Below are 112868 nucleotides of genomic sequence, written 5' to 3'. Positions count from 1 at the left end.
AAGTTGCTTTCCTAAAGGCAGAAGTGTAAGCCGGAACGTCCCGCTTCCCGCTGCGGCGTTCCGAAATGCTGGCACCTCTTGACTCCTTCCCCTGACATTGTCTTCTTCGGGTTATTTATTCCAGCGTTTCCCAACCTTAGGAACTTGAAGATGCGTGGACTTCAACTCCCAGAATTCCCCAGCCAGCATAGCTGGCTGGGGAATTCTGGGAGTTGAAGTCCACGCATCTTCAAGTTCCTAAGGTTGGGAAACGCTGATTTATTCGTTCCTTGGATGGAACGATGCAATCCGACGAACTGATACGAGCGTAAAAGAGAATGCGACCGATGTGGCTCGTAAGAGCACAGTCCTGTGGGAAGTCAGCCCCCCCACCCCCACCCCAGAGAAAGAAATATGTTTGGAAATATTTAAAAAGCAGAATATATTTCCCTTAAAGGGTTTTAAAAGCAGAAACCAACCCCGCCCCCCCCCCAAGTCTCTCTGTCCCAAACAGAAACCAAGGCTGCAGAACTGCAGATGTGATAATCTTGTCAGAAAGACTGGAGTCAGGAAACGCGGATTAGGAAGAAAGATCCCTAGAATCAACAATCCCTCACACCAAAAACCATCAGCCACAGCCCCAGGGAAGCAGGGTAGGGACCTTTGGGACATCATAGGATTAACCTACCACCGTCAGAATACCAGAAAGGCACACTCAAACTCAGGTCAAAGTTTATGCCACAAGAACAACTCCAAACAAAAGGCTCAAGAAGGTATAAAAACCCACTTCCTATAATAACAAGTCAGTATAGGCCACAGCAGTTCCTGCTTGGACTGTTAGGTTCCACTTTACATTTTGGTAAAATAATAATAATAATAATAATAATAATAATAATAATAATAATAATAATAATAATAATAATAATAATAATAATATAATGATGATGATGATGATGAAGGAGGAGGAAGGGACCTTGGAGGTCATCTAGTCCAACCCCCTGCTCAGGCAGGAAACCCTATACCATTTCAGACAAATGGCTATCCAGTCTCTTAAAAACTTCCAATGTTGGAGCATTCACCACTTCTGGAGGCAGGTTGTTCCACTGGTTAATTGTTCTAACTGTCAGGAAGTTTCTCAGTTTTAGGTTGCTTCTCTCCTTGACTAGTTTCCATCTGTTGCTTCTTGTCCTGCCTTCAGGTGCTTTGGAGAATAGTTTGACTCCCTCTTCTTTGTGGCAGCCCAAGATATTGGAACACTGCTATCATGTCACCCATCGCCCTTCTCTTCATTAAACTGGACATACCCAATTCCGGCAACTGTTCCTTATATGTTTTAGCCTCCAGTCCCCTGATCATCTTTGTTGCTCTTTTCTGTACTCTTTCTAGAGTCTCGACATCTTTTTTACATCGTGGTGACCAAAACTGGATGCAGTATTCCAAGTGTGGCCTTACCAAGGCATTGTAAAATGGCATTAGTACTTCACGTGATCTTGATTCTATCCCTCTGTTAATGCAGCCTAGCACTGTGTTGGCTTTTTTGGCGGCTGCAGCACACTGCTGGCTCATATTGAAGTGATTGTCCACTAGGACTCCAAGATCCCTCTCACAGTCACTGCTACTGAGCAAGGTACCACCTATACTATACCTGTGCATTTGGTTTTTCCTGCCTAAATGTAGAATCTTACTTTTTTCACCACTGAATTTCATTTTGTTAGATAGCGTCCAATGTTTAAGTCTGTCCAGATCCTCCTAACCCTATCTTCTGGAGTATTGGCTATTCCTGCCAGCTTGCTGTCATCTGCAAATTTAATGAGTTCCCCATCTATCCCCTCGTCCAAATCGTTGATGAAGATGTTGAAGAGCACTGGGCCCAGAACAGAGCCCTGGGGCACCCCACTACACACTTCCTTCCATGTAGATGCAGTTCCATTGAGGACCACACGCTGAGCACGGACAGTCAGCCAGCTACAAATCCATATGGTGGTGATGCTATCTAACCCACATTTTTCTATCTTATCAAGTAGTAGGTTGTGATCTACTTACTTACTTACTGAAGTCCAAGTAAATTATATCCACAGCATTCCTCTGGTCCACTAATTTTGTCACTTGGTCAAAGAATGCAATAAGATTTGTCTGGCATGATCTGTTTTTGACAAACCCATGTTGGCTTTTGGTAATGACTTTGTTTGCCTCTAGGTGTTCGCTGATTCATTGTTTGATTATCTTTTCCAGAATCTTCCCAGGTATTGAGGTCAGGCTGATAGGTCTGTAGTATCCTGAATACATTTTTTCCCCTTTTTTGAAAATGGGAACTATATCAGCTCTTTTCCAGTCCTCTGGTAGTTCCCCAGTGCTCCAGGATCTTTGAAAAGTATAGTTCAGTGATTCTGAGATCACATCTGCCAGTTCCTTGAGAACCTTGGGGTGTAATCCATATGGTCCTGGTGATTTGAACTCGTCTAGGCTGGACAGGTGCTCACCATTTTCTTGCCCATCTTAACTTGTGTTTCTATTCTGTCTTTTATGGCACTGTTTTTGATAGGTTGGACTGTTTTTTCCCTTTGTGTAAAGACAGATGCAAAAAACGAGCTTTCTCCCTGTTGCTTGTCACCTTCTTGCCACTTTCCCCTACTAATGGACCAATCATTTCCTTAACATTTTTCTTGTTTTTTACATGTTGAAAGAAGCTTTTTCTTTTTTCTTCAAGAGCCATCTTTCTGTCTGGCTCTCCTCGTTAATAACCTGCAACCTTTTTTCTAAAGCATCACCCTGTCAACAAAAGTGCGTATAGTCAAGGCTATGGTCTTCCCAGTTGCAATGTATGGCTGTGAAAGCTGGACCATAAGAAAGGCTGAGCACCAAAGAATCGAGGCCTTTGAACTATGGTGCTGGAGAAGACTCCTGCGAGTCCCTTGGACTGCAAGGCGATCAAACCGGTCAGTCCTAGAGGAGATCAACCCTGACTGCTTTTTAGAAGGCCAGATCCTGAAGCTAAAACTCAAATACTTTGGCCACCTAATGAGAAGGAAGGACTCACTGGAGAAGAGCTTAATGCTGGGAAAGATTGAGGGCAATAGAAGAAGGGGACGACAGAGAATGAGGTGGCTGGATGGAGTCACTGAAGCAGTAGGCGTGAGCCTAAATGGACTCCAGAAGATAGTAGAGGACAGGAAGGCCTGGAGGAACGTTGTCCATAGGGTCATGATGGGTTGGACACGACTTCACAGCTAACAACAACAACAACTAGTAGTAGTAGTGCCTTTTTTAAAAAAAATATGGGTCGGACACAACTTTGCAACTAACAACAAATGTTGTTTATTCCAGGCTTGGAATGAACCATGATGAAGACTTTTCCTTCAACAATTTGGCATCCAGGATGGGACTCCAAGCTAACCTCTCCAATGGACTGAGACTGGTAAGCCCCATCTTGCCGGCAGCAGACCCGTTGTGTCTGTGGATGGATTTCCCAGGACCTGCCCATGTGGAGCCAGGGTAGTAAAGGCAGTTTTGGGTTTGAGCTCAAGCACTGCTTTGGAAACAGGATGAAGGTGACTACCTCTAAATTTTAACTTTAAAGCCCAGTGGAGTGAGAAAAATGTGTGTATGTCTCTGTGTGTGTGACTGAGAAGACCCTTTTCCCAATCACAGTTGGATTTTGATCCCTTTGGCCTTTCCTAACCGCAGAAAGGATCTGTTCAAGTGGCAGACCCTGGAAAGCATGGGGGTTTGGCCAGAGTGCAGGACCTTTTGTTAGGGAAAAGGGAGAGGCTGTGTAAAAATGGAATGGAATGAGTGAATGAGAGAATTGGATTTGGGCAACCAGCTGGTAAGGCCCTGTAAGCAAAGCCCCAAGTTAGGAAATTAAGCCTCAGGCTAGGAGTGTCTATTACTTCTGGAAAGCAAGCGGAGGTCCTCCCGGACTTTAGTGAGTCCAAAAACTGAAGAGAGGAAAAGGACAAGGACAAGGCCAGGGAAGGAGGTGCACATACTCACTGCGGGGAGCAGCTGGAGTCCTCACGGACCCCTTTTTGGTCTGAAAACTATAGACGGGGCAAGGGGCTTCACTAGTAACCCCAAAATCCAGCGGAGACGAAGTGAATCCTTATATTGGGAATAGGGAAACGTGGGAAGCTCTTGCTCGAGGGTCATGGTAGGCTCCCCAATGGAAAACTTGCCTGAGGCCTGGGATGGGAATCAGCTACTTGTTCAGGCAGGTATGAAAAAGAGATAGGTACAGAAACTATTTTTTTTAAAAGGACTTTGCTCAGGGCTTTGCTGGGAAACCAATTTGGCTAAATAAAGGTACTTAAAGGGAAAATAAGAAATAGTGATTCTCTCTCTCTCTCCCTCTCTCTGAAGGCTACTGCTAAGCTTGTAAGCCGCCCTGAATCTTCGGAGAAGGGCGGGATATAAATGGAATTAAAATAAAATAAAATAAAATTTGTGCCTTCCCTAATTTGAGTTAACTGAGATTTATGGTGGGAATGACTAGGATGAGTAAAACTAAGACTCCTGTTTCCCTTTTCTGTTCTCTTTTCCTTGTCTTTGTGTGTGTGTGTGTCAAAGTCTTTGTGTCTGAGGTAAATGTGACTGTTAATTGTTTCTAATCCAAAGAGAAAAGAATTTTAATGTTCTGCTAGAAATTCTGCTTAAATTAAGCCACCAAAGGTGGCTTTCTGTCTGGCTCTCTTCTTCAGTAAACTGCAACCTTCTTTCTAAAGCAGTCGCCATGTTGTTTATTGCCAGCTTGGACTGGACCATGATGAAGACTTTTCCTTAGGTAGTGCCTAGATATAATTTACATAGAAGCAAGCTGCAGCATCTCCCAGTGCAAGATTTTTACTAACTCTGATTGATTCAGTCTTGGGAGAAGAATATCTTCAACAGTACATGGGCCTCAGGCTCCTTGAAGAAAGGATGACTCTGAAAAACATGCTTCCAAATTATTCAGGTTATTTGTGCAGAAGTAAACCCAAGGAATTAAATAGTAGGTTTTTATAGGAGGACATCTTTAAGAATGGGAAAAAAGATCACTGTATATAAACCCTATTGTAATTATGAAGGGTTTGACTAAACAGCCAGTTCCATTCAGTCAGCATGGTGAAAAAAACACCAGTTTGCTTCTAGTGTAACTTACAAGAATATTGTTGTCTGGAACAACAATCCTGCATACATTGCATAAAGTGCAAGCAAGGGCCAGTGGCAGGCAGCAAACTGGACATCTCCAACCAATGTCTGTGGAGATTTTCAGTCATTTTCAGTCAGAACTGAAGAAGCTTCTTGGATGAAAAGCGAAACATCTTCAAGGAAAAAATCAAAGTCCAGTTGCCTTTTGAAAAAGCACCTTTGGGATCTCCAAGCAATGCACACAGACACAGGTGCGTGCACTGAAAGACAGTGTTTTCCTAAGAAACATTTTTAGCTTGAGATTTAGCTTGTTGAATAATGACTTGTGGTTCATGCTAGTTTTTATCAACCTCAGCAATTTTAGGATATGTGGATTTACAACTCTCAAAATTTCACCAGCCAGAATGCTGGGAAGTTAAAAGTCCATGAATCTTGAAGTTGCTGAGGTTGAGAAGCATCGGTTTATACTATGAGCTGGTGGAAGTAAATCCTGGTCAATGAATTGGGACAAGATTGATTTGGGTTGTTTTGAAAAGATGAAAAAAGTTAATGTTATTTATTGTTGTTGACTCTTTAACTTTTAGGGATCCACACAATAACCCAGACCACAGTGTGGTGTAATATGGCATCAGAATGTGGTGATTTTCAATATTTGAAGCCAACCTTTAGAAGCTAGATTACTGGTCTTCCTTCCCAAACCTGCTATTTAATCCAAATATTTGATCATATCTCCCAAATTTCTCTAAATTTATTGTAACTTATGAAAAAACTTCAAACAACAAAATCAGACTTTGGAGTCATGATTAATCATATCACCAGAGGGGAAAAATGCATAGGTAGGGTACAAAAATCCAACAAAAATGCATCATAAAAATATTTGCGGTAGCAGAATATTGAAGGAACACAGCAAGTTAATTTGGGAGAATGGATCACAAGTCCCTGTATTCAGTAATGCCAAAATATTAGGAAATCATCATAGGTTGTTACAACACCTTTGTAGAAACGATCACAGCAAATCTTAGATTATGAAATCTAGTTTGGAAATTAAGAGTTGTTTTCCTGCAGAATAATCTTTATCTCACAACCCTGCTTATCATTTTAATAAGTACAGAAAATTTCCCTCTAATTGGCATTTACACATTACATTTTAGTTTAAGAGACAGTTATGAGATGTAATTTCAAAGAAAACAATGTGGTTGCTATGGCAATATACACACAGCTTCATGCAAATTAATAATTCAAGATTTTTAAGAATCACAAAACCAATAATTTCATTCATCCAGAGAGGTCAAGTATAAGATAAACAAATCATAAATTACATGTTCCTGTGGTACTGTCTTTTTCATTGCTTTTATAAGGTAGCAGTCTTTATAATAGTATCTAAATTATATGCAGTTAGTACTTGCTTAGCTAGCATAACTGGGACAGGCAACTCCGTTGTTAGGAATTATGGCCAATAAGTGAAACATCATGTAACCACTATGGACTTATGACCTGCTGCAATAATTAAGTGAGACATTATGTGATCGTAACTTCCAATTTTACTGCCACCTTCTCCATTCTGCTTGTTGCATGCCAGTTGCAAAGCACACAACTGGCAAACACAGTGCCACAGCAACACTGCATAGGTCATAAATGCAATGACTGGTTGCAAAGGTAATTTTTTCACTGCCATCATAACTTTGAAGAGTTGCTAAACAAGGTGGTTGACAAGCGAAGTCTACCTGTAATTCTGTCTTCATGGAGATTGGTTTGATATATTTTTCTGCCTACTTTTTGTTAAGCTTTTAAACAGGGAAAAATGAGGGTATCTAATTTGAATCAATTCAAATTAACAGATGTCTGATGTGTTTCAAAACGGGGATCAGCCCTCAGGATAGCTTTGTGCCATCTAAAATTAATATTAAAAAAAGCATCTGAATTTCAGTTGTAATCAACATAATGGCACATCCTACTTCAATTCTCACCCAATCCTGAGGAACTCTAAGTCATTATTTCTCATATTCTATCAATGTTGAAAAAAACAGGAATTGCCAAAACCCCATTATTTCAACAAATTTATGTGTTTCCAGTGACAAACTCAGGCTGCATTCCCAAGTCAGTATAGGCCACAGCAGTCCCTGCTTGGACTGTTAGGTCCCACTTTACAGTTTGGTAAAATATAATGTGCAAGATTTATTTAACAATATGTTCTACTTCAGATAAAACAATGTTTTAAATGATTAGAATAATTACAGCATTTAACATATAATACAAGTTAGTCCTTGTTTAGCAATTGCCTCAGATAGTTGGCAATTAAAAAAAGTAACTTTGTGACCAATGCCTGCATTTAGGACAACAAAAGCCTTCAGTATGAAACTGATTAAGGTCTGCTCCGTTTCCAGCAGCTACCAGTCCCCCATCAAGTAACTAAGATCACAGAGCTTAGCTTTTTAGGGAAGTGCAGCTCAGGAAGAGATGGCTTGTGAGAGGGTAGGAAAAAAGAAAGAAAACCAGGTTCAGACAGAGAAAGCTGTATAAGGGAACTTTATATGAATGAGACAGAAGCAACTAGCAATTTTCACAGCACCTTTGTCTCTCAGTCACGTGGTTCCATGTGTATCATTTTGCTGGAACCAACTGCAGCCACTAAATGAGGACTACCTGTAGTTTAACCTGTGGCAGGAGCATGATGTTATAGTGTAGATGTGAGACTTGCTGACAAGAGCTTTTCCGAAGAGCAAGAATAGAGCCTGCAGTGTGCCAGTGGAAGCAGTAGATGGCACTCTTCCCTCAGTGTTGTAGATCAATATTTATCAATGTTGGCAATTTCAAGATTTGCAGACTTCAACACCCGAAATTCCCTAGCCAGCATGCTATGGAATTCTGGGAGTGGAAGTTCACACATCATAAAGTTTCCATGATTGAGAAACACTGTTATAGACTGATTTTCTCATATACACAGAGAAACTCTTATCACACCCCAGAGCACTCCATGCCAGGAACCTCTCCTTAAAAAGGTAAAAGTATCCTCACATCAGGCTCTGTTGCTAATGACAACATAGATACAACCTTGCAGCTTTCTTGCCTACAATACAGAACTAGTTGGCAACTGCCTTCGTTAAATCATTTTCTTTCTGTAAATGACAAGAGATCAGCCACAATCAATCTTCTATATACAGTACATTCTTACTCTAGCAGTTTAAGGCTAGTGGAAACACACCTAGAACATAAGCAGGAATCTTTTAAAAGGGCTTTTTATAAGTAGCACAAGGATATGGTTTAGAGGCAGAAAGTACCTGTGGCAGACCCAGCAGCCATGATAGCTGACTGAAAAGTGTGTAAATCAAATGAGTATCAAACAATACATTGTATTTACTGTTGTTTTCCACTGCCAATCTTAGCAACTACTTATTGAGATTAGTTGCATTCCGTAAGTTTCCAGTAATTCTCTTCTCACAAGCACATTTGACCAAAACCTGAACTCTTTTGATTTCTCTGGCCTGGTTGCTCTCTTCCTTCTGCTTGACTAATATTAGGAAGACCCTTTATCTTTATCTCTTTATCCAACCCTCTGTGATTAAAGTAGCCAATCGTAGCCAGATCATAAGGGTTATTTTTACTTGAGGAGATACCTGCCAACCATTGGACGAATTCTCCTCCAAGCTCATATTATCATGGCACCTTTCTTGCAATGCCTTTTTTTTTATTTGTTTCACCTTGCTTGGGCAAAATTGTGTGTCTTTGTCTGTGGGTTGATAAGTCCATGGTAGCCTTGATTCAAAAATATGGGGTTAAGACAGCTAAAGGTCCTCCTCGAGCACAAAGTCCAGAAGTGGTTCCCAAGTAGAAACAAAAGTGCTTATGTTCTTTTATCAGCACAGTCAATTTGGCCATCTCTGCTAATCCCATCAGCTTTTGTAACCATTCCTCCATGGCAGGAATCGAGGGATCTTTCACTTTTTTTTTTTTTTTATTGAAAAGTTTTACAATACAATTTTCCATTAAAAACCCCCATCCCCCTCCACCCTCCCCTCCCTACCTCCCCCCTACCTCTTCCCTCCCCTACCTCCCCCCCACCCCCCTCCCCCCCCCGGACTTCCCAGAGCTAAATACAAGGTATATATATATAAAAGCAATCATAAGCAACCATATACTAACAACCATAAATTCTAAAATCCATCACTCTCTAACTTATATAAGAACAAACAAAACTTAACATTATTAAATATATATAAAAAAAATAGGAAAAGAAAAGAAAAAACACGAAAGAAGACTTATTCGAATGCTAGATAAAACTTCTTAACCCTATACTTATTCTGGATAAACTCAATCCACTTTCTCCATTCCATAATATAACGTTCTTGCGAGTGATCTTTCAAATAAGCCGATATCTTCGCCATCTCTGCCAGGTCGGAAACCTTTAAAGTCCATTCTTCTATGGTCGGCAGCTCCTCTTTCTTCCAATATTGTCCTATCAAAAGTCTTGCTGCCGTGACTAAATTCAGCATCAACTTAGAGTCCACCACTGTAGCATCATCAATTATTCCCAACAAAAAAAATTGCGGACAAAACTTTATCCTCCTTTTAAAGATCTTCTGTATATTCCACCAGATTTTAATCCAAAAGGCCTTAACCTTTTTACATGTCCACCATATGTGAAAATATGTTGCATCTTCAACCCCGCACCTCCAACACTTAGGCTGATAATTCGGGTACATACTTGCAAGCTTTTTAGGATCTAAATGCCATCTATAAAACATCTTATAAAAATTCTCTCTTAAATTTTGAGCTTGAGTAAATTTCACATTCCTCACCCAGATCTTCTCCCACATGTCCATTGTAATAACTTCCTGAATATTTTGGGCCCATTTTATCATACAGTCCTTAACAAGCTCTGTTTCTGAATCAATCTCTATCAATGCAAGATATATCCGTTTAATGTGTGCAGGTCCCTGATTTCTAATTTGCTTTATCAGATTTTCATCAATCGTTGCAAATCCAATTTTCTGGTCTTCTTTCCACCTGGCCCGTAGCTGAGTATATTGAAACCATGTTTGTACAACCTTCTCTTCTCGCAAGAAGCTATATGATTTCAAGCACCAAACATTCCTTTCCAAACTTAAAATTTCCTTGTAGGTAGTCTCATCGTGTTTGAAACCAGCATGTATATTTTCTATTGCGTGTTTTGGAATTGCCCACAATGGTATCTTACAACTTAGCTTATGTCTATACTTCTTCCAAACTCTCAGCAATGCCTGTCTTAAAATATGCGTCCTAAACACAGTACCTACCTTCTTATCATACAACAAATATGCATGCCAGCCAAACAACAAATCATGGCCCTCAAGATTTAATAACCTCGATTGCGTCAAATTGATCCAATCACTTATTCCTACTAATGCAGCAGCTTCATAATATAATTTAAAATTAGGCAATTTAAGGCCACCTCTCTCACGAATATCCTGCATAATCTTAAGTTTAACTCGTGGCTTTTTCCCTGCCCACACAAATTTATTGATACCACGCTGCCATTCCTCCAAATTAGAATCTTTCTTAAGAATCGGTATCATTTGGAATAAAAATAAAAATTTGGGCAGGACATTCATTTTCACTGCTGCAATCCGTCCCAACAAAGTCAATTGCAATTTTTGCCAACTCTCCAATTCTTTTTGAAATTCAAAAAGGATCTTTCACTTTTGTGCATATCTGCCGTCACCATAAATAAAATCAGAGTTCCTTTTTTTTTCCAGTTCTCTTTCCATTAGACCCAGAAGGAAAGTTTCTGGTTTAATCTTTATGTTCGCTTTAAGAATTTTCTGCATTAACATACCAATCCTGCTCCAATATTTCTTTCCTTATTACATGTCCACCATAAATGATGAAAAGTCCCTTCTTTACATTTACATTTCCAACATTCATTTGAAATACCTTTATACATTCTAGTTAACGTATCTGGTGTTAAATACCAGCGATGCATCATTTTGTAAAAAAAAATCTTTTAGGTTATAATTTAATGTGAATTTTAAGCCTTCTATCCACATATTCTTCCATTGTTCAAATATCACATTATTTGCGCTTGAGGTGAGAAAAAATGATATTATGATTTTGGGTTTTACCAATTAGACTGATTTGCCGATACAGAAATGGCTAGTGCATACTACTATAGAAATGTAAAAAGTTGAAATTTGCTTTTAACGTCTGATTTTACTGCAACAGAGAGAGTCAGAAGTCAATGCCTTTTGTTTCTTCCCCTCCCTTTTTTCACACCTTTTTGTTTTGTTTGTCCCCTACTATTTGCTTTTGTATTTTCACATTTTATGTTATAAATGAATAAAACTAATTTAAAAAGACAGCTAAAGGTCAAAATAAGATGCAACGAGATAAGTGAAGAATGCTAAGAATAATGCTTCTTATTCAAAAATAGAAAGAAAAAAATAGTATTTCATTAGTTCAGTGAGAATGACAAAGTGGTACCATATAGCAAAGAATAGAGATAAGAAGTTTTTTTTTTTACTGCTGCTATTCTCCAGCCTTTGCATACCGACACAGAACTGGGTAGTTAGCGTGAGTTTGCAAATCCCACTAGTGTGATTACTTTATGGCACAATGTGCTATATAAATCAATTAAATTAATGGTGTTAACTGTAAAGGATGGAGAGAATGGCCTAGAAGGACAGGAGAAAGAGCCACTACTAAGGCAATGATGAGATAAGCACAGGTTGAGTCCCTAATTCACACAAAAATAAAGGGAGAAGGAGGAAAAAACATCCAAGTTGCCAGATTCTGATGCTACAGATATTCTTCAGGTTACAACTTCTTGTTCAGCAATTGTTCAAGCTTATGATGGTCCTTGGAGTTCTGCCCATCGCAGCATTGCTACATTTAGATGATCACTAACTATGTTTGGTGCCTAGCTGGCAATTACAACATTGCAGCAAACTGCAGTTATGTGAACAAGATTTCCTGTGTTCTTTGCCGATTTCCCACAAGCAAAGTCAATGGTGAAGCTGACAGGAAGCTGCAAGTCAATCATGTGAGATTTCTGGTTAATGACAGCAACCAGGACTGCCAGGATTGCTGTCACTAAGCACCAGAGCCACATGAACCATGTCACTTAATGACAGTAATGTCAGTCCTTACTGCTATTGTAGCCTTCCATAGAGTGGTTCCAATAAAAGTAGTTTCATATTTATAAGGCTTTGGTTTCTTAGTCTGGCCTATTTTACAAGGCTAATTTTAACCATGGCTTGATATACTTTCTTTGATCATGGACATACCATAATGCCATCAATATATTGTTCATACTGATTATATGAGCTTCCACTGATCTAATTTTAAAGCCATTTAAATGACTGCCACCATATTTTATAGCAGCCAGCCCTCATGTAATATTACCTTTCATGTAATTGCCAGGTTTAATAAAGCCAACTGCAATTGCTATTTCAGTTCCTTACTTAAACTTCTCCTCATAAATTATATGGCATCACTACCTCATTCAACACTAAGCTTTTATTTTAAGTAAGTATAATGTCCTGCCTTGAATACAATCATCTTCAGAGGGCATGGCCTGCAAATGAACTATTCCTAGAGTAGCACAGATTGAATATGATAATTAGTGACAGAATATTATTAAATTACAGAAAAACGGAATAACAGATTTGGAAGGGACCTTGGAGGTTTTCTAGTCCAAAGCCTGCTCAAGCCAGAAACTCTATACCATTTCAGATGGTATATGTCTGTTGGGTGGAGGATGAAAAACCAAATACAGGTATGTAATTGAAATGCAACAACTTGTATGAAGACAAGATTAGTTGGCTAACCCACTACTTGTGTCTTGAACAAGACCATGTGTGTGTTGGGGGGGTGTTGGGTGTTTCATTACAGGCCTCATTCATTTATTGATCATTCCTAATATGAAGCCTCAATAAAACGAGCAAACATGAAAAAGAGCAAAACAAGCACATCATGTTAAGGTAAACCAAAATAAGGACATTTTATTTTGAAGAAAATGAACATAGTTTTTGTTTCTCCTCCAATACCCAAATAACCTTCATTAGTTGAACTTCAATTCAGCTGGAAGATGTGTGGGCTGCCTCAAAGTCATTTCTTTTCCTTTTTCTTCTTATCACCGTGAGTCTGTGTGATTAAAAAGAAAGGCATTGTTTTGACCTTAAATTGAGGGAACTTTTATCCTTTCAATAGGATAGTCCTGCAGGGAGCAAAACAGGCTTGACTCTGTTTTAATGAGAATGGCTCACTACAGGCTACTCTGATGCCAGATAACTCCCTAGAGGTCAGAATCTGGATTTTGGAATGAGAAGTTTCAGAGTTGGGACTTTTCAGCTTCAAATGTTTTTTCTACACGGCTAGTGGAAAGTTATTTTCTAGCAGGACTGCTGAAAAGTCTATTAATAGTAGTAGCAAAAAACAGTCTTTTTCAACTGATAACATTTCATATTGATAGTCCATCTTCAACTCTAATAATTCCACAAATTGCCCATCCGTGCTATCTGGGAGTTGATGAAATCCTACACTTCTGGGAACACCAAGCTGGTGAAAATAATTGGCAACTATAATTATTGATGCATTTCTTTTCAATCTATCAAGTACCCGCTCAATTTGTTTTACCTTTCCAGAATCACTGTCAGAGCTGCTGCTGCTGCTGGAGCTGTCGTCATCTTGCCCGTCATGCTAGGAAATCAAACCCAAGAGATTAGGCCAGCAGCAGGATAAAGCATGGAGTTTGCCAGTCAACTTACACTGTATGTGGCAGTCTGTACCTAAATGGCAGAGTCCTTACTTTTCAGACAGAAAGACCCATATTCAAACCCTGCCATCTACACTTATGATGGGAAAATTATCCCACTTAACAACCTTAGAGGGCTGCTTGCAGTAAAACTGGCAGCAATGAGTTTGATGGAGAGAGAATCAGAGAGTTGGAAGGGGTCATTTAGATCATCTAGTCCAATCCTTATTTGGGGCAAGGATCCATATGAAAACATCCCTGACATTCAGTCACTACCTGAATACCGTATATCTAGTGAAAGAAAACTCAAGTCTTCTCCTGTTAACTCTTCCAACCGTAAAACTGCTCTTATTGCTACAAATATTTTTTCCCCTAGAATAAATCATAAATTGCTCTTTGCTAATATAGAACCATTATTCAGTTTCGTATCCTTTGAATCAGTACAAACCATGCCTTGGTCAAGTTTCAGATACTTGAAGAGTGCCGTTATAGCTCTTTCAGTTTTTCCTAAACATTTTCAGTTACTTCTATCTCTTCAGATAGAACTTAATTTCCAGGCCTCAGATTATACCCTTCTCTGAACCTGTCCCAATTTATTTGAATCATCTTAAACTTTGGTGCTCAGCACTGGAACAAAATTTAATAGAAGGATAAAGTATGATAATTACTGCCTCCAATAGGACAACTGTAGCAACCTAAAATTGCTGTGAATTTTTTTCCCTGTACCCACACAACTTGCATTCAGCTTGTAACCAATTACTCTTCCAAGATCTTTTTCTAGTATGGCTAAGCTAGGCATATCTCTTCTATATCTGTGCATTTCATTCCTAAATGCTCAAGAAGCTATTTCATTAAGAACTTAAGAAAAATGTGGAACACTCAAAGGTTTGGGTGATCTGATGGTGACACTTTTGCTTTCACTTTCAGTTTGATAAGGGGCAATTAACCTTCCTTGAGTATTTGCATTTTTTTTGCCAGCTGTGTACCCATTCAAGGGGGACAGTGGTCTAACGGTTAAGATGCTGAGCTTATCAACGAGATGATAGGCAGTTTGAGACCCAAGTACTGCGTGTTGGGGTGACTCCTGTTTGTTGCCCCAGCTCCTGCCAACCTAGCAGTGTGAAAGCACGCAAATGCAAGTAGATAAATAGGTACCACTTCAGTCAGAAGGCAGCAGCATTCCATGTGCTCAGCATATAGCCATGCTGGTCACATGACCACAGAAGCATCTTTGAACAATCCTGGTTCCTTCGGCTAAGAAACAGAGATGAGCACCACCCGCTAGAATCGGACACAACTGGACGAAGGAAATCTTTACCTTTTGTACCCACTTAACATTCATAAGCATTAAAAGAAGGCAAGGGGGACGTTATGTCATCATGCAGGTGATGCAACTTAATAGTTGAAAGAGATGTTGTATCAAGAATATTAATATAAACAATATGCAACATTTCCATGATGAACTCATACATGACAGAGAGAGAATAATTATCTAGATTTTCAGTCACAGAATTGCCCAATCTTCTGTTCAAATTAGGCCTTAGGTAAGGCCAGCCTACTGTAATCTTTTCATTGAACAACATTGAGGTGTCTAACGTTTGAATATATTATAATTTTTCTATGCCTCTTCTGTTCTTGTCCAATGATGTTATATTTTGCTGTAAACCATTCTATTATCAGCCTACATGTGTGTTACTTTTTACATCGGAAAATGCTAAATTTCAGCCCAGCAAATTATCTCAATCATCAAACAAGAAGAATAAGAAGCAGAAAAGGCTTTTTTAAAAAAAGTTTTGGGGGAGTGATATAGTGAAGGATCTTCTTTCTTTTAAGAGGGAAAGCAGTGACACTCTTCTTGCCAGCTAGTAATAAAAAAGGAAAAATATCCTGTCTCTGCTCTTTATATTAAAGATCTATTAGCATTAAGTATCCCATAATCATTCAGAGTTAGCCTCACTATTGAACTGTGAAGTGCAATAAATTAAGAGAGGGCAGATGTCACATTTATAGAAGCTATTAGGTGTACGTGTGTGTAGTGACAAGATCCATCAAAGAGTCTGGTTATCCAAGTTTGACAATGATTTTTATTGATTATTATCATATACTATATGATTGATATTAACCATTAATTGATTAATATTGTTTTTGATATTATGAAGTAATTAGGAGTCAGAAATCCATACCAATCTCTCACAAAACAACCAAAGAAGTACTGACTGTTGGACTGAATCATGGTAAGCAATTTTAGTTCAGCTGAAAGATACAAGCTACATTAGCCCTCCAGCCCAATAGGTCAGAAATTATTTAAAAATAGAGGAAGAAAAAACAATCTATAGAACAGTGATGGCGAACCTTTTAGAGATTGAGTGCCCAAACTGCAACCCAAACCCCACTTATGCATCTTCCGGTGCCGGGTGGGCGTGACCAATTGGGTGGGTGTGGCCAATTGGGTGGGCGTGGCTGTGGTGGTAACAGCAGACTGGGTGGGACTAAAATGTTCAATCAATCAATTCCAACTTTGCAAGATCATTTTTTTCCCCAGGAGAAGTTGAAATTGATTGAACCTTTTTTTTCCCACATGGCAGTGGAGGCCTAAACCAAAAAGGTTTTATAAAACCCAGCTGAAGGCCTAGGACTGAGGCAACGGCACATGTGCCCACAGAGAGGGCTCTGCGTGCCACCTGTGTCACGCATGCCATAGGTTCGCCACCACGGCTATAGAATGTAAAAGAATTATAGTAGTTTACTTGAAACACTAAAGAAAGAGGATATTTTTAGTTAATGACTGGCATACATATAATACAGTATAATAAAATAGGCAAATAGAAATAGATTCTAACTAAAACGTGTAAAACTAAGCCAAGTGTCTAAGTCTGTAGTCCTATAAAAGCCTTCTAATCTATAAAAATGAGGAGAACCTAAAATCTGTTAAAACTATCTACAAGACTAAATCTATAAAACCTTTAAAGGGATTCAATTCTCTTATTACATTGGAACTCACATTTAGGCCACAATACTATAAAATATTGTGCATAATTATAAAATCTATTCCAGAAATATCTAATAACAATAAACACAAGCCACAGATTTTATGTTCTTGCAGTTATATTTGAAACTCCATTCCCAAGCAGAATCCCTCAAATAAAATCAGTGTAATCCTTGCTTTCTCACTGAAGGCTTAAAACTCAGTTTGGTGAACAATACAATTCACTGCACACACACACACACACACACACACACACACACACAGAGAGAGAGAGAGAGAGAGAGAGAGAGAGAGAGAGAGAGAGAGAGAGAGAGAGAGAGAGGCATGCACAGTAACAAATACATCGATCTTCTGGCAAATTGCTTATAGTTTTCTTGTCCGCACAATAGCAAATTAGAGATTTGCATCTGTAAGGATGAAGGATAATAAGCCCAGTCTGCTACCTTTCCTAAAAGGTGCTCTCTGTTCCCCACCTCCACTTAGTAACCAGGAGCTTCAAATGCATCACACAGGCCTCTTCCTTTCCCACCATTCCGTACCTTTGAAAGAACACTGGGCAAAGAGCAAATACCGTGAAATAAATATCTCACACGGTAAAAATGTAAGGAGGAGGCAGAGACAATCCCTGTTACAATAAGCTCTATCTCTGCTCCCCACCTCGTTTAAAAATAAAACCATCTCAGTGTATCATCCCTGTTTGGGTTTTGGGGGGGGGGGTTTTCTGGTTGCTTTTGCTTTACCCATCCTTGAGTCAGGTGGATGGGTAGACAAGATGGAGACTGGAGCAAGGAGAACAGTTCTGAAGTAGAAAAGTGAATAAGGAAAGAAAGGATGGAGTGAGGGAAGGTAAAAGCAGTGGAAGAGGGCAAAGATTGGATGAGAGACGAGAGTGGCTGGAGTAGAATGGGTAGAAAATGGGTCCAGCGGCACACATGTATTAAAAATTGAGAAGGAGGGGGCCTGGAATAGAGGGCAACAGCAGCAACAGCAGCAGGAAGCAAAATAGGGACAAATGGAAATGAGCCAACAGAGATGAGAAGGTGAACCAAGACTATCACTGGTATCAGTGAGATGGGTGACATAAAAATTTAACAAGTAAGTAAATATAGTTCAGCAGAGGAAATTGCTTGTGTCTGTTGGCAGATACTCTAGGACAGGACATATAGTCAGGCTTAGAAGGCTTATCCTGTCCCATGTTTGACTCACCCAATTTTGTTCTCTAGCCCAGGATGCAGTTGGTTTAGGGAAGGGTAGACTGAGGTGGTGGCAGCAAAAATATAGGATAATATGGAGCAGATGGGAAAGAAAGGGGAAAGACAGAGGTCAAAGAAGTGGTTATGCCAGGTTTGGGGGGGGGGAATGTCATGCTGTTGCTACTTTAGCAGAAGCTGAGGAAGGGAGTTAGGGAGCTGCATTGTTACAGAAACAAGTGAGAACTAAAGTTAGTGCCGCAATGAACTCAAAGTATTTGATAGCAGAAAAGAATAGGTTGGTACTGCAGCAGAGAGCCCATCATCTCAAAGATAGGAACAGTGGGAGATGGTCTGAGTGTAGGTGTCTGGAAAGGCTTAACATCCAATTCTGAAAATGGCAGAGTCCACTGAACAGAATATGCATCCAGAGACAAAACTCATAAACAATGCATCCTGTGCTAAAGGAAACAAGAATGTTATAAAAATATACAGTGAAGGTGTGAAGAAGTTTGATGAAACACATCTGAGGTTCTACATCTGTTTTCCCCAAGACTAAAGCTTGGCCAACCTGGTTGTGAGATGGCATGCTAAGTGTGAGCTGATTATTGAAACTGCCTAAATGAATCTCTTTTACTACTCGATTTGTGTTTAAAGTCTCAAATTACTGTGGAACAAGAACCCAAAGCTCTTTGGTATTGATCTTGGAATACAGCTGTCCCAATCTCTTGCTATAGAAAGCAACGCAATTCCAGTGAGACCCCTTCAAATTCTTTAATGGCACTTTGGGAGGAGCAATGTGCTATTAAAGAACAGCAAGAATGGTTCATGGACTCTGGGTGGCATCCTTCTGTATTAAATAATACTTGGACATTATTCACATTTTGAATCCCAGACTGAGTATAGACATGGGTTACCCAACGTTACCTTCATAACAAGCTTAGGAACTAATCTAGGTTCATTGTCTGGGTTCACATAGAACCTAAACTTTAAGTCTGGGTTAACAAACTGCAGTGACTATATACATCAAACAAGTTGTATCCAAAGAAACAAATCTCATTATGACTTCATGTGAGGGCCTAGTTCACACAAATCATGTGACTAGATTCCTGCAAAAAAGCAAAATCAGAAATTGCCCAGACCATTTACACTGTTGGGCATGTCATGCAAATCTACCGGACAGTGACTTACCCACACCCTCCAGTACAAATACTGTTTGGTTATACAAGTTAATCCAGGACTCCCCAGCCAAAATTGAAAGCCTAATCACAATGCCCCTTTTTGCCAGCTCACACTACTATAGTAATTAGCTAATTTAAAGGGATGTGGAGAGGTGTAATTATGGGCTTTTCCTTATGGCATGATAATGTGGGCTATCATGAGGAGCTCCTGTATGCTAGAATTTATCATCACTTAGTTGTTAAATGGGTGGGATCCTTTCCTTTTCAATGTATTTCATGTACAGTAAATAGAAAGGTATCTGATAGAGTTGTTAAATACAGTGACTAAAGAATACATCTCACTGAGCCTTTGTTATGAATGAACCAAAGTTGCTAAACCCCTTCAGAGGAAGAAAGGAACTGAAGCATGCCATCCAGTATCTTTTCTCCATACCACCAATACATACTGTATTAGCATGCCCCATGCCATAAAATGCTATGGTATAAGACAGACATGACAAACACAAGGCCCAGGGGCCGGATCCGGCCCGCAAAGTGGTTTCTTGTGGCCCGCAAAGCCATCCTGGAAACAGTGAGGGAACGGCCCCCACTGCCTTGGCCCTGGCCCAGAGACCCTCCTCCTGCCAGAGACCCTCAGATCTGTCCCACTCCTGCCCAGGCCCCCATAGGCACCCTTCATGCGAACGTTGTAGAGCTGGCCACGCCCACCCAGTAGGCCATACGCACTCTAGCTACGCCCACCCAGTAGGCCACGTCCACCCTGGCCATACCCACCCGGCCCCCTGAGGGCAACCGCAATGCTGATGCGGCCCTCTATGAAATTGAGTTTGACACCCCTGGTATAAGAGGATGAATGTTTAAAAAGCAAGCTTTCTATTTCACTCTTAATCTACTCTAAAAGCTCATTCACAACGTAACCTTTGAATGACTTCCTTCCTTAAACCATGTTTTGCAAAGGAAATTCTTCCATGCCCAGTGCCTCTTCTTATTTAACTTTTTGCTTTAGTTAACCTGGCTGGGTTCAGGCTGACTCATATTCTTAACAGGGAAGAAAGAGCCAACTGAACTTGAATTGTTCATAAAAGATTTAAAACAACTCAGTGCTGAGTCATGCCCAAGGTTAATGCTTGGCATATTATCATAGTACATGAAAACTCAATACAAAAGTCAGGCTTCAGATTAGATGAACACACATTTCTTCTCCACCCCTACCAAGAATCGGTCTTCATTAACTAATTTTAGATGCATTATTCTAAAAAGCTTTCTGCATGATACCTTCTGCATTTTGACAAGTTTGGACAGTCTTTCATATAATTTTCCTCCTACTCTACTATGTTTATATCCCCTCAAATATGCACACCAAAGAGATCACAGTAGGAGACAAATCCTACTTGTCTGTTAATGGAATGACATTTGCCAGTTGAACTTTCTTCCTCCCAGAACCTGATCTGGAAAGTTAAAGGATCCTATGGAAATATTTTTGGCATGCATGGGTGAAGGCAGATGGAAAGAAGAGGAAAGTTCTACTACTTGAGTGAATATTAATCACCAAATATTGGGAGCATCTTGTCTTACTCATTTTCTTCCACCATAATGTCCAAGCATTAATGTGATTTGAATATGACAGGTTGATCCACACAATAGTTATTAAATCTGCTTACCAGTGCAATCTTCCACATTCCTGGAAAATGATATGTGACAATTGGGGAAAAATTCCTGACCACCACTATCACACTGTGCACACGTTCCATTGCTTCAAATTCCCACAGTGGATTCCCTCAATATATTTTGAAAACACAGAAGTTTTATTTCTCCACAATTCAGAACATGCCTAATATTTAGCCCCCAAAGCATTTTCCTGAGCGTCACGGCGCACCAAGACAATCAGGAAAAATAGAAGAGAAACTCTGCCTTGATCTAAACGTGAAAATGTATGGAAAATATACTTTTTTAAAATACATTGATGTTTCAGAGCACCATTACTGTTTCAGAGCACCATTACTTTCTTCTCAAGATCTCTAATCATCTTCATTTATCTTAAACTTGTCACCGATTTTCACATTTCAGTCCTTTCTCCTTACCACCCAGGACAATCTTGAGTAAGAGATATTAAACCATCTCAGAGAAAAGCCGCTGCATTGAGAGCATTGCTCTCGAACATATGTATCTGCATATATTTACTCCTTATAGAAAATACTTTTTTTAAAAAAAAATTCCATTTATATCCCGCCCTTCTCCGAAGACTCAGGGCGGCTTACAAGCTTAGCAGTAGCCTTCATTCTATGTATATGCCTGCTTATTAGGGCTTTCACACACACCCCCAAGCGGCATTATTACAAAGTCAGCTTAATTGCCCCCAACAATCTGGGTCCTCATTTTACCTACCTCGGAAGGATGGAAGGCTGAGTCAACCTTGAGCCTGGTGGGATGCGAACCTGCACTAATTGCAGGCAGCTGGTGTTACTTAAGGAGGCATTAGCCCACTGCTCCACCAAGGCTCTTTTACTTGCTGCCAAGCCTCAAATATGAAAGCTCTGAAGGCTTAAGTGATTAAGTGAAAGATTTCAATAAAACCTTGCCACGGGGCTGATGTAGAATGTAATTACTGGGCTGGAAGAGGTCCTTCAGACTGAGCCCAACTTTGCCTGCTCAATGTAAGAATGTAAAATATTAGCTTTCCAGACAAATGGTTGTCTAAACGTCTACTTGAAAACATCCAGTGAAAAGGTATCCATCATCTTTCTGGGTAATTGGTTCACCTGTCAGAATACTTACTGTTAGGAAAGGTTTCTCCCCCCCCCCTAAGATTGAACCAGAAACTGTCTTCCACTAACTGAAATTCATTATTCTGTCTCCTACAGTCTGGAATGAGGGAGAGCAAGTTTTGATCTTTTGCTATGATATCTTTTTTTCAAGTATTTGAAGAATGCTATTTTATCTCCCTTGGTTCAGGATTACATAAACCCAAATCCGATCTCTCTTCACAAGTCTTAATTTCTACTCCCAATCACCTTTGTTACCCTTCATTTATCCTATTCCATTTTCTCTGCTTTCCACAGGTATAGTGCCCAGAACCAAGGCAACAAAAAGTAAGTATTCTATTCTAAAACAGAATAGAGTAGAATGATTACTTGGAATGGAAATTTATACTTGGTGTGATGCAGTAAAAAAATCGAATTTTCTTCTCTTTGCAGTTCTCGTATTCAGTTTACACTCAACTGCAATTCCCAAATCTTTTCTGCAAGCACTATCAAGCACTTAGGCATTTGATCTGAACCCTGCACTTGTCTTCGTTTGCCATCTTCCATTTTTTTATCCTCACTAGTACTTCTTGTTTTTAATATATCTGCTTTTTCACTAATTCTTAGTCCCCCCCCCAGCCCGTTTCCATTGCTTTGGGGTCAATTTATAATTGATCTACCGTAAGTTAATTCAAGTCCCTTTTTCTGAAGTCAATGTTACGTGGACTTCACTTGTAGTTTCCTTTAAAACTAAGTACTACAGCATCACATGGGTGCTTTCCTCCAATGTTCCTCCTACTTTCACTACCCAACTAATTATTTTCTATTGATTAGATCAAAACAAGGACAGTTTATTCACTTTTTAATCTTTTACTCTGTCAGGGAGAAGACAAAAGGGAAACTTGAGTGGAAATACCATGCTTAGCAGGGTTTGTTTTCCAAAAGATGCCAGAGCAATTAAAGTTCCCCAGCATTACTAACTTCATGTCTCTCTGAACATTTTCTTTTGGAAGACATCATCAGCATTACCTTCTTGCTTGGCTAGATAGACATAACAACAGTATTGCTTTTACTTCTTCTTCCATTCAGTTTAACCCAGCTGTTCTTTGCAGCACTGCCAAATTAACTCATCTGGCTTTATGAACCGAGATAAATATTTTTAACTTATAATGCAACTCTACCTTTCTGTTGCTCCTGATCCCTGTGAACAAATGGGCAGTTCTGCTCACTAAACCAAAGCTATGAAACTGCATCAGGTTGATAATTTAACATGGCTAAGAGCCAAAAAGGAGGAAAACGTACAACAAAAAAGTGAATTAATGACAAAAGATTTTCCTGCCACTTCTCTATGGCATTGGTAATATGGTATGCTTTTATACCGCCTTCCACTTCATCATATGAAATTGGCGGATGCTGAGGAGTGTAATTATGATTTAACAAAATTCACATTCATTTAAATATGGGTTGAAGCATTGCTCACAAACCCATAAAATCCCTTCCAGTCCTTAAGAATTCTGTGAAAACTATCAGTATTGTAGTTTTAAGACATGCAGGGTAATTTATTTTGTTTGATTTACGGTATATCACCATGGCAACATTCCTTCCTTCAGTCTTTCCTTTAAGAGAGAAATGATGTAGGCTGAGCTCAGAGTTGATGGCTAGATCAAAAAGTAGTCCTCAACCTACAACAACACCTGAGCCCAACGTTTTCACTGCTAAGCAAGGCAGTCATTAAGTGAATTTTGTCCCATTTTACGACCTTGCCTGCCACAGTTTTTAAGTGAATCACTATAGAGTTGTTAAGTTAGTAACATGGTTATTAAGCGAACCTGGCTTCCCTTTGAATTTGGTTGTTAGAAGGTCGCAAAAGGTGATCACATGTCTCCAAGACATTCCAACCATGTTTGGCCAGTTGCCAAACATCCAAATTTTATCATGTGACCTTGGGGGTGTTCCAATGATCATTAGTGTGAAAAATAGTAATCAGCCACGTTTTTCAATGACATTGTAACTATAAATGGTATAAATTATAAACTGAATAAATTTTTGTAAGTTGAGAACTACCTGTAACTAGAGAGTTTCCATAATGGAGAGTGAATCTGAACAATACAAAATACAAAATCTGAATTTGTATTTCCATTCTTAGTCCAGGACCTTAATGTATATACCCCATTACAATGAAAGGCGATAGAGAGCTGACTTGGGTGTGCAGAAAAGCTTGTGCATTATAGGGTCACCTTCAAAAAATGATGGAAGGCAGGGTCATTTTTTTAACCTGAAGCCATTTCTATTCCTCCCTTCTCATCTTACCTTTTTCTCCTTTTTCTCTTTTTTCTTTTTCTTGTCCTTTTTGTCTCCATCTTTATGGTCTTTGTGTTCTATTCCTTTATTCTTTTCATCCTTCTTGTCTTTGTCGTCTCTCCCAAATGCTAAGGAAGGAAATGAGATTTCAGAATGTAGGGAAATCAGCTGGGACATTCACAGGTCAGAAAAGTAGAGAACCAAGGGAATAATACATCATATGCCTTGATTTCCTAACAAGGACATTTTGAAAGGCTTTTTCAAGGCCAGCCAGCATTTTCCAGCATATTATGGGTTGCAGTGCTGAATAGCTACTCAAGCTTCATAGGAAGGGTAGAGCTCAAGGGAAAGCTTTGAGGACAGAAGAGCAACAAGGATGACTGATTTGGTAGATATTTTTTTAACTATTGCTTGTGGAAAACAGATTAGTGGCAATTGAAATGAAAACAAGACTACCCTTTTATCTAAGATTTCCAGTTAGGCCCAGCATTAGAGAGTTGCACAAAATCATTATTTTGTTGTACAAGAATACTTTCTTCATATGCAATACGATCTCATGGATTAGAATAGCTTTATAGCATATGTGGATATATTGTTTAAAGGGCCACAGTCCCTATTTCCATTGACCTACAAAAGGGAAATTTACACTACAATGGAGACTAGTCTGGGTGGAGCATATGGCATAAGCCATTCCTTCTTTCAACACTATTCTGTTTCCCCACCATTCCGAGAGTATTATGTCATTCTACCTAACAAAGACACAGCCCTGAAACTGTTGCATGAAAGGTGTTCAGTACCATTAACTATGTAGCTGAAATTATCTCAAAAGTCCTTATCTTCTATAATGAGTCCTATTCCAAAGGCTAAAGTTAGGTAACCCTACTTAATCATGCAACAGGAGCAAGCAAGAACTTGGCCAATCTTGGCTAAGCTATATTTAGCATGAAAGCAGTCTATGGCTTTATGGGTCAGGATCTGAATATCTCTGTTACCACTTGTCCTGAGTAGAATATGCTCAACTGGTAAGAAAGAGGGCTTGCTGAAGGTCCCAGTACTAAAGAAAGGCCACCTTTATGGACCCTTGATCCTTCTCATTGGAATTATTTACTTCCTCGATATTCAATGGCCTCCCTCCAAGAAAGAGAGCAGAAAGCATAATAACATGACTCTACAGAAAGGCATTCCATAGGCGTGTAGATTACCCTACTGCAAATTGATTTAAGTATTTGAAATATGTGTATAGCCGCTCATGTTGAAACAACTCTTGAGTGGCTTATAACCGCTAAAACAATTTAAACAATATAAACAGTACACAACCAATAGCAATAAAACTAAAACTGAAACACCTGGCACCATAACCACACTTCCCTGATACACCTGTATTCTTATCCCACCCCAACCTTGCCCAATACCTGAGGCAAGTGCCAGGTCTTAAGTGTTCTCCAAAAAGATGGAAAAATAAGGAGCTTTCAAATCGCAGTGAGGAGGGTGTTCTGCAGGGCAGGGGCTGCAACAGAAAAGGCACAACTTCTGAGGACCCACAAAATGGCAATGTTTAAGGGAAGGGACCTGGACCAAGTCCAACCTATCCATTCAGCTGGGATGGACAGATCTTCTAGGGAGAGGCGGTCCCAGATATATCCTGGTCCCATGCCATATAGAGCTTTAAACATAATAACCAGCACCTTGAATTGCACCCAGAAAATAACTGGGAACCAGTGCAGGGTAACCAATGTATAATATGAGCAAACTGAGAGATAGCCAACTGCTGCATTCAGAACCAACTGTAAATTCAGGGGCAGCCCCAGATAAGTACATGGCAATAATCCAAATGACAAGTGTCCACAGTGCAGGGTTACTATGATCAAGGCTTCCCAGCCCAGAAAGGAAAGGACAAAATTGGTGCAAAGACAAATATATGCAAAGGCCCCCTAACCATGGTGGCTCATCAGATTGATTGGTTATTGTTGTATTAATTGGTTTAGGATTTTTAATCCTATTATATTAAACTTGTGAGACATTTAGCATTCGTGGAGTGGCTTCTAAGTGAAATGAATAAATAATATAAAACTAAATTGTTAACAGGGACAAATTCCATTCTTTGTTTTGTTTTCCCGCAAGGACCTGGACTAGAAGCAAAAGGAAACTAGTAGAACAGCAGTTAGCCCGTTTGTAAGAAGTAAATTACCAAAGGTGTCATAAAGTCAAATGGAACCATATCTTCATCTCTAGCACCTTTTGTTGGTCGATTGGTGGGTTGGGTTTCTGAATCTCATTACTTTTTATACTGAGGGTAAGGTTATTTCATATAGAATAGGTTACACCTCACTTTCTCTAAGAACCAATTGCAGTGCTTACAAGTCTGTGTATTCTGAGATATGATAGCAACAAAAATTAAATTAAAAAAAGAAAAGAACAAGGCCTCAAAAAGGTGCGGCAATGTATTCCTTTATATATTTATGAGACTTTCTAGACACATAAAAGACAACCTTATTTCATCCTTGAAATTTCTACAATCCTTCCTTGGGAAAGAAAAAAAAATGGATGCAGTGATGGAAAAAAACACTGGAAGCTTATGAATCACTGGACTGGTCACTGGTCAGTGAGTCACTGGTCAGTGACTCAAAACTAAGGTGACTACTACTTAACCTTTACTACTATTACTCTATTATCTGTTAATTGCTGAAGCTCAGTGTAATGATTAATTTTTTTTTATCTGCAAAGAAATTACAGCATTCTGATGAAGGGACCAAGTTTCTATTGAAAGTAGTGTCTTTCACCAATGATTTGGGAAGAATGTTGAAATTAGACTGTCAGTAGAAAAACAGAGCTGGAACAAAATGGAACCCAAAACTAAAATGAAGAAAAGAATTACCTTCTGAAAAAGACAGGAAAATAGGAGATGAGTTCCAAGTCAAAACTATGTGGGACTCCCAAGATTATGTGATAAAGAAATAGTTCCAAGTGAGATAGGAAGGAATTGAGGAATTCAAATCTGAACACTGAATAATGCTATTTTTATTCTTTAGAAACACTAACAACTGTGTATTTTCAGAATGTCATATAGTAGATATGCATAGCTATACAGAATGCAAGGCAAGACAAAACAAAATAAATTCAATATCAATGCTAAGGAGATATTTATTTACATCTTATATGACACAGATACCTACGGTGATTTGTTTTCTTTCCTTTTTCTAAATGAAAAAAAAGGAACCTACCTTTTAAGATTGAAGACATTGTTCAGTGTCAATACAGTTATTACAAAATATATAATTAATTTGTCAATGCTCCACACTATGTTTCTTAGATCAGATCAGTACAAATGAAGTTGTTTCTAAGCAGGACTGCAAGATTCCTAGGATAAAAGGAATAAAAATGGTTATGGACTTCTTTTTTGTCATTAGAAGACTAGATAAATAAACTATCAGATTTCCAAACATCTATTTAAGAATCTGGTTTCACCAGTTTCCATTTGGCTCATCCGTCTTCAGCCCGTAGCAAACAACACAGACAATTTGTAGAGATTCTCTATGCTTAGGTTCTTTAGGCAGAAATTTCAAATATGATAAATAGGTTTCTCTACGTGTGAGACCTTAATGGAAAGAGTTTGGTTTCTCATTCATCTTCCTTAATTGCAGGGCAAATAAACACAGAGAGAGCTACTACAGATTTATAAACTGCATGAGTTCACAACCACCATTCACGCACCAAATAAAATTCGGCAAGCCCTAACGTTAATTTCTCCTATGGGCTTGCTTACTTAAATAATTGCTTGCTCTCCTGAAAGCTGATTAAACATCAGAGCAAAATATCTTCAATCTGATTCATGCGGCACCCGGTCTTAGTCAAGACACAGCCTCCTAAGGCCCCTTCTATAATGCCAGCTGGGGCAGAACAAGTCATTCACAGAAAAGAGATAAAGGTAGAGTTATACAAGAAAGCCCTCTCACCTGGGGAAGTGGAAAGGGAAGCAAGCCCGTCAATGCAGACTTGACTAAGAGAAATGTAGCTCCTACTGCAGATTCCTCCTCCCCTTTTATGATCTGGGAAAGAAGAAAAACTGGTTCCAGCCAGCACCAGGCTTATACACCCCACATAGAATGACTGGGCGGTATGTATACAGTTGCTCAGAGTAACTTCATTCTTAAATCCTGATTATTCCGGCCAGTTTTGACAGGCCTGGGTGTCAGGCAGGTTGTCTTTATTTGACCAACTTACTTCTCAAATGGCTATTACATCCTATAATCTCATTGCGTATAATTTAGTGTAGAATTTATGATGGAGCACAATGTGTCGACCAAGAACTTATCAAGTGCATTATACTAAAAATTGTCTAAATTATTTTAGCATCCAAGGAAAAAACAATCCAGCAAATGCTTCTTCTGGGATAATATATATTATCATTCATAATCATAACTTCAGTTACAATTGTCATGTTCCTTCATGACACCTAAAATCACACTTTATTTGCTTTCTATAATGTGACCAAAATAGTTTTCACTCAAAACTGAATACATATAGATTTGAGAAATATTAGTATTTTCCCAAATGTCTTACTCACCATTCTACTTTTACCTTTCTTTTTTGCAAGAGATTTGACCAGAAAAGAAAGAAAATAAGATTGATTGGTTTAGTGATGAAATTATGTCAATCCCAGCAATCATTCAAAATGTCAGCAAGACTTAGCAAGTAAAGTATTTCTACACACATAGCTTGAAAGTAACTGATTTTGTAACTGAGATTTTTCCACAGCGATAAGAATTCCACTAAACTGAATCAGTATTGGAATGGTGTTTTGAAGTTGTCTAAAAGAGTATATACATGTGTAATCAGGTCCCCGCAGCGCTGATCTTTTTGGATGCTGAAAAAGCCTTTGATCAATTGGACTGGCAATTTTTGGTGAAAGTATTTTGGGAAAAATTTTTACAACCTATTAGGGCAATATATCAGAAGCAAACAGCTCGTATAATAGTAAACAATAGTTTGACAGAAATATGTAATATTGAAAAGGGTACAAGACAGGGGTGTCCGTTGTCACTCTTATTGTTTGTTTTAACATTGGAAATATTACTGATTAAAATACGAGATTCAAATAAAATTAGGGGAATTCAAATAAGAGATCAGGATTATAGATTGAGGCCGTTTGCGGACGACCTGGTTAATACAGTAACTCAACCAGTTTACTCAGTTGTAGAATTGATGGAGATAATAATGTTATATGGGAAAGTTTCTGGATTTAAGATAAATACACAAAAAACTAAAATACTGTCTAAGAATATGACTATAGAACAAAAGGCTGCTCTAGAAGAGCTAACGGGATTTGAAATAGTTAAAAAGATTAAATATTTGGGGGTTTATCTGTCAGCTTCAAATGTGAAGTTATATAAGAATAATTATGAAATGATATGGGGAAAAATACAAAAAGAACTAGATAGTTGGAAAAAACTACAATTATCTTTACTGGGAAGAATTGCAGCAGTGAAAATGAATGTTTTGCCAAAAATTTTATTTTTGTTTCAAATGATACCTATACTTAAAAAGGATTTAAATTTGGAAGAATGGCAAAAAGGTATTAATAAATTTGTTTGGGCAGGGAAAAAGCCACGAGTTAAATTTAAGATAATACAAGATACGTATGAAAGAGGTGGTCTTAAAATGCCTAATTTTAAATTATATTATGAGGCTGCTGCTTTGTCATCGATAAGTGACTGGCTTAATTTAACACAAGGGAGACTATTAAATCTTGAGGGTTATGATTTGTTATTTGGTTGGCATGCATATTTATTGTATGATAAGAAGGTGGATAATGTGTTTAAGATACATATATTAAGGTATGCTCTGTTGCGAGTTTGGAAAAAGTATAGACATAAGTTAAATTATAAGATACCAATTTGGACAATACCTAAACATGCAATAAAAAATATAAATGTGGGATTTAAACATGATGAGACTACATATAAGGAAATCTTAAGTTTAGAAAGGAATGTATGGCAATTAAAGCCATATAATATTTTAAAAGAAGAAAAGATTGTACAAACTTGGTTCCAGTATGAGCAGTTACAGGCAAGATGGAAAGAGGACCAGAAAGTTGGTTTTTCAATGATTGATGAAAATTTGGTAAAACAAATTAGAGATCAAGGTCAAGCACATATAAAAAGGATATATAATGCATTGATAGAAATTGATTCAGAAACAGAACTTGTTAAAGATTGTATGATAAAGTGGGCCCAGAATTTTCAAGAAGTTATAACAATGGATACTTGGGAAAAGATTTGGGTTAGAAATGTAAAATTTACACAGGCCCAAAATTTAAGAGAGAATTTTTATAAAATGTTTTATAGGTGGCACTTAGACCCTAAAAAATTAGCAAGTATGTATCCGAACTGCCAGCCCAAATGTTGGAGGTGTGGTTGTGAGGATGCAACGTATTTTCATATATGGTGGACTTGTAAAAAGGTTAAAGCTTTTTGGATTAAAATTTGGTGGAATATGCAAAAGATATTTAAGAAAAGGATAAAGTTTTCTCCGCAATTGTTTTTATTGGGTATTATTACAGATACTACTGTTATAGACACTAAGTTGATGTTGAATCTAATTACGGCAGCAAGACTTTTAGTAGTGCAATATTGGAAGAAGGAGGAATTGCCGACTATAGAAGAGTGGACTTTGAAAGTTTCTAACTTGGCGGAAATGGCAAAGATTTCAGCATATTTGAAAGACCAATCGCAACAGAGATATATTGTGGAATGGAGAAGATGGATTGAATATATTCAGAATAAATATGGGACTAAAAAGTTTCATTTAGCATTTGAATAAGTAGTGGATTTTTATGATGTATAATTAGTTATTTGTTATTTCATTAATATTGACTATGGAGAGTTAAAGTGCGATAGAATTTAATGTTTTACTTTTGTTGTTAGCATATTTTAGCTTATGTTTGTATCACTATACCCTGTATTCAGCTCTGGGAAGTTGGGGAGGGGGGAGGGGAGGGGAGGGGGGGAGGGAGTTTTTTGTATTTAAAAATGTATTGTAAAACTTTTTAATAAAAAAAGAGTATACACATGTGCAAAGTTACATATGACATTGAGAGCAGAGTAAATAATAGTCTATTTCTTAAATAACTAAATGACTGATCATATTATATTCCAAATTTAGCTTTTGATTATTTTTAGTGGATGCCATGTTTCTGACAGATGAGCTCTTCAAATGACTCTGAGGCATTGTTTACCTTAAAAGTCTTTTTATCAGAGCCCTATAACATCGGCAATCCTTGCTAAGAGAAGTTGAAATCTGAATTCCCCTCCCCTTAGCACAATATGTTAAACACAATTCTCCACCTTTTCATTGCTGTCACAAATCACATTCTCCAATCAGTTTGAAGGGTCAGTTTTCCCTTCTGTTAGACAACCCACCAAATTCTTATCTTCTCTTATTTCGAGACAGCCTTGAGACACATTCTTTCTTCCCCCTCCCCCAGCAATAACTGATTATAGCTCTTAAAGTAACATATAAGTTTAAATATTAAATAGCTGCTTCATCTTTTGTCAAAGCAAGAACATTTGATGTTAGCAGCGTTGACAGTAGAAGTGTTTCAAGTATGCTTTATACTGTAAATAAAGAATAGTATAACTGAGAACCAGTCATTTATGTAAAATGATTCAGGTGAAAATAAAAGTATAAATAGGAAAAGCCCACTAAATATTAGAATTATGTTGTTTTCTGATAATTTATCCATTTCCCAGAGTGTCTATGAAGATTCTGAATGATCCTGGTCATGGTTGTCCCAAAGGTGCTTTTCAAAAGGTCACTGGACTGTCTTTTTTCTCTTCTTCTCGAAAACTGAAGAAGCTTCTTGAATGAGAAGTGAAACATTTTCAAGAAAAAAACAAAGAAATTCCAGTTGCCTGTTGAAAAGCACCTTTGGGACACTTCCCAGAGCTGCTTTTCAACTGATTTTTTTTAAAGAATTACAACCATGGTTCACAGTTGGTCTTCATTTTTAGAATTAAAATTGACATATCCAACATACCAAAGATCATGTTTGAAAAGATTGTTGCCTATTTTCAGTCCTGGGCAAGTGTTGCCAGCAACCAAGTTGGAAACTGATGATCATGCTGTTAGTATATGTTTGAAGTAGACAATTCGTGCCTCTTTTGCTCTTGCAATTATTGCTATAATAATTTATGCAACTGGCTTCTTCTGCTACATTTTGTTCTGCTTAGCCAAGTCTTACTTCATAAACCCTATTTAATTATATTGTTTTTGAGCAGTTATTTGAACAAGAAGGGATAGACTTTTCTCTTTTCTTATTCCTTTGGTACAGAATTATAACAAATTAAAAAAGACAAAGTTCATTCAGTTCAATCTTTACTTATGTTGCAACCACATGGTCCCTAACAATTGGCTTAAAGCTGAGGTTTCTTGGGCTGGTGAACGATTTCTTTAGATACACAGAGTTGTTTTTTATTCTATATAATTGAAACTTGTCAACGTTATTTGCAGTAGCATAAACCTATGTGAGAGTCTAATTTTATGTCTCACTAATCTCATCCCTTTCTAAAATAATGCTAGGGAAGATGATCAATAGGTTTTAAAGCAATGTTTTTCAACCTTGGCATCTCTAAGAGATGTGTAGTTCAATTCCCAGAATACCTCATCCAGCATGCTCCAAAACCTTATACCATGGGAAAACAGTGCAGAACAAAAACAATATAGAGGAATAAAAATGGCAAAAAAGATTAAGCTAGACGTAGGTATTGAAGACATAAGCCAATTAAATTTAGTTAAATGTACTCAGCATTTAAAACATTTATATTTTCAAGTAAGTGTGCTTACTTGGGAGTGCATTTGGAACTTGATTACAAAACCAAAAACAGGGAAGAGGGATGCATAAAAAGTCATTCCAAGTTTCTTTGTTTTCTATTTATTTACAATATTCTTATAAATCCAAACCTGTAGCCACTTGGTTTGAAGACTTCAACCTATGGTCTTTCTTTGTTCATTCACTTACAGTTCTATCAATCCAGTACATTTCTAATTTTACTTTCATACTGTTTTTATGAATTGGAAGTACAATTTCTCTGTAGTCTTATAACAAGACTACAATTCTATAATCAAATGCAAAGCATTTCACAAAGTCTATGTCTCCTTTGAAAAGATCTAAAAATGAAACGAGGGCTGAGCAACTGTTGGAGAAAATATGCAATTGTTCCATTTGAACAGATTGCTATTCTCTTTGGGTAAAATAATAGGGTAGAATATGCATTTTTAATTTAAGTATTAATTTCACACAAGTAGAAAAACAAACCACATGTATTCTGCCCAATATACTATATGTTCATCACATATGGTATCATTCCCACTATCTTGAAACAATGCAATTCCATACATTAAGCAAGAAAATGTGTGACCAGCAGAAGCAATTATGGAGGATATAGACAAAATTTTCCGTGTTAATTCGTGGATTGCCAGACAAAGGAAATTACCCAGAGATGTGGTGGTTTATTTTACAAAGAGAGCAATTAGAAATGAGGTTATTCAAGCCTTTTACAATAATAAATTTGCAATTGCTGAACAAGAAGTTTTTATTTTAAAAGAGATCCCTCCAAGAATCTTAAGGAGAAGGAAGGAATTTGCTTTTTTGGCACAAGAATTAAGAAGACGTGATATTAAGTTCAGATGGGAGATACCAGTGGGTATGGTGGTGATGCATGAAGGCACGAGACATCCTCTTCTTACAGTGCTGCAGGCACGTGATTTTTATACCAATGTTTTAAAAGCAGTCCCCATACCACTTTTGGAATCTACAAACAAGAATGGTGAGGGAGAGTCTCAATCATGCAGTGAGAATTTACAAGGTGCTGAAGGAACAACGCAGATGAAAGAGAAAGCTACAGGAGTGGATCAAATTTCAGTATCATCGGAGGAGGTTAGAGACCAGAGGATGACGCATGCTGCTTCTAGACAAATGAGACGAGAGCAAGAACAAGAACAGCAGAAAGTCATGATGGCACCTCCAAAACTTATTTATAGTGAAGCTGTGGGAGGAGCGCGACCTAAGAGAGTGCAGGTGATTTTGGAAGAAGTGCTCCAAAAGCTTCAGGTCGCGAAAGATGGCGACAAAGTTTCTAACCTGGAATGTTAATGGCTTAAATTCACCACAGAAGAGAAAGAAAGTTTTCCAATATTTAAAACAATTTAAGAATGATGTTATTTGTTTACAAGAAACACATATTAGAGTCACGGATCAAAAGTATTTGTTAAACTCAAGACTGGGTGCACAATTTATTGCTTCCGCAATGGATAAGAAAAATGGAGTGGTTGTTTATGTTAAGAATACTTTGACAGCGGCGTTAATTGAAGCAGATAAACAAGGAAGATATGTTATAATTGAACTGTTAATAGAAGGCAAGAAAACGCTTCTGGTTGGATTATATGCTCCTAACCAACAACAAGAAAATGTGTGAAAGCAGCACGTCAGAAATATTGTTTTGTTGACCTGAATATGAGTAACTGTAGGTATTCAATAGTCAACGTATTTAATAAGCAGCCATTTCCTTATTACATCATAAGACATTTATTCTCTGTATACAATATAGTGCATATACATATTTAAAATAGATAAAATAGATACTTTGCTAGAAATTAAACTGTCTAAAAAGCCTTTTATTTTGAATTTAAAGGGCATTTTATTGGATGTGTGTGTATATATATGTATGTATCTTATATGTATGTATCTTATATATGTGTGTGTGTGTGTGTATGCACATACATATACAGAGACACATATATACACATACACACTCATGTATGTAGATGTATATAGATGTATATAGTGCATTGTTCCAACATTCCTTACTAGTGCTGTAATATGGTAGTAAAGTAATTTAGTAACTGTAAAGACCATCAAGCAATTCAGAACTGCAGTTAAAACAAAGATATGCTAACAAAGACAAAAGCAAGAACATTTACTAAAGTAAAACAAGTTGCAATTCATCTTTTTTTCCTTTGCTAGTAGACTTTCCCTGAGCCGAACTAGGATTCTAGAAAAGAACAAGTTAATAAACATATAAATTATGGAACAAGACAAAATTGTGCAAAGTAACAATTGGACAAAAAAGATAAGAAGAAATTGTATTCTAGTCTTTGGAATTATGATATTAAGAATTAAGTCACAATTTTTGGAATTCAGGCTAATTTCCCAGAACCCTAAAAAATTATTTTCACAGAATTATCCAGTCATGAAATGGGTCTAAAGGGAAACAAAATACTGCATCTAATTTGTAAACTTCCCTTGATAGCTTCATTTTATTTATTTATAATATGTATAGGCTGTCCATCTTACCTCAAGGCATTTATCAAAAGCCTTACTTTTCTTCAAATGGAGTCAACTCCTTCTTGGCTCCTTTTTATTTACTGCTAAGGAAGTAGGACACTGAAAATCTATTGATTAACTGAGGTCTAGCAAAATGTGTTTATTTAAACATCAAATGCTATTACATAAAAGTGTTTCTTTTTTTAAAAAAAATACCAAATTTATCTGTAAACCAGCACTAATAGAGAGTATACATCAATAAAAGGTCAGATCATTAAGTTGTCTAAAAACTTTTCACACCTGAAGCATAATCATGCTTACTGGGTAGCAAGTCGAGATATATAAATGGCCCTTTTTCTCCTTTCAAATAACACCCAGAACTGCAATCTTAGCAGAGTTTTTTTTAAGTCTTTTTGTTTCCTTTGGGATCTCCAGATCTTAGAATAGACAATTGAAAAATCACTCACATGCTCTAAAACAAATCTTATTTTCTCAATATCTCGTTGGAGTGCTAGGCTTTTAACTTAAAATAGCAATGTGAGTATAATGCAATTTGCAGCAGTTACTGACTCCAATAATCTCAGGTGTCAAGCCACGAACATTGTTGCGCTATGCATCCCTTGCACTATGAGTCTTTCCTTCATAATGCTTTTATCTCAAGGAGCATAATGCAGAGGGTCTAAGGAGCAGAAGCAGATAGAAGATTATCCAGCAAAATGACAAAGACAAATTGCATTACAAACATCCTATGCTGTCTACAGATCATCCTGTCTACCTATGTAGGTGGTTGCATCATGGCCCTTCAGCATCTTATTCTGGACAGTGGCAAATTACAAGTCAACACATCTGTCTTAATTTATAGTAAGATGCTTTTGTCTTCTTATGGAACAAGGGAACTTCCATTCAGGTCCATTGGAAGTGATGTTCCAGTTTACTCAGACTTGATTTATTGCTGAGATAACTCTGTCCGAGTCTGGATATGCGAGATCTGCAGCACGGGCAAAAGTAGTTGAAAGGCATCTTGGATATAAGAGGCACTGTTGGAAGCCTATAAGAGAATGAAAAGCTAGTCATACGAATAAAGAACATCCATCCATTCTAAAGATCAGAATTTGTTTGGCATCTGTCTCTAATTAATTGCTTTAGTAAAATAAATAATGAAGCACAGGTATGTAAGTAATTTGATTGATTCCTGGGCATATTACATGAACAAATTGTTCCATTTGTTCCATATTCACTTAAAGCCATCCAAAGAGCCTTGGTGGAGCAGTGGGCTAATGCCTCCTTAAGTAACACCAGCTGCCTGCAATTAGTGCAGGTTCGCATCCCACCAGGCTCAAGGTTGACTCAGCCTTCCATCCTTCTGAGGTAGGTAAAATGAGGACCCAGATTGTTGGGGGCAATTAAGCTGACTTTGTAATAATGCCGCTTGGGGGTGTGTGAAAGCCCTAATAAGCAGGCATATATATAGAATGAAGGCTACTGCTAAGCTTGTAAGCCGCCCTGAGTTTTCGGAGAAGGGCGGGATATAAATGGAATTAAAATAAATAAATAAATAAATAAATCTGTTTTTTTAAAACTCTTTTTACATTATTTCAGTTTTGTTCTAATCTATGGGAATTATTACATCATTTTGTCAGTTGGATGGAGATGGAGAAATGGAATATTAATCTTCGTTGTTATATATTTAGTCTGTATAAGGTTAGGCTATGAAGATAAGGTTGTGTTTTGAAGCCCTAGCCAAGGCCTTTAGCATAAAATCTCTACACTGCTCATCATCCTTAGTATCTAGGGCAGTAAATCATGTGACACTATCACATTTTAATAGGAATATGCAAAGTGTTTCAACTCTGAACTGCCATTTTGAATGTTTGAGCAAAAAGTCCAGATCACATGTTCTAAGCAGCAAAAACTAATTGTTTTGATCACAGAAGAGAATTCTGAAGTGCGCAATTCTAACCTAAACTGTGTTATAAGCTGAAAACAAAGTGTGATGTTTCAAATGTTTTATTTCTTCAACTTGTTCATCCAAACTTGGATAGGATTGTTTTGTCCTGAGCAAAACAACATCCCAAAACATTTACCATTTTATATATGCTGCTTTTCTCTGCACAATAAAAGTTCAGAAACAGATATTGTGAGCTAAATACAGGAGGTCCTCAATTTACAGCCTTTTGTTTAGTGACCATATGAAGTTACACTGAAAAAAAAAATTTATGACCAGTTTTTACACCTACAACCGTTGCAGCATCCCCATGGTCACATGATCAATATTTCGGTGCTTGGCAACTGGCATGTATTTATGACAGTTGCCATATCCCGGGATCATTTGATCACCATTTGTAACCTTTCCAGCTGGCTTCCAACAAGCAAAGTAAATGAGAAAAGCCCATTTGCTTAGCAACTGTGGCAAAAAAGGTCATAAAATGTGACATACAACTTACTTAACAAGTCTTGCTTAGCATCAGAAAATTTGGGTTTAATTATGGTTGTAAGTCAAGGAATTACTGTACTAGTTTCACAGCTATGTCAGGCCAGATAACCAACCATATATCAAAATGGTTTTTCAGAATCACATTTCTCACAAGCATTTGCATATGTAACTCACCTCCAAAAACACTCCTGTGATTAAAGGATTGAGCACATCAGCCTTCTCTTCCACCTGAAAAGATTGGATATATTAAGTTGCATTTGAAAACCAAGCCAAAAAAAGAGAAATCTGGAAGAGAATACAGGTTGCATATCTAAAACTAATTCAAAACCTTTGATTTTTAATCAGTTCATAATCTGTTCCCCATGCTACTGAAATGAGTATGTGCAGTATTGAGAGCCAAGATGGAAATGATGCTAAATATCTGGCATGGATCCTCTCATACTACAGTAATGTGAGCATCTAAAGCAAAATGGAGGAAACTACTGATATAAAGAAACCTATGGAAAAAAATCCAACCTTAGTAACCTTTTCTGATTTATCTGGCCAAAAAAAAAATCCTTTAAAAATGGTAAACTCTAACATCTTACTAATAAAAGCGAAGTAAAATACGAAGTAAAAAGGGACGCGGTGGCTCAGTGGGTTAGGAAGCTGAGCTTGTCGATCAGAAGGTCGGCAGTTTGGCAGGTCGAATCCCGAGTGCAGCATAACAGAGTGAGCTCCTGTTACTTGTCCCAGCTTCTGCCAACCTAGCAGTTCGAAAGCACGTAAAAATGCAAGTAGAAAAATAGGGACCACTCCAGTGGGAAGGTAACAGTGTTCCATGCGCCTTTGGCGTCTAGTCATGCCGGCCACATGACCGTGGAGACGTCCTTGGACAAGCTCTGGCTCTTCGGCTTTGAAACAGAGATGAGCACCGGCCCCTAGAGTTCGAAACGTCTAGCACGCATTTGCGGGGGAACCTTTACCTTACCTTTACATTTAAAATACTTTACTGATTGTAGCAGTTACAGGAAATAGCAGGACAGCTTTCTTCAAAATAGCATAAAACAAAAACAGCAGTATGTGTCCTGCAGGCTGAACCTTTCTACTGTGCCATGACAAGCTTTTCATCACTAGACATCATACAGCATCTTACCCCAGCAGCTGTTAAGCATGTAGCAAATTCTTTAGAGAGGGACGACAATTCTTTGCACAGCATAATGGTCATTCTAAAAAAAGAACAACACATCATAATCTTTATACAGCTTTATCTTTTTATTTTTTATTTTACCATGTCCAAGACTAAGGATGATCTACAAGCTCTCCGTCAGTTTCTAAAGGTCCTGCATAATTTGCAACTAGTATGCCTGGGAACCTAACTAGACGTATGCCCTGATTTTGCCATAATGAGCTGATCTGAAAAATACATGAATAGAAAATCAAGACCTTCTAAAGCTGGTTCTTGGTGGTTTGTAGGGATATGAAGACACAGATTCCAATTAACTTGCAAATATTTCCTTTAGCTATGTATGTAAAAAAAAAAGAAGGGGAAAAAGGCAGCAAGGAGAGGTTTCGCTTCTAATCATAGTAAATTCTTTTAGCAGGGTTATCAAATTGATAATACTTTCTGGGAGAAATGTTGAAAAAAAAGGACGGTGCAAGCCTGCTGCAATATTTAGTGCTCTTGTGCTCTCTTGAACTTGGTTGTTTTCCTTTTCAGACATTTCATTACCCAAAAACTGGCATCATCAATGCCAGTCAGTGCACTAGAACTGATGATGCTACCTAGATTGGATAATGAAATCTCTGCAAGGAAACAACCAAGCTCAGAGAGCACCAAGGACCCCTCATTTCAACCGTGAGCTACAAAAATTCTTCCTTATCAGTTAGTGTTCTTTATTACTTCTTTTTCCTGGAACCAAGAATTAAACAAAAAATACTGATGCCTGTGAGATCTGGGAGGGCATAGCACTGAGTGCTTCCTTGAAAGCTGCTCACCCATTCTGGTATTGAGCAAAATTATAAATACTTCATATTGCCGTTTATTCTGCACTTAAACCCTGCACCTATTTAGCAGCTTTCCAACAAAAGATCATCTTGATATCTACTAATCTGATACATTGTAGAGGGGGGGGGAAATCAAAGAAACGTAAATATCTTTCTGGGATAAATAATTTTTAAATATGTTATTTTACAGAACTACCTGAACCAATTCATTTAAAACTTGTCAGATTTCCAGGTAGTTGAGCTATATATCCACAAATACCCAATTCTGTCAAGCAGAAAATTATATATAGCTTAACTGTACATCTCATTTAGTGATGACCTCAGTGACCGTTCACAAATATGACAGTAATAAATGGTAATTAAAATTTCATTTTCTGACCAATGCACATTATTTAGGGCCAAATTTTGTCCCATCTGTCAACCAAAGTATTCAGTGTGAAACTGATTAAGGTCTGGTCAGCTTCATCAATGGGCCAGAGCAGGGGTCCCCAACCTCCAGACCATAAACTGGCACCAGTCTGCAGCATGTCAGAAACCGGTCTGCACAAACAAGCGGAGCCCCATCTGCGGGATGCAGACAGCACATGAAATCACACCCCCTCTGGTCCGCAGAGAAACCTCTCCTCAGGGAAACTGGTGCCTGGTGCCCAAAAGGTTGGAAGCTGCTGGGCCAGAGGCTTCTAATCAACTAATTAAGGGCATGGAGCTGTTCTTGTTAATTTGGGTTAGCCGCTTTCAAGAAAGGACTGAGCTCTGAAGAAAAGCAGCTGAGAAAGAGCGACATTGTACAAGATAACTTTTATCTGAATCAGACAGCAGCAACCAGCGACACTTGCATCTCTCTCTTGTGTTCATTTAGCAACCATTTCACTTAAAGGCCATTGGAATGGAACATTAATCAATACATGAGGAGAGGGTGTACTCATTTCTCAATGTCCAGTGATAGACTTTGATTGCCGTTATCAAAATTTTAGATTCAGATTTAGACTAGAACTGGGCACTCTCTGATTGTTAAGAGATAAATCAGGCTGTTTTCCAGTTTGACCTCTGTTCTATATGCCCCTTCCTCATCTCATTCATCCATTATTTTGACTGATCACTTCCATTACTAAAGAGAAATAGGAAGGCTCAACTGAAGGAAAACATTCAGACTGAATGTAACTCTGTAACCTCTTGGAGCCATAAGCAAGCAGAAGGCCTATAAACATGGTAGTAAGAACATTTCCTGCAGGAAGTACTGGAGCTCTTATAAGCCTGCGATTTTCTATGGTAGTGTGTTATACTAGATATGGACATACAGAAGTAAAGAATTGTGTAGGAGATTCTTTGGGCTTTTATTCCACTGCCCTAAACAAGAATGGTGAGCAGGAACCAAGTATTTGTTAATCTTTTTACATTTTTGAGAAGAAGGGAAAGAAATAGAGAAGACAGGAGTGATTCATCTTACTGGGAAAGGCTTTTAGCTCGGTTTATAGCCAACACATCTTCTTTCTGCCCATGAAGAACCAATGCTGCAGTTTTGTGGAATATTTCAATGGAATAAGCTGTCAACTCAGCCAGGCTTCTGATTGCAACCATGTGGATATCCTGCAAAATTAGAAAATAATGCTATTCTATTATCTAATTCCACCTGACAAAGATTACATGCAGAGATCATAGCTTAAGAATGAAGAGATATGATGATAGCTCTTAGATGGATGTACCCATTTGAGCTGTACTGCAGTGTTCTTTTGATTAAAATTATTACCTCCACTGACTTTTTATTCTCTTGTTCAGTATCTCCTGAGCCAACGTCAGGGTCTCCTTCATGCTTTTCTGCTTCTTTGGCCACTTGCATGTCGAGGTTTTTAACTAATTCATGAGCAGAGGTCCTTGCCTGCCCAAGAGAAAAAAGAGATACATCAACATATTGCTGATCAGGAGAATGCCCCTATCCAGGCTCCACAGAGAAAAGATAAAAGATCCCAGTCCATAATTATTCCCATGTGGTGATAACGAAATGCCAAAGGCCTGCTACATGGCAAGGAAACTAATTTCTTTAAATAAATATATTATTTTCTTACAGAGACATGGGGAATGTTTAGCCTTCCAGATGTAGCTGAATTGCCAGCATCCCCCAGCTAATATGATCAATGACAATAGATGCCAGAGAGAACAATATCTATAAGGCTTCACATTCTCAATTTGCAGCAAAATGTCATGCTGGCATCATGTCCATGAGGAGGGTACAAATGGTGTATCTCCACTACAACACATCTTCCTATAAGTAAGTGGTCACTCTTCACTGATTACATGAATTGCTCCCTGCCTTCCCAACTGTAGTCACTTAAAATCAAAACTGCTTCTATCTGTACAATGCCATTATGGTTTTTCAATCATACTGGTATAGAATGAAGGTTTGGAAAATAGCATAATATTTGTAATCTGTAATCTTCCCCATTCAAGACTGAAATAGCTCACATTTTCTTTCTTCTTCTTTGTTGGAGGAAGGGTACAGTGCAATGATTGGGTTAACATATAATATATAAATATAAGCCAGTGTTTGGGTTAACATAGAAGCTATAATTTTATTCCTGAGGTCTGGGAAACTCTACTCACTCATCCTGCCCAACCCAAGATGTTTCATACATCTAAAAGTTCATACGAAAATGTAATCTCTTGTATAAGTATGTAGAAGATAACTATAAAAAATAAGTGTGTCAGATAAACTTTCCAAACCAGAGGAGTACACCAGATTTAAAAAAAAATCAGACAAATAACAATGAATAGTTTGTCATTCTCTCCTGGAAAACTGCCACTTACTGTTTTTACACATTACTACAAGGAAATGTGTCTTTTAACTTTGAAATATGACTGGAAATAGTGTAGGTTTGAAGAATTTTAACACTGAATAAAATCTGGTCATCTGGAGTTCTGCCATTTGAAATATTCCAACTGTTCCAAGCACCAAAATTGGACTTCTATTTTGTGCTTGAGGTGGCAGATGCATGAATTACAATCTCACTTTTTCCTCTGACCCTCTTGTAAAACACAAGAGAACAGAAGCCGGCCCTCAGATCCATTGTTTCCTATGGGTGAAGTCAAAATATTTCAGGTTTTTTTAGAACACTTGAACAATTCTGACTTGTATTGCAGGATAGAATAGAGTAGAATATTCATATGAAAGTTCAGGTACAGCTGTTTTGTTTTAAACTCAAAACAAATGTATTTTCTGTTTCATTCAACTTCTATTAACCTATCACCTTAAAGAAAAATACTTCGATTGTTGCCTTAAGCTACTCTTTAAACTTTACATGTAAAACATAAAAGATAACAAGCCAATTCCCAGAAATTAGGTTTAATTAGATTAAATTCTGGATATTTTAAAAAGCTGCAACAATATGGACCACTAACAGAGTCAGCTTGAAGGATTTATTTATTTATTAGGCTTGTTTGCCACCTATTCCGCCTAGAGATGATGGGACAAAGATGCACATTGTTGAAAAGCACTTCTAATATGTAATGGCCTAAATTATAAAATTCCTTCAGTTGCTATTATATATCATTAATTATTAATCAATGTAATTTAAATGAATTAAAATAAAAATTAATTAAATTTAAAGTTAGTCTACTTACTACAAGCTACTTCAAATTTCAAAAGACAAACTACTTCCAGACCAGGCCTATGGATAATCTTAAAAGCCAAAAACAAATATATACTCACTTGGAGCAATTTAGCTGGTTTTAGAGAGATGCACAGCTGTGAAAAGAGTATGCCCACTTCATTTGTGAAATCTTCGTCTCCTAAAAACAACAGGAAATAGATTGTGTATTTTCAATAATGTTACATATAGGCTTGTTTGTTGTTTTTCACAACCCGAGTGGGGCACATCTCTGTTTCAGAACATGAGCACACTTTTTCATAATCTTTGTGATCGAAAGATAGGGGTGCTTTCTAAAGGTAATACCGTGTTTCCCTGAAAGTAAGACCTACCCCCCCAAAATAAGCCGTAGCTTGATTTTGGGGAGTGTGAGTAATATAAGCCCTACCCCCAAAATAAGCCCTAGTTTTGGGGTGAGGTGCATGCCTAAAAATCAAGCTAGTGCAGGGGTGGGGGGTGGAGCTGCCCCACGCACCCTGCACTCACTTACCATTGCAGCCTGCCTGTCCTCGCCAGCCCACTTCTTCTGCTGCATCACCCGGCCTGCATTTCTTCGCGAAAAGCAGGCCGGAGCTCCATTCTCAGCTGCAGAGGCATTTCCTCTGGCTGCAGAAATGGGCCAGTTGGGCGAAGCTGTCAGTGTCAGAGGTGAGTGGAAAAGACACTCTCCCCCCAAAAAAAATAAGACTTGGTGTCTCTTTTGGAGGCCCCCCCCCAAAAAAAAATTAAGACTAGGTCTTATTTTGGGGAAAACACGGTTAAGTACATATCAACAGCTATGCAACCAACACAATACTAGCAACATAATGGAAAAAACATGAATGCTTTTTGTCTTCTTATTTTTCACATGTAAGTTGCCTGATTCATAGACACAGGAGCCATTACAAGTCTCCTCCCTAAGATTCCAATCAGCCACTATGACCACCAAGTTTCTCTCTACATTATGTTAGTTAAGGAAGTCCCATGCTGTTATTTGGTTGTTCATTTAAATTTTCAGGTAATTATCTACTACTCAGAAGAACAGAGCATTAAAATACAGGTAGTCCTCAACTTACAACTATTCATTTAGTGACCAATTTGCAATTACAGCAGCACTGAACAAAGTGACCGATGACTGTTTTTCACACAACCATTACAGCATTCCCGGTCAGGTGATAAAAATGTGGATGCCTGGCAACTGGCATGTATTTATGACAGGTGCAGTGTCATGGGATCACATTTGCAACCTTCTGACAAAGTCAATTAAGGAAGCTAGATTCACTTAACAACCGGGTTACTAACAACTGCAGTGATTCACTTAACAACTGTGGCAAGAAAGGTCTTGCTTAGCAACAGAAATTTTGGGCTCCGTTGTGGTCATTAACTCAGAAGCTACTTGAATATGGTAGCTTTTAGTATCTATTATTTATTTCACTTGATTAATGAAAAGCTTGAGCCTCTAAAATATAAGCATCAATGACTGAATGCTACAGAATATTAAAAAGCTACCTCACTCGCTTCACTTTATATACTATTGCACAGTCGGTATTCAAGTGTTGGATCTGCATATTTACCTCTTTTTTCTTCATCATCATCTTCATCATCATCAAATTCAGCTAATGAAAATGCTTCTTTCAGCTTTTCCAGCTCTTCCTTTAAGGTAGCAAACTCCTCACCAGAAAGTGTACTTATAACAGATTTCACCTGTTTGAAAAGATACAATGAGAACAGTAGTTCTCTGGTAGTTTCATATCCGATATGAGAAATACAGCAGCAGTATTAAAAAAATAGACAAAGTAACTGAAAATGTTTTTTGGAAAATGGTAGCAAAAAGCAAAGTGTTTCCATATACTTGTGTTTCCATATCATACAATGGAATTGATTTTCTTTGGATTATCCCAGTCAGATAACTCCTGGGAATAACAAAGCCTTTTATGCCTCTTACTTAAAAACATACTGACCTACCTAAAGCAGAGAAATGGAATAGGTAACAACAGAAAGTCCTTTCTCCTGCTTTGATTGGCTTTTATTTACTGGTACTGCAAAGAATCTGTAATTGGATTTATCTCCCAGAGTTTATATAGATCCCTATTCTTATTCCTCCTCGATTGTAAAAAAAAAATCGCTTAAGGTCATTTACCTTTGATTCACTCTCTCTGGAAAGCATCTCTAAAGCTTCCAAATGAGAAAGCCCCTGAAACTCATCAAAAAGCAATCCATAATGTGCTTTCTTCTCTGTTGTCATGGAAACCTCAGCAGCTGTCTTCTGTTGTTCTCTTTCCTTGGCCTCTCGCAAGACCTACAAATAAAGAAGCTGAAGTGTGACAACGACACCATTAAAAAAGCACGGAGAGAGAAAAGGTTGCTGGCTATAAATTTGGTGCTAGGCTGTGAACTATTATGTTGGTTGATAATTTGTTAATAAGAGGATCAGAAATAAATCTCTCCCAGATTTTGTGTGGGAAATCCATACCTGAGATAGTGTGGAATTTCTGTTCATCAAGCCTTTTGTTTTCTTAAATCCAGGGTCACCTTCAGCTATCACATCCATAGTCTTTTTACCAATGTATTCCAATGCATCCAAACTTCCACTTATAACTGTTTTCCCCTAAAAAAGATAGATTTGCACTTTTTTAAGATATCACTTTGAAAGAAGGAAAAGATTTTATGATATATACTATACGGGCAATTTGAACTTCTGGAAGCCAAACTTTCAAAATACAGGATTGATCTACATAATTTTCCTTAGGAAACAAGATAGCAAAGTGGGACACAAATAAATAGTGAAAATGTGTTGACAGAAAGTAAGAATTTCCAAAATATGCATTTATAACCCTTGAACTGGCTACATTAAAAAAAACAGCTCATCTACAAGTGTATACCAACACTGTTTTTAGTCTGCCTCATTTCAGATCAGTCTAGCAAAGAACAACAAATCTTGGGTTTCCTCACTGTGTGGTTTATTGCAATGCATTCTGTTATGGGGCTTGAAGACTATCATGAAACTTCAGCTGCACAACAGTCTTCTACACAGCATAGAGCCTTGTAATTTGAAGGGCCATCTCTCACTGTTTCTTCCCATCCTGTAATATCAGCCAGAGTTGTCTTCTTCAGATCCCATCCATTAAAACAGGGGTTCCCAACCCCTGGTCCGTGGACTGGAACCGGGCTGCGGCATGCCAACAACTGGTCTGCACAAATAAGCAAAGCCCCATCCGTGGATTGCTGGCAGTACACAAAACCACACATTCTCTGGTCTATGGAAAAACCTTTCTCCACAGAACCGGTCCCTGGTGCCCAAAAGGTTGGAGACCTCTGCATTAAACAATGCAATCTGATAGGCTCCACTATATTGGATCTATCTATCACTAGAACAGCATTCTCCCAGAGATTCAAATGGAAACAACCCTGCTTTCTTTAAAAATGAGTCTCCGAGGATCTATCTTATTTCTCAGGTTTGAACTAGGGTCGTCGACTGCTTTTGTGAAAGATTCAATATGAAAGTATAACAACATTCAAATACTAGTGCTTTGTAAACACATTACATCTTCATCCCAAACCAAGCTGTAAATTTCAACAACATGACTAATTGGTAGGTTTATATATCCTTTTCACACTGGTCCAATTAAATTCCAAATGTCAACTGAAGGATTGGCTGAAGTTCAAATGCCCAAGATTAGTTTAATTCTTTATGATAGGAAAACACTTGTAATTCAAGACTTCCAAACAAGGCACATATAACTTACTGGCAATAAACAAAGCAATTATTAAAGATTGCAAACGGTAAAAAAAAAACCTGCATCCCTGACTGACAATGTAATGAACCTTCAGAGAGCCAGGTAGAAGGTTGGAGAAAGAATCCAGAGATTGTCAGGAAAGCACCAGGGGCAGAAGGAATATGTGCTAAATCCAGCCAGGTGGGAGAATGTTACAAAGAGATTCACAACTAGTCTGCATCCTCAACACTCTGGAATGTAAGAGGGAAGGAAGGAAAAACACAGGCAGACATGCAAGGTCCTTATTATTATAGCCAATCTCAATAATATAGAGTCCTAGTCCTCAATGGCATCTATTTCTTGATCTGGTCTACTTTAAAGGGCTGATAACTGAGGACACAGCAATATCAAACCAAGACAGATGTTAACATGATCCTTTCAGTTTCGCTCACTGTGCTCTGAACAGCAGAAGAAATGGTAGAAAACATTCCAAAAGCACCACTGAGAGGTGACGGATTTTCAGTCTCTTTCTTGTCATCGCTTACTTCTTCAGAGTTGTGGCTTTCTAAAACAAAACGAAAAACATTCATTGAAGGTCAAAACTGCCCTTAGATACTTCAAAGTATCCTAAACCCTCTATGGGCAATATGAAACTAAGACAGCAATTCTCTGAACCTAACCAGTAGCTCCTATGTTCAGTTATGAACATCCATTTCTATCTAGACTGATAACAAAAACTAAAACTCTGCCATCTTCACACCGCACAAAAGCAAAGGTTTATCCTAATGCAGGCATAAATTTTATATCCTGAACAAAGTACGGTAATACAAAGGTTGCCGGTGCTTTTCCTCTAGGATATACACGTTTCTAAGATACCAGCAATATCAATATTTCTAAGTCTTGTTATTTGGCAGTTAATATGACAGCCTGATGCTCAGCTTGTCTGCCATAGAATACAGATTACTTCAAAGGTAACAAAGGTCATTATATATAAAATATTTTATGTGCTAAGGTAAGAGCTGACCTTTCATTGCATCTCTGGCATTAGATGGTAAATCATTAGGGTTGGGGATCCCTAAGGATGTTTCTGCTTTTTCAATGACATTTGAGATTCCATGACCTACAGAGAAAGAAAAGAGATAATGTTAACCCTGAGGGAAAAAAATGAGATGAATTTCCCAAGAAAGCAAAATAAAAATCAATAGGATGCAGAGAGAATTTTTTATTTTATTTTATTTTATTATTATTATTATTTGGGGGGGGGGCAGAATTTATTCTATTAACAATCTTAGACCAGTACAAGGAATGTGTTTATGAAGGATCTGTTGGCACCAACAACAGTGCTAAATTAAATTTGAGACAAAATTAAAATATAGTACATTGTGAAATTAAAACACCCTGACTAGGACCCATAAATAAGACCCAAAAGGAGCAATCAATGTCTGGGTTATAAATGAGGCAGTAACTAAAATTACATAAAATACAACATGTAAAATTACATAACATGTACATAACATGTAATTACATAACATGTAAAATTACAATTTTAGATTTTATGCAACTTCATAAAATTCCTGAGGTTGCATAAAGTCTAAAATTACATTAAATACTTCTGTGGAGCAGGAACTTGGCCTATCAAGGTGCTGCAGATCTTCTATGCTGCCACCCAAAGTTAGCCATATGCATTGCAATAAATGGCAGCTCATCTGGGCCTAGGCCAAGTCAGAGCAATCAGGATCACTAAGCAGAGGAAGAATAAATCTGGTTTGAATGCCTCTAGAAAAGGAGTAATAAAGAAGAACATGTCCTGTGGTTTTCTGAACCACCGCTGCACTGTTTTATATTTGCCATCCCACACTGCAAAGGGAAGAGCAGGACAAGAGAAACATTTCCCATGGCTGCGTGACAATGCATCTATTGAGGCATCTATTGATGGCAGGAAAGTTGGAGCCCTTAGATCTGCCTGTATTCTCCAAGCAGGCAAAATAAAAGTCAATGGGCTGCATTCTATTGTTTTGCTCACTCTAGCCACTAGCTTAATCTCAATTTTCTATGGATTTTTTTATATTTTCAATTAGAAATAACATATGAACCTTTAAGAGTTTGTAAAGGCTATGTGGGTTTGAATTGAGTGCTACATATTCAAAATGTAAAAGGTAAAGGTAAAGGTTCCCCCGCACATGCGTGCTAGTCGTTTCCGACTCTAGGGGCCGGTGCTCATCTCCGTTTCCAAGCCAAAGAGCCAGCGCTTGTCCGAGGACGTCTCCGTGGTCATGTGGCCGGCATGACTAGATGCCAAAGGCGCACGGAACGCTGTTACCTTCCCACCGTAGTGGTCCCTATTTTTCTACTTGCATTTTTACGTGCTTTCGAACTGCTAGGTTGGCAGAAGCTGGGACGAGTAACAGGCGCTCACTCTGTTACGCGGCACTCGGGATTCGACCCGCCAAACTGCCGACCTTCCAATCGACAAGTTCAGCGTCCTAACCCACTGAGCCACCGCGTCCAAAATGTATCGGATAACAAAACACATTATGTATTTTGCAGATGTTTTTAATAACACAAATAACCTCAAAGGAAACATAGCTTCCCACATGACAGCAATTCTTAAACTCTACACACTCCTAAAAACAAAGAGCGTTGCGAACAGCTAAGTCACATTAGATACAACTACTCTTCCTATTTTTCATCCTGCACACACGTGTGAACCTATGGCTAGAAATGTCTTTGTCCAATTTAGCCTACAGTAGCAGTTCCAAATGTTTCTGACCATGGTGATGCTCAAAAGACCAAGATATATTTATTCCTATATAAATATATTTTTTTAAAAAAACATCTTTTCAGCTTGCTCTATATCCTTCTTTACTTTTCATAAGGTATTTTGTGGTTGCCCCATTAACTTCTAAAAGAAAAAAAAGAAAAAAGAAAGTTCATTTGATTTGTAGCATATCCTTACCAACAGTGGCCATTGTAGCTGAAGCACTTGAAAGCAATGATTTCCCCCAGCTTCCCCAATATCCCCATCCTATTTGGGTCTTCTCAATGGGACCTGAGACCTTAGTGAAAGAGAACAAGGTAAACAGTTATTTATCTATTCCTTTTAAAAGGAATTAATAGCAATAACAATAGCACTTAGACTTATATACTGCTTCATAGTGCTTTACAGGCCTCTCTAAAGCGGTTTACAGAGTCAGCATATTGCCCCCAACAATCTGGGTCCTCATTTTACCAACATGGGAAGGATGGAAGGCCGAGTCAATCTTGAGCCAGTTAGGATCGAACTCCTGGTAATGGGCTCAGTTAGCCTGCAATGAGGGACGCGGTGGCTCAGTGGGTTAGGACGCTGAGCTTGTCGATCAGAAGGTCGGCAGTTTGGTGGGTCGAATCCCGAGTGCCGCGTAACAGAGTGAGCGCCTGTTACTCGTCCCAGCTTCTGCCAACCTAGCAGTTCGAAAGCACGTAAAAATGCAAGTAGAAAAATAGGGACCACTCCAGTGGGAAGGTAACAGCATTCTGTGAGCCTTTGGCGTCCAGTCATGCCGGCCACATGACCACGGAGACGTCCTCGGACAAGCGCTGGCTCTCCGGCTTTGAAACGGAGATGAGCACCGGCTCCTAGAGTTGGAAACGACTAGCATGCATGTGCGGGGGAACCTTTACCTTTACCTTAGCCTGCAATACTGCATCCTAACTACTGCGCCACCACAGCTCTTGAAATTAAAACTAATTTCTAGCAAAGAAAAGTCAGGAACAAAATAAAGAATGTGTTTTTATATCTCTATTTTAGGAGGACTTTCTTTCTGTTAGCAAACTTAGATTCTTAATGGAGAAAGATCTGATAAGCCATCAAATAAAAAAATAATGTTTATTTTTTATTTGAATGTTTAATTATTCCAGATTAAAGGGGATTCTTAGTAATACAATAAGAAGCATTTAAAAATATTAAAGATATAGTTGTACCCAATCCTCAAATTTATCAATATTATGAGGAAAAAACATTTTGATTTGTTAATTACCGTATATACTTGAGTATAAGCCGAATTTTTCAGCCCACTTTTTGGGCTGAAAAAATCCACTTCGGCTTATACTCCAGTCAACAAAAAAAAAAGAACTTACCGAGGACTTGCGCGCGGCCGAGCTACTTTGCCTGATGCTGCTGGGGTCGCCCGGGTGCCTCTGCTCGCCCTCAGCAGCACCTGGCCCGGAATCACATGCGAAACAAGCCCGGCAGAGGAGCCGGAGCGGCGAGCAGAGGCGCCCGGCCCAGATCCTGCAAGGCCCGGCCGAGACACGCCCCCAGCAGCGGAGCTGCTCCGGCTCCTCTGCCGGGCTTGTTTTGCATGTGAGCTACTTTGCCTGATGCTGAGAAGACCCGCTTGGGCACTCGGGTTGCTGTCAGTCTCCGCAGGCCCTTCTCGTTTCCAGGAACGTCAAGCGCGCTTGGCTCTCCACCCCCACGGCAGGGCAGGGCAGGGCAGAGACTTGCTCGCCCTTCTGACGGCCCTGAAGAGAAACGAAGGGCTTGCAAACTCCCCGCGAGAAGCTGGGCGAAGCGCGCGGCTGGGCGAGTGTGTGCCTGCGCGCGTATTTACGAAAGAAACGCTCCAAGAGTTCTTCTTTCTCCGCCCCCTTGGGGGGAACTCTAGCGACTGCTGTAGCCGCGCTTCTCTTCTCGGCTCCGAAAATAGGGATTTTTACTCTCTCTCTCTCTCTCTCTCCCCTCCCCACCCCGCATTCTCCTGCCTCTTCGATTGCGACAATAAAAGGGCGAAGGGTGCGCTGGTTTCTTCCTCCTTCCTCCCCCCCTCCCCTCCCCTCCCCGATTGTCAGGTGAGGCAGCTGGAGGTCTGGCCGGGAGATTGTAGCCGTTTTGAAACGCCGCGTCTTGAAACGCCCGATCAGCTGATTTTCGGGTGGAAGAGCCGCGGCTTGAATCTGTTTGCATCTGCCTGAATTAGACCAAAACGGCCTGAATTTGACCAGAGTTGCTTTGTAATGGCTGGAGGAACTGCAGAGGAGGTCTTGCCGGGAGATTGTGGCCGTTTTGAAACGCCCGATCAGCTGATTTTCAGGTGGAAGAGCCGCGGCTTGAATCTGTTTGCATCTGCCTGAATTAGACCGAAACGGCCTGAATTTGACCAGAGTTGCTTTGTAATGGCTGGAGGAACTGCAGAGGAGGTCTTGCCGGGAGATTGTGGCCGTTTTGAAACGCCGCGGCTTGAAACGCCCGATCAGCTGATTTTCGGGGCGGAAAGAGCCACGGCTTGAATCTGCTTGTATTTGTTTGAACTTAACCAGAAACGGCTCGTAATGGCTGGAGGAACTGCGGAGGGAGTGAATGCTCCAGCCTGGAATATTTGGAAAGGCTGGGGGAACCAGATGAACTGCAGCTTAAGCGACTGTTGCCGGAGGAGCCATGGCTTGAAACGCCCCAGTTTTGGGGCAGCGTTTGCTTGTTCCCTCCCTCCCTCCCTCCCTCCCTCCCCTTTCCCTCCTCTCTAAATCCTTCCTTCCTTCCTTCCTTCCTTCCTCCCTCCCTCCCTCCCTCCCCTTTCCCTCCTCTTTAAATCCTTCCTTCCTTCTCCTTCCTTCCTTCCTTCCTTCCTTCCTTCCTTCCTTCCTTCCTTCCTTCCTTCCTTCCTTCCTTCCTTCCCCAGCCCTAATCCGGAAAGTGGAAGGAAAGAAGAGTAAAGGCTGGGCGGAGGAGGAGGGGAAGTTTAAAAAGGGGGCGGCGTTCCCTTTAAAAAGCCGCCCGCCACGCCGCGCTCCCTCGCAGCACTCGCGGCGGCTGGCTTCTTGGCTCCCGGTCTCCCCCAGGCTTCCCGGCTGTGATTGGCGAGCGAGCCTCCCGAGCTCCGTCGGCCGTGACATCAGCAGAAGCGGAGCAAGCAAAAGCGAAGGGGGAAGGAAGTTCACCAGCAGCACCTCGAGCCCGCTCCGAGCGCTGGCGGACGCGGAGCCGAAAGAGAAGCAGCATCTCTGCGCGCCCGGGCTGCTGGGGTGAAGTTGCAGCCGCCGCACCAACCAGCCGAGGAGAAGCAAGAGAAGGAAGTCACCGCCGCTGCCCAGGCTGGGTTTCCTTGAAGGCTGCTGTTTGCACCCGGGAAGGAAAGTGCAGGAAAAAGGGCAAAGTGGCGAGCTAGCCCGGCATTCAACGTTTCTTCGCCGCTGCCATCCCCGAGAAGGCGAAGGGCTCCTATTTACAGCCACCCATCCGAGAGAAAAGCGGCTGTCGGTGCTTCGTCGGCCTTGATCCGGGACGCAGCCTGACCTCCCCTCGTCCCGGGAGACTCTCGCTTCCCCCCACCCCCCACCCCCCACCCTCCCTACATTCCGAGCCTTCCAGATCTTCGCCTGCCTACTCGCGAGCAGGCATGTTTTCCAGCCAATCCGGGCCTGGGAGCAGGGCGCCGGCGGCACGTCCACTTTCCCCGCACTCTCCGTTCAGACGGCGCCCTTTGAGCCTGGAGTGATGCGGAAGTCGGAAAAGGGCGCCGGGCGAAAGCAGCGAAGCGGGATCGCCGCGTGCCCCCCACTCCTCCTCCTCCTCCTCCTCTTCTTCTTCTTCCTCCTCCTGGTCGGCTTGACACCCCCATTTCGGCTGCTTCGCAAACTGCTTCCTCCACCCCACCCCACCCCACCTCACCCCTCCCCGCAAAAGATGCCGGGGTCGACAGCGTTTTTTCTACCCGGAACAAGCAAACACGCAGGCAACCCTGCACTATTCAGCTCAGTGAAGTCACGCTTGAAACGGCTTGAAACGCCCGATCAGCTGATTTTCGGGGCGGAAAGCGTGCGGTGTTGTTGTGTTTTTTTTCCTCCCCCCGAAAGTGAACGGCAGCTTTCCGTACTAGTGTATTGGCATGTCAAGACACCAGCACAAAGACCAAGGTACAAGCAGCTCTCCTTCAGTCATTATTGAAACATTTGATCAGCCCAACTTCTTCTTCTTCTTATTATTATTATTAAATCTGTTTTTTAACCAAGCGTGACTTCACTGAGCTGAATAGTGCAGGGTTGCCTTGACATGCCAATACACTAGTACGGAAAGCTGCCGTTCACTTTTGGGGGGAGGAAAAAAAACACAACAACACCGCACGCTTTCCGCCCCGAAAATCAGCTGATCGGGCGTTTCAAGCCGTTTCAAGCGTGACTTCACTGAGCTGAATAGTGCAGGGTTGCCTGCGTGTTTGCTTGTTCCGGGTAGAAAAAACGCTGTCGACCCCGGCATCTTTTGCGGGGAGGGGTGAGGTGGGGTGGGGTGGGGTGGAGGAAGCAGTTTGCGAAGCAGCCGAAATGGGGGTGTCAAGCCGACCAGGAGGAGGAAGAAGAAGAAGAGGAGGAGGAGGAGGAGGAGTGGGGGGCACGCGGCGATCCCGCTTTGCTGCTTTCGCCCGGCGCCCTTTTCCGACGTCCGCATCACTCCAGGCTCAAAGGGCGCCGTCTGAACGGAGAGTGCGGGGAAAGTGGACGTGCCGCCGGCGCCCTGCTCCCAGGCCCGGATTGGCTGGAAAACATGCCTGCTCGCGAGTAGGCAGGCGAAGATCTGGAAGGCTCGGGATGTAGGGAGGGTGGGGGGTGGGGGGTGGGGGGAAGCGAGAGTCTCCCGGGACGAGGGGAGGTCAGGCTGCGTCCCGGATCAAGGCCGACGAAGCACCGACAGCCGCTTTTCTCTCGGATGGGTGGCTGTAAATAGGAGCCCTTCGCCTTCTCGGGGATGGCAGCGGCGAAGAAACGTTGAATGCCGGGCTAGCTCGCCACTTTGCCCTTTTTCCTGCACTTTCCTTCCCGGGTGCAAACAGCAGCCTTCAAGGAAACCCAGCCTGGGCAGCGGCGGCGACTTCCTTCTCTTGCTTCTCCTCGGCTGGTTGGTGCGGCGGCTGCAACTTCACCCCAGCAGCCCGGGCGCGCAGAGATGCTGCTTCTCTTTCGGCTCCGCGTCCGCCAGCGCTCGGAGCGGGCTCGAGGTGCTGCTGGTGAACTTCCTTCCCCCTTCGCTTTTGCTTGCTCCGCTTCTGCTGATGTCACGGCCGACGGAGCTCGGGAGGCTCGCTCGCCAATCACAGCCGGGAAGCCTGGGGGAGACCGGGAGCCAAGAAGCCAGCCGCCGCGAGTGCTGCGAGGGAGCGCGGCGTGGCGGGCGGCTTTTTAAAGGGAACGCCGCCCCCTTTTTAAACTTCCCCTCCTCCGCCGCCCAGCCTTTACTCTTCTTTCCTTCCACTTTCCAGATTAGGGCTGGGGAAGGAAGGAAGGAAGGAAGGAAGGAAGGAAGGAAGGAAGGAAGGAAGGAAGGAAGGAAGGAAGGAAGGATGGATTTAGAGAGGAGGGAAAGGGGAGGGAGGGAGGGAGGGAGGGAGGGAGGGAGGAAGGAAGGAAGGAAGGATTTAGAGAGGAGGGAAAGGGGAGGGAGGGAGGGAGGGAGGGAACAAGCAAACGCTGCCCCAAAACTGGGGCGTTTCAAGCCATGGCTCCTCCGGCAACAGTCGCTTAAGCTGCAGTTCATCTGGTTCCCCCAGCCTTTCCAAATATTCCAGGCTGGAGCATTCACTCCCTCCGCAGTTCCTCCAGCCATTACGAGCCGTTTCTGGTTAAGTTCAAACAAATACAAGCAGATTCAAGCCGTGGCTCTTTCCGCCCCGAAAATCAGCTGATCGGGCGTTTCAAGCCGCGGCGTTTCAAAACGGCCACAATCTCCCGGCAAGACCTCCTCTGCAGTTCCTCCAGCCATTACAAAGCAACTCTGGTCAAATTCAGGCCGTTTCGGTCTAATTCAGGCAGATGCAAACAGATTCAAGCCGCGGCTCTTCCACCCGAAAATCAGCTGATCGGGCGTTTCAAGACGCGGCGTTTCAAAATGGCTACAATCTCCCGGCCAGACCTCCAGCTGCCTCACCTGACAATCGGGGAGGGGAGGGGAGGGGGGGAGGAAGGAGGAAGAAACCAGCGCACCCTTCGCCCTTTTATTGTCGCAATCGAAGAGGCAGGAGAATGCGGGGTGGGGAGGGGAGAGAGAGAGAGAGAGAGAGTAAAAATCCCTATTTTCGGAGCCGAGAAGAGAAGCGCGGCTACAGCAGTCGCTAGAGTTCCCCCCAAGGGGGCGGAGAAAGAAGAACTCTTGGAGCGTTTCTTTCGTAAATACGCGCGCAGGCACACACTCGCCCAGCCGCGCGCTTCGCCCAGCTTCTCGCGGGGAGTTTGCAAGCCCTTCGTTTCTCTTCAGGGCCGTCAGAAGGGCGAGCAAGTCTCTGCCCTGCCCTGCCCTGCCGTGGGGGTGGAGAGCCAAGCGCGCTTGACGTTCCTGGAAACGAGAAGGGCCTGCGGAGACTGACAGCAACCCGAGTGCCCAAGCGGGTCTTCTCAGCATCAGGCAAAGTAGCTCACATGCAAAACAAGCCCGGCAGAGGAGCCGGAGCAGCTCCGCTGCTGGGGGCGTGTCTCGGCCGGGCCTTGCAGGATCTGGGCCGGGCGCCTCTGCTCGCCGCTCCGGCTCCTCTGCCGGGCTTGTTTCGCGTGCGAGCTACTTTGCCGGCCGCTGCTGAGGGAAGATCTCTGGAGAGGAGCATAAGGTGAGCTGCTGCATTTCCCAGCCTCGGCTTATACTCGAGTCACCAACTTTTTCCATTTTTGGGGGGTAAAATTAGGGGTCTCGGCTTATATTCGAGTCGGCTTATATTCAAGTATATACGGTATATTGTTTTAATGCAACTCTTCATGTCATGTGAATGAATTTAGTCAAGAATAGGAGAATACGCTGCATATTTGTTCCTACGTTTCAACAGTTATAGTCACCTTTGCAAGCAGACTTGTAGTAACTGTTAATGGAATTGATACAAATTGGGTTCAAATTAATGGCAGAAAAAAAATAAGGATACATGTTTCATTTATATTATTATTTTGACTTAAGATGGTCAAATAACATGTATTTAATTTGACTGCACACGGTATGTTTATCTTAAGAACTCAGAAGGAGATACAATCCAACCGCGGACTGAAATTGATAGATTCAGTTTGAACTGGAGAATTAGAATAACTGACTTTTGTAGCCACCACGTTCCCCCCCAAAAAATGTTTTACTTTGGAAGACAGAGTGAATACTTTGAGATAAAGCTAAAAATTATTGGCAGATTTTAGCATAAATACCAGTATATTTTGCACCTGTGGCTCTTGGACTGCACTGAGTTCAGTGACTTTGGCTCCTGTTCCTTTCTGGGTCGCTTCCTCTCCATTATTCTTGGTCACCTCTTCATCCATTGACTTCTGCACATTTTCATCAAGTTCACCCACGTCTTCTCTCAGTGATTCATTTTCCATTTGGGACATGACCAAAGCATATCCTTGTTTTATAAATAATTGGTATATTTATTTATTTATTTATTTTAGCTTAACGTGACATATATTTTCAACTTAATTGAATCCCTTTGATTATTTGAATAAAGCACACCAGCGTATTAAAACAGCTCACATACTACTAAATAGGTAAAATCAGATCAGAGTTTAGAGATGGCAAAAAAAAACATTTTCAGAAAACCTGTAGCACAATTCACCTGGATAATGAGGCTGATAGTAACTAGTTTATTAGTTGCTAGATTATCCACACAATCTAAATATTAGATGACTTTGAAGGCAACTATAAATAGTAAAGTGCATACATTAAGACAATCCTATGCATGTTTACCCAGAGATAAGCATCTCTGATTCAATTATTTACATTGGGATACAAGTCAAGCAACAGATATATACTTCTGACCATAATTGTTAGATAAGTATTGTTCTGAATTGTCCTTTGAGTCAAAAATAATAAGCATATTAGAATAATTATTGGTTACTTCAATTCCATTAAGAAAATGTAACCATTTTACTGAGATTCTCTAGATTCATCATTCCATTCTTAAATAGCTAACTACTTTCCTCTCCTCTAAGGCAGCAGGCAGAGAATAATAATATGTCCTTTGTTTGGTATACTTATAAATTCATAATTAGAATGGCTTTGAAACTGATTGCAAAGCAATAACAAAAGACATTAATTATGTATTTTACAGATGTGTTTTAATAACAACACAAATAACCTCAAAGGAAACATAGAGCGTCCCATATGACAGCAATTCTTCAACTCTACACCAGGCATGTCAAACGCACGACGTCACGCGACATATCGCAACTTTTCCCCCATTGCTGGCAATGGGGAGGGCGCGATTTCATCGTGATGCATCTGGCGCACGGACCGGCAGTTTGACATGCCTGCTCTACACACTCCTAAAATTGAAGATTACACGTAGTCCTCGACTTATGGCTTATGACCACAGCTGAGCTCAAAATTTAAGTGAGATATTTGTTAAGTGAGTTTTGCCCCATTTTATGACTTTTCTTGCCACAGTTAACTGAATCACTGCAGTTGATACATTAGTAACCCAGTTAAGTGAAACTGGCTTTCCCATTGACTTTGCTTGTCAGAAGGTTGCAAAAGATGATCACATGACTTTGGGGCACAGCAACAGTCATAAATATGAACCAGTTGTTAAACATCTGAATTTTGATCACACAATCATGGGGATGCTGCAAAGGTCTTAACTATGAAAAATGGTTATAAGTCACATTTTTAATACCATTGTAACTTTGAACTGTCACTAAATAAACTGTCGAGGACTATCTGTATTGTGAAGAGCTAAATCACATTGAATACAATTATTCTTCTTAATTTTGATCCCGCATACATGTGTGCACCTATGGACAGAACTATCTTTATTATTTATTTATTTTATTTATTTATTTTAATTCCATTTATATCCCGCCCTTCTCCGAAGACTCAGGGCGGCTTACAAGCTTAGCAGTAGCCTTCATTCTATGTATATGCCTGCTTATTAGGGCTTTCATACACCCCCCAAGCAGCATTATTACAAAGTCAGCTTATTGCCCCCAACAATCTGGGTCCTCATTTTACCTACCTCGGAAGGATGGAAGGCTGAGTCAACCTTGAGCCTGGTGGGATGCGAACCTGCACTAATTGCAGGCAGCTGGTGTTACTTAAGGAGGCATTAGCCCACTGCTCCACCAAGGCTCTTTATCCAATTTAGCCTACAGTAGCAGTGCCAAATGTTTCTGACCATTTATAATTGGATCATGACAAGTCATTCCACATGAGGCTGAATGTTTTAAATGACCAGAGGTTTCATCCCTTAAATGGCAAGTAAGGTATTAAACCACAACTGGAATTCTAAAAGCACACCATTATATTGCTGAAACAACGGCTTCATATTTTTTTCAAGGCCCTATATTGGTTACACTGTTTATTTTTATTTGTTTAATTATATAATTATATCTTGCCTTATAGGATTCAGGACCAAGATATCTTACTGTTTTCCACTTCTTTTTGCTTATTTAGATCAACTACAATGTTCTGCTATTAATTTAATGTTTAATTAAATACATTTATTTAGAGCAAATAATAAAATCAATTATTTGCATGGAACAAAGCATGTTCTCCTTTTCTACTTCACATACACTTTGAAAATCCTTTCATTAAGAGATCTATCTTTTTCCCTCCTTGCTTGCTTTCCAACATATTTAAATTAATATGAGCTTTTATTGTTACATATTCTGCACTTATTGGGCTGTTGTTTTGTTTTGACTATCTGAAAATAGAAGAATATGAATAACTTGTATAATAGGTGGCTATTCTATGATCCTTTGAACAAGTTTTATACAGCTTTTATTTAATATGTGGATAATGACATCATCCCAACTGATATGCCAAGTTGGTTTAATACAACCTACATGACAAGGGTGGGAAAGTGTCAGAAGCATCAGCATTTGATCAACTGAAATCAAAGACCAAGGATAAGATACATCATGGGTGTCAAACCTGCCTTGTCACGTGACGTATCGCAACATATCGCAACTTTTTGCATTGCAGGCAATGGGATGGGCGTGGCTTCGGTATGATGAAACCGGCCCATAGGCTGGCAGTTTGACACCCCTGAGATACATTATCAAGAAATACAAAAATAAAAGCATAAAACATTATTCTGGTTTAACTAGAAAAATAATGTGCTTCTAATGTATCAAATAGTGTGCAAAACCTTGGTCTATTTTGAGAGATAGTAAATGGACTGGTTTTTGAAAGTAATTTATATATCAGATTCCTATATTCTTTCCTGCTTTTGCCCACTCCCCCCAGTGCAGGATAGGCAGACATATCTAAGTGTAAATGAGAGATGAATCATAATTTCAAAGAAAAAATTGCCTTTGCTCATTTGATACAATGAAAATTACCTGTTTAGTGCCTTGCACTTAACATATGAAATCATGCTAGAAATTTGCTTTTTATAAAGACAAGACATTTAGCTGGTGCCCCCGCACCAACCATCCCTCACTTTTCTTTGTGTTTCCTTCAGACAATCTTCCCAGCACAGCATATGATGCCTATCTTATTTTCCAGGTCTGTGCTGTTATTATGCACACTTGCTCATAGAGTAATCCACTTATCCAAATGACCTTTTAGCCAACTGTTGATATCTAGAGTCTTACATCAGTGTTGTATAAGGTTGAAAGTCTTTAGTCATACAACTTTATATAAGAGAGGCAGAAAAAAAACCTATGTGGAGGAGGGGCTTATTAAATGTGTGAAAGCCCTAATAAGCAGGCATATACATAGAATGAAGGCTACTGCTAAGCTTGTAAGCCGCCCTGAGTCTTCGGAGAAGGGCGGGATATAAATGGAATTAAAATAAAAAAATAAAAATAAAATAAAAAATAAAGGAGGAGGAAATAGTTAAGAGTAAGCAAAAAAGTAAGTAGGAGTCAGTAAAGACAAGTGTTAGCTGTAAAAGCCACATCATTCCAGGATGCAACCTTTGGTATGAGAAAGAACAGACACCTACCTGAATTTAGAGGATGGACTCCAGTCAAACTGTAATTACCAGCCCAAACTCAGCTACTTCTGTCTGATCTAAAAGATCAAGATCTTCTAAATCAAAAGGATCCTCTGAGAATCTGTGGACAGGGCAAATAAGTACAGAAGTCTTACACTATTCTCTTCCTCTCGTGCACATACACTCCAGCAAAACAACTTTCTTCGACCCAGCAGCCTTCAAACCCTGAAGATTGCAATTTCCATTCTCCCTGGCCAGAAGCCCCACTGCCTTCCTGGGAGTTGTAGTCCAGTCTACAACTGGCAAGCAGTCAAGGAGGGAGACTCGGGATATACCCACGCAGACGGACCCTCTTTTATTTATTTATTTCCACTCAACTCGCGTGGATTTCAAGTGGCATCATCCCTAATGGGAACTTATGGGAATAAATGTTCCTAACCAGATCAAAACAGCAAAGACATTAAAAAAAAGGCACTTCCAAGTAATAAAAATACACCTTGTATAGAAACAGAAACTCGAAGGGGAAGGAACTGTCCTCTCCGGGCCCTGCAGCCAACGCGCCTTTTTCCTTCTCTCCACCGAAATATCTCACCAGAAACAGCCACGTCTCTATGGCCCCCGCCCGTCAGATTACTCTACCTCAACCATCGAGAGGAGGAAAGAGCGGCACCGATCCGGAAGTCGGGTGACCTCGCTCTTTTCGTTACCGGATATGACGCATTGGCAGGCAAAGTTACCGACCGGCTACTAGTTGAACAGGTAGGGCTGGTTGTCTTCGCGGTGGGCCTTTGAGAGGGCGAGGGTGGGCGCAGAAGCCGGGAAGAGAAACCGCAGCCGACGCTCCTCGCGAAACAGGGGCGATCAGCGGCGATGTGAGGGGGAGGGATGATGTGGTTGGCGCAGTGGGGACGTTGGTGGAAAAAACCTGCCCGCAGGAGTGCGGTGGTATTGCGCAGCGGAAGGATAGGCCAGGCTGTTACTGTTCCGCCCGTGCATCGGAGAAGTAATGCAGATACAGTAGGATGCCCTAACTCAGCGTTTCCCAACCTTAGGAACTTGAAGATGCGTGGACTTCAACTCCCAGAATTCCCCAGCCAGCTATGCTGGCTGGGGAATTCTGGGAGTTGAAGTCCACGCATCTTCAAGTTCCTAAGGTTGGGAAACGCTGCCCTAACTCAGGAGTGGGGAACGATGGCCCTGTTATGCATTGTGGACCTCAACTCCCAGAATTCCTGAGCCAGCCATGGTGGCTGAGGAATTCTGGGACTTGAAGTCCACAAGTCATAAAGGGTCCTTCGTTCCCCACCTCTTGCCCTAAATCAAGAGGGTCGGAGAAAAGAGCTGCGCCTGTACTGGCTTCCTCAGTCTGGGCTGTCGGGATGAGCTGGGCCCACAGATTTTCCAGGCAGTTTTAACTTGAGCCCTCACACCTTGCCTCTCGATGGAGTAAACAATAATCATAAGTAGTACTCGGAAGGAAGGATGGGGTGGAGTCAGTTTGGTGCATTAGTTAAGGTAACAGGTTAGAGCCTGGGAGACCAGCAGTTTTAGTCCCACCTTAAGTACGAAGCCAGTTGAGTGACCTGGGGCCAGTCATTTTTTCTCCCAGCCTTAGGAAGAAGGCAAGGGCAAAACCACTTCCGAAAACTGCAGGTAAATAAGGATATCCAGATAAATAAGGATATCCAAAGAAAGGGTCCATAAGAGCATCAGTCTATAATCAGACAACAAACTTTAACATCAAATTTCAGAAGCATCGGCATCCTGTTCTTTGCCTGCCCGCTCCCCTCTCTCCCTCTCTCTCACACACACACACATCTTTGCTGAATGTTGTATTGCCTGAATAATTCCATTAGTTATTGTGAAAGCTGATGTTGTGAAGCGCTTAATCTTGGTAATTAGAGCTAATAACTCTTAAGAAAACTTTGGGGACTGGGTGTAAAATGTCAAGCTCAGCTCCTGGTTGCTTTGTGTATGTATTTGTTGCCTTCATTTTTCATTTACTCCAAAGATTAAGTGAAAAGAATGTCTTTCAATTAATTGTTGTCTTTTATATTAGTTGTTAAGTAACATGTAATAGTTTAATGATTAATACCTTTCAAAATAATTCAGTAGTAAGGGATACAGTTTGTAAGCAGGTATGGAAAATAGCAGTGGGCAGGAGATTAGGAAAGATTAGATAGCAAAAAAGCCTGTGGAATAATAGAAAAATTCAGTAGCATTCAAAATTACTGTGTATTATGCAAACTTGCTTCCATACTTAGGGAGCATATACAATTGGTGCATATGATTACCTTGAGCTTTTGAAAGCTGAATATTTTCTCAGTTAGAAATCAGAGACTAATTAGCACCTTTGATAGATTCTATGATTTTATGAAAATAATAAAATAAAACTCGGGAAGAAGTTTATGAAATGCTCAACATTTCTTAAAATTAGTAACTCAATCATCATCAGAGAAAAGGACTGACCATGATGCTGAGAGTATTGTCATGGAAGTGTCACTAGAGATGGTAGCATCAAAAATAAAATATTTGTTACTCTGCACAGAAATAGGCTTGAGGATAGATACCATAAGTTCAGTTCTTTTTATCCCAGTAATTGAAAACTTTGACCCCAATAGTTAATCACTTTCTTCATGATTTTTAGAAACTGCCATCAGAATAGGTCAATTTGTGATTCAACACTGAAGCAATTCACTGATGTGTTTCATTAAATATTTTGTGGGAGTTAATGTGGTATCTCTCTTTTTCAAAAGCAGCTACTGTAAAGAGATTATTGCCTAAATACATTTTAAACTTCCTTTTTGAAGCAGTGAAATATTTTGGCAGAAAGTGCACTGTGTGTAATTGTATCTACTAATTTCGGGATTAATTCATTTTCTTTTAATGTCTTGCATTTTTTTTATTCTTTGCTAATGCTTTTTCTGCTACCTGTAAATATTGGTATATGCATTTCCAGCTGTATCAATTGCTTCACTGAAAAACATATTATATTTGTCTGTTGATACACCTGCAAATTTGTATAATCATTTTGTGATATTGCTCCAGTCATCAAAACCCAAGAATTGGGTATACTTGATCAGGCTAACTCACTTTGCAAAGCAGCTCTTTCAAAGGCTTTGGAGAGCCCTATTGAGAGTTATTTTGTTTGGTCTGGTTTCAGTACAGTGATCTTTATATCATGCAATTAAAACTCATTAACATTCTATCATTTAGATAGTTTAAATTATCGAAAAGAGAAGAGAAAATAGTATTCTATTCCATCAATATTAATTACAATTTAAAGTATCAATTAGAATAAGTGTACTAGTTGACTTTTTAATCCAATGTCGAGTATAGTCTTGAGAAGAGAACTGCTGCAACTTACATCAAAGTGCTTTACATTCCTCGGTTTACAGAGTTAGCATATTGCCCCCAACAATCTGGATCCTCATTTTACCAAGCCTGGAAGGATTGGAAGGCTGAGTCCACCTTGAGCCAGTGAGATGCGAACTGCTGGCAGCCAGGAGTCAGCAGAAGTAGCCGGTAGTACTGCGTTCTAACCACTGTGCCACCAGGGCTCTTTTAATGGTAGAAACTCTGGATCCAGTCCTATAACATAAGAATGAAAATGGGTCATGTTGCCACCACAAGTCAGTTACTTGTGTAAAAAAAAGATTCTTTCATTTCTTTTCTTTTTATTATTATGTAGACTAGGTCTCAGTTATGGCGATTCTAACTGTAATATCCTTTTCATAAGTTTTACAAACCCATACAGCAGGGGTTCCCAAACGGGGGTGATTGCACCCCTTGGGGTCACAAGACAATATTCCAAGGGGTACGAAAGCTTGGGTTTAGAAGTTTCAAAACTATAGTGTATATGCATAATTTGTTGCTGTTATTTCAAACTTTTGTAAGGAGTGCAAGAATATATCAGAAGCGTTCTAGGGTGGCGGAGTATAGAAAAGGTTGGGAACCGCTGCCATACAGTTTTGTATTTTTAATAACTAACATTCATGTTTTTAGAATTTTAGTTGGATTTCTCATGTACTTGCTCTTTAGGCATCTTCAAAGACAATGGTTGATGCATCACTCAATATCTTCTCTGGTGATCAAGATAATGCATGTTGTTTCAGTGTTAACTTTTTTCAGTAATTAAATTCAACCAAAGAAGCTCTTAATTTTAAGCTTCCATGAAGTTCAGCTGCTGCCTGTTGATTCTGGTTCTTAACCTCAGTGCTTTTGCTGAAGAAAATGTTACTTCCAACCTGACATTTACTATGGGATCAAGGTCCCTGCCTCTCAACATATCACTTCTCCCTATCTTTCAAGTCTTGACAAAATCTCCAGTTCCTCAGGATATCATAGCAAAAGAAGGTACCTGTGTTTTCATTGAATGTAATTTGAACATTAGCCAGCAGGACACCATACTCTGGTACAATTCAAAGGGGCATCTTCTGGAGCAAGGTGGAAGAGGTAAGACACATATTTGTCTAAACTTACAATAAGCCTGACTTAATACGTAATGCTCATAAAGGTTTTTTTCATTGTCATGTTCTATTAATAAGCAAAAAGGAAAAAAATATAGCAAATGTGAGATCACAATGCTTAAAAGTACCTGTATTACAATGTACTACAAATCTCTTAAATTACAACATTGGCCATCTATTTGCACAGCTAAGAATTTATATGTAATGTATATATTGATATAGAGAGAGAGAGATAATTTAATGATCTTGCAATAAATAGGTTGTTCAGTCAAGTTGCTTCAACACTATAATCATTTGGAATTTGGAGTGAAAAGAATCTGCAGGAAAATCTTTGCCTAACTGAACAACAGCATTTTCTGAAGCAATCTCCTTTAAAGGACTGTTCATCTGAATTTACAAGAGCTGTAAGGAAGATTGGATTTGCATCAACAGAATTCTTTCTCTTAAGAAAGAACAACTTAAAGAAAAGAAACCCCGATCAGATCCTGAATCCCATCTGTAGGAATTAAGTTTACATTGCATAGAGTTTTCAAGAAAATTGGAATCTTAAACCAAAGTTGCTGCAAAGATTTAAAGGTCATTGTTTTGACTATTAATTTAGACTCTGGATGACAAAGCCCCACTTCATGTGGGCATTAAAATATTTTATCCAAGTATCCACTTGCTGTTATTCTCTAGAGAATTCAACTACAATTGCAGTGAAAATATTCACAATCAGATATTTTCTTAGGGAGAAAAGGAAAATAAATGGGTAGCATTAATCCAAAATAAAAGGTACTTGTAGAACTCTGGTATGGAATATTTCTTCCTGCTAAACTTCATGTGGTTTATGTTTGTTCTAGAGCATGAGGAACAACAGTTTTTAAAATTCAGAACAGCTCCCAGAATTAAAGGCAGATTGGAATAAAAGAGTATTTAAACCAATTAATAAATAATTAAAGAGAAATTCTGGGCATATAGTTATTGGGAGATGGGACCACAACTGAAATGGCCCCATCTTTTGTGAGAAAATATAAAAGCATAATTTGATCTTACAATATTAAGATTTTTTTTCTATTTGTATCTTTAGATGGAAGACTGGTGATCTTTGACAATATCCTCAATATCACAGGTGTAATCTTTGGTGATCGGGGCCGATATACTTGCAGTGTCACAAATGACAATGGCACCTCTTATTATTCAGTCACCCTCAGAGTGGTCTCCACCTCTGGAGACATGGGCATTTATTACATGATTGTCTGCCTAGTTGCCTTTACTATCATCCTAATCTTAAATATTACACGTCTGTGCATGATGAGCAGCCATCTTCGTAAAACAGAGAAAGCCATCAATGAGTTCTTCAGAACCGAAGGGGCTGAGAAGCTACAGAAGGCTTTTGAAATAGCCAAGCGCATTCCTATTATTACCTCTGCCAAAACTTTAGAGCTGGCCAAGGTCACCCAGTTTAAAACCATGGAATTTGCTCGGTACATTGAAGAACTTGCCAGAAGTATCCCTCTGCCACCTCTAATCCTTAACTGCAAGGCCTTTATGGAAGAAATATTTGAAGCAGTACACGTTGATGACCCTGATGAAGTTGGAGATGGAGTGAAACAAACCCAAGCACTTGGTGTCCAAGAGGGACCCTACCCCTTAAACCCAGAAATAAAGCGCAGTAATTCACCAGCAGCAGATTCAGATGATGGTTCCGTGAATGACCATGGCAAAGAAATAGCTGTGGAGGTATCTGTCCACCTTCAGTCAGAAGCACAAAGCATTGATACTGTTTCACACGATAGTGTCCCCTCCCTGCCATCAGAGGACAGCCTGCGGGCTGAATCCAAATAGAATAGCAAAAGTACTTGTGTGACCTTCCTCCTGATTTGGGAGAATGCTCTCAAAGAGGAAAGGCAAAATTCCACCGTAGTAGTCACAGATGCATGATCCCTGTTTGTTTTTCATTTTAAATTCTGTTAGATAACTTTAAAATCAGCTTAGATGAAGCTATTTTAAAGTTGTTATTAGGAATATTATAACTAATCTTAGAAGTATTTTGTAGCAGGAATCCTTTCTACGAATTCTAATAGAGTGGGCAAACTTTTGTTGGCTGTTGTGGCACAGGTTATTGTTTTTGTGAGAGAAAGGTTGCACCAAATGGGGCACTGATGGCATAATATCAGGAAAAATAACTGGGGACCTGGTTACATTTCCCCCCACTTTTTAGTGTGCTAAGATGAAAACAGGCACAGTACGCCTTTGCTTGCCCTTAAAAACTAAAATGAAGGCTGGTAAGTTATCTGTTCATGAGATACAGTAGAATAATACAGTGATGTGAATAGTTTTTGCCATGTCTACTCAGAAACTTAGATTCTTTTATGTGCTCAGTTCTTTTATTAAAAGAACTTTTATTACAGTTCACAAGTGTACTGTACAAGAAATTATAAGGTGTCAGGCCTTTGAAAAAAAAATGCTATAAGGAGACTATTGTGATTGTTACAACTGAAAAACGTATGAAATATCCAGAGATTCAGTTTTCTGTGTTTGTGTTCCTATTCAGTATTTGCATTAGAAAATAGCAATCCAAGTGGAACCTTTACATTGCAGCCAAGGATGGACCACTTAAATATTTTGGCAATTGCCAAGTATTTTAATAAATGAGGCTTGTTTTCTCAGTTATACTCATAATATCAGCTTTTGGACTATTCTTTCATTTCATTGCTGTGGTGAAATGACAAAATCTTCAGGTTCTGTTGGTGTTATGATAGAAACAATGACAACTTCAGTACTAGTGATTATAGCTTCAGCCACCTTCATTTAGTATGCTCTAAATTGTTAATATTAAGTGGCCAATGTTGAGAACAATGTCATTTGATAGCAGTTATAAGTGTGCCATGAAAATCACCTGGGGGAAGCTTTTAACACCATACTACGATAAGCAACCAAAATAGACATTTAACTGACTCCTCTTGTCAGTAGTGTCACTGCCTACTACAACCGTGGTGGCGCAGTGGTTAGAATGTAGTACTGCAGGCTAATTCTGCTGACTGCCAGTTTGATCCTGACTGGTCCAGGCTGACTCAGCCTTCCATCCTTCCAAGGTCGGTAAAATGACGACCCAGACTGTTGGGAGGCAATATGCTGAGACTGTAAACCACTTAGAGCGAGCTGTAAAACACTGTGAAGCAGTATATAAGTCTAGGTGCTATTGCTACTGCTTCAGGCTACAGATATGAAATAATAAGGTTAAATCTCACATTTAAAAAAAGCAGACACAATCCTCCTAAATTCAAAATTAAATTGTTGAGGATTTAGTTTAATCAGTTGTTGCCTGTTGTTTCCCTCACATACATTTGTATGAAGCTTTTAACATTTCTAGAAAATTACTTCAGATATCTGAAGTGATGCAACCATTATAGCATCTACTATAAGCAGGTCTGTCCTTTTCTTATGCTATGAGGTCACATTTGCTAATGAAATAAGACTGTCCCTTTCTCTCGCAGCCATTTGAATCAATCCAGTTCATATACCGGTAAGGTTTTTTTTAGGGGTGGGGGGAACAACTCTAACATAGTTTCCTTCTTAGCTTTAAAAAAATGACTTTTAAAAAGTTAAAATAGTGCAAGAGTAAATTTATGATAGATATGAAATCCCTCTTGCTCTAGCAAAAATTGAAGAAATATGATTTTTGAAGGAATCTTACATTTATAGCACAAGTGGGTGGCAAGCAGTTGTAGTAATGGCACCTGGGCATTTGAGTCATTGACAGTAATGCCCATCTGTTTAACAGATTGTTTAAGAAAAAATATTTACCTCACAATATATTTATCTTAATTTGCTTAATATCTGTTTCTTTTTTCTGGAGCAAAATAGATCATGCAGGCTTAAGCTTGGCAAAGGGATATATTTGTAAATATAGAGTGATGTTTCTGCCCTATAAATCATTTTTGTATGTAACCTGTAAAAAGAGAGGATATTGGTTTGCATCACTTTCTTTAGTGAAAGAAAGGCGGGACAGAGGCAAGCAATTTAGATGGATTAGATGTAAAAATCATGTATGGTGAATATTGTGCAGTGTGGATAGTCTTTTTAAGCAGAGATTTTTACCAAATATTGTTGTAGTGTTATGAACATATTTAGAGAACTATTGTGGGTGGTATGTACTTGTTTTTTAAAAAAATGATGTAACCTTATGAAAAAACAACGCAAGACTTCTCAAATGGCCAACAAATTTTTATGAATAATTGGGCAAGGGCCCAGCCATAAAGCTATTATTACTGAACATTAATTGGAAGTTCAGTTCTGCCTGTTTTTGTGTGTGTAAACTAATTTATGTTAGTAGACATGAGGCTGTTTTCTTCTTTCTTTAGCTGTAGTGTTTTGTGAAAGTATTAGAAAACCTAACTCTGTTCACAAAATGTGGTTTCATCATTACATTTGTAGCTTGGGAGTTGCCATGATTATATTTCATACTTTTATATAAAAATAAGATGGTGCTTTTTCCAGTAATAAAATCTACTATTAAATGCCTGAACTGTGTTTCTGGTTTTATGTAGTATTATCTATATGCTGTATCCTATATGCTATGTTAATACCTTAAAGCCCTGCAGCCATATGCAATCATTTTCATCTGTTATATGTACAAGTGATTGTAGACTTCTGCAATTTCTGTCAGTTGGTCCTCTGTAATATATGCATTATTGATTGATTTTCTATCTGGTTACATGGAAAATAATAAAAGAAACCATTATATATGAATCTGTTTTTGAAATATTTAAGCATTAAATGCATATATCAATAGGGACATAAAATGCAAAAATTAATCAAACAGCTCGCCTGAATTTTGCTTTAGTGTCTCCATATCAAAAGAGCTGCAAAAAATAGAAACTACGTATAGCAGCACCATCATTCTGATTCATCTCACAGTCTAACATCATCATACAGTGTCCCTCTGTCTGATATCTTCCAGACATATTGAACTAAAGTTTCCATTATAACTGAGTAGAAAACCACGGTATGATCTCCCTCCCAGAGATCACAGCAAAGCCTCAAGTCACTGTGCTGTTTCTCTGTTTTAAACTTCCCTTCCATTTTCTCATTTCTTACATAGAACTCCTATGTTACATCTGAATATTGATCACTGACTGAGGAGCACAGAGTTGCCTCTTATTCCATTTTTGAAAGCCCTTGCAGCTCTTTATGCTTTGGGCAGCCTCTCCATGCAGTCCTCAGGTGAAATCTCTCATGGGTTCTTTCTCTAGGATTTATTTCTTTAGCAAAATCTTACCCTTCCTTTACCCTAGCTCCATTACTTTTTCAGCCATAACGCTCAGCCCTTAGCTTAAATTTGCTAAGCACTATATAATATTCAGAAAGGTCCTACTTATTCCCAGTTCCTAAATCAAGATGTAGCACAATCAGCAATAAGAGGAAGGTAGATCATTGGAGGCATCTTTATCAAAATAAAGTGCTGTATATACAGATTACCTATCCTTGAATAAGCCAACCCTCAATTTTTTTAACCAAATACCGTGAAAAATGTGCCACTTGTGATAAGCTGACCCTTAACATGTATATACATTTTAATCTTCACAGTTGACTTATCTCTGGGTGGCACATTTTTCACAGTATTTGGGTTAAAAATTCAAGTGTTGGCTTATCCAAGGAGGGGCTTCTCTCTGAGTACATACAGGTACTTTAAATTAGTTTTACTGTATCTGCTTTCCTTCCATTCATACTGTTTGATCATCTAATGCAATTCAAGAGGGGACAGTTACATAATAGTTGACAATTCTAAACAAGACAGTAGAAGATGTAACCCTAATGTGTAATACTAATCACTAAATAATAGGTTAAATTCACAATTCTTGCTTAATAGCAAAATCAAAAGAAAATTTAGTGAGCCTAGAGCACAATTAAACATATAAACCCATCAAAGCCGAAGGAAAAAATATCTCTATAAAGCATTTGTGTCTATCTTTTGTTGGTTATCTGCACATATATATTGGAAGACACTATTTGGTTTTCATTTATTTTTGTGGGGCTTATTTTCAGCTAAATTAATCTAATCCATTACCTTATATAGAGTCATTGTAGAGTCAGCCAGTGATGGAACCTAGCTGGTAATCATATATTCATTTTCAGTTCTGCCTGCCTTAAATGTAGTTTTTTTTTATTGTAATTATACGAACTTAACACTAGAGGCAGCTGTTGTTTTGAAGAACATGGAGACAATATCAAGTCAGCCAGAAGATGAATGAACCTTTATTGTCAAAGTACAACCATGTATACATTGAGATTAGCTGATACTCCCACCCCCCAAATCACAGTGACAACAAACCCTCCATCTTATTACACCATGTGAACTAATTGCACCACACACCGGCCTCGCAAACCAATTCTGCATAAAGTTTATAAAAATTATTTCCCGTTCAAAAGCCTAACAGCCCACAGATAAAAGCTGTTTTTCAGCCTGTTGGTGCGGCTGGCTATACTCCTATATCTCCTACCCAATGTTAGGAGAGTAAAGAGATACTGTCCAGGGTGTGAGTCATCCCTGAGAATTTTCCTCACTCTTCCAAGGCAACGAGCCCTGACGATGTCATCCAGTGGTGTCAGGGGACAGCCCACAATGTCTTGTGCTGTGCTCACCACCCTCTGTAATGCCTTCCTATCCGCGGCTGTCAGACCAGCATACCAAACCACAATACCATACGAGAGGACGCTCTCTATAGTAGACCGGTAAAAGAGGGTCATTAGCCATTGTTCTACCCTGTTCTTCCTCAAGACCCTGAGGAAGTGAAGTCTCTGTTGGGCCTTTCTAGCCACCTGGGTTGTACTAACAACCTTTCTCTTAGCTGGACAAATAAACATTCGAGTTTATTATATGATTTTGGTTGATATTGGTTGCTATATATCTTCCAACCATGGTACATAATTTTAGCTTAGACAAACTAAAGTTAGCAGCAGTACTCATTTGAGAGATGACAGGAAACAAAAATTAGTTGAAGATCCAAACAAATCCTTCTCCTTCATATAGGCATACTGGGGTCCCAGGTTTATCCCATCATGCTGATCAAAGCATTACCTTTATATCCTAGTGTTCCCAGAGAGACATAAAACAAATAGAGAAAGGGAGAGAAGTACAAGGAGATCGTGATATGGACTAGGACTGTATTAGGACTAAAGTCCAGGTTCAAGTCTACGCTTAGCCTTGGAAGGTGATAGAATGGCTTGAGCGATCAGCTGTCTCATGGCAACACAGTTACCCACACAGAGCTCTCATCATAAAGGTCAAATTGGAAGGGTAATAAATGTACCTCTTTGAATTTCAAGAAAGCTTTAAATCTTACATGGTGGCTTGTAGGCCTCAATCTCTCCTGCTACCCATAATGAGCTGCTGCCTCAGCGGAGAGCCTGTAAGCTTATCTACTGCACCACATCAATGGACTTATCAAACAATTGTAGTTGTGGGGGGGGACGAAGGGAGGCTCAGCCAATCTCACTGTACACATGTTGTACTTTAATAATAAAGGTTCATTCATTCAGGTGGTGGTCATTTTGCATTTTAGGGTATGAACTAGAACCATGTTAAGTTTCCAAGCTTCCAATGTAATGTCTAGCACATCATTCATGTTTTCTAAGCAGAAAGGGCAGACATACTCCAGAATTGAAAGCCAATGCTCCAGGCATTAGTTTGGTAGTAAAGATGATGGATGATCAATGTTAATCTGGATTCACCGTGCCGTCTAATCAATTGGTATTGATGTTTTGTTCATGTCAGGCATATTTACTGTTCAGTTAACGCATGTGCCTGCTTTGCTTCTGCTGCAGAATCAATCCATATACAGTCACCAGGAACCTAGTTAGTTCATTCATATATATATATATATATATATATATATATATATATATATATATATATATATATATGTATAAGCCGACTCGAGTATAAGCCGAGACCCCCAATTTCACCCCCAAAAACTGGAAAAAGTTGGTGACTTGAGTATAAGCCGATCCGCCGTTCTGCAAGCCTCCGCCGCCGGCTGCTTCGTTCTGCAGCGGAAAGAAGCAGGCAGGCTGCTTCTTTCCGCTGCGGAAAGAAGGCTGCTTCTTTCCGCAGTGGAAAGAAGCAGCCTGCTTCGTTCAGGCTGCTTCGTTCCGCAGCGGAAAGAAGCAGGCAGGCTGCTTCGTTCCGCAGCGGAAAGAAGCAGGCAGGCTGGTTCGTTCCGCAGCGGAAAGAAGCAGGCAGGCTGCTTCTTTCCGCTGCGGAAAGAAGGCTGCTTCTTTCCGCAGTGGAAAGAAGCAGCCTGCTTCGTTCAGGCTGCTTCGTTCCGCAGTGGAAAGAAGCAGGCAGGCTGCTTCTTTCCGCTGCGGAAAGAAGGCTGCTTCTTTCCGCAGTGGAAAGAAGCAGCCTGCTTCGTTCAGGCTGCTTCGTTCCGCAGCGGAAAGAAGCAGGCAGGCTGCTTCGTTCCGCAGCGGAAAGAAGCAGGCAGGCTGCTTCGTTCCGCAGCGGAAAGAAGCAGGCAGGCTGCTTCGTTCCGCAGCGGAAAGAAGCAGGCAGGCTGCTTCTTTCCGCTGCGGAAAGAAGGCTGCTTCTTTCCGCAGTGGAAAGAAGCAGCCTGCTTCGTTCAGGCTGCTTCGTTCCGCAGCGGAAAGAAGCAGGTAGGCTGCTTCTTTCCGCTGCGGAAAGAAGGCTGCTTCTTTCCGCAGCGGAAAGAAGCAGCCTGCTTCGTTCAGGCTGCTTTGTTCCGCAGCGGAAAGAAGCAGGCAGGCAAGGCACGGAGATCCGGAGACCTGCCGACGTTTGGGGAGGTGCCCAAACCTCCCCAAACGTCAGCAGGTCTCCGGATCTCCGTGACCTGCCTGCCTGCTTCTTTCCGCAGCGGAAAGAAGCAGGCAGGCAAGGCACGGAGATCCGGAGACCTGCCGACGTTTGGGGAGGTTTGGGGAGGTGCGCGCGCACCTCCCCAAACCTCCCCAAACTTCGGCAGGTCTCCGGACGGCGGCTGCTTGGGAGAGGTGCGCGCAATCCCGGAAGCACCAAAGCCTCGGCCGCGCACAAGTCCTCGGTAAGTTTTTTTTGTTGACTGGAGTATAAGCCGAAGTGGAATTTTTCAGCCCAAAAAGTGGGCTGAAAAATTCGGCTTATACTCAAGTATATACGGTATATATATGTCAAATGTTAACTATTTAGATTACCTTGCTAGGCCCCAAACATGGGGCAAATCTTTATTTCCTGTTTTCAGCCTTATCTCAAAGGCCATCGAACAGGCTGTAGTCACACCGGACAGTTCATATATTTGTGTAAATTACTAACAAAGAATTAAGGGAGACTAAGATGCATTTCTGACTCTTTAGTCTTCATCAGTCAGTCATACCCTTCTGAGATGCAATCAGCCCAGGTTCGAATCTCAGAAGGGTATGACTGACTGATGAAGACTAAAGAGTCAGAAATGCATCTTAGTCTCCCTTAATTCTTTGTTAGTAATTTACACACACACACAAACACACACACATATGTGTGTGTGTGTGTGTGTGTGTGTGTGTGTGTGTGTGTGTAAATTACTAACAAAGAATTAAGGGAAACTTTGTTAGTAATTTACACAAATATATGAACTGTCCGGTGTGACTACAGTCTGTTCGATGGCCTTTGAGATAAGGCTGAAAACAGGAAATAAAGATTTACCCCCTGTCTGGGGCCTAGCAAGGTAATCTAAATAGTTAACATTTGACACACACACACACACACACACACACACACACACACACACACACACATATGCAAGAGAGAGAGTGAGTCCCACATGAAGGATATGAAAGTGCAGCTCACTGCTTACCTGACATAGAGTACAAATTTACTTTCTATGGTATCCAGATATAAATCCCACGGCCTTTATTTCTGAAGGTTCAGGCCCTGGTACCAAAATGCCACCACCTGTGCATAAGGAAGAGCTATCATAAAACTTGAATCAAAAACTCAAAGTGTCTATGTGACTCTAGAGTGAAGCAGGTATTGAAAGTCAAGCATGTTATATGGGGGGAATGTGGGGGAAGAGAGGGGCAGGAAGATAGAAACAGGTATAGGAAACTGGGGACCTTTCAGCTGTTGCTGAACATCTCAGCATTAGACAGGTTGGTTGGGACTCCAGTAGTCATGGTCAGAATAAAAACTCTCTGCAATCAACACGACTAGCCTGTCAGTTTGGCCTATGCAAAAGTGGCTTGCAGCATATCACAGTGATGTCCATGGGCTTTCAACAGCAAAGGTTTAGATATCACTTACAGCTGGAAAAGGAAGTGGACAGTGAGGCAGCAGAAGACAGTGAGGCAAAGTCACCATTATAGAGGAGTACTAAAAGTGAATGATGGTGCACATAAGGAGACTTCTAATGTTAGGATAATATATATCCTGGATTATAAAGGTCAAGTTCGCTATAGTCTTGTTCAGAGATCTAGCAGTAGCAAAAGCTAAGAGTGACAATATGGGTAGACCTCTCCTATGTGGAAAAGACTTCTCGAATTTGGTGTTCTCTAAATGTGCTGAAATATAAATCCCATCATTCACAGCTACCATAGCTAATAGCCATATCAGCCAAGTATGATCACACACTGAATTGTGGATAATTGGTGTGATTATTAGGTGGGTGTTAGGATCTGTGGACATGGATGCTGGAAATTAGCAATTCTTGGCATCTTCATATTGCAGAATGATTGGCAATCCATCTGCTTCTTTCACCCTCTTAAATTTCAAAATGCTTATAGCTTGATAATGCCCTCATAGAAGAGGTAGTCTGCAAACTCCATTGTACATAAATGGGCTGGAGGAAGCAGCATTGGACTCATTTCAAAACGTAAAAGTAATCATTATTTAGGGCTTGTTCACTAGCCTTCCCTCCCCTTCCACCCTGCCTCCTTTTTCCATTTGTACAGTATTTCAGATGCGAGTAAAACTGCTGGCGTATATAAAATATCAACTACAAAGGCCATAAAATCTAAAAAGAGAAAAATGCCTGAATAACACCTGCTGACATCCAGAGTGAGACAGGCATGGAATATATAAATGAATGCAGAATAGTCGACCATTCTGAAAGCACAATAGGAACAGAAAAGTTTTGAAAGCATTAAATGGCCTTTGATTTAATCAGCCACCTATGCAAGATATCACAGAGAAATAATACTGCTTCAGATCTGTAATTGGATCTGCAGCATCATGACAAGCCAATTGAATAAGTCAACAGCCACATATTTTCAGCACCACTGCCTAAGAACAACTGAACTAGCATATTAGCTCAACATTGTTTGCTTGCTTGAGTAAAATGGCCCCTCGGTTGCTATTAAAATCTTGGCTTCTAGTTCAAGGCAATGTATTTCCCTCTGTGTGAGACTCTGGCCAAATTTCCATTGTGCAATGAGTGGAATTTCAAAAACATTACGATAAATATGTTCCCTTTGGCTGTAATCCTCTGTCCAGTCATGTCCAGTCATAGTCATCTATTTCAGTAGCCATTAAGCATGCATAAATATGGGCATCTGAACTAGAAATTAATGATGTCACTTCATAACCTGATGCAGGGGGAAATCTGGAACTGTCATTTCAGTAGGAAGCTGCAGCCAGTCATGGCTCTCAGTAAGCACGCCTGAATGATATACATATCTGCTGCTTTCATATTTTCATATGCCAATCTAAACAAGGAGCAGTCAGACTTGTTACCCAAATAAAACACTTTTAAAAAGGTAAACTCAATCATTTATTATTGTGAAAAGCAAAAGTAGAAACCACTTTTGGTCTACAGCTATTCCTTCCTCCCTCTCCCTCGATTCCTCCTATTATCACTTGCTAGAGCATTGCAGAATGATGATCATATTATTGATGATCCATGACAATGTTGCGTGGGCTCATCCTGGCTCCGCTTCTGATGAATTGACATATTTCTTTGGAAAAATCACAGGAATTCAAATATGCACCCTTCAAATAGCTTTTCTCATTTCCTCTCCAATTATATGTAAATTAATGCAGTGATTCTCAACAAGATTCATCTCTCTCTCTCTCTCTCTCTCTCTCTCTCTCTCTCTCTCTCTCTCTCTCTCTCTCTCTCTCTCTCTCTCTCTCTCTCTCTCTCTCACACACACACACACACACACACACACACACACACACATCAAACCACCAGTCTCAAGATAATGGATGGTAAGTGCATGTCAGTGGGCTTTTCCAGTTTGATGCAAAAATATGAGTACAAAGCAAGGTTTTCAGTGCCCCACCTGAAGCTTGAGTGTTTGTGTTGTTGTTTTAATTTGTCTTGTCCTTCAGAGAAAAGGTATGCAAACCTCTGATTGTTCCTCTCTGTACTGAGGGGATTACAAACTGTGGGAAAGAGAGAAAGGGCTGTTAAACTGCAGTGAGGATGGAATTACAAGAAAGGGGGCAAGGTTTAGAAGTATCAAGCTTGTAGAAATGAAGTGTAGCTGCATTGGGAAAGAGTCCCAAAAACAATTTACAGCCTGCCTATGTTTCACAAACAGCAGGAATTTAAAAGCAGTTTAAGAGAAGCTGACTTGAGCCAAGGGACACTGTTATGTCTGGTGCCCAATATTTAAAAAAATGACTTTGGAGAGGAATAATAACAGTATGCCATAAAGGGGGTGGGGTGGGATTTTGCTAAATAAATAAAACAATGTTCTGCCTTCTAGCTGCATTGCAAAAATAACCAAGTTCCTAATTAAAAAAATATAGTTGAAATGTGATTTCCTTTTTTCTATTTTTCCTCAGTAAAATAATTTTATAAAATTCTAAGACTAGTGTAATCCTAGAAGGCACCAGGCTAAAAACAAAATGACTGTGAGCTCTAATCCTGCCTTAGGCACCAAGCCAGCTGGGCAACTTTGGACCAATTACAGTATTTTCTCTCAGCCCTAGAAAGCAAAAAAAAAAAATGGCAAACCACTTCTAAAAATGTTAGCGAGAAAACTGTGTGGACTTGTCCAGGCACTGGTTAGGAATCAAGACTGACTTGAAGGCACAAATAAAAGTTCTATGATGGCTTTTTATTTGGAGAAATAGATTAAAATGTAATTAATAAATTAACTTGGGGTTTTGTTTTGGACCAAACAATATATTAACCTCAGAACATGGCTACCATCTCCCTGGAAATTCTAGAATCAATGCTTATCTGAATTCAGTTTCCCTATAAAAGGAGGTGATTGGTTGCTTCCAATGTCCTGTGGTACATACTTTACATCTTCATTTCAGAGCTGAATCAAATATCTCCAAGCAAAAACTTAAACCTTTATATTTTTGTTTGAATTTTGATTATCTCCAAATATTACCAATGCATCTCCTTTGTCAGTTCTTATCAGCTATATTACCTATCATAGCTTGTCAGCTATGAAATGCTTCTAAATATAAAACAACATTGCTGATCAAGTACTGCACTGCATTGAAATAATGATTCTCTGTTGTATTCATTCTCAAGTTGAGTGCCTGGATAAATTAGAATAATGTAAAGGGTAACTCAAGAAATTGTAAACAAATAATTAGAATCTACCCTCCTAGCTCTGGACACACTTTTTTTTCTCATCAGGCTGTTGAAAGAAAAATCTTCATCAGGGTCCAGTCCAAGTTGAGAATAAACAAAATGGAGACTGCTTTAGAAAGAAGGTTGTGGTTTATTAAAGAGCAGAGCCAGACAGAAATGTGGCTCTGAGAAAGCTAACCACATGTTGCTGGGAGTGGTGGGTTTTTATACCTTCTTGAGCTTTTGTGTTTGGAGTTGTTCCTATGGCATGAACTTTGACCTGAGGTTTCAGAGTGGCTTTCTGGTATTCTAATGGTGGTGGGTTAATTCTATTATGCCCCAAAGGTCATATCCTGCTTCCCTGGGGCTATGGCTGATGACTATATCATGTGTTGGATTTTTGGGGTGAGGGGTTGTTGATTCTAGGGATCTTTGTCTTTGTAATCCCATCAGTTCTAAGCTTCCTGGCTCCAGTCTTTCTGAAAGGATTATCAGATCTGCATTTCTTCAGACCTGGTTTCTGCTTGGGGCAGAGAGACTTTGGGGGGTGGGGTGGAGTTTCTACCTAAGATTTTCCTTTGGGGAAATATAATATTCTGCTTTTTTAAATATTCTTCTGGGGGGCTGACTTCCCACAAGGCTATCTTTGTATCTTTAGGATGAGGCATTTTTTTATCTTACAAGGTAGCAGTATTTGGCCCATCTTATCTGAGTTCAGAAGGTAAGTATTTGTAGGAAAGATATGCAATGAATACCAGGGCTGTAGACCAGAACAGTGTTTTTCAACCTTTTTTGGGCAAAGGCACACTTGTTTCATGAAAAAAATCACGAGGCACTCCACCATTAGAAAATGTTAAAAAATTTAACTGTTAATGGTTCCTGAAAATTTTACCGTTAATGGTTCCTGAAACCATAAAAGAAAATAATTCTTCTCACCAGTAATTTTCGAGCACTTCTGGGAGTTGAAGTCCATGAGTCATAAAAGAGCCAAGGTTGCCTACCCCTGCTTTAAGGCCAAGCAGAGGGAAGTTAAGAGAGGTTCCTTTTCGTTATAAACAGAAATACTGTATCTTCCCAAACAGCCCTGAGAACAAGGAAGCCCTAGTTTGCTAGCTAATCATTTTTTTAAAAAAAATATCTAATGTAATCATTTATCATTATTATGGCGGCCTAAAGCTTTATTAGTGCTTGCGGGCGCTAATGTCATCCCGAAGCCCATCCGCCTTTCTCGGCCAGAAAAAAGTCGGCCTGGGGAAACGGAGACCATCTCCCCCTTTTCCCCCCCACCACTTTCTCCCGCCCTTTTCTTCAGCGCTGAATGGGAAAGGAGGTCGATGACGTCTTCCGCCACCAGGGAAGGATTCGAGCAGAGTTCGGAGAAGCCTCGAACGATCCCACCGCCTCGCCCGATCCGTCGCGGCCATCCTCCAGGGAGTGTTGTGGTAGTGAGCAACGGCGCCCCCTCCCCTTTTCTCCCCGGGAGCTCGAGAGAGAGTTGGGCAGAGAGGAAGGTGGCTACAAGGCGAGAGACGCAAACAACTTTTTTTTTTCTTCCAGCGAGTTGCGGGCACCCGGCCCCGCCGTCCGCGGGACTTGTAACTTGAGCCTGCAAAACTGACTGGAGCGCGGCACTGCGAGGCGAGAGGGAGCTGAAAGCCGCCTGGGCAGCAGAGAGACCGAACTGAAAAGCCCGCTCGGGGAGGCAACGGCGGCGGCGGGGAGTGGGGTACTTCCTTTCCCCAAGTCCTAGGCTCACCCCAACGCTGGGCAAGCCGGCAATGGGTAGGAGAGAAAGCTCGTGAACCTCCGGCGAACTTTTCCCCTCCAACGTGCAGGGCAGGCGGAGCGTGGCAGGCGGATGGAGGATGCGCTCTGCCCGGCGAGCTGTCTAAGAAGAAGGAGGCGGCGGTGAAGGCGGCGGCGGCGGTGAGGGAAGCACCGGGGAGGACGACGATGAAGCAGCAGCAGCTGCAACTGCAACTGCCGGCCTCGCCGCCTCCGAAGCACTACGGTGTGGGCTGTCCGGAGCCCCGGCCTCATGTGGCCCCGGCTTCTTCGGGTGGACATTTTTTTTTAAATCTTTCGAATTTTTCCCATGGCACACCAGGCAACATCTCGCGGCACACTAGTGTGCCGCGGAACAGTGGTTGAAAAACACTGGACTAGACTACGAGGAGACAGATAGAGACAGAGAGCAAGAAAATATGAACTACTTGCTTATTGCCCCCAGGAAATCTAAGGAAATTTTAATTATCTAACTTGAGATTTCATGTGGGGCTAGAACTCTTCCAAGATTTTATTTGCGGAGAGCTTGGTTCTCTGTGAGCTTGGTGGTTTGCTTGCAAAGGTTTTGTTACCCAATTAGGTAACATCAGTGTCTGCTTGTTTGGAATTATTTTCAGATTAAAAACAGCACTGTACCTCCAGTTTTTAATCTAGAGGAATTGTATGTGGAAATATGACAATACCACTTGGTAATTACCCAATATTGATGCTCTCTGCCTAATTTTGTACAAGTCAAGAAGTGCTCTAAACTCAATGACTGTCAAGTTTATTAGCAACTACAAGTAACTCTTGCAATTAGGCAATTATTGGTTATCCTAATCAACCAACCAATACATGGGTGTTGGTATGATAGGGAATGGCCTCATAAGTATTGACTGGACAGCCTGAAGAGACAACCAGAAAGACTGAAGACAAGGTACGTAACCCCCAGTCAAATTATGACTTCAAAGGATTACTGGAATCTTTTGGGAATACTGCAGAAATCCCAGTGAAACAGAAAACAACAATGGAGGCATAGATTCAGTCTGGAAAAGAACAAGATGGAGTTCTGAGAGAAAAAATATTGATCTTCCTCTCCTCTCATACTCAGATAGCCTGATCATCTTTCTTAGAGACTTGGAAATGTTCCTGTAGTCATGTGAAAGAGGTATTCAGTATACTTCTGGGTTTAAGCAAATTGCCCCCAAATGGATTTTCCTATATAAAATACTTATTCAAATGTAGTAAGTGAATTCCTCCATGCCTTGCATAACACACCCAAAGTTGGTGCTCTTCCTGTATTATACAGTAGTATCAATTTCTTTGTAGTCACAAAGATGAGCATTATCCATTCCCATTGTCTTCTTATCTCCCATGCTATTGGCATGGAGCCAGTCAGCATCAATAAAGACCAATGAGTCTTCCAGAATAACATGAACACCTGAAATGATTTCTGCTCCATAGGGACCTATACTAGCATATGATCACATCACATGATCTAATCAACTTCTTTGCAGTGCTGTAGTTGGAGCAAAATATCCCCAGCATTTAACTGAACACTTCATGAAAAAGCACATGTTTTTTATAATATTTTTCTGAATGCATCAAAATTTGGAATGAATAGAAATATGACATATAAGACATCCCATGCTGTCCTATATTTGAACATCTAATTTAGTGCATTCAACAAATGTTTATGATGAGTTATTACACATATTTTTTATTCCACTAATGCTCTGGCATGTTTTCTTTCTAATTGTTATAACTGTACTGTATTTTATATTTGCCTGGAATTGCTTCTACTTCATGCCAATTTGGAAATTGTCTTACTAAAATGTTTACAATAAATGAATCACTGACTATTTCGGCATTCATTTCATGCATGGCTATATTGGTAGAAAAATGAATATTCATTGCAATCCAATTGTACTTACTGGAGTGTAAACTGCATTGAATTCAGTAAGGCTTAATTTGGAATAAATAAGCCTAGGGTTACATTACACATTTGTTTTCTGGATACAACTCTTACTTTAATGAAAATGCTCATAGTAACCTGGTTAGATTCAGAAAGACTTTTTTCCCCCTGACCTTAATTTTAACTTTACATAAAATGTGTAATTGATAGGATAAACCAAGTAGGATAGATTATGTCTTTGCTCAGGGTAGCTTTTAAATAACAGGAAGCTGCTGTTAATTCTCTAATTATTTCATAGCTATAGGCATTTGCGTTGCCTTCTTTTAGACATTTCCTCTTGATTCATCTGACATTAAGCACTTGTCTTACAGTAAAAGGACTGAAGAAATCCAATTTAGAGCCACTTACGGAATTTGATTTCAGGAACACCACAGCATAAACAGATGAACATTCATCAAGTTGAGTGAAACATATTGATGTAGGAAATTAAAACTCAAGTGTTTGACTTCTGACGATGCCTTCCTCCATGCAAAATGTGAATTAGGGATCAACACTGATATTTGCTTAAACAATATGCAGCTGATGGCATTTAGAAAAAAAATCATTTTTTTTAATGTGTGTGGTCCTAAGGTCATCAACTTGAATTTTTCACCTCCTCCTTCTCCTCCTCCTGGCACAATCTTGGTCTTTTAGGAAGGGGCAGGAAAGGCAAGGTCAGTGTGAGGTTCAGTATAAGTCTTCTCATATAGTTACAAGATGCAGCTACTCATTAGAGGATCTCCAGAGCTCTTACTTCAAACTTAATCTTCCCTAGCAGCTAGCTCCTCTATATCCCTGATGTAACAATACCTTTTTCCACATCAACATGGGACTATAACTTCACCAACAGACCTTTAAGTATAATCTGGCATTTCTCTCCCCCCCCCCTCTATTTTTTGTGTCAATCAGCTTGGTTCAAGAGGTCTTGGAGCTCAATTCCCATAATTCCCAACCAATGTGATTGAAGGAAGGAGTAAGATAGGGAGTAAGGATTTAATATATTGCTTACGTCCCTTCTTATTTTTCTTCTACTTATACATTGTACACCCAATGCTCATTACATAATAAGGTAGTTCAGCATGGCAAATTCAAAAGATTTATTCTGGGGCCTAAGTCCTTAGAATGCAACCTGGGATGATAGCATAACTCCAACAGAGGATACTACCAAACCTTCTGCTTTGTATTATTTTTTTAAAGATATTTTTAATTTAAAAATGAATGGAAGGCTAACTGCTGCAAAGCAAAACATTTTCCTGAATTATAACGTATGTTCCAAATAGTGCTGGATGCTAGAAGCATTCTTAGGAAGAAGAGCAGGGGACAGCACTCTAATGCATTGTATGATTACTAGTATGGGCCATATCTATCATGGCATTTTGCAAATGGGTTGGTAACATGATAACAACATTTCAGACTTCTTCACTGCCACAAAAAGATTGAGGACTCAGGCTTCATGAATTGATTGTGCTATTTTTTTTGCCAACTGAAATGTATCATTCATTCTCCTCCCCCGAACAAATCATTTCTCAGAAATGAATCACTGTTTATTTATTGATATCCTTTCCAGGGTTGTGATTTTATTGGGTCTTTATTCCAGTTTTATATATTCGCAGTCTATTTTTGCAGATAAATTTAGCATAACAATATTTAAAAGTTGCATGCAGAGCTATATTCTGAAGCTGGAAGGCATATGAGCGGTCACTGAAAAGTTTCTCCTGAAGGAGTCTTCAAGATGGGGCAGCCTGAGCTTCATCGGTGAGGTGCTAAGCCCAAGAGGCATGATACTAGATGGCAAAATAAAAACAAGTCTGCCTTTTTAAACCCTATTACAGTGTTGAAATTAACTTTTTACAGCAAAAATGAAGATTCAGTTATGAAAAAAAAAATACTCATTTCTGTGCACACTGTTGAGAATGCAGTCACATGTACTGATGTTGCTTTAACCATCCAGAGTTCCCAGCAATACCAGCATTGGATATTGTGGGAAAATTCTCCATTTTGAATACTTTGATATCAGCTCATAGTTCTAGCCATTGTCTACCCACTGCAGGATGAAGGCCTCTTCCTCATGTTTCCAACGGTCCTGAGCTTTCTTTTGCCAATTGGGCCCACAATACTTGCTGATGTCATCACTCCATTTTGTTTTAGGTCCCTTTTGTGGACACTTTTGTATCAAATGGGATTTATTCAATGACTGCCTTGGTCCACCTGCCATCAGTTCTTCTTGTTATGTGACCAGCCCATTTCCATTTCCATTATTTTACTCTCTTGATGATATCATATACTTTTGTATGTTCTCTAATCCATGTGAAGGTCTTTCTATCATGTCCTGTAATGGCTTTTTGCTCCACTCATAGCTTTTGTATCAATTATGAAGTTAGTATCCATGTTTCACCAACATATGTTAGAGCATGTAGCACATACACTGATCTAAAACTTTTCTTTTCAGGCACAGAGGGAGGTTGTTCTTGAAAATTATGCTCATAATTTATATATAATATAATATAATACACACATATGTGTATATATCTATATCTATATCTATCTATCTATCTATCTATCTATCTATCTATCTATCTATCTATCTATCTATCTATCTCCCCTTCATGGATTACTGCCTCGTCGTGGTGAAGGGACTTGCGTAATACAATGAAGCTATGAGCTATGCCGTGCAGGGCCATCCAAGACGGACAAGTCATAGCAGAGAGTTCTGACAAAATGTGATCCACTGGAGAAGGAAATGGCAACCCACTCCAGTATCTTTGCCATGAAAACCTCATGGACAGTACCAAAAGGCAAAACGATATGACGCTGGAAGATGAGCCCCTCAGGTCGGAAGGCGTCCAATATGCTACTGGGGAAGAGCAGAGGGTTAGTACTAGTAGCGCCAGAAAGAATGAAGTTACTGGGCCAAAGCCGAAAGGACGCTCAGCTGTGAATATGTCTGATGGTGAAAGGAAAGTCTGATGCTATAAAGACTTTTTCTCCATAGGAACCTGGAATGTTAGATCCATGAATCAAGGCAAGCTGGATGTGGTCAAACAAGAGATGACAAGACTGAACATTGACATCTTAGGAATCAGTGAACTAAAATGGATAGGAATGGGTGAATTTAATTCAGATGACCATCAGATATACTACTGCGGGCAAGAATCCCTCAGAAGAAATGGAGTAGCCTTCATAGTCAATAAAAGAGTAGGAAAAGCAATACTAGGATACAATCCCCAAAATGACAGAATGATCTCAGTTTGAATCCAAGGCAAACCATTCAATATCACAGTAGTCCAAGTCTATGCCCCAACCACCAGTGCTGAAGAGGATGAAACTGAATGGTTCTATGAAGCCCTACAGCACCTTATAGAACTAACATCAAAAAATGATGTCCTTATCATCACGGGGGATTGGAATGCTAAAGTAGGAAGCCAAAAGATAACCGGAGCAACAGGCAAGTTTGGCCTTGGAGTACAAAATGAAGCAGGGCACAGGCTGATAGAATTTTGTCAAGAGAGTACGATGGTCATAGAAAACACTTTTCCAACAACCCAAGAGACGGCTCTACACATGGACATCACCAGACGGTCAACACAAAAATCAGATTGACTATGTGCTCTGCAGCCAAAGATGGAGAAGCTCTATACAGTCAATAAAAACAAAACCAGGAGCTGACTGTGGCTCAGTCCATGAGCTTCTCATTGCAAAGTTTAGGCTTAAACTGAAGAAAGTAGGGAAAACCACTAGGCCACTCAGGTATGAATTAAATCATATCCCTGTTGAATATACAGTAGAGGTGACAAATAGATTTAAGGAATTAAATCTGTTAGACACAGTGCCTGAAGAACTATGGATGGAGGTTCACAACGTTGTACAACAGGTAGCAACTAAAACCATCCCAAAGAAAAAGGAATGCAAGAAAGCAAAATGGCTGTCTGAGGAAGCTTTGCAAATAGCTGAGGAAAGGAGGGAAGCGAAAGGCAAGGGAGAAAAAGAAAGATATGCCCAATTGAATGCAGAATTCAAGAGAATAGCTAGAAGAGATAAGAATGCCTTCTTAAATGAACAGTGCAAAGAAATAGAAGAAAACAATAGAATAGGGAGGACCAGAGATCTCTTCAAGAAAATTGGAGAGATGAAGGGAACGTTTCATGCAAAAATGGGCATGATAAAGGACCAAAATGGCAGGGACCTAACAGAGGCAGAAGAGATTAAGAAGAGGTGGCAAAATTACACAGATGAACTATACAAGAACAAGCTTAATGTCCCTGATAACCACATTGAGGTGGTCACTGACCTCGAGCCGGACATCCTAGAATGTGAAGTGAAATTGGCCTTAGAAAAGCTGAGCAACAACAAAGCTAGTGGAGGTGACAGTATTCCAGCTGAGCTATTCAAAATCTTAAAAGACGATGCAGTAAAAGTGCTACACTCAATTTGCCAGCAAATTTAGAAAACTCAACAGTGGCCACAGGATTGGAAAAGATCACTTTACATCCCAATTCCAAAGAAAGGCAGTGCCAAAGAATGTTCAAACTATCGCACCATTGCACTCATTTCACATGCTAGTAAAGTTATGCTTAAAATCCTACAAGCTAGACTCCAGCAGTATGTGGATCAAGAACTACCAGAAGTACAGGCAGGATTTCAAAGAGGCAGAGGAACTAGAGATCAAATTGCTAACATACGCTGGATCATGGAGAAAGCTAGAGAGTTCCAGAAAAACATCTACTTCTGCTTCATTGACTATGCTAAAGCCTTTGATTGTGTGGATCATAACAAACTGTGGCAAGTCCTTAAAGAGATGGGCATACCAGACTATCTTATTTGTCTCTTGAGAAACCTATATGCGGGTCAAGAAGCAACAGTGAGAACTGGACACAGAACCACTGATTGGTTCAAAATTGGGAAAGGAGTCTGGCAAGGCTGTATACTGTTGCCCTGCCTATTTAACTTATATGCAGAGCACATCATGAGAAAGGCAGGGCTAGATGAATCAAAAGTTGGAATTAAGATTGCCAGGAGAAATATCAACATTCTAAGATATGCAGATGATACCACTCTAATGGCAGAAAGTGAAGAAGAACTAAAGAGCCTCTTGTTGCGGGTGAAGAAAGAGAGTGCAAAAGTTGGGTTGAAACTTAACTTTAAGAAAACCAAGATTATGGCATCTGGATCTCTCAATTCCTGGCAAATAGATGGGGAAGAAATGGAGGTAGTGACAGATTTTATTTTCCTGGGATCCAAGATCACTGCAGATAGGGACTGTAGCCAAGAAATTAAAAGACGCTTGCTCCTCGGGAGGAAAGCCATGGCAAATCTATATAGCACACTAAAAAGCAGAGACATCACCCTGTCAACAAAAGTGCGTATAGTCAAGGCTATGGTCTTCCCAGTTGCAATGTATGGCTGTGAAAGTTGGACCATAAGAAAGGCTGAGCGCCAAAGAATTGAGGCCTTTGAACTATGGTGCTGGAGAAGACTCCTGCAAGTCCCTTGGGCTGCAAGGCAATCAAACCAGTCAGTCCTAGAGGAGATCAACCTTGACTGCTCTTTAGAAGGCCAGATCCTGAAGTTGAAACTCAAATACTTTGGCCACCTAATGAGAAGGAAGGACTCACTGGAGAAGAGCATAATGCTGGGAAAGATTGAGGGCAAGAGAAAAAGGGGACGACAAAGAATGAGGTGGCTGGATGGAGTCAGTGAAGCAGTAGGCATGAACTTAAATGGACTCCAAAAGATGGTAGAGGACAGGAAGGCCTGGAGGAATGTTGTCCTTGGGGTCGCGATGGGTCGGACATGACTTCACAGCTAACAACAACTAGATATATATATATGAATTCATTAAACATAACCTGGTTCAGGTTTATTTTTAAACCAAATAGTTCTCCTGCTTTGTGCAGCTCTTGTATTTGTCTTTGTAGCTTTTCAGGTCTTGTGAGAAGACAGCAATACAATCTGCAAATCTTAACAAGATCTGCAAATCTTAAATCAGATATGTCAAACACAAGGCCCGGGGGCCGGATCCGGCCCATGAAGTGGTTTCATGCGGCCCGCAAAGCCATCCTGAAAACAGTGAGGGAACGGCCCCCACTGCCTTGGCCCTGGCCCAGAGACCCTCCTTCTGCCAGAGACCCTCAGATCTCTCCCACTCCTGCCCAGGCCCCCATAGTCACCTGGCCACGCCCACCCAGTAGGCCATACGCACTCTGGCCATGCCCACCCAGTAGGCCACACCCACCCAGGCCACACCCACCCGGCCCCTTGAGGGCAACTGCAATGCTGATGCGGCCCTCGATGAAATTGAGTTTGACACCCCTGTCTTAAATGATTTAAATAGGCGTCATTGATTTTTATTCCACCTTTTGCCCAGTCTAGTTTGCGAAATATATCTTCAAGGCAGGCAGCAAAAAGGATAAGTGATATTCTATTGCTTTGTCATACACTTTGTTCTATGTTGATGTCCTCTTTAATTTCATTAAGGCAAATTGTCACCATTGGTTTTTCATATATTGATTGTAATAGGTTTACTGTATGTAAGCAATGTCTACACCTTGGTTGAGCAATGCATTAATTACTGCTTGTTGGAATACGGTGCCTTTTCGTAGTCAATGAAAGCTATGCACAGAGGCATGGTGTAGTCATTGTGCCTTTCAATGACTTGCTGAACAACCTAGATGTGGTCTATTGTGCTATAGCCTCTTCTGAATCCTTCCTGCTCCTTTGGCTGTGCATCATTTAATGTTCTCAATATTCTGTTTGCTATTATCTTGGTGAAAACCTTGTACATGACTGAAAGAAGGCTTATTGGGCAATAGTTCTTTAAAGTACATCACAACCTACTACTTGATAAGATAGAAATATGTCGGTTAGACAGCATCACCACCAGATGGATTCATAGCTGGTTGACCGTCCGTACTCAGCATGTGGTCCTCAATGGAATTGCATCTACATGGAAGGAAGTGTGTAGTGGGGTGCCCCAGGGCTCTATTCTGGCCCCAGTGCTCTTCAACATCTTCATCAACGATTTGGATGAGGAGATAGATGGGGAACTCATCAAATTTGCAGACAACACCAAGCTGTCAGGAATAGCCAATACTCCAGAAGATAGGCTTAAGATACAGGAGGATCTGGACAGACTCGAACACTGGGTGCTATCTAACAAAATGAATTTCAATGGTGAAAAAAGTAAGATTCTACATTTAGGCAAGAAAAACCAAATGTACAGGTATAGTATAGGTGGTACCTTGCTCAATAGTAGTAACTGTGAGAGGGATCTTGAAGTTCTAGTGGACAATCCCTTAAATATGAGCCAGCAGTGTGCTGCAGCTGCCAAAAAAGCCAACACAGTGCTAGGCTGCATTAGCAGAGGGATAGAATCAAGATCACATGAAGTGTTAATACCACTTTACAATGCCTTGGTAAGGCCATACTTGGAATACTGCATCCAGTTTTGGTCACCACGATGTAAAAAAGATGTTGAGACTCTGGAAAGAGTACAGAGAAGAGCAACAAAGATGATTAGAGGACTGGAGGCTAAAACATATAAGGAACGGTTGCTGGAATTGGATAAGTCTAGTTTAATGAAGAGAAGGGCAAGGGGTGACTTGATAGCAGTGTTCCAATATCTCAGGGCTGCCACAAAGAAGAGGGAGTCAAGCTATTCTCCAAAGTACCTGAAGGCAGAACAAGAAGCAATGGATGGAAATTAATCAAGGAGAGAAGCAACCTAGAACTGAGGAGAAACTTCCTGACAGTTAGAACAATTAACCAGTGGAACAACCTGCCTCCAGAAGCAGTGAATGCTCCAACAATGGGCCCGTTTCTTGTGTATAAGAATCACTTCAGTATTTTTCCATGCATCAGGTTTTTTTTTCTTCTCTGAATCTTCTTGATTATAGTTTTACTAGTATCTTGTGCAAACTGTGACCACCAGCTTTCACCATTTAACTGTAACATAATCATTTTCTGAAGCTTTGCCATTTTTCATTGATTTTGTGCCACTTGATATTCCTCCAGTAGGATATTTGGCATTTCCTCTTTGTGGGTGTTGTTACTTTTGAGTGATCTTGATCTTTGTATAGCTCTGAATAGAAATTTCCAATTATTTCTAACATTTCTACCTGTCTTGTTCTATGCACAGAGCCATCTTCACATTTTAATGCAAAAACCTTCTTTCTTGTATTCATAAGCTTGCCTTTTGCTCTATTAATAGCTTTGTTTTGTTCAATTGCCTTTTTGACAAGCTTCATGTTAAACTGATGCATTTCTTCTTGGGTACATTTTCTTATGGTCTTGCAAAGTTCAGCCTGCTCCAGTTTATTATTGAAACTTCTGGTATTCTTCATTGTCCATTGTTTTTTCATTAAATCAATAGTTTCATCAGAGATTTATGACTATACAAGGTATTTTTCCAGCGGTGCTATAGATATAGCAGATTGAAGGAGGTTTTTGGCTATTTGAGAACTATCTCACTATCTCACTAACATATCAAACGTTTTATTAGAAATATAGTTATGGAATAGAAAAACTAAGGGGAATCATAAATCAATGTGATTTAAATGAATCAGGAAATGAAGAGAGACTATTCAGGATGAATTATTGTTTCTAGGCAAATGTTCTAGAACATTTGAACTGAAGGCCAGAATATGGTTGAATAGAGGAAGTGGCTTGAGCAGAACCATTATTTAATCCAAGAACAGTTGCTCCGTGTGATTTTGACGTGGAATAGTCTGGAATGCCTCTGAGACACAGAAGTGGACACATACGTGAATTGACTGTCAGAAATTTGAGATACAAAATTTGTGACAAAAAGAAAAAATAGACTCTTGAAATTAGTTGAAATAGAAAACTGGAATAGAGGAGGGCCAAGAAAAACATTAGCTATACAAACTTCACCAAACCCCAGTCAAGCTGCATAAATTAAATTAACATAAATCAGTCTTTCTTAAAGATGCTGTTATCTTTTTATGTTGACATTTGGATTTATTTTATGACTTCTGGTCCTAATTTAGCTCTTGATTCCTGTTTTTTCCTTAATCTATTCATTTAGTCTTCTGAAGGTCAAATAGAATTTCTGAGTACTGCAATGCCCTTTCTGCATTTGTTGTGAAATTTAATCTTCATGCAGCATACTGCAGAGTTGATCCTTCTTTCTCATCCATGTTCAACAGAGAAAGGAAAAAATGCCAAACACATTATTTTTCTGTTAGCAAAGCTAGAGATTAGATTGGTTCAGCTACCAATGAAATCATCGCAAATATCCAAAGTAGGTAATCCAGTTCAGATGACTGTCACATTCCACCTATGGGATTTTATATCAAATGCCATCTGGAACTGCTACAGTGCTGAGAAGCTTTCATAGGAATAAGCGTTTCTCATCATTACTTTCTATGAGGATTGAGAAAGGAATTTGCCCACACTTGCCTCCAGATGTTTAGAATTCACAGGAGCTTTTCTAGCAATCAGAAGCACAAAGGACTAGATTAACAGTGAAATACACAGTAGAGTTTGAATCAAATTATTTCAACACCTGATGAAGGATTATTTAAGTGTTTCCCAAGATGGGGATTATGGTAGTTGAAGGTTTGCATAAACCATTTAAAAAAATGGAATGGCTGAGAATATACCAATATAATTTCTTAACAGAAAAGTAATGTAATATAATATAATCACAGAGGCTAATCAAAGGGCAATTAAGCCAAGTCAAACATCCTTCTGTCAATGCAGGTGTATATAGGAAGCTGTTGTAATAATAGAGGTCTCCACATAGTCCAAGCAAAATTTTACTCAAGCCACAACAAAGAAGCCAAAAGTTTACATATTTAAATGACTGAGCTAGAGCACAACTAGGGTTGAAGCCAAGAAGATGAAAGGCAACCCTACATTTAATCCTACACAGTGACAATCAGTGTGATGTGGAAGTGATGTTGAACCAACAGAAATAGGAACCATAATGTTATTTCATGTAGCACAAATGCAAGTGGGAAACACCAGAGGATTCAACATAGCACTACAAAGGGAGAACGTTCTTCAAAAGGCTGGATCTGATGAAAAAGACTGAAAAGAAAGAAGGCCAAGTAGTAATACGTCAATTATTTGAGGAAGGGGGTGGCAAAGAGAACTGGTAGCTCTCATAAAAATGGCACACTGTGACATTTGCTCTCTTCCTGACCCAGCTCCTTTGATAATTTTAACCATTTAGATCTGGCTGGAATCCTGCTAAGTGACAAAGTTAAATAAAAAATATGTTTTAAAAAGGAACTTTACAAAGAGGAAGAGGAATTAAAGCTTACATTAGACAAACGAATACAGCAAGAACAGCACTTCCTGTCTCAAGAGGATGCTCAAAAATTATACTCGGTCCTGGAAAGGGTTTGGCTTTTGATTCGATAAAAGGTAAGCTTAAGCAAGTTAAGGAAAGCTAAAAGTCGGCTAAAAAGATGTGAAAGGATTTGGTGGATATGGCTGAACAAATTAATAAACAACAGAAATGAATGTCTTATCAAATATCAAAGGTCACTCAGATAGCTGGTAAAGCATCTGACACTGCTATGAAAAATGAGCTTGATATTGGAAAACTTCCCCTCAAAATTACAGACATTAATTAATTTAATTTAATTTAATTTATTGAGATTTTTATACCGCCCTTCTCCCAAAGGGACTCAGGGCGGTTCACAGGGCATAAATATAAACACCAATACAAACATTAAAAAATAATTAAATTAATGCATTAGATTTGATATATGTCTAGGACCAGAATAGAAGAAATGATTTAAGATGTAAAGGCATCAGAGAAAATGCAGAAAATACTGAGTTAATTGGATAACTTATCTCCAAGATTAATGCCCGTTGCTAGACTTTCAGCTTTTAGATAAAGCTCTGCAACGTGCCTATAGGGCTTTTCCCCTAGGCTCATCAGAATTCAAACCCAGAGAAAATGACATAATAAGATGTGTGAATCCCCATGTGAGAAACAAAAAAGTGCAAAGAGCTTATGACCTGGAAGAGATAAAATGGAACAGAGATACAATGCTGTTTTAAAATGTGCTAGCCCTGTTAAACTACAGGGAAGGAAAGCATTTAAACTTCTTACCAAATAATTATTTAAAAAGAAAAAGAAAAAACAACCAGATTATTGCTTGAATGACTAATAAAACGCAACCTTGGACTTCTAAAATCCTGTATTTTGTAATTCTCCAAAAGATAATAAGATAAAAGAACATTTTGTAGCTGGGGAAATATAAGAAGATTCAGTGTTACAGAATAAGTGTTCAATGTTAGTTGGGAAATATGAAAGAAAAAATAAAGAGAAATATTTTGTAGAAGGTAATAGAGAGGCACAATTGGCTAAGGAGTGAGGAGACTTGAGCTCAACATAGCATCTCTCCTTTTAGACAAAATAGAGGATTTATTTAATCTCCTAAAACAATCTTGAATGATCTCTCCAGTCCCAAAGTATGATTGGCTCCAAACTGGTTGGGCTTCATTTTTTCTTGGACTTTAAGGCCAGGATGATTGGAGTTCCTATCCAGAAGTAGATACAAATATAGGTCTCTGATTTTCTGTTAATGGTGATTGGATTTAAATTGAAATGTTATTTTTTTGTTTTGTATTGGATCTACTGTATGCTGCCCAGAATCGCAATGTTTGAGTTGGGCAGCCATATTACTTAAAGAAATGAAAATAAATTAAAAAGCAGTTATTCACATATTGCATAAGGAAGGTAGGGCAGGGTAGAGAGATGGGTTTGGAAGATGAGATAAGAATAGAGAAGGAATAGTGTTTTGAAAAAGGATAGATAATCAGAATATTTCCTATATTTTCTATTTAACTGGAAATCTACATGCTTATATGACAGATTTGGCTAGAATCAAAGAGACTATGAGTTCTAGTCCCACCTTAGGCATGAAAGCTAGATCTCAAAAGATTTAGTAATGCTTTTTCCAAATAACATATTTTATTAAAAGTGTAAATGTGGTGTAATGCTTAAGGTGTTGGGCTAGAAACTAGAAGACTGTGAATTCTAGTCCTACTTTAAGCATAAAACCCAACTGGGTGACTTTGGCCCAATCACTATCTTTCAGCCCAACCCACCTCACAGGATTATTACTGAGGACAAAGGAGTATTAGGTATGTTCACTGCCTTGAGTTATCTATAAAAATAATAAAGACTGGATTTTAAAAAAATCTAGATAAAATCTAAGAAATAAATGAAAATAAAATATTTATTGGTAAGCAAAATAGGAACAAAAAAAGCATAATATGAAATCGATGCAGAACAGATGTTTGCTTCTTTGAACCTGTGGTCAGCATAAAAAAACAACAACATTTGCTTAAGATCTTTCAATCCCTCTCTGATTATATTAGAGGGAACTTATAAATTAGAAAGGACCAAGAACAAATAGTTTGGAAGATAATTTTTTGCAGAAAGCACTGGTAAGTAAAAAATTCTAACCATTTTATTCAAGGCTAACATAAACAAAGATAGAGAAAATTCTGTAAAATAGAGAAAAGAAATTTATTTTTATTGAAGAGAAGTCTTAGAATAAAATTGTAACGCTGATTTCTATAAATGCACCAAACCAGAATTAAATTGAATGCATGCTGAAAGTCATTAAAGATTTGACTAAATTTGGCAGGAAAAATTAGATTCTAAAGGAATATTTGAATAGCAATGCATGAATATAGTTTTTCATAAAAGTAGAAGTATTTGAAAATATAAGTATTTGAAAAGCTGTAAAATTTATTGATATTTGGGCAGCTTTCATTAAAACCTTAATGAAAGGATTTACATATTACTCAGGTAGGCATCAGTCTCATTCAAGGCTGATCTGTATTTCAGCTTCAAAAAACATTTTTTTTTATTCAACTGCAGCAAACAGAAATTGTTCCAATGAATATTTCAGGTCATGCTCCATTGATTTTGGAGTGTTCCTGAAATGGAAGCATCCCATTTTCTCATTTGAACTCCAGCCAAGTGAAACAACATTAAGCTCAGGTTTTGACATTAAAAAAACAAAAAGAAACAAAAATGCTGAGAAGCAAACATTGTTAAGAGCAAGATAGGTCACCCTGAAGGCAATGATAAGAAGCAAATATATAAGCCAAATGATCAGGATTAAAAAGAATACTATATGTATCAAATGTATTACATTCAGAAATGAAGGGCATAGAGGTAGAATGTAGCATACATATATCCTTTGGCCACTAACTCCTTCAAACATAATTGCATTCTCCAGTGAATTCCCCCATAGGACATGGCCAAAATAAGTGAGAGATAGTTTTGTGATAAAATATGCATGCTATGGCAAAGAAAAATTAACACCTTTTATTTTAATTCTAAAAAAATAAGAGTTAATAGAAATATTCTATATTAGAGTCAGAAACAGGATGAGGGAATCCAGAGTCACCGATGGGTGGCAAATCAATCTAGTAAATAAATACATTTTTATATTAGGTAAAGGTAAAGGTTCCCCCGCACATGCATGCTAGTCGTTTCCAACTCTAGGGGCCGATGCTCATCTCTGTTTCAAAGCCAAAGAGCCAGCGCTTGTCCAAGGACGTCTCTGTGGTCATGTGGCTGGCATGACTAGACGCCAAAGGCACACAGAGCACTGTTACCTTCCCACCGTAGTGGTCCCTATTTTTCTACTTGCATTTTTACGTGCTTTCGAACTGCTAGGTTGGCAGAAGCTGGGACGAGTAACAGGCGCTCACTCTGCTACGTGGCCCTCGGGATTTTATATTACCAAATAGCAAATTTGGGATATATTACTCCATTTATGTGGGAAGATTCCATAAAATAGGGGGATACACATAGAATATATACAAGGGATAGATAAATCTATAAGACAAATTAGAGATTCTGCTTTTTCTTCCTAAGGAACTTATTTTAAAAAGTTAATCTAGATAATATGATTACAAAAGCTATGTTTCAGGCTTGGAGAAATCAATATCCAGCATTGATAGAAGATATCTCCCCCTCCATCCAAATATCCTTAATGATATCTCCAGGAATTAATGAGCAATATGGAATTGCCCAAGTTGACATCATGGAGTTATGACAGTCTTTGTAGGATAAGATAAAAAAGATGTAAGCCTGTCAAAATCTTACTGTTTTTAGATTTTGAAAAGTTAATATTTAGATACTCCGCACAGCCTAAAGGAACAATCTCAAATATACGTCTGTGCATGTTTGTTATTATTGAAAAATGTAAGATCTCCCTGTATATATATGGAAACAAATAAGTCCTATGAAATGGTACTAATACATTTGTGTCAGAAGCATCTACCAAGGCACTTCCAAGTTGAAAGGATTAGCCAGTGACATCACCATTGCCCAGAGGATGCCCGAAGGGGCTCCTTTCATGTCCCCAGTATTTTCCCACTGAAGTGGTATCTATTTATCTACTTGCATTTGCATGTTTTCGAACTGCTATGTTGGCAGAAACTGGGACAAATTGACAGGAGTTCACACTCCCAGCTTTTGAACTGCCAAGCTGCCAACTTCTCCATGGTCTTCTGATTCAGTGTCCCAACCACATGAGCCACTGCAGTCTCATACCATGAAACAGTAAACAATAAGTGGAAATCAGGAGGCTGTTTATCAACTTCTAGGCAAGAGCTGTGGTGGAAAAGAGAACAGCAGTGGCGGTTAACTCCAATTAGTATAATGCAAAATATTTGAGGGGTTGTTAACAGAATGGAACATTTTTAATATATGTAACAAATATGTGAAAAAGTTGTACCTTTGTGGAAGAAAATACTGAAAGAAGCAAGGATTATAACTAAGCAAACAGTAGAATATGTTCCAGAGTGTGGACTATTACACATTTTCAAAGGAATTAATGCTTAATTATATAGTGGAGAATTTATCTTTTTTTTTAACTTCTAACAGATAAGTGAAAATTCCTTGGTAATTTAGGGATTGAAAAAAATGCATAGTGTACTAAATATGATCAATTTCCTTTCTTGAAAAAGCTACTGATAAAATTCTAGTAATAGGTTTATAGAGAGATGAATTGCATTTTTATAAGCTCTGAAAAGAATGTATGTGTGTATGTGTTAATAAGAATAATGGCTCCAATTTATTGGAGACAGATTTATGAGAATTACAGATTTATGAATTATGAATTCATGGGAAGCCTGTGATTTATGGGAACAATGAATGAATTCTGGTATATGCTGCTGCTGAATGATAACATTTTATACTTGCATGCATACATTTTCCATGCATATATGGAATGCAGAAGCAGGGGGACAAGTGTAAGGACAACATGTTTTGAAAAAAAGCCTGGGGACTAAGAGTTTGATCCCCATCTGTGATCTTTCTTTGGTTCTTTTCCCAACTTCAGCTGTTTGTTTCCTATTGCTAGAATAAAATTGATTTTCCAATATATTGTTGTCTGCTGCCCAAATTGAAAATTAAAAGAAATAAATATTTTACTTAAAAAAAAACTAAAAACTTTGAAGACTAAGGCCCAATTAGACTGTATTTTACAATATAAGAAAGAATCAACTTGCCTGTTTCTAAAGGTGTCCAAGCAGCTTTAAAGATTTAAAAGGCATCCTTCACAAAATAGGAAGGCTGCCTTAATGAGAGGAATAAAAAAGAACATAAACTCTAACAAAAAAAGGAAGGGTGACAATAAGGAATTTTTAAAAAATAATACAATGTGTGTGGGGGGCAAAGCATACTACTTAATAATAATAATAATTTATTAAATGTATATGCTCCCTGACTCTTAGTGACTTTGGGTAGTTAAAGGAAGCAATCTGCTCAGGATGCTGTTGGGTTGTTGGTAACAAGGAAGTAAAATAAATTATCCAATACCATATACAGATTGTATATTCTGCACCAAGACAGAAGCAAGCAGCCTGAAAATGGACCAATCTGTTATAAAAACATGGAACAAGTGGAAACTATACTTCACTCTCACACACACATACACTCTGTCTGTCTGTCTGTCTCTCTCTCTCTCTCTCTCACACACACACACACATACACTCTGTCTGTCTGTCTCTCTCTCTCTCTCTCTCACACACACACACACACACACACTCTGTCTGTCTGTCTGTCTCTCTCTCTCTCTCTCACACACACACACACATACACTCTGTCTGTCTGTCTCTCTCTCTCTCTCTCACACACACACACACACATACACTCTGTCTGTCTGTCTGTCTCTCTCTCTCTCTCTCTCACACACACACACACATACACTCTGTCTGTCTGTCTGTCTCTCTCTCTCTCTCTCTCACACACACACACACATACACTCTGTCTGTCTGTCTGTCTGTCTCTCTCTCTCTCTCACACACACACACACACACATACACTCTGTCTGTCTGTCTGTCTGTCTGTCTCTCTCTCTCTCTCTCTCACACACACACACACATACACTCTGTCTGTCTGTCTGTCTGTCTCTCTCTCTCTCTCTCTCTCTCTCTCACACACACACACACACACACACAGAGAGAGAGAGAGAGAGAGAGAGAGTTTCAAGTCTGTCACAGCATATGTGCAGGTGAACAGGCCCAATAAAACCTTGATGTCTTTATAAACAGGACTTGCATTTGATAGCTAGCAATAGCTAGAACTCTTTTGTAATGGCTTCATTGGCTGCTCTGCAATCAGCCTACTTAATAGAACTTTCTGTCCTTTCCTGCCTGCTTCTAGCCTAATTTTTTCAAAAGAAGTCTGACAGTTGCAGAGAAACAGGATGAATTCTTTTCATCTATGTTTTTTTTTTTACAATTGAGTATATAGGAAGATACCTGAGTCTGCACTGACTTTCTCAAGGAAAAATCCAAAAACAAAGCAATTGAGAAAACAAAAAAAGATAATCTAAGAAAGGGGTCTCCAATCTCCAGGCTGCAGACTGATACCAGTCCATAGCCTGTTAGGAACCAGGCCCCACAAGTAGTGGGCGAGCAAGCTTCATCTGCACATGTGTGGGATCAAAGTTGTATGTAAAACCACAACCACACATGTTCGTGGAAGACAACTTTTTTTTCTTAAACTGATCCCTGGTGCCAGAAAGGTTGGGGTCCTCCTTTGCTCTGACACATCTTGAAAGATGACACACTAATAAGTCACAGGCTCCTAATACATCCACCAAGAGTTTTTAAAGGACTCTAACATGAAATTGCTGAATTCTTAGCAAAAGAGTTGTAATTTGCCCCTCAAATTTGGCTCAGTTCCAGAAGACTAGAATACCATTTGTTTTTTTTTAAATCCAAGACAGATCTAGGAAATTATAGGTTGCTCAGCTTAATTTCTATTCTAAGGAACTTGGTGAAAACAGTGGTTAAAAAAAAACCCTAAGTAGCTAAAAGAACAAAATTTACAGGAAGAAAAACCAGCATGGATTCTACAATTATGAATTCTATCTTATCAATTTTCTATTTTTCTGAGTGTCAGCAGGTATGTGGATGAAGGAAATATTGCATATTTAGGCTTCTGGTTTGCGTGCACGGCGCTTTTGTATACACAGGAAGAGCTCTCTCCCTGCCATCCGATCCTTCTTCATTGGAGGACCCTGAAAGTCACCCTGGAGGGGCGACCACCACAAGGAGGCCATCCTGTGATCGTGGAAGGGCAGAAGCCCTCTGCTTGAATCCAGAGCAGCTCCTTTTGGCCCGAAGAAGAAGAGACTGGCCATCAAGATGGCCGATCATTAAGCCGTTCCCTGCTGAAAGCCAAAAGCACCATCTAGCACAATGAAGCAATCTGGAGGACCTGGGTGAGACCTTACCTTTCTTATCCCCCTAACTGCCTGTCTGTGGGACTTTTATGAATATTTTCTCCCCTTTTTTTTAAACAACGGCATTTGTATACTTGGGGAATAACATTTTAAGCCTTAAAGTGTGGAAGGAAAAAAAATCATCTGATTAAGCCAAGAAATTAAGTAATCTTATTTCTACTCATTAAAAAGCTCCTATTTTTGTGGGGATCTACTACCCTATTTTCTGTTTAAGATGTGAATTAAGGAAAAAAGAATGGACTAATTATACAAAAGCTTTATATTAATGGGGGGGAAAGAACTTTACAACTTATTCTATATGCTATTGATGACATCTTGTGGCTAAACCTGGAATTGCAAGTAAATCTTTTGCTTATTGTGAGAACTGACTGAATAACAGAGCTGTCCTTGATACTATCTTCAAAGATAAGTGTGGGAACACCTGGCACTGAAAACAACTTTTAGGAGCATTGGAGGTGGAAAATTATTGACTCTTATTAAAATAGCCTCCATGGAAGACTTAGCTGTAAACACCAACGAAATGGATGACTATATCCCACCACTTAACTACAAATTGATATTGGACACAATCTTGGCTATAACTGAGCAAATTAAAGCCAAATTGCATGATAAACCTGACAACTTAAAGCCACTAAACCAAACTTTGACTTTAAATGATGAACTGACAATTCAAAAATAGAAGAAGTAGAAATTAACATCAAAATAAGAGACTTCAAAGAGCAACAAACACAGCCTACAGAAAACCTTGAAGTCCAAACTCCAACTTCAACTACAAAACTTACAACTAAAAAAACAATACCCGAAGAAAGCAACATTAAGAATGAAGATATCAAAGGCCTTCAAATACAGTATGTTGAGGATTCAGCTAATCAAACAATAACAACATTAGCTACTACTTTCTACCTAACCCAGATGGAAATGGAAGAAGAAAAAGATCAGACTGAATTAATGACAATTATATTACATCAAACATCAAAAACTGAGCTATTAAAGCAATATTTCAATTATTATAAACGGGACACCAGCTTGGCAAAACTGTCATTTGGATGGTCTCCTCGGATTCAAATAAGAGGTGGAGGAAGAAAGGGAGAATAAATTTAAAAATTCAAAGGCACTAACATGGAAGCCTGATTGGCACATATATAAGCCAATGATTGGCATATATATAAAGGTAAAGCCTGATTGGCATATATATAAAGGTAAAGGTTATTATAGGCTACTTTAGAGTATTTTATTGCAATTAAGTAAAACTTAAAAACAGAATTTTGATATGTATTAGTGAAATTATATTGAAAATTTTGTTAATTGAGTAGGTCACAACTAGAAATGTATTAACTTGATTACTTTGACTATGTGAAAACTAAGGAAATCAGAGAGGGAATCTTTATTTCTCTACATGGGGCTTCCCTTGAAGACTACTTGGAGGCTCCAACTGGTACAGAATGCAGCCGCGAGAGTTGTCTTGGGAGTTTCCCGGTACTCCCATGTTACACCTTTGCTCCGTGAGCTGCATTGGTTACCAGTTGTCTTCCGGGTAAGGTTCAAGGTTTTGGTTATGATCTTTAAGTCCCTACATGGCATGGGTCCGCGATACCTCGAGGACCACCTGCTGCCGGCGTCGACTCCCCTCCGCCCTGTGCGTGCCCACAGAGAGGGCCTCCTCAGGGTGCCTCCGGTCAAGGAATGTCGACTGGTGGCCCCCAGGGGGAGGGCCTTCTCTGTGGGTGCTCCAGCATTATGGAACCAACTGCCGGTTGAGCTCCGGACGGCATCGGACCTCCGATCCTTCCGTCGCGGGTTGAAGACCCATTTATTTGAACTAGCGGGTCTGGCCTGATGGGGGTATATGGGTTTTTATAGGTTTTTTTATTATTTTATCATTCTTGTTTTAATTGGGCATTGGTTTAATTTTCTTTTAATTTTTGTATTGTTATTTATGTATGCCCTGTGAACCGCCCTGAGTCCCTTAGGGAGAAGGGCGGTATAGAAATCTCAATAAATTAAATTAAATTAAATTATTGATGCAACCTGAACTATTTACAAACAACTTGTTATTTGTTACTTTTGATTACCCAACCACCATATTGCTTCACAAATACATGTATATGTAAATATTAAAAAACCAATAAAACTTGTAAGAAGAAGGTAATATTGCATATTTGGATTTTCAAAGAACTTTTGGTGATGGTCCACTGCTAAACAGCTCTTGAGTAAGCATAAGATAGAGGTATTTATGAGATAGAAGAATATCTTTTTGTAGCTTACTAATTGATTAGAAAACAGAAAGCAAACTTATGGTTTTTTTAATGGAGGGTAGTAAGAAGTGGTCTTTCAAGGATTTGTGTTAGGATTTGTGCTTTTTAACTTATTCATAAATGATCTTGATAAGGAGTGCAGGGTTAAGCAGATGAATGAAGTCTGAGACCACAGTGAAGATTAGCTCAATTAAGATGTCAATTTCATTTCATGCAGCTATGAAAAAGCTAAATTCCACGGTAGAGGACATTAGGAAAGAGATTGAAAATAAAATTGATCTTATATAAATCATTGCTACTTCCACATCTGTATTATTCCGATTGCTGCATTTGAAAAAAGAATAGAATAGACCTGGAAAAGTAGAGCAACCAAAGTATTCAGAGAATACAAATATCTTCTTTACAAAAAAAGACGAGGTTTTTTTTTAAAAAAAAAATCTTAGAAGTCAGCTGTTCAGGGATTTAATCAAGGTGTATAAAACTTGCATGATGTGGAGACAGCATAGAAGTGGAAGGTTTTTTTTGTGTGTACAATAACATTAGTCTAACAATTACCCAAAGAAGCTGTTTAATTCACACAGTGACATTTTTCACACAGTGCAACCTATGAAATTAATTGCTACAAAGAATGTGGGTAGCCACTAACTTGGATGGCTTTAAAAAAAGATTAAATGCATTCATGGGGCCAGGTTTAACAAGAGTTATCAGTTCAGAGGTTCCCAACCTTTTGGGCACCAGGGACCAGTTCCATGGAGAGAGGTTTTTCCATGGACTGGAGGGTGCGTGGTTTTGTGTGCTGTCTGCATCCCACAGGTGGGAATTTGCTTGTTTGTGCAGACTGGTTGCTGGCATGCAACCAGTATTGGTCCATGGACCGGGGGTTGGGGACCCCTGTATTAGTCAACACTGCTTACTATCATGTGATCAAAATTCAGATGTTTGGCAACTGGTTCATATTTAGGATTGTTGCTTTGTCCCAAGATCACGTGATCACCTTTTGCGATCTTCTGACAAACAAAGTCAAAGCCAGATTCACTTGACAACCGGGTTACTAACTTACCAACTGCAAGTGGTTCACTTAACAGTGGAGGCAAGAAAGATCATAAAATGAGGCAAAATTCATTCAACAAATGTGTCACTTAACAACAGAAATGTTGGGGTCAATTGTGGTCGTAAGTCGAGGACTATCTGTAATGGGAAAAACTGGATCCTGAACGGTTCAAATATTTGGAGAATTGTCCTGCCCAGTCAAAGAAAAGACATTAACCTTTGTGCAGCAGATGCCACATAAATGTTTATGTTCAGTTTTCCTTCATATTCAAGCCCTTCAAGAAAAAATGTTGAGGACAAATATTTTGGCGTATGGTAGTTTTGCATGAAAATCAGTGTCTTGTCCTGACTTTGAACCTGGAGATAGGAAAATTGCAGTTTTCTATCTTCCTAGTTCAAGTTTTCTTTGTATTAAGATTCCTTAAGCTATCTAGCTGCATTTGTGCACTTAGCAGTCAGAACAGTGTCCTTCAGTATAATACACATAGTCCAAACTCCTTAGCTATTGTTTGTTTATTCATTGGATGCTGTTAATCACAATTGTCTAGTAGCTAAACAATGTCTTTCCTTGTAATTTGGAACGTTGATTTATTTAACTTATGAATGTACTGTCATTTGTTTGTTGCCTATTCCCATGACCTTGCTAGCATACAATAAAGACAATGAAACACCCATAAAATACCCATAAAAACAAAGCCAGTTAAAACCAATAAATACTGTTAATAACACTGCCACTGTAGTCTCATTAGTAATGATATCACCAAATATCATACAAGAACAAGACAACAAAATAATGTTTAACTATATATATATCTTATTTCTCTTATCTAGAATTTAATTTGAATCAGATTTTGGAATAACACTCATGAGAACAAGAACATTTAAATGGAATGTAAAAGAAAATAAAACATTGAAATGGAAGTATTTTATAAAGCATTCAAAATGTTGCTTTCACTTCTAAGGAAAAATCCTTGTGATACGGTGTCATTGCTGCAAAGAGTAAAACTGCTGCAATCTCAAATCTGCAGATATGTTCCCTGCTGGTTTTTTTTTTAAAAAAATGCCTTTTTAAAGTATGCTAATTGTTGTTCTTGATAACTGAATCCAAGATTGAATATGTCAGTGTAATTTGAAACAGTGCAGAGGAAGACATTTTCATTACCTAAGTCAAGAGTGGAGCATTTATTTTTAGCACCAGAAAAGTGAATTGGTACTTTATGGAATTTTATGGTAAAATATGAGCAGGTTGTCATTTCAGCAGATGAAGAAAGCACCAGGAGTGAAATGGCAGGGAAAATAAATAGATAACAAATCCCTGAAACATATGGCCTGTGCACTCTATCTTTCCACGAGAGACAGCCCAATAAAAGTTGAAGATAGAAAAGGCAAATAAAATTGATAATATTCCCTCCGAGAGAAATTCAAATAAAATGGGTGTGCTACAAGTAGCAGTCCAATTTACAGTTTCTGTTTCTTTGCCATTTTATGACCACTCTCACATTATCCCTATGCATGCAATTCATTACGTTGCAATTAATTCCAAGGTTGAAAATCAGGAGCTGAATCAGATAATAACAACGACAAAAAATGAACCCATGTCTAGGTCAGTTCCTCCTCCCACACCCAGCTGTAGAAGGTTAGGCAGGCTGCAGCAATGGATCAAACCAACCCTAATAACAGTCTAGGCTGCCAACTATGTGTGTGTGTGTGTGTGTGTGTGTGTGTGTGTCTTTGTAGGAAATAGATGATAGACAGGCCAACATATGATGATGATGATGATAGATAGATAGATAGATAGATAGATAGATAGATAGATAGATAGATAGACAGACAGAAGACAGACTGACTGTAAAACAGTACAAATGTAATAGCTTTTCCCTTTAGCTTGATGAAGGAGAGACTTTAAATTATTGTTAGCTGTCTTTCTTTTCCATACTTTCTCTATGAAGCTTAGAGTAGTGTCTCTAAGGATTTTTTTTCATTTTTCTCTCTCTCCCGAACCCAAAGCAGAGAGTGGGTTTTGTGTGATTCCAGAACATTTATGGAGGAAATGTTCTTTGTGAGGATAGCTGAAAGACTATAAAATGCCAGGAGGGGAGATAGGATGATAAGGAGGGGACTTTGGAAAAGTATTGTGGGCAGTTTGATCCCTTTTATGTCCTGAACAGGCTCAAAAACTATACCAGTCTCAGGATGGCAATCTTAACTCCCTTGAAAAGGATTTGGCGAAAATTGGCCTTTTCTTATCCGCAGTTGTTGTCTTTGTGGTTCAATGAACATTCCGCCTTGCAATGGCATCTTAGCTTCAAATATCCACCCTTCACCCAGATCCTGCATTCAGGATTGTTCTGCCTGTGATAGATAGATGATAGATAGAGTGTATCTGATCCCTTCGACAAACTTGAATGAACTTTTTATTTTGAGGTAACATTCTGCCCAATATAACTGGCTCACAATATTATTCAAATTTGAATAATATTCAATGGCACTTTTCAATAAACTTATGTGTGTGCTTGGCTGCTTCTCTGAATCATTAATGAGGGCTACAATTTAATGATAGGTTGGAAATTACCAACCCACAATGATAGCAATGTGCCTGAATCATAATTTCCACTTATCTGGAGATCCTGCAGGAATTTTGTAGTTCTCCAAAACCAAGTTGAACTTGGATTCTGGACAGTGAATTAATTTTAACATCCAACTTCAGAATTTGAGATTCTTTTATTTTTCCTCTCTCCTTCCTTGCTTTACATTGGCTCCCTTTATTCTTTGTTAGCAAGCCAAATTTTTTTTTACATATATATGTGTGTGTGTGTGTGTGTGTTCTTTTTTGAACAAGCTGGCCTGGTCTGACGGGATGGGGTTGGGTTTTTTTATAATTAGTTTTAATTTTTAATATGTATCAATTACGGGCATAGTTGTTTAATCACTTTTTAATTTTTGTATCCTGTTTTTTATTATGTATTGCCCTGTTCACCGCCCTGAGTCCTTTGGGAGAAGGGCGGTATACAAATTAAATTATTAAATTAAATTAAATATATGTGTGTATAATTTTTTTGGCTTGCTAACAAAGAATAAAGGGAGCAAGCCAAAAAATTTACACAAAATATGAGCTGCCACTGCTATGGCTACTGCCTGTAGATGGCCTTGGGCTAGGCTGAAACAGGAAATAAGATTTGTCCCGTGTCTGGGACCAAGCAAGTGTATTCTGAATGCTTAACAAACATTTAACATATATTAATTTTCTAGATTTATAACCATAAGTACTTAATAAACAATGTATTGTCTGGGTCCATTAGTAATTCAGTGGTACATATTAACTTCTTCAATCTAGGCCCAATATTACACCATCCAATGCTTCCTCTCTTCTTCCCATAGTACACATTTTCCCACACTAGGCAAATACAGTTCTTATTGTTGTTAATACATATACAGTTGAATACCAACATCTTTATTACATTTTCCTAATAATATCAATAATGTCAGTTTAAAATATGTTTTCTAACCAAAATATATCTTAACTGCATTTGCACTTAATATCCATTTGTTTAATTAATATCCTGTCTTTCCCACTTTAAAAAAAATTAATTTCCCATCAGTGTTCAGAATGTCTCTATCACTTATAATTTCTCATAAGAAGTTATATTTGGGTAACCAAATCTTCCCTTATTCAAACCCTCTTAGCGTTTTCATATTTCCCTTCTATTTCTATTTCTAACAATTATCTATTCTCAGCCATGCTCAAACATCTGATTAATAGTATAACCTTCCATTGTTGTTGTTAGCTGCAAAGTTGTGTCCGACCCATCACGACCCCATGGACAACGTTCATCCAGGCCTTCCTGTCCTCTATCATCTTCTGGAGTCCATTTAGGCTCATGCCTACTGCTTCAGTGACTCCATCCAGCCACCTCATTCTCTGTCGTCCCCTTCTTCTCTTGCCCTCAATCTTTCCCAGCATTAGGCTCTTTTCTTGTGAGTCCTTCCTTCTCATTAGGTGGCCAAAGTATTTGAGTTTCAACTTCAGGATCTGGCCTTCTGAAGAGCAGTAAGGGTTGATCTCCTCTAGGACTGACCAGTTTGATCGCCTTGCAGTCCAAGGGACTTGCAGGAGTCTTCTCCAGCACCATAGTTCAAAGGCCTCAATTCTTTGGTGCTCAGCCTTTCTTACGGTCCAGCTTTCACAGCCATACATTGCAACTGGGAAGACCATAGCCTTGACTATACACACTTTTGTTGGCAGGTTGATGTCTCTGCTTTTTAGTGTGCTGTCTAGTGTATTTAGTGTGCTGTTTAGTGTGCTGCCTTCCATGTAATGGGTCAAAACCTCTATTTTCTTCAGTCTTACTCTAGCTTTCTTCCTTTGCCAACTAACTTTCCAAGTCAATGCATTTGAATAATCAAGCAACTCTTCCTCTATTTTTGTGTATATTGTTTGGAATAAGAAAGATAATTTGACTAAAGTATTTTTGGAAGGACGCTCAGCCCACTGATATTCATTAAACAGCCTCCCTCCTTCTCCAATTTCCCACAATTCTCCCAACAGCTCTATCTTCCATTTAATCAGCTTTTCTTTCTTATCCTCAAGTGTGTTCTGAGATCTTTTTTTATTTAAAAAGTTTTACAATACATTTTGACTTTAATCCCCCCCTCCCCCACCCCTATCTAACCCTCCCTATCCCTCTCCCCCTTCCCTCCTCCCCACCCCGACTTCCCAGAGCTAAATACAGGGTATAAAATCGAAAAACAAATGTAAGCACCCCTATGTTATCAACAATAAACTATTAATTCTATCTCCCTCTAGCTCATATAAAATGAATACAAACAATATTAATATTACAAGTAAAGTAAAAAAGAAAAAGAGGAAAACAGAAAAAGAGCTTTACTCAGAATAGATTTTCTTAATCCCAGTCCTTATTCATATTAATTTCAAAAAAAAAAGAAAAAAAAACTTTCACCTGCTATAAATTTATTATAGAGGAGAAAGAAAGTTTTTTTTTAATATTTAACACAATTTAAGATTGATGTTATTTGCTTGCTAGAAAAGTATATTAGGGTTATGGACTAAAAGTATGTGTTGAACTAAGAATGGGTACGCAAGCTCCTAATTAACAACAAGTTGTCTTAGAGACTGCCTAAACCTTTTTTTTTACTCTTTTTATTTGAACTCAAGGATGATTTGGAACTGCGAGACATTTGGCGTGATACATGCAAGAACTATTTTTGATCATAGTTTAGTTTGGTCGGAGATTATTAAGATTAACAGAGATAGGCGCTTTTGGCGCGTAACTGAGAATTTGTTTAGAAATTAGAGAAAGGTGGGAGAATGCAAGTGTGTTCTGAGATCTTGACAGGTAAGATATCCTTTCAATTTCCGATATTATCGCTATGTCTTCTAATTCCTCATTTGTCTGAATCTGTCTATTAGTTCCTTTCTTTAGGTCCTCCATCTCTGGATCTGCTTCCTTTGATTTTCCTTTGATTTTCTGGGTTGCTAGTTCCTTCTTTGTAGTCATTTTCTGAGTTTGTAGATTTAGATTAAAAATTATTCTTTTATCTCCTTTTGTTATTTTTAGTCTCATCAAGAGCTAAGGCTCTTGTATTGATTTTAACATAGAAAGACATTCTACATTGACTGTTTCTTATGAGAACCTTTTGGCTTGTGGTGTCAGCGATCAAATGCTGGAGCACACTTCAAAGATGCAAGCAAGAATTGCCCCTGTTTTACTAGAAGAAGAGAGACTGGGATTCGCATTAGGTTTTGTTTAAATATTAAAATGGTACTTTGGTGTTTTTTTTTTTTATTGAAAAGTTTTACAATACAGTTTTCCATTAAAAACCCCCATCCCCCTCCACCCTCCCCTCCCTACCTCCCCCCTACCTCTTCCCTCCCCCCTTACCTCCCCCCTTCCCCCCTCCCTCTTCCCACCCCCCTCCCCCCCCGGACTTCCCAGAGCTAAATACAAGGTGTATATATATAAAAGCAATCATAAGCAACCATATACTAACAACCATAAATTCTAAAATCCATCACTCTCTAACTTATATAAGAACAAACAAAACTTAACATTATTAAATATATATAAAAAAATAGGAAAAGAAAAGAAAAAACACGAAAGAAGACTTATTCGAATGCTAGATAAAACTTCTTAACCCTATACTTATTCTGGATAAACTCAATCCACTTTCTCCATTCCATAATATAACGTTCTTGCGAGTGATCTTTCAAATAAGCCGATATCTTCGCCATCTCTGCCAGGTCGGAAACCTTTAAAGTCCATTCTTCTATGGTCGGCAGCTCCTCTTTCTTCCAATATTGTCCTATCAAAAGTCTTGCTGCCGTAACTAAATTCAGCATCAACTTAGAGTCCACCACTGTAGCATCAACAATTATTCCCAACAAAAAAAATTGCGGACAGAACTTTATCCTCCTTTTAAAGATCTTCTGTATATTCCACCAGATTTTAATCCAAAAGGCCTTAACCTTTTTACATGTCCACCATATGTGAAAATATGTTGCATCTTCAACCCCGCACCTCCAACACTTAGGCTGATAATTCGGGTACATACTTGCAAGCTTTTTAGGATCTAAATGCCATCTATAAAACATCTTATAAAAATTCTCTCTTAAATTTTGAGCTTGAGTAAATTTCACATTCCTCACCCAGATCTTCTCCCACATGTCCATTGTAATAACTTCCTGGGTATTTTGGGCCCATTTTATCATACAGTCCTTAACAAGCTCTGTTTCTGAATCAATCTCTATCAATGCAAGATATATCCGTTTAATGTGTGCAGGTCCCTGATTTCTAATTTGCTTTATCAAATTTTCATCAATCGTTGCAAATCCAATTTTCTGGTCTTCTTTCCACCTGGCCCGTAACTGAGTATATTGAAACCATGTTTGAACAACCTTCTCTTCTCGCAAGAAGCTATATGATTTCAAGCACCAAACATTCCTTTCCAAACTTAAAATTTCCTTGTAGGTAGTCTCATCGTGTTTGAAACCAGCATGTATATTTTCTATTGCGTGTTTTGGAATTGCCCACAATGATATCTTACAACTTAGCTTATGTCTATACTTCTTCCAAACTCTCAGCAATGCCTGTCTTAAAATATGCGTCCTAAACACAGTACCTACCTTCTTATCATACAACAAATATGCATGCCAGCCAAACAACAAATCATGGCCCTCAAGATTTAATAACCTCGATTGCGTCAAATTGATCCAATCATTTATTCCTACTAATGCAGCAGCTTCATAATATAATTTAAAATTAGGCAATTTAAGGCCACCTCTCTCACGAATATCCTGCATAATCTTAAGTTTAACTCGTGGCTTTTTCCCTGCCCACACAAATTTATTGATACCACGCTGCCATTCCTCCAAATTAGAATCTTTCTTAAGAATCGGTATCATTTGAAATAAAAATAAAAATTTGGGCAGGACATTCATTTTCACTGCTGCAATCCGTCCCAACAAAGTCAATTGCAATTTTTGCCAACTCTCCAATTCTTTTTGAATTTTCCCCCACAATTTTTCATAATTATTTTTATATAGCTTTGTATTCGAGGGCGACAAAATTACCCCCAAATATTTAACCCTTTTAACAATCTCAAATCCAGTTAATCCTTCCAAGAAGGCCTTCTGTGAAACTGTCATGTTTCTAGCCAAAATTTTAGTTTTCTGTATGTTTACTTTAAATCCAGAAACCTTCCCATATTGTGTTATTATCTCTATCAGGTCCACAACAGAGTTCTCTGGCTGGGTCACTGTAACAACCAGATCATCTGCAAATGCTCTCAATCTATAGTCCTGATCTCCAACTTGTATCCCCTTAATTTTTTCCGAATTCCGAATCTTGTTCAATAATATCTCTAAAGTTAATACAAATAACAAGGGCGATAACGGACATCCTTGCCTTGTACCCTTCTCAATATTACATACTGCCGTCAGACTATTGTTAACTATGATTCGGGCAGTTTGCTTTTGATATAATGCCCTAATCGGCTGTAAGAAATTTTCCCCAAAATCCATTTTATCTAACATTCTCAACAGAAATTGCCAATTCAATTGATCAAAAGCCTTTTCAGCATCTAAAAAGATTAGCGCTGCAGAGATCTGGTTGTGCCTTTCCAAATACTCTAACACATCAACTATATGTCTAACATTATTTTTCATTTGCCTACCACTAATAAACCCCGTTTGATCCCCATGAATCACCTGTTGCAGAACCCTCATCAGTCTATTAGCCAAAACCTTAGCAAATATCTTATAATCTGTATTTAAAAGCGAAATCGGTCTGTAATTTTTAACTTGAGTAGCATCCTGATCTTCCTTCGGAATCAATGAGATAAAAGCTGTTCTCCAAGACGGTGGCACCTTTCCCCCCCTCTGGATTGTCTGGAACAGTTCCTTTAACGGTTTTATCATCTCAAATTGTAAATTTTTATAAAAAGCCGCAGACAAGCCATCTGTACCGGGCGCCTTATCAACCTTCAAATCCTTAATTGCTGTAAGGATTTCTTCTTCTGTGATCAGTTGGTTAATCCCCTCTCTTTGTGCTTGCGTAAGGACCGGAATATTAGCATTCTCCAAATATTTATCAATGTCTTTTACCTCAATTTCCTCTTTGGTATATAATTTCGAATAAAAATCCACAAAAGCATCCTTAATAAGATTCTGTTGAAACACAACCCTTCCTTTATATTCAATCTTGTCTATATTAGAGGCCCTTTGTTTCTTCCTCAATCTATAGGCTAACCATCTGCCTGGTTTATTAGCGTTGCAAAAAGTATTATGCCTAGCAAACCGCAGATTGGTTGCCACTTGGTCTGCCATTAATTTATCAAATTGTCCTCTTAACAGCCTAATAGCCTCTTTAATCTTCACGTCCCCTGGATTCAAAATCAAAGCCCTTTCTTTTTCCTTTATTTCATTCTCCAG

At 39.3% G+C, this 112868-nt stretch overlaps 2 protein-coding genes and 1 long non-coding RNA gene across 6 annotated transcripts; 2 read left to right on the top strand and 1 right to left on the bottom strand.

Moving 5' to 3' along the window:
- Nucleotides 1-13049: 13049 nt before the first annotated feature.
- On the bottom strand, nucleotides 13050-61812 carry FAM114A2 (family with sequence similarity 114 member A2). Of its 3 annotated transcripts, XR_014491411.1 has the most exons (20): nucleotides 61674-61812; nucleotides 61187-61298; nucleotides 57465-57643; nucleotides 50266-50365; nucleotides 48334-48429; nucleotides 47762-47874; nucleotides 46067-46201; nucleotides 45734-45892; nucleotides 45168-45297; nucleotides 43677-43756; nucleotides 41721-41849; nucleotides 41421-41560; nucleotides 39123-39195; nucleotides 38162-38215; nucleotides 36329-36601; nucleotides 28187-28279; nucleotides 27455-27591; nucleotides 24243-24361; nucleotides 13717-13779; nucleotides 13050-13224 (listed from the first exon to the last, which is right to left on the bottom strand). XR_014491411.1 is itself a non-coding variant. In XM_083354339.1 (15 exons), the coding sequence occupies exons 3-15, from the start codon at nucleotides 57627-57629 to the stop codon at nucleotides 36500-36502; spliced, it is 1491 nt and encodes a 496-aa protein (XP_083210465.1). In that variant the 5' UTR covers nucleotides 57630-57643; nucleotides 61187-61298; nucleotides 61674-61812; the 3' UTR covers nucleotides 34697-36499. The 3 variants fall into 3 exon arrangements, 1 of the variants encoding a protein (XP_083210465.1); XM_083354339.1 differs by lacking the exons at nucleotides 13050-13224; nucleotides 13717-13779; nucleotides 24243-24361; nucleotides 27455-27591; nucleotides 28187-28279 and having other exon boundaries at nucleotides 34697-36601; nucleotides 57450-57643; XR_014491412.1 differs by lacking the exons at nucleotides 27455-27591; nucleotides 28187-28279; nucleotides 36329-36601; ... (12 more) ...; nucleotides 61187-61298; nucleotides 61674-61812 and adding exons at nucleotides 25646-25740; nucleotides 27109-27195.
- Nucleotides 61813-61884: 72 nt separating this feature from the next.
- MFAP3 (microfibril associated protein 3) lies at nucleotides 61885-70152 on the top strand. 2 transcript variants are annotated; one of them, XM_083354979.1, is made up of 3 exons: nucleotides 61885-61936; nucleotides 65219-65632; nucleotides 66716-70152. In XM_083354979.1, exons 2-3 carry the CDS (start codon nucleotides 65350-65352, stop codon nucleotides 67471-67473), a joined length of 1041 nt encoding a protein of 346 aa, XP_083211105.1. In that variant the 5' UTR covers nucleotides 61885-61936; nucleotides 65219-65349; the 3' UTR covers nucleotides 67474-70152. The 2 variants fall into 2 exon arrangements, with proteins under 2 accessions (XP_083211105.1, XP_083211106.1); XM_083354980.1 differs by lacking the exon at nucleotides 61885-61936 and having other exon boundaries at nucleotides 63319-65632.
- Nucleotides 70153-93094: 22942 nt separating this feature from the next.
- LOC310634012 lies at nucleotides 93095-100364 on the top strand. Its single transcript, XR_014491138.1, has 3 exons — nucleotides 93095-93246; nucleotides 95220-95286; nucleotides 100277-100364. It is a non-coding gene; the product is annotated as an uncharacterized lncRNA (long non-coding RNA).
- Nucleotides 100365-112868: the final 12504 nt, after the last annotated feature.

Source organism: Vipera ursinii (assembly GCF_947247035.1).
Source record: "Vipera ursinii genome assembly, chromosome: 2".
Classification (NCBI taxonomy): domain Eukaryota; kingdom Metazoa; phylum Chordata; class Lepidosauria; order Squamata; family Viperidae; genus Vipera; species Vipera ursinii.
The sequence above is the reverse complement of the archived record's forward strand: the minus strand, read 5'-3'. Positions and strand labels throughout refer to the sequence as shown.

Bases quoted from the DNA above. Each gene is read 5' to 3' on its own strand.
- FAM114A2 (XM_083354339.1), bottom strand. From the start codon at position 57,629: ATGTCCCAAATGGAAAATGAATCACTGAGAGAAGACGTGGGTGAACTT. The intron at 45,298-45,733 runs GTAAATGACCTT...CTTTTCAAACAG, and splicing joins CCAGAGAGAGTGAATCAAAG to GTGAAATCTGTTATAAGTAC. The intron at 36,602-38,161 runs GTGAGTTACATA...ATTCTCTTATAG, and splicing joins TCACAGGAGTGTTTTTGGAG to GCTTCCAACAGTGCCTCTTA.
- MFAP3 (XM_083354979.1), top strand. From the start codon at position 65,350: ATGAAGTTCAGCTGCTGCCTGTTGATTCTGGTTCTTAACCTCAGTGCT. The intron at 65,633-66,715 runs GTAAGACACATA...TTGTATCTTTAG, and splicing joins TCTGGAGCAAGGTGGAAGAG to ATGGAAGACTGGTGATCTTT.